The 116744-nt window shown below is 34.2% G+C and overlaps 14 protein-coding genes, 1 long non-coding RNA gene and 1 pseudogene across 24 annotated transcripts; 8 read left to right on the top strand and 8 right to left on the bottom strand.

Annotated features, from left to right (window-relative positions):
- The first annotated feature begins 3616 nt into the window (after nucleotides 1-3616).
- Nucleotides 3617-7951, top strand: LOC129320698 (acyl-coenzyme A oxidase 2, peroxisomal). The gene is made up of 7 exons (XM_054966257.1): nucleotides 3617-4134; nucleotides 4406-4521; nucleotides 5061-5941; nucleotides 6437-6616; nucleotides 6701-6867; nucleotides 6969-7092; nucleotides 7443-7951. The coding sequence occupies exons 1-7, from the start codon at nucleotides 3707-3709 to the stop codon at nucleotides 7593-7595; spliced, it is 2049 nt and encodes a 682-aa protein (XP_054822232.1). The 5' UTR covers nucleotides 3617-3706; the 3' UTR covers nucleotides 7596-7951.
- Nucleotides 7952-8863: 912 nt separating this feature from the next.
- Nucleotides 8864-10857, top strand: LOC129320699 (putative ETHYLENE INSENSITIVE 3-like 4 protein). Its single transcript, XM_054966258.1, has one exon. The coding sequence runs from the start codon at nucleotides 9129-9131 to the stop codon at nucleotides 10719-10721; it is 1593 nt and encodes a 530-aa protein (XP_054822233.1). The 5' UTR covers nucleotides 8864-9128; the 3' UTR covers nucleotides 10722-10857.
- Nucleotides 10858-15278: 4421 nt separating this feature from the next.
- LOC129319926 (uncharacterized) lies at nucleotides 15279-16674 on the bottom strand. Its single transcript, XR_008595560.1, has 2 exons — nucleotides 16624-16674; nucleotides 15279-15469 (listed from the first exon to the last, which is right to left on the bottom strand). It is a non-coding gene; the product is annotated as an uncharacterized LOC129319926 (long non-coding RNA).
- A 9627-nt stretch (nucleotides 16675-26301) lies between these two features.
- Nucleotides 26302-29243, top strand: LOC129321038 (inositol-3-phosphate synthase). The gene is made up of 10 exons (XM_054966766.1): nucleotides 26302-26574; nucleotides 26745-26813; nucleotides 26940-27075; nucleotides 27181-27428; nucleotides 27548-27774; nucleotides 27860-27975; nucleotides 28120-28296; nucleotides 28387-28575; nucleotides 28678-28740; nucleotides 28858-29243. The coding sequence occupies exons 1-10, from the start codon at nucleotides 26387-26389 to the stop codon at nucleotides 28975-28977; spliced, it is 1533 nt and encodes a 510-aa protein (XP_054822741.1). The 5' UTR covers nucleotides 26302-26386; the 3' UTR covers nucleotides 28978-29243.
- A 2750-nt stretch (nucleotides 29244-31993) lies between these two features.
- Nucleotides 31994-34974, bottom strand: LOC129319394 (probable glucan 1,3-beta-glucosidase A). Its single transcript, XM_054964451.1, has 9 exons — nucleotides 34649-34974; nucleotides 34378-34462; nucleotides 34188-34307; nucleotides 33907-34104; nucleotides 33561-33722; nucleotides 33224-33393; nucleotides 32971-33120; nucleotides 32546-32889; nucleotides 31994-32465 (listed from the first exon to the last, which is right to left on the bottom strand). The coding sequence occupies exons 1-9, from the start codon at nucleotides 34741-34743 to the stop codon at nucleotides 32284-32286; spliced, it is 1506 nt and encodes a 501-aa protein (XP_054820426.1). The 5' UTR covers nucleotides 34744-34974; the 3' UTR covers nucleotides 31994-32283.
- Nucleotides 34975-45279: 10305 nt separating this feature from the next.
- On the top strand, nucleotides 45280-45689 carry LOC129320018 (protein SOSEKI 2-like). Its single transcript, XM_054965145.1, has 2 exons — nucleotides 45280-45475; nucleotides 45555-45689. Exons 1-2 carry the CDS (start codon nucleotides 45318-45320, stop codon nucleotides 45679-45681), a joined length of 285 nt encoding a protein of 94 aa, XP_054821120.1. The 5' UTR covers nucleotides 45280-45317; the 3' UTR covers nucleotides 45682-45689.
- Nucleotides 45690-47121: 1432 nt separating this feature from the next.
- Nucleotides 47122-51923, top strand: LOC129320684 (sulfate transporter 2.1-like). Of its 3 annotated transcripts, none has more exons than XM_054966238.1 (12): nucleotides 47122-47570; nucleotides 47654-47702; nucleotides 47793-48000; nucleotides 48102-48276; nucleotides 49103-49168; nucleotides 49259-49492; nucleotides 49585-49711; nucleotides 49852-50138; nucleotides 50775-50968; nucleotides 51074-51165; nucleotides 51345-51421; nucleotides 51524-51923. In XM_054966238.1, the coding sequence occupies exons 1-12, from the start codon at nucleotides 47220-47222 to the stop codon at nucleotides 51644-51646; spliced, it is 1983 nt and encodes a 660-aa protein (XP_054822213.1). In that variant the 5' UTR covers nucleotides 47122-47219; the 3' UTR covers nucleotides 51647-51923. The 3 variants fall into 3 exon arrangements, with proteins under 3 accessions (XP_054822213.1, XP_054822214.1, XP_054822215.1); XM_054966239.1 differs by having other exon boundaries at nucleotides 47123-47570; nucleotides 49262-49492; XM_054966240.1 differs by lacking the exon at nucleotides 49103-49168 and having other exon boundaries at nucleotides 47123-47570; nucleotides 49262-49492.
- A 251-nt stretch (nucleotides 51924-52174) lies between these two features.
- LOC129320685 (protein NEN4) lies at nucleotides 52175-54088 on the bottom strand. Its single transcript, XM_054966241.1, has 5 exons — nucleotides 53308-54088; nucleotides 53173-53219; nucleotides 53017-53080; nucleotides 52746-52922; nucleotides 52175-52643 (listed from the first exon to the last, which is right to left on the bottom strand). The coding sequence occupies exons 1-5, from the start codon at nucleotides 53755-53757 to the stop codon at nucleotides 52551-52553; spliced, it is 831 nt and encodes a 276-aa protein (XP_054822216.1). The 5' UTR covers nucleotides 53758-54088; the 3' UTR covers nucleotides 52175-52550.
- A 1071-nt stretch (nucleotides 54089-55159) lies between these two features.
- On the bottom strand, nucleotides 55160-58627 carry LOC129320331 (bifunctional aspartate aminotransferase and glutamate/aspartate-prephenate aminotransferase). 2 transcript variants are annotated; one of them, XM_054965734.1, is made up of 10 exons: nucleotides 58278-58627; nucleotides 57961-58198; nucleotides 57772-57865; nucleotides 57564-57667; nucleotides 56831-57079; nucleotides 56638-56751; nucleotides 56308-56391; nucleotides 55927-56097; nucleotides 55695-55808; nucleotides 55160-55559 (listed from the first exon to the last, which is right to left on the bottom strand). In XM_054965734.1, exons 1-10 carry the CDS (start codon nucleotides 58409-58411, stop codon nucleotides 55419-55421), a joined length of 1443 nt encoding a protein of 480 aa, XP_054821709.1. In that variant the 5' UTR covers nucleotides 58412-58627; the 3' UTR covers nucleotides 55160-55418. The 2 variants fall into 2 exon arrangements, with proteins under 2 accessions (XP_054821709.1, XP_054821710.1); XM_054965735.1 differs by having other exon boundaries at nucleotides 57961-58195.
- A 4681-nt stretch (nucleotides 58628-63308) lies between these two features.
- LOC129320812 (uncharacterized) lies at nucleotides 63309-67376 on the bottom strand. Of its 5 annotated transcripts, none has more exons than XM_054966439.1 (2): nucleotides 66045-67376; nucleotides 63309-63839 (listed from the first exon to the last, which is right to left on the bottom strand). In XM_054966439.1, exon 1 carries the CDS (start codon nucleotides 67174-67176, stop codon nucleotides 66046-66048), a length of 1131 nt encoding a protein of 376 aa, XP_054822414.1. In that variant the 5' UTR covers nucleotides 67177-67376; the 3' UTR covers nucleotides 63309-63839; nucleotide 66045. The 5 variants fall into 5 exon arrangements, with proteins under 5 accessions (XP_054822414.1, XP_054822416.1, XP_054822413.1 ...); XM_054966441.1 differs by lacking the exon at nucleotides 63309-63839 and adding an exon at nucleotides 64212-64538; XM_054966438.1 differs by lacking the exon at nucleotides 63309-63839 and adding an exon at nucleotides 64212-64528.
- A 542-nt stretch (nucleotides 67377-67918) lies between these two features.
- Nucleotides 67919-70674, top strand: LOC129321088 (photosynthetic NDH subunit of lumenal location 4, chloroplastic). The gene is made up of 6 exons (XM_054966823.1): nucleotides 67919-68359; nucleotides 68706-68798; nucleotides 69001-69061; nucleotides 69139-69207; nucleotides 69633-69769; nucleotides 70317-70674. Exons 1-5 carry the CDS (start codon nucleotides 68000-68002, stop codon nucleotides 69710-69712), a joined length of 663 nt encoding a protein of 220 aa, XP_054822798.1. The 5' UTR covers nucleotides 67919-67999; the 3' UTR covers nucleotides 69713-69769; nucleotides 70317-70674.
- A 131-nt stretch (nucleotides 70675-70805) lies between these two features.
- Nucleotides 70806-71935, bottom strand: LOC129321089 (heavy metal-associated isoprenylated plant protein 23-like). The gene is made up of 3 exons (XM_054966824.1): nucleotides 71786-71935; nucleotides 71377-71542; nucleotides 70806-71270 (listed from the first exon to the last, which is right to left on the bottom strand). Exons 2-3 carry the CDS (start codon nucleotides 71534-71536, stop codon nucleotides 70972-70974), a joined length of 459 nt encoding a protein of 152 aa, XP_054822799.1. The 5' UTR covers nucleotides 71537-71542; nucleotides 71786-71935; the 3' UTR covers nucleotides 70806-70971.
- A 3146-nt stretch (nucleotides 71936-75081) lies between these two features.
- On the bottom strand, nucleotides 75082-83925 carry LOC129320525 (MICOS complex subunit MIC60, mitochondrial). 2 transcript variants are annotated; one of them, XM_054966023.1, is made up of 13 exons: nucleotides 83719-83925; nucleotides 83558-83632; nucleotides 83282-83345; nucleotides 81165-81854; nucleotides 80654-80794; nucleotides 80368-80520; nucleotides 80137-80214; nucleotides 79556-79648; nucleotides 79303-79422; nucleotides 78111-78188; nucleotides 77633-77812; nucleotides 76218-76319; nucleotides 75082-76007 (listed from the first exon to the last, which is right to left on the bottom strand). In XM_054966023.1, the coding sequence occupies exons 2-13, from the start codon at nucleotides 83566-83568 to the stop codon at nucleotides 75774-75776; spliced, it is 1944 nt and encodes a 647-aa protein (XP_054821998.1). In that variant the 5' UTR covers nucleotides 83569-83632; nucleotides 83719-83925; the 3' UTR covers nucleotides 75082-75773. The 2 variants fall into 2 exon arrangements, with proteins under 2 accessions (XP_054821998.1, XP_054821997.1); XM_054966022.1 differs by having other exon boundaries at nucleotides 83558-83925.
- A 6404-nt stretch (nucleotides 83926-90329) lies between these two features.
- Nucleotides 90330-98113, top strand: LOC129320728 (uncharacterized). Of its 2 annotated transcripts, none has more exons than XM_054966297.1 (10): nucleotides 90330-90597; nucleotides 90710-90738; nucleotides 90821-90870; nucleotides 91685-91750; nucleotides 94487-94527; nucleotides 95060-95196; nucleotides 95399-95489; nucleotides 96025-96096; nucleotides 96885-96997; nucleotides 97785-98113. In XM_054966297.1, the coding sequence occupies exons 1-10, from the start codon at nucleotides 90521-90523 to the stop codon at nucleotides 97895-97897; spliced, it is 789 nt and encodes a 262-aa protein (XP_054822272.1). In that variant the 5' UTR covers nucleotides 90330-90520; the 3' UTR covers nucleotides 97898-98113. The 2 variants fall into 2 exon arrangements, with proteins under 2 accessions (XP_054822272.1, XP_054822271.1); XM_054966296.1 differs by having other exon boundaries at nucleotides 90331-90600.
- Nucleotides 98114-107768: 9655 nt separating this feature from the next.
- On the bottom strand, nucleotides 107769-109354 carry LOC129319358 (short-chain dehydrogenase virD-like; annotated as a pseudogene).
- Nucleotides 109355-113646: 4292 nt separating this feature from the next.
- On the top strand, nucleotides 113647-114806 carry LOC129319771 (E3 ubiquitin-protein ligase RHA2B-like). The gene is made up of 2 exons (XM_054964839.1): nucleotides 113647-114042; nucleotides 114204-114806. The coding sequence occupies exons 1-2, from the start codon at nucleotides 113647-113649 to the stop codon at nucleotides 114246-114248; spliced, it is 441 nt and encodes a 146-aa protein (XP_054820814.1). The 3' UTR covers nucleotides 114249-114806.
- The last annotated feature ends 1938 nt before the right edge of the window (nucleotides 114807-116744 follow it).

Here is a 116744-nt window from a genome sequence, read left to right as displayed (position 1 = left end):
TGAGACTTGTAGTGAAAATGATAGGTGTTGAACCTATTGTCTGTAACTTGTGTTTTTTATATGTATAAAATAATAAATTGTAGAATAAACTTCATCAATAAATAAAACGGATAAGCTTGGTTAAATTTTAATTTACGCGGGAATACGTGGAATGACAAATTCTAAATAAAATAATTTGTCAAGAGGATTATAAATTGTAAAATATACTCTCACCGTTAAAAAATATAAAATATTTTTAATTAAATTTTATTCCTAATAAAGTAATTACTCGTCTTTTAATCTACCTTATATTTTCATATTTATCTCTATTTAATACAGTGTTTAACCCACAAATAAATATAATATGATTTATTTAGTATGCATACTTTTGAAAAAAGACAATAATTATATCTTAAAAAATTAAAAATGCTTTATATTTTTAAAGATCTAACCTCTCAACAAATACCTTACATTTTTTAGTGAAAAAAGTAATATTTTACTGTTTAAGTTTAAATTTATATAAAGACAACATATTTTGAAATAATAAATTATTATTTATATTTTAATATGTACAGGGAAACAAATTTTTATACATGGATTTAATATATGCGGGTTATATGTGTTATTTATGTTTGTACTATATACTTGGAAAAAATTACCTATAAAATGAACAAGTTATTTTTAAAGTAAATTATGGCTAGGAAACTCATAGAAAATATTCCCATGAATAGTAATTATGTGATTTGAAATTAATCATGCTATGTTAATAATTTCTTTTTTTTTTTCATTGTGTGTCTTTTAAACTTATCTTTATCCTTGTTTTTCTTATCATGGACATAAATATGATTAATAAACAATGCTATAATGTCACGTTATCCTATTTGCTTTATTCAAAATCTTTATTCCGCATACACATAATTTTTTTTGTTTTATTGTTGACTATAATTATGATTTATAAATACTATTATGATACAAATTATAGCGTATGGTTTATTGCATTATATTTTCTATTTTTCATACTTTGATGAATGGGCTAACAAAATCTAAAAAGAGATTAAACTGATTTTAGTTTAATTTGAAAAAGTTGAAATGTTAAAAAGAGTGTTTATATTTTTTGATAAATGTTTATATTTTTTTTATCATGCATGAAAGTAATACATGGCAAAGTTGAAACTGTTCTTTAGATTTTAATTTGTAAGAGAGAAAAAAGTAATAAATCTGATAATATTTGTTGGTACGTAAATTTTTTTCTTCAAATAATCATGCATGAATTTATTTTTAAATTTGAATTTTTCAAAATTCTACCATATTAATTTAAAAGAAGAGCACAAATATGAGATACCATCACCTTATTATTTTTTTTCTTGAAACTGAGGCAAATTAAAAATATACAAGAAAAAACGAGTACAACCAATAGGCAATTAGTATTAATATTAATATTAAGAAAAATAATAAAATTATCCCTCATTTATATTAATATTAAAACCAAATCAGCAAATTGTTTGGGTTTAAAATGAAGCATCAGCCCAAAATTATAAAGAAAAAAGAAAACTAAAACTACAGACCCAATACTCAAATGAAGGCTCAACTTGTTCCTAAAAGAAGTTTCATACCATACACGTACTCAATATGAGCTTTGAAACTTAAAACTATTGAATATCGAAGGTCGTTGGTTGGACATGGGATCACTATCTGATGTGCCACAAATCTGATGGAATCATGTTGAGTAATCATGAATATTTTGTAAGTGGGCTCCGGATTCTTTAGGAGCAACGGTCTTAGACGCACAATTATAAAAGAGGATCAACTAATGCAATCAAGAGTTAAACAAGCATAGGTGAAATGCACACAAACTATACCAGAAACGTTTACACCAATTTCTTTGCACTTCACATCCGGATGAGTGAAGTAAGGGAGCCTGAACCTGCATTCATCCATAAGACTACACTTAAACTCGTGAAGAACATCAACCATAAAGTTGAACCCAGAGAGGGACGTGTGAGAAACAAATCTCCTGCAAACGTAGAAAAGGCTGCCATTTCTATGCAGTAGAAGCAATTAAACATCCATTAAACAGCCACGGTCCGCCATTTAACATGAAGGTTAAATCATGATAACCATGGAAGTAGAGCAAGAAGCGATTCTTGAAACATTGATTCACTCGAACTCCTGCTTTTAAATCCCAATAGCGTAAGATATAAGCCTGTAGCTTGGAACGATGGAAGCGTCTCCGATCATAATCCCCTGCAAAGACATAATGAGAAGCACACCAATCGCCGTCCAAAAAACGTGAGTGAAAGGAAGGAGACACATGGAGAAGGTGAGGACGAAGCAGTAACAGAATCACAAGAAGAAGAAAAGGGTAGCCGCCAATGAAGAGAAGCATGTAAAAGAGAACCCTAATGTAGAGAGAAAACTCTCCCAAAGGCCCGGAACTTGACTTCGACTCCATCCGAGGTACCATCATATTAATTCCTAGGGCAATACATTTAAAATAAAATAAATTATTATTTCTATTTTTAATACGTATCTGTAAAATAAAATTTAAAATTAAAATAAATAACAAATTCTTGATAAAATAGAAAAATATTTTTAAATATTTTTATATTTCAATTTTATTTTTATCTTTTAAATATTAAAATACCCCATGGAGAATAAATCTAGTTATTTAACTATCCTGGTAGTTATCCAAATATATTTCTTTTGGAATTCAATTAACACTTCATAGCCAAGATAAAAGAAATCAATTAATATTAATTTATATATTTTAATTAGCTAATATCGCATACATGTTGATAGACTGTTTTATATAAGATATGGTGTTATTTTTGAACCCAGAAAAAGTTCATCTAGAAAAATATCACTTGCTTTGAAATAATGTAAGCAAACTATTTCCATAATTTCTGGCCAAAAAAAACCATTTCCATAATTGATGTATATTAATTTTACTTTATGTTAAATTTTCATATTAATTTTTGATTTTAATTTATCATAATAATTCCTAAATATAGAACCAATTACCGAGGTAACTTTTTTTCATAGTATACCCTAAAATTAAAGTAATAAAAAAAATCATGGGAAGCCTTTGGCTTGACTTCATCCAATTTGACGAACTGGAGTTCCCGACTGAAATCTGAATGTCGAGCTTCGTGAGGGTCCAAACTTCTGATATTTCGGAAAGATCTTACGCGTCCAACATTATTTCTTAATTTTTTTTAAGTTTCTATATTTTATTCAAATTTTATTTTAAAATTTTATATTTTTTAATTATAAGTTCCTATATTTTTATTTTTTAGTATTTTAAAAAATAAAATACAAGTATTAAAATATAGAGATTTAAAATTATTTTTTTTAAAAAAAATTAAATAATGTATTTAGAAATAAAATATAAAACAAAGATAAACTAGTAATTTTCTAAGCAACTATATATCTTAATTTCTTAATAAATAAATAAATATCAGCGGATAATCCAAAAAAATCAGCTGGGGGTTAAAATGTCTATCCCGATCAATGATATGGACATGACGTTGGAAAGTGCGCCAGAAACGTGACCCGCCAACCTTTTATCCCATATGCATCCGCCACGTCATCAGTGTGCCGTGAAAGAAAGAATATCATTCCGCCCAAACTACATGCTTTTGGTCTCGCTTCAACTTTTTCCTGCGATTCAATTGAATTCTACCCATCCTCATTGGCTCTTCTGCTTAATCCACAACAGACCCCAAAAATGCAGGGCGATGATGATTCTCATTCTCAGGCGCTGTCCAGGCGTATCCTTTCGTTATCTCTGCACCTCACACCTGTATCTCGACCGCTCTTTGATCCCCAACCCCATCTGCAGATGCTAACCTGCGCAAAGACCAAGCTTGACGTCGACCCTGCTGTTCTATCCCAATACGTGAGGCGTAAGCATAGAGATATTCAGGAGAGGGTGCTGGAATACTTCAATTCTAGGCCCGAACTCCAAACCCCCTTGGAGATTTCTAAAGATGCCCACCGTGACCTCTGCATGAGGCAACTTCTTGGCTTGGTCAGGGAGGCAGGAATTAGGCCATTCAGATACGTGATTGAAGACCCCTCGAAGTACTTTGCCATTCTCGAAGCTGTCGGTTGCGTCGACATGTCTCTTGGGATAAAGATGGGTGTGCAGTATAGGTGATCCCGCTTTGACCTTCATGTTTTCCATCCTCTTGTTCCTTCTTCGCCAACCTTACATTACTTTTCAATATTACATGATGTTTTCCATCCTCTTGTTCCTTCTTCGCCAACCTTACATTACTTTTCAATATTACATCATTTTTCTGTCCCTTATTGTAAGGGCTCCAGAACTCGAAGAGCCCCGCAATCTTTAATCCAAATATTCTCTCAATGCTCTACTTATTTATGCTTCGTGTTCTGAATTGCATGATCTGCGTTTCGTTTGCAGTCTCTGGGGAGGTTCTGTTCTCAATCTGGGAACCAAGAAGCATAAGGATAAATACTTCGACGGCATTGACAATTTGGACTACCCGGGTTGTTTTGCCATGACCGAACTGCATCACGGTAAATTTTGATGCTTGCATTTCTCTTTATTTCTCTTAGATTGCTCAGATGGTTGTAGCTGCTTGATTAAATTCCAAACAAAGAAAAATTGGAACCTTTGAACTTTTCTTGCCCAATCTAAGACATTGGATCAGCACCACCCACTGTTAAAAGTTTAGCAACGTATTCTCCATATTGGACTGTCTGAATAATTATTACATATTCAATCACATATCCTGAAGACTTCGTGAATTTTTTTTTTTTAGTTGATTTCTGAGGAGGTAGTAATGAAATTCACCCGACAAAATACTCTCGTTCCGACGTGCTTCCACGTAATATATTGCAGAAAAGATGGCTAATGTTCGGGTCGTTGGGACTTTGTCCTTCTAGTTCTATATTGTTTTCCCTTCACTGTCAGATTGTTCGCTCTTGCTGTACAGTGACTACCCTGCGGGGGCATTGAGGCGCTTATCTTAAGCTTATATTTTATTATAACCCAAATGTTTTATCATATGGCTTTGTAACACAATGTTCTAAACTGCTATTTTTGTGCTTGAAAGGTTCAAATGTGCAGGCCCTCCAAACAGTTGCCACTTTTGATCCAATCACAGATGAATTTGTCATCGAAACCCCTACTGATGGTGCCATCAAATGGTGGATTGGCAATGCTGCAGTTCATGGAAAATTTGCCACTGTTTTTGCGAGGCTGTTATTACCAAGTTATGATTTGAAAGGTGTTTCTGATATGGGTGTGCATGCGTTTATCGTCCCTCTAAGAGATGTGGAGACCCACAAAACACTTCCAGGAATTGAGATAAATGATTGTGGTCTTAAAATTGGATTAAATGGTGTGGACAATGGAGCATTAAGATTTCGTTCAGTAAGAATACCTCGGGATAATCTTCTAAATAGGTTTGGAGATGTCTCTCGTGATGGGAAGTACACTAGTAGCCTTCCTTCTGTAAATAAGCGGTTTGCTGCAACATTAGGGGAGCTTGTAGGTGGTAGGGTGGGGCTTTCATATTCTTCTGTTAGCGTCCTAAAGGTTGCTGCCACAATTGCCATCCGATATTCCTTACTTCGTCAACAATTTGGACCTCTAAACCAGCCTGAAGTTAGCATTCTTGATTACCAATCTCAACAACACAAGCTTATGCCAATGCTGGCTTCAGCTTATGCATTTCACTTCGCCACTGCATATTTAGTGGATAGATATTCAGAAATGAAGAAGTCTCATGATGAGGCATTAGTTGGAGATGTCCATGCTCTTTCAGCAGGTCTTAAGGCTTATGTGACAGCATATACGGCGAAGTCACTGAACACCTGCAGGGAAGCCTGTGGAGGCCATGGTTATGCTGCTGTAAATCGATTTGGTAGCTTGAGGAATGATCACGACATTTTTCAGACATTTGAAGGGGACAACACAGTTCTTCTTCAACAGGTACTGGCTAAATCTATATCATTTGTTATCAGAAACATTAATGAACCAGACCTTACGTTTGCTTTGCCTGTGAGGCAACAAGACATAAGAAACATGCGTCTATGACTCAGCCATCAAAATGTGATTTTGTAGGTTGCTTTCGTCATTTCAATCCCCGTTGTGATTTTCTAGATTTAAGGTTTGTAAGTAGTGAATTTTCCTTCATAACAACATATGGTTTAATGGGAAAGCTGGATTAAGTTATAAAGTAATACTTTGACCTCAAATGCTTGATTTATCACACTCTTTGGTATTACCTAACTCCTGTCAGCCAGACACTGAATTGCTTCATTTTTGCTTTTTTTTTTTTAAATGGTCCAGTATAATTGCATCTGCTTTCTTTAGCCTCCAAATAGCAAGCTAAATAATGAAAACCAATTGTTCTGTCAAAGCTCTGTTAATGGTTTGGTTCCTGTGGCATGAATACCTTGTTTCCTGTTGCAAATGCAAATGCAGGTTGCAGCTGATCTATTAAAACAATACAAGCAAAAGTTTCAAGGTGGGACTTTTACAGTCACGTGGAATTACTTGAAAGAATCCATGAACACATATCTCTCTCAGCCAAATCCAGTAATTGCTCGGTGGGAAGGAGAAGAGCATTTACGAAATCCTCAGTTCCAGTTGGATGCTTTTAGAGTGAGTGTCATTTTTATTCCCTGCCTACAATATCATACATGCTAAGTGAAATGGATTAGATTTATGTAACTTTTCCCATTACAGTACCGCACATCGAGGTTGCTTCAAAGTGTTGCTGTACGACTTCGCAAGCATTCTAAAACTCTTGGAAGCTTTGGTGCATGGAATAGATGCTTAAATCACCTTTTGACACTTGCAGAGTCACATATAGAGTCGGTCATCCTAGCCAAATTTATTGAATCCGTGCAGAGGTGCTTTCTAGTTCCTACTATTTACATTGTGTTCTCCTTTCTCATCATTATAGTTTAAAGAAGATCTGTTTTGTGTTTAACTTAGTCCATTTCTGTATCAGATGTTCTGACCCGAGTTCCAAAGCAGCTCTTAAGCTTGTCTGTGATCTTTATGCACTGGATAGAATTTGGAACGATATTGGAACCTACCGTAACGTTGATTATGTGGCACCCAATAAGGCTAAGGTATACTAACACCTGCATTGATGATACCTTTCAAAAAGTCAAAATATAGGGTGTCAAGAAACCAGTGTGCAGCAGTTCGGAATATTTGTTAACTCACTGTCATAGAATTTATGATGACTTCAGAATTTCAGACTTTTAAATTTTCTCTACAAAATTTCTTGAACCTGAGTTGCCTTTGGGGAGAAAATCTTAGTTATGAGCAATTATTACTCTTTTAGGGAACCTAAACTCCAGCTGCAACAGCGCACAGCAGGGAGGGGCTTAACCTAGGATAAGAATGGATAATATTGTACATTGCTGCTGCTGTTGTTGTTACAGATGTGGATTGATGAAGTTGTTTCATTTGGCAGGCAATCCAGAAACTGACGGCATATCTGAGTTTCCAAGTGAGGAATATTGCAAGGGAACTTGTGATTGCATTTGATCTCCCGGATCATGTTACACGGGCCCCTATTGCCATGCAGTCGGCTTACTCAGAGTACACACAATACGTGGGATTTTAATAAACTTGTGGGGATACACTTGAAATGGAAAAATTTAAATGCTAAAAGATTTGTTAATGTCAAGTACAGATAGAGAAACACGAAAATTTAGCTCAAAAAAGTATGGTTGTTGGAGGTGGACAAAACTGGCAGGTACTGGTGAAGCGTTACGAATACTTTGTACAAAAAATGAGTCTTCAGGTTGCGAGACTTGTTGGTGTTGGTTTATGTTTTACAATTTTACTCGGTACAATTTATTTTCTTGGACCCCCTGTGCTATTTATGTACTCTTCAGTAATGCTTACTTTGGCCAACTTCAAACTTGCCTTATTAAGTGATCAATCATAAAGAAAATGCGAGATATTATCATTTCTTAATGTCATCGCGTTTTTTTTTATTTTTGGGACAAAGATATTGTCCTTACAAGTGTCGCAACATCTAACTTTTACTAAATCCCCTCCACCGAAATGAATATATATATATATATATATATATAGCGCTTCCTGATGGAGAGTTTTTCAAATAACCTTTCCTCTCCTTCGGTAACATCTAGGTTTATCTCCGAGAAAAACGCACAAACATCTTCTAAATTTTGTTATATCAGGTCATTTGTAGATAGACTATTGTATGTTGAAGATAAAATCTCAAGTCTCCGATCTTTTAAATGTTTAAAATGTACCCTTCTGTTCACTATACAGAGAATATTATATCAGTCTAACATTCAAGATGTTTAAATAAATAATAAATTAGCTCGCATATACAAAATTACAGAGTTTTATTTCTTGAAATATATGATGAACTGTGGCAAGATAAACGGACTAAAACACGTTTGCAAGAACGTAAAATGCACAAGAAAATGATCAACTGAAAAAAACCTCGAAAAGCTACGAAGGCAGGCAGGCGATTCCAATAAACACTGCTGGTCACAGGAGAGAGAGTGGCAGGAGCACATGGCTAGTCATATATCCAGTTTCTTCACCATTACCTGGCGCCGCAAGTGCTACGATTAAGAAGAATTCAAGTGATTGAAGCTATTGGTTATTAATTAAGGATATGAACCCATAATCAAATGGAATGTATTTCTACTAAAACATCATTAGTATTTTGGATGACGCAACATTCATTTTACCCACCCATTTCCTCCAGAAACACCAGGGCCAATCTATATAATTATTTATTCCACAGAATAAGGAAGAGAGCCTCTCAGAATCCCGTTAAAATATTAGTAGCCAATCACCCATCATTAAATAAAGAAGAGTGTGGCATATCAGGCAGTTGACGCGTGGCAATTAATCACGCCTGGTCAATCCTTATCGCTGATAGTTAGGAGCATATGGCATGGGCGTGCTCTCTCTCAGGAAACCCTCCTTCCGTAGACTGGGAAAACATGGAAAATTTTTGTCTTTCTGGCTTTGTTTTCCGACTCTACTCAGGGATTGCAAGGCGCACCATGTAATGCTAATGCTCATCATCCTTATATAATTTTGTCGACTGCCTTCAAAATCAGAATTAGCGCCTGTTCATTATCTGAAAAGGTCACAGGTCTGTGAGAGCATGGCATGCAGAGCGGAGAGGGTGGTGATATCATTCGCAACGCAATTAATATTTGCGTCACCCCTGACGAGAACACCTCACACGCGCCTCTGTTTCCACCATTTCCTCCATCGCTACTTATCTCCCTTCCCTTCCACACCCTTCTCTTCCCTGGTTTCTTCCCCATTGACCGCCTTTTTATCCTTCTCTCTCTCTCTCTATATATATATGTGTGTGTGTGTGTGTGTGTGTGTGTTTTTTTACTCCCCCATTCCCTTCTATTTCATCACATGTCATTTTCTGCAACTAGTGAGATTTCAACTACATGCAAGTAAGCTTTTAATCCTTGCCTCAGTCATGGTGGAGCTCCTGGAAGAGAATGACTCGTTATCGAGTCGTACGGAAACTGAAGAGGACAACGAAGCGGAAGAAGATATCGAGTATGAGCAGATCAAGAAGCGCATGTGGAAGGACCGGATGCTTCTACAGAAGCTCAAGGATAAACGTCTCAGAGATGAACCGGACCAAGGCGCAAAACAAGAAGCATCCAGACGCAAGAAGCTGGCGAGAGCGCAAGATTCAATCCTCAAGTACATGGTGAAGATCATGGAAGTCTGCAACGGTCAAGGTTTTGTCTATGGAATCGTCCCCGAGAAGGGAAAGCCGGTAACCGGTTCCTCCGATAGCCTGCGGGAGTGGTGGAAAGAGCAAGTGCGCTTTGACCAAAACGCCCCTCTTGCCATTGCCAACTACTTGCCGCTGATTGAAAAGGGTCAGGTCGATCCGGTGTCCTGTATGCACCTGCTTCACGAATTGCAGGATACAACGTTAGGCTCTCTGCTTTCCGCTCTCATGCAGCACTGTGTGCCTCCCCAGAGGAAGTTTCCTCTGGAGAGAGGGCTGGCTCCTCCGTGGTGGCCCAGCGGTAACGAAGTCTGGTGGGGTGAACTGGGAGTGATGGCCCAGGAGCACGGTCCTCCGCCTTATAAGAAGCCCCGTGATCTGAAAAAGGCCTGGAAAGTCTCCGTCCTGGCCGCAGTCATCAAGCACATGTCTCCTGATTTGAACAGACTGAGGAAGCTTGTGACACAATCCAAGTCTTTACAAGATAAGATGACGGCCAGAGACACCGCGACCTGGTCCAAAGTTGTGAACCAGGAGGAAGCGCTGCTAGCTTTGACAAAGAAGTGCCTCAGAATATCACCGTCCGAAGAAGAAGAAGAAGAAGAACAAAGGGGAGCGTTTGGTAAAGATGGTTCTGGAAATGCCGAGAGTTCCCAGAAGAATGAATTAAAGGAGGGATTTCCAGACAGGTCTGCCGGGGCTTCCCTTCTTAATCCTTTCCGTGAATATCTGTCGGGTGACGCGCAAATGGCAAGCGTTGCAGATTGGATGAACAAGGAGCTAGAAAAGGCTAATGAGCTGAATTATTTGAGCGTTGGAGACTGCGGAGGCTACTGGCTGGATGGGGTTGATGACACGGAATTGCGTTCTGCACTTGAGATTGTGCAAAATGACCACGTCCGCATGAATCAATCTCCACACCAACACAATGCTGAGGCCCAACAACGTACCTCTATTTGGGACTTGACCTATGAAGAAGCTGATGATTAAATTACTTCTATTTGTCTTAAATTTTCGTGTCTTTGCTTTCGGGGGCTTGTCATTCCAAAAGTTGATGAGGGAAACGTAATGCATCCTGTACGTGTGTTTTACAAATAAAACCTCGATATATTTTTTCCCGTCTAATCAAAACTTCTTTCTTCCACCAAAAGCAAAGGGATCTTACTGTGCTATTTTAATTTTGTCCAGTAATAAATATTTCGAAGTTTATCATCAGTGTTGTATCACATGAGTGCATCGCTATCAAGTTTAGCAATTAACTGTGAAGAGAATTATATATATATATATATATATTAAAGGTCGACCTATAAAATTAAATGAAATTTTGACCATCTTATCCTTAATTTAAGAAGAATTTGTTAGGGCATGCATCTTAATTTCTCCTGCTTGAGTGTTACTATTCTTTTGACCACATGTTTGGGTGGCCTTATGAATGTTTGAATAGACTGGCCCGATGTAAATTTCAACGTGGATGGGTTTGTAAAAACATTATCGCTTAGGTCAAACAAACCCCATAATCTAAAGAGCAGATTTGAGATTGTTAAAAGCACAAGTCGGTGCCACGGTTTTATTTTTTCCCCTCACAGCATGTCTCAATTCCCCCCCCCCCCCCTTATTTAAGATATGCTCCCCAGAACCAGGGAAATTATTACCCCTGCCCATTAGTTCAAGAAAGTTCCTGTACAAAGTACTAGCAGGATACTTCCTCTCGTCTTAAATATTAATCACTGCTAACCATATCTCATCAGAAATTTTGTTTAAAAAGGAGAGAGAGAGAGAGGTTAGAACATTAAAATAGCCTGAAAGTGAGAAAATATTTGAAGTTCATATATATCACTATTTAAAAGCTAATTAATTGTCTATTTTTTTATCATGGAAGTTGACCAGTATATAAGATCAGGGTGTATGCTTCTGTGATTCGGGAGCAACTTTTCAGATGATCTCTCCTCGCGAGTTGTAGTTATCATTTAATGCTTTCAATATCCAAAGGGGAATTCTAACATGTCAGGCAAAAGAATATGTCTTGGAAGCAAGGTGTTTTTGTGTCCTATCTCGAATTACATTATCAAGATTCAAGACTGGCATTTACTCGTTAATCGAAATCTGCCAACGCTTGCTTGCGATTCGGAGCTCGTTTATTAAACGATGACTAGTGGATCCAACGCCCAAGTATTGGCCCATTGGCCCATGTACCCAGGGGCCACGAAACACTTTGTTGCGCCGATTATTACGGAAGTATTCGTGGGCCTTGTGGTCTCTGTCTCTTGTCATTCAATTATTTTGGGAGGGCCCTCATCTTCATGGCCTGGCGTCTCAGTGATAATTGAATTTGATTGTAGAAGAAGAGGAGCCGATCGACAAATGAGAGGAGGACGATGCCGGAGGGCGAGGATCCTGCCGTGCATTCTGCACTGGCTGTAACGTGAAGCCCAAGCTACGAGGTTGAGGTTGGGCGTAGCTCGAAAAAATGATACCAATAGCTGATGAAGACCAGACACAGTTTTAAATTTCAATGTATTAATTATTCAAATAATTTGTAAAAATTGTCACTTTGCCAGCATTGTTTATGATTCCACGCTCGTACGCACTGAGTAATTGAGATCAATTTTTCTTGTATCATGTTTTTAATTAGGAAGCTATAAAAATAAGGATGAATCTTTAATCAATTAAACGTGCTCTGAAACAAATAACCGCGGTGACAAAAGTTATGGAAAAACGCTACGCCAATCTTTGTGTGTCTAGAAACCTCCTTTCTTTCCCCGGTGGCCCCCGTTACGCGTTATTGTTGTGGCGTGGATTCCTTATATTTTCTTCCAACAATAAAATTTAGATAAGTTGAATCATAAAACTCACAAAAAATATCAAGTTATGCCTTTAAATTTAAAAAATATTTATAAAAATATTTTTTGATTATTTATCAATAAAATTCGGTGAAGTTTTAAATTATGATATTATAAATTATAAGTCAAATACTTATCACAAAGATTAAAATTATAATTAATATGCACTATAATTAGTTTTGGCTCCTTGCATCGGACAAAATTATGTTATAAATAAGTTCTATTAGTCATTCGGTGACCTTAATTACGTTCTTTCTGTTTCTATTTCATTTTCCAGACCGAATATATTTTATATTTTATATTAATGATATATCGGCATTAAAGTGACCTGGAACAAGAAAAATATTTAACAAAATATGTATCTATTTATCTATTTTCCAGACCGTGAACTGTTTAAAATTTATCCGTTTAAATTTCTCTATTTTTGAGAAAATAACAATAAAAAACCTCAAGCAACTTTTCCACAAAAAATGACCAAAATATTTTAATTTTATACTGCAGAGCCAGAGAATTAAATTGTACATGATTGAGTGTGAAATGATAAAAATACCCTTACATTTGCAAATTGAAATTTAGCCGTTATTAAAATAATATGTTCACGTAGGCAATAACTTTAGATTCCAAACAACTTATTTTTTATGATGCCAGCGCCAGTGACCGTGAGGCTGACTTGAAAAAAAAAATGCAAGGGTATTTTTTTATTCACAACTTAGTCATCTGATCCTGCAGTGTGAAATTAGAATGGTTTGGTCTTTTTTTTTTTTTTTTCCTTTGCGAACAAATTACTTCAGAGATTCTTGACTGTGATTTTCCCTTATCACTCTCACATGCAAGGGAAATATTTATTAGTGGATTGGGATTCTTTCCCAGACGGAGTAACACACTACTCATTTAACATACCAATATTGAAGACCTGAACGTATATAAACGTTAATAATTCAAAATCATGACATTCAATCCAATGTCCCTTCATGCGATGTCTGTGATTTAAAAACGAAAGATGTAATGGCAAACACCAGTGTCCGAAAAAAGTGGGGAGTGGAGTCCACGTCTTTGATGTAAAAGGATTGAGGGGATGCTCGAAGTATCCTCTTCTGCCCTTCCCCAGCTAGTGTGAAGTTAAAAGAGAAAATACAATATGAGGATTCGTGGAGAGTTTTTATATTTAAGAAGGATTTTAAAAATTCGAAAGTTTGCTATATCCCAAGTGCCCATATGAAAATATGATTTTATGATAAAAGATCTAATTACCTCTAACATATTTTGGATGCATAAATAAATATATATTCAAATTTTGATAAGTAATCACACATAATTAACAATGACACGTTCAAAAATGAATAAATTATAAAAACTAATAGCGCATGTTTCACTGTATAAGCATAAATTTTACATAAACAAATATCTATTTGAGTTTTAATGAGTAACTCTATGTGATTAGCAACAACCAATTTAGGATTAATAAATTACTACATATAATTAATAGCATGTGTTTAATTTTATATGCATTAATCCTACATAAACAAATATTGATTCTAATTTTGACAAGTAACCACATTTAATTAACAATAACCTGTTTAGAATTAACAAGTAATTATGACTTATAACAAAAGTTTAATCATATAAGTGTTCATTGTGTATAAACAAACATCTTCTCAAGCTTCGATAACTAATCATACGTAATAAACAACTTATTAAATTATTGCACTTTATTAAACTGTAAGGATAATTAGGTCTTCTCATGAAATCTTATTTTCATATAGCTATCAAGGGAATGCGGTGAAATTTTAAATTTGTAAGGTCCTCATTTGATATAAAAAAGTATCCAAAGATCCGTAGATGATATTTTTCCACGTTAAAACCCATACTCTCAATCCCATCTTTCAGATATAAATAATAAAATTATGCAGTAAAACATTTACTGTTTCTATTAAAAAATATAAAATATTTTTAATTAAATATCATCTCAATAATCTAATTATTTATCTTTAAATTAACACATTATTTTCATACTTATTTCTATTTAATAGAATGTTTCATTTAAAAATAAATATTAAATGATTTATTTATTAAAAGAATTTAAAAATATATTAATTACATCTCAAAACACTAAAGATATTCTGTATTTTTTAACATCAAATTCTTTAAAATTGTCTTATATTTTTTAATAGAGAGGATAAAACATTCTTTTAACTTTCTTGATTCATTAATTACTTCTTCCTATTTCACTCCTCGCTAACAATAATATGCATATTAATAAAAATTTTATGAAAATATATATTATTTTTCTATCTTACCCTTAACTATGATTTTTATTAAGTGTGGAGAATATCATAAATTCACTATGCAAGAGTCTAGGTTAATGAGTGTAACACACCAAAATTTTTTTTTTAAAATAATTTAACTCAACCATAGTTGGGTTACAGCCACCCAACACATTTTTATATTAATAATTTCAATATAAAATATTTTATAATTAATATTTCAGATAAATTTTTACCTCCCACATGCCATTAGGCTAAATCACATTTGTCCATCCTTATACTCCCAACAAGTAAACTAAATCACATTTGTCCATCCTTATACTCCCAACAAGTAAAATAAGCAATTTAATAAATTTTCAACACAAGTCAGTTATTTGGCCTTATAATCATGCCATTTTAACCAATCCAAAGTAAACCAAATATTAAAATTACAGTCATCCAAATTGTACTAAAAATAGAAATAGTTTGAAAGGCATGATTACATTTATATATTCATATAATTGACAATAAACAAAAAGCCCTAATATTGGCAATATAACACATTATAAATCATAAATTAAATACCCAAAAGAGACAGTGGATCTATACCACTAAGCCTCTGGGACTCCTCCATGTGTCACTCGTGGCTCTTCTCCTGAAAATTGTTAACCACATAATGAGACTCAAAAGTTCCAGTAACCAAAGCCAATTTATGATAGTGTATACAAACAGTTAAGTGTGTGCTTACTAAGTGAGAATTAAAAATAATATAATTCCAACAAATATAAGAAATATTATAATGAACACAAACAACCATCCTTATATCCCTCCATTAACCTCGAGCCATAGCCCTCACTCGGTGCTAAATTACTCTGCCAAAGGTAGATTAGCCCGAGCCCTTACAAGCCACCTATTGAGCTCCAATAGGGGCGTACCACGTGACACATAAATACAATAATAATAGCAAGTCTCCCAACACCTCCCACAATAATTAAACAAATTCATAATAATATTGCACAATTATAAAATATTACAAAATTCATAATTTTCTCAATAATCACCCAATTAACATGAAGTAACACTAATCACAAATTAAAAGCATGGTTACCTTGTGGCTTTTTTTTCAATAAATTATTCCTTAAAATTTCTCTCTCACCACAATCTTCACCAGTAATACAATCTACAAATAACATATTATTTATAAATATTAGTTTCAATTTTTGAAACTAATTAAATAATTCTAATAATAGAATTAAAAATATAATATAATTCCTAATTTCAATCTTAATACAAATCTATAGTTAATATTATTAAGTAAAATTTTTAACTCCTCTTTTAATTATCAATAAACATTGATAATCTAAAAATCAAAATTTAAACTAATTTCTATTATCAAAATTTTCTTTTTATTTTATAAATTCGTACCTAAAATACCCAAAAATTAAAAATTAAGTCTCTAACTTAGAATCATAATACTATAACCATAATAATTCATTTCTCATCCCAAATAATCATCTAAACCTCAATAAATCAATATATATTTTCAGATCTAGTTTAGAATTTGATCCATAAGCCACAGATTCAAAGATCATCAACAAATTTATACTCTAGAACATTTATTATACTACTGACAACCTCAAAAAATATATTTATTCAACATAAATTCATCCCTCTTCCAGATCTTAAATTTTCTACCACTACAAACTCAGAAACTAAAGAAGAAGGATGATGAAGAAAAATTTTTAGAACACTTACTTAGTCTTAAAAAGCTTAAAATCACACCCTAAATATCCTATTAAAAACTCTTACCTTAAAAATTTAGATATTTTGCACCGGCAACTCGCTTCTCTCCGCCTCAGCTCGCGCGCAGGAAAAGAATTGAAGAAATGAAAGGAAACGGGTGAGTTTTATAAAAATTCAGTGGGTCCCACACATTTTTTTTATTCTTTTCTCTCTCTTCTTTCCTTCTTTTTTTTATTATTTTATTTTACTGTTCATGTGCGGCGGCCGAAAGTTTTCTTGTTTTTCTCCTTTCTTGTTTTTACACCTTTTCTTTTGTTTTTTTATAATAATAATAATAATTTAATAATATTTTTTTATTATTATGTTTTTTTATTTATTATTTTTTTTAGAATTATATCCTAAGTTAGATTTAATAATCATTTTCTACTAATTTATTTACCTCTAAATATTTTTCAAAATTTCTATTAACCCAAATTAACTATTAAAATTTAAATTGAGATGTTACAATGAGTAAAATGATTTTTTTTAACAAATACTAAATTATTCACTCCCTTCATCAAAAAAATATAAGATATTTTTATATTCTAAGATGTAATTATTGTTTTTTTCTAAATTTTTTTATTAAATAAATCATTTTAGATTTATTTTAAGGTAAAAAACTTTATTAAATAAGGGTAAATATAAAAAAATAGAATCAATTTAAAAACAAATAATTATTTTATTAAAGGTGAGATTCAGTCAACAGAGGGAGTATATTTTAGATCAAGATAAGTTGGGAGGAAATGTTTATATCTTAAATTGAAAGGAGTACCAAATGGCTTAAATTTTGACAAAATGTCACTCTATTTAGGTTTGGCAACTTGACCCACATGAATTTTCCAACACAACTCCCTAAAAAGTTTAAATGATCAAGTTCGACCTAAATACTTAAATTTTATTTTAAAATTATTTTTAATTATTTTTTACTTTAAAAGTGATTATTTATTTTTAATATATATATATATAATATATTTTTTGGATGCTTAAACGATATGTAGGATTGTTTAGTTAAAAAAAGATATATAAGATTTAAATATATGGTCTTTTAACCTAAAACTTAAAAAATTTAATATTTATTATATTTTTTATATTTTTTAACAATAAATTTTTTTACTCAGGCAGCCCAAACATAAAAAATTATTTTTTAAGCCTAATCCTAAAATTTTTTAAATGAATTCAAGGTAGATGGTTGGGTTTGATGACTGGCTAACCTCAAATTACCGATTATAATTTTATTATTCTGCCCATGTTTTGATTGAGACTGATGTGCTTGACCCAAAAAAAAAAAGAGGGTGAGAGACTGATTGATATCTAAATACATTAAAATCATTTAAAATATTTTTTTATATAAAATTAGAGTGGGTCTTGTACATAATTAAAAAAACAGGGAGAAGGGGGTCGTATATTATTGTACTTTGTTCGCTTGTTGCCTTGTGTGGTAAATAGAGGGTTTTTTTTTTTGTTCCGACATTGTAAATACAATTGATTTCCATCGCCATCAAGGAGAAAGTCTTGTCCGGAAGAGGGCGCAAACATCCAAAATACTTTATTGAAAAATTTGCATCTGATTTATTTTCCTGTCCTCACTTTTCAATCTCGATTCATGTATCATGGATGGATGCCCTATTTGTGGTCAGCATGGACAAGATTGGCGTAGCAAGTGCATTGCGGGACCCATCTCATTCTGAATAAATAAATACGTACCAATAAGAAAAAAGCTATGAAAAGGTAAATCCGCCTCGCATATTTTACTCTCTTCAGTCGTAAAAATGCCAGTTTCAGCGAGGAAAAGCCGTACAGTTTTAATCTGGATTGTCTAAATTTATTAATTTTATTTTATATTATTAAAATAAAAGTTATCAAATTTTAAATTTGAAGTTTAACAGAATTAATAGGAGTCGAAGGAAGTTAATATTCTTGATGAGTATGTTTAAATGCAAGGAGATTAAAATTTTGAGTGATGAAAGTGTTGATTTGAACCAGAGTTGTAATTTTATTAATGGTAAACAATTTATTTTTTAAAATTAAAAAATTTGGAAACAATTAAAAAGAAAATGAAACCTTGTCAGATTATAAACACAAGGGTGCAAAGATTATACTACACACACACTTCACTTCAGGCACATTCAATATAGTTCGTCAGACTCTCCGTCCAAAATTGTGAAAAGCCTCTTCGCTAATTCAATTCGCATACCAGGAGGCCCTGGTTTGCTAAAGTTGCACCCTCCATCTCATCAGTACGCGCTCATGTTGCAAGATGGCGTGAACGCGTGAGAAAGACATCGCCTTCCACTTCTCAGATCGCTTTCCGGTTTTCCGCTTTGTTACCCACACGCGCTGTGGTGGAGTAAACAACCAGCGATTTCATTTTACTGATATATATGGGCATTACTGATCGTAGATTAATCTTCAACCGACATCATTCAAATTTGAAATAGTTTTGAAAGTAATTAATATCGAGGGGCACAACTTTTAACTTCTTAAAAGTTCAAGGCAGTTAGAAAAAATATAATATATGCATTTAATTATTTAATTAATTATAAGTGTTTAAGAACCTGTTTGAAAATCATTTAGTGTTTGTAAATTTGTTTGATACAAGCATGTGGCAACTTTGACAAAGAGATTATGTAGTGTGTGAGAAGTTGAATGTTTAAATTGTTGATCGTGAAATTGATCTAGATTGTGCTAAATTACACTTCAAACATCACTTGAAACATGAGCAAGGGAGAATGAAATACAAATTGTGTTGAGAAAGTTGTGGTTGTGAAAGTAATGTGAGTGATGTGGGATTTTTTTTAAAAAAAATGCCATGCTTGTATGTTGCATGAAAAGTTATAATTGTTGAGAAATGTGCATACTATGTGTAAGCATGACTTACATTACATGATTATATGAAGTGGGAGTTCGCTTAGAGAGGAAAGTAAAGATTTTAAATCTATGTGGTACGATTGTCATTCGGAACTCGATAGCTTACCTTTATATTTATATTATTTCACTTGTTTAATGAGAGACTGTTCCGCTAATTTTATGAGAGACTCAAACTTAATTAATTTTTACTTATTCAATAAGAAGGCCAACTTAAGTGCCTGACATCCCATAGTGTAAGATTTTGAGAAAAGTATGATTCCCAAGTGAGTATAGTAGCTTTACCCAATCAACTCTTCACAATTAAAAGGCTTGGGTAGTCTAAACACTTGAATAGATCTCGTTGGGTGAAATAGGTCACAGTTTCATGTTGGAGGTATCAAGGGGATATAAAGATGGCACTAATCATGTGTATCATATCATGGCTACATGGCTATTATTATTGTAACCTTACATATCATATAAATGGCATATAGATGTTAGTATTGTGGCCTTTACATATTATGAAATCTATGTCACATGATTGTTAGCGTTATAACTGAATAAATTGTGTCATTGAAAATAAGTAAACACACATTATTTGTAAATGCTACTTGCATCATTATAATTGATTAACTTACAACTATATAGGTTAAATGTACATTGGTGGTTACCGAATGGTTATACAGGTCCTTCTTTCTTTAATATTTACAGGAGCTAGCTCGAGTCAATTCTAACTATACGCCTATAGTTTATATTTATGTGCATATTTTGAATGAAATTGCCAGCTAGGAGTGCACATTATCTTGATTTACTTGCATTATTTGTTGTTGCTGTTGGAAATTGTATTTTGGATTTGAGTTGTGTGTTACATGCATGCGCATTTAAAAAGAGTCAAAACATTAGTGTAAATAAAGATAAACTTAAATGCATGATTATGATTATTTATGTGAAATTGACTCTCCCTTTTTTTTTTTGAGATTTAAGGGTTGAGAATCTAAAATGGGATATGCAAGTATTGCAAATACGGTGGTATGCTGTATATGTCATATTCAATCTATTGAGTGTGGTTTGAAAGCGATTGTAAGCTTTTGGCATTTGATTGTGAAGTTAGATACCCTAATTGTGTTTTAAAAGTAAAAAAGAATGACTTTGTAAATGGGTATCTAACTTTTAATTGAGAAATGATTTATGAGTGAAACTGTTGACATTAGTTGGAGCTCTAAAAGAGCTTTTTATAGACACTTTGATCACCTCAATCAAAGGTTAAATGAAGAAATGGAACGTTATAAAAATTTGTCTCCAATATTGTCAAATTGACAATAATAGAGTTGTTATGTGCAATGTGATGTTATGCATGGTACAGAGAAAAAAAGTCAAGGCGCACGTGTAAAATGCAGTGGCCCATCCTTCAACTTTTGAACTTGAAATGAATTGAGTTCAAACGTGTTGAACCTAAATTGATGCTTGTGTTTTTGTATTTGTGCCCATTTTGATTTGTGTTGGAGATTGATATTTTTGAAGTGAATATGATTTAGAAACTTGACTCTCAAATATTTGTAGTTTTTATATTTTGAATATGAAAATGGATTTTAATAATTATTTCAAGTATTTAAAGGTAATTTCATTGTTCAATCCAAGATCGTTTTAGAAGTTTTGACTAATTGTCGAAATAATGAGCTGAATATTACAATATGAATGATAAAAATTGAGAAAATGGATGTGTAAACCTCTCTCCTGAGTGTAGTGACGCTTCCCCGATCATCTTTTCATTACAAAAAGAATCTTAATAATTTATGTTCATACTGTTATAAGTTGTCACTGGTAATTTATACTATGTATAAATCATCGATAGTAAAATGGTAAGATTTATTTCACAAAAAAAAAAAAAGAGGGAGTAAACTTAATAACTTTACACAATGTGCATCCTAAACAAATTTCTGCAAACTCCACCGTGGATTGTGGTGCGGAAATCTGCGGATGCACAGTGTTTCGATTCTGGAGGAAGCATGTGCTTGTCATGTAGTACGAGGGGCATTCACCTCCAAGCGCAGACTACAGACATGAGCTATCTGTATTTTAAATTTATAATTATATTTTATATTCTAAACAACAACGACGTGTGGAGAACAATCTAGGCCTTCTTTTTTTTTTTCCTTCCAGGAGAACTATCTAGAGCCCATAATAAAATATTCGATTTTGTTCGCTTAACGAGGCAGTTACAAGGCAAGAACCTTTTTTTTTTTTTGTCATTTTCTCTTGTCTTTATTTGTATTTTATATAGTATGTTCTCTCTCTCTCTTTTTTTTGTCTCTTTTTTTTTGTCAATGTACTTTTATTTTTTGATGCGGAACTATTGTCTTACCGGCAATTTTTGCAGGTTAATACACATTTCAATATTTAGTAATTGTACTAATATTTGATGACAAGAATTTTGTTAAGGAGACATAATTTTAAGCTAAATTTTTAGTCGTTCTCCTCTGTTATCCGCCCTGTCATTAGAGAAAATGTGCTCAATTAGATGCCAGGCAGGTTTTCACAACTTGAACCCGTAACAACCCGCTTTTATATATATATATATATATATATAAAATAAATAAATAAGATTAAGTTTAAAGTAAATTATTTAGAGGAGGCACGCATGGAATTTTAGTTTAAGTACTTGATATTTTTATATTTATTTAGTTCAAGTTTAAATTATGACAGAAAATAATAAAAACACCCCGCTCATATATTTAAATGATGATATAATATAATTTGAATGTGATTAAGAAAATATTGAATGAAATATTTTATTATACTTTGCTTCATCCGCATAATAGTTTATTTAGATTGTCTTGTTTACAAAATAGTATTACACAAGCTAGTAAATAAAAAAAAAGTTTAGTTATCATTTTTATTTTTAAAAAAATTAAGCATATTTATAAATTGCTAAATATATAGATAACATTATCATCTTAATTTGAACATAAAAGGAGGAAGAAAAAAATATAAAAATTAGAACATTTGGGTGATATGAACTGAGTGTATTATGAGTTATAATTTAATAGTCAAATTTTAAATTATCATATTTTTTAAAAAAGAATTGGAATTTTAAATTGGGGCATTAATTTTGTAGCAAAAATGTAAAACAAGATGAAGAAAAAATAAGAAAGATATAGCATTTTTATTAATCTATATATGTAAAACATTGATCAGTCATGTAAAAGACTGAAAAATAAAATAATTAGAAAATTAAATTAGTTTAAATTTTAGTGATGATATAAGCATGCCTTGATTAGAAAAATAATTTCATTGTTATTTGGATAATTAGTTTTTAGGAGGAATATATAATTTTTTTATCATAAAAAATAATAAAAAGAGGTAAATTTATAATTTTTAAAATTTTAAAAAATTATAAAAAATACTTGTTTTACTAAAGGGTTGGCAACGGGTTGGTGAAATTATAACACACACAAGATGCAGGCTTTACCAACTTGCCTTACCAAACTCACAACCCGTTACATGCCAACATGCAGGTTGTGAATTAATTCATATTACTAGTTTTATAGATATTCAAGGGACAGTTAAATATGTATATTGCTTTAGCAAAATAAGTTATGAAAAACTCAAGTAATTCTTTCACTATTAAAAAAAGTAATGGTTTTGAAAAAAAAACATGTTTACTTTCGCTCTATTTCATCTTAATTATAAATATCTTTTTATATTTTTAAAGCCTATGTTAGAATTTGGAATCTCCTGTTAGATCAATAATCATAAAACAAAAACATCCCTTCAAGTTTAATATATCATTTCCATCTATTAATACAAAATTTAAAAAAGACAAAAATTTAAAACTATTTTTCAAGGAGCATTGGATTGTCTCTATTATAAAAAATGAACCACTCAATATCATCCTATCAATTTTAATCAAATATCATTTATTTTTAAACTTATGAGACCCAAAATCTCTCTAATCTTCTCACCTTCGTTCTCAATCTCAGCTCAAGAACAAGAAGTTTCAAGAGTTATTATATAAATACATTCATAAAAACGACGTCAACAAAGTAGAAGAAATAATTCGTGACTAAATTAAGCTAGAATCAAATTATTTTCACACGTAATTAAATTAAGCTTGTATTTTATTGGCATTGTTCTTATAAATATCTTTCGATAAGAACTCTTTGAGACTCTTTTTTTTAGCTGACATTGAGAATGAAAGCAAAAAGATTGAAGAGATTAATGCTTTGTGAGCCTTGTAAGTATGAAAAACACACGGTCTCTGATTAAAATTGAGAGGAAGGTATTCGATGGTCAGTTTTTTACAAGGTACGTAAAACCGGACCGGTCATTAAACCGGTCATGGCACTGGGTCACGGGTTAGTGGTTCAATCAGGGTTGAACCGGGGGTTGAACCGGTGGCAAACCGGTCATGATTAAAATAATACAATTTAAATAAAAAGACATTAATTATAAAAACATTCAACCAAATCCAACCACTCAAAAGTCTAACAATAATAAAATACTATATTTTTGGACTTAGCATGCTCTATCTCTAATTTTTTATTTTTTGACTTTAATTTTACTTTTTTTTGTTATTTTTTTCCGAACTCAGAGCTGTGAAAAATTAAAAATGAAAAAAAAAATCAAAAACGACGTCGTTTTGGGGTAAAAGTCTGAAAAAATATTAACCCGGTTAACCCAGTCAACCCACCGGGTTATCCGGGTTATACCGGGTTGAACCCGGGTTGACCGGGTTACACCGGTTCACTCCCTCACCGGGTTAAGTGCAAACCCAGACCGGACAGGGGACTGGTTCACCGGTTTCCGGGTTGACCCGGCCGGTCCGGTCCGGTTTTCAATACCATGGTTTTTTATAACAGAGGCTACCTAGTGCTTCTTAAAAAATAAGTTGTAATTAAATTTATACCTTTATCATGCTGATGTGGAGTGCCAGTTGAGTAGACATGTCATTGTGGACCTTGCATAACATCCGTCATCTGAGATTAACAGTGGGCTAATGAATATTCTATTTTTAAAAGTTTGCGATTTATTTTACACTACTTGATAGTTTAAGCTACTAGATGCTGGTGAAAAAATAGTTCATAGTTAATTTTGCTACTTTATCCAACTTTATATAAAGTTTAGTTTGGTTTTTTAATTATATAAAGTATCCTTATAGTTTTTTAATATTAATATCGTTAATTTTGAATAATTATTTCTTATACAGATTATTGTTATTTAAAAAAATTAAGGGACCAAAATAAAAGTCTTATATGAGATTTAAAAATTAAAAATACACCTTAACTTATAAAAACATATATCACTACCTCCATACTTTAATATATTACCCAATTGTCAAATTTGCAAAGCCCAAAGAAATTGCTCATATGTAATTAGTTTCCTTCTTACATCCCTAATTAAATATTCTAAAAGTTAAATTATTCATTAGAGTATGGGAAAAATAATTTATTAGAGATATATTTGAAAAAATATTACAGTACTCCTTAGAATTGCAAAAAAAAAAAAAACTATAAAAAGGACAATAAAAAAAAAGTATAAAGTGAAATGAGCGGAGTACTATTTACAAGTTTTGACACTACAAATATAATTAAATTTTTTTAATAAACATTAGGATAAATCATATTTTTAATTTTTTAATTTTATATAGAATTTTAATTTTTTAATTTTATAAAATACTTTTTTAGTCTTTTATTCCTAACATTTTTATTTTTTAATTATTAATTTTTGTATCAATATTTATTATTTTTAAAAAAAATAAAAAAAACATAATTATTAATTCTTATAGTTTCAATTGAGTTTTATTTTTAATTTTTATAATTTTTTTTAGTGTTTTCAATTCATAAGGATTAACAACTTTAAAAATACTGAAAACTATAAAAACTTAAATAACAAATGTCACTTAAGTTTGTTGAATCTATAGAGATTAAAAATATAAGAAAAAATATATTGATTAAAAGTAAAATTTAATAAAAATATGGAAACTAATAATTTTTTTCTTTAAAAAAATTAAAGTTAACATGTCAATGTTTGAAAATATTTAGTAAATATCTAAAAGTTTAATATAAAATATTTTTATGATGAAATTAAGAAAAAAATTAATCTTTTAATTCTCTAACTTTTAAGTCACTTGTAACTCAGTCCCTCAACTATGACTCGCTGTGACTCAGTTTCTCAACTATGACTCGTTTATGGCTTAGTCCCTCAACTTTTGAATTACTTATAAATTAGTTCTTAACTTTTATTAATTTTTTTCATGTTAACTTATATCCCACATTAATAAAAAAGAGGAGGGTATTTTAAAATAATATATGAGCATTTTTTATCCCTCTTATTTGATAAGAATTTTTTTTAAAAAAATTAAAAATAAGGACTGAGTTATAGGTGAATCAAAAGTTAAGAAATTGAGTTGCAACAAGTTATAATTTAGGGATTGAGTCATAGTGAATTATAGTTGAGGGACTGAATTATAAGTGAGTTAAAAGTTGAAGGATTAAAATATTAATTTTTTTATGAAACTAATAATGTTATGAGTAAAGGATTGAAAAAATATTTTATAAAATTAAGAGATTAATAGAAAATATTATGTTAAGTTAAATGGTTAAATGCATATTTAATTATAAATATACCAATTTTTATGTTTTAGAATTAAAATAATAAAATCAATAAATCAGTGATTATTTGCCTTCGTTTTCACCAATCAAATGCTGCTGGCTTTAGTTTTGGCCTTTTCAGTTTCACTGCATCAAAGGGGGGAAAAAAGAGTCACATGGAGGAGGTCCTACTTGGCATGTTCTTCTCGCCACGTGTATGCCAAGAGCTTGCCATTTCTCTATATATGGGGACCGCGGGAGCTCCGTGAAGGTGCACCATTGATCCACCAAAGGAGCAGGGAAGAGAGGAGAGCCACAACTCTGCGTGAAAGCCTTTCTTCTTCCCCTCGAAGATGTTCATTGAGAGCTTTAAGGTTGAGAGTCCCAGTGTCAAGTACACAGACGGTGAGATTCAGTCCGTGTACAACTATCAGACCACCGAGCTTGTCCATGAGAACAGAAATGGCACTTATCAGTGGATTGTCAAGCCCAAGACTGTTAAATATGAATTTATAACCAACATCCATGTCCCTAAATTAGGGTTAGCTCCCTAACTGTCCCCTCTCCGTCTTGTTTAATTACTCCATTGGATTCATCACTTCAAAATTATCCCAAATCATATCTTCTGTGTTTTTTCCCCCTGTTTGCGTACCCGTTAATGATTTAATCGCTCATATCTCATTCTCTGCATGTTAATTTGTTGGCTTCTAGGGTAATGCTTGTGGGATGGGGTGGAAACAACGGCAGCACCCTCACTGGTGGTGTTATCGCCAACCGAGAGTAAGCTTTCTTCGTTTTCTTTCTGGCTTCGGCCGTATTGAAGTTTAACAATTTTTTTTTTTTAAAAAAACTCACCATTATTTTCTTGACCCATTAACTGTATTGATTGACTTGAGTACTTGACAGGGGTATTTCGTGGGCAACAAAGGACAAAATTCAACAAGCCAATTACTTTGGCTCCCTAACCCAGGCATCCACCATCCGCGTGGGTTCATTCAATGGGGAGGAAATTTATGCCCCATTCAAAAGCCTCCTTCCTATGGTTACTTCATCTTGCTGAAAAAATTAATTGCTCCCTCTTCTTTTCCTTCTCGTCTTTTATGCTGTGAAATGTTTTGTTCAAACCTAATGTATAATTTGTCTCCAGGTCAACCCTGACGATATTGTGTTTGGAGGATGGGATATCAGTGACATGAACCTGGCCGATGCCATGGCCAGGGCTAAGGTCTTTGACATTGATCTGCAAAAGCAGCTTAGGCCCTACATGGAATCCATGGTTCCACTCCCTGGAATCTATGACCCGGATTTCATTGCCGCAAACCAAGGGGACAGAGCCAACAACGTCATCAAGGGCACCAAAAAAGAACAAGTCCAACAGATTATCAAAGACATAAAGTAACTACAGTACTGTTCTAATAGCTCGGTGGCTTAAAATTAATCAATAGATAATTAAATATATACCAGAAGCCCTTTTTTATTAACTTGCTGAATGGGCCCCCTTTTATGATATGAAGGGACTTTAAGGAAGCCAACAAGGTAGACAAGGTTGTTGTACTCTGGACTGCCAACACAGAGAGGTACAGTAACGTAGTTGTGGGACTAAACGACACCATGGAAAACCTCTTGGCTGCCTTGGACAGGAATGAGCCTGAGATTTCTCCTTCCACCTTGTATGCCTTGGCTTGTGTTCTAGAGAATGTTCCTTTTATCAATGGAAGCCCTCAGAACACTTTTGTTCCAGGTGGACTATTTACTTGCATAATGCTTGTTGATTAGATTCTCAAAAATTAAACCAAGTTTTTGAACTTCGCTTTTGTGCTCATCAGGGCTGATTGACTTGGCCATAAAGAGGAACAGTTTGATTGGTGGGGATGACTTTAAGAGTGGTCAGACCAAAATGAAATCCGTGTTGGTGGATTTTCTCGTGGGGGCTGGCATCAAGGTATAGCACTATAGCAATATCTTTGAAGTTGTTTCTTTAATTGTCTCTCGAGCCAATTGTTTGTCTGTACGGTCGGAGTATGCTAATTCTGTATATCTGCCAAACGAAAAGTGTACTTATTTCAAACGTGTTGATGACTGATAGCCGACCTCAATTGTGAGCTACAACCATCTGGGAAACAATGACGGGATGAATCTCTCAGCTCCACAAACCTTCCGCTCCAAGGAAATCTCTAAAAGCAACGTCGTGGATGATATGGTCAACAGCAACGCCATCCTCTATGAGACTGGCGAGCATCCAGATCATGTCGTCGTTATTAAGGTAACCTTTGCTTCAGCCTTCTTCGCCCTACTTCTCTACATTCGTCGTCTGCCATGCTTAATTCTTTGGTTTAATTTGTAACTTGTGTAGTATGTACCCTACGTGGGCGACAGCAAGAGAGCTATGGATGAGTACACTTCAGAGATATTCATGGGTGGAAAGAACACAATCGTGATGCACAACACATGCGAGGATTCTCTGTTGGCTGCTCCTATTATCCTAGATTTGGTCCTTCTTGCGGAGCTTAGCACTCGAATTCAGTTCAAGGCTGAAGGAGAGGTCCGTTTGCCTTCATTAATTACGTCAAATTTATGTTAGCGTCCAAGCAGTTTTATTTTATACGCTGCCTTACTAATGCAGAGTTGGCTATGGGTTTTTCAGGGTAAGTTTCACTCGTTCCACCCAGTTGCTGCCATTCTCAGTTACCTCACCAAAGCTCCTCTGGTGAGTCTTACTCTAGTATAGCTTTTCTTTCTTCAACCTTTTCATTGCAGATTTTACTCTATTATATCCTCAAAAATTGGAGGGATAAAATGAATGGTGTGTGGCCATGGATAACAGGTGCCCCCGGGTACACCAGTGGTGAACGCATTATCAAAGCAGCGTGCTATGCTGGAAAACATCATGAGGGCTTGCATTGGTTTGGCTCCTGAGAACAACATGATTCTGGAGTACAAGTGAAGCTTGATTCGATTGGAATCAGGGGGTAGTTCGGAAATTGATTCCCCATCTGTCTTATACTAAATATGTCTGTTACTGAATTTACAAATGTAATATTTTGGCAGGTGCACGTTTGACTGTCTTTTGCTTCCCTTTTCTTCTCCCATATGAGAAGGGTTCTTCTTGTGTAGCTTCTCTGCTTGCTGCTATTCCTAATCCAGTAATTTGAGAGCAGGCAATCTTTTGTATTCTAAGTAGATGAAATATAAATCGAGGTTTTAATTGTTTCTCAGCTCTTAATATCAAATGTATACAATCTCCTTTCTCTTCCCCATTCTATCCACTGACATTACAGTAGCATTAAAAAATATTTTTAAGTACTTTCTGAACATTAAGGAATTGAAATAAAAAACAAAACAGAGAGATGAAAGTATATAAAATATACGGTAATGATTAATAGAATCTTAAGCGAAAGTAATAAAGGGATTCACTATTCAGAGAGTTTATGCATTAATGTTGAAGTGTAGTTGAGCGGGAATGCCAAAAAATAACAACTGATTTTTTTTCCCCTAAAAAAAAAAGAAAGAAAAAAGAAAAAAGAAAGCTTGGAAGGTGCTTGGAAGTTTCTTATTTTAAGGTGCAGCGTTATTTTTTCTTGTTTTTGGGCAAAAAGGTGCAGCGTTATTTGAGTCCACGGGCTTGGTAACAAAAGTGTACATACGAGAAGACAAAGTGTGGAGTGAAGAAAACGGTTCTTGTCTAGTGGTCCTCCCCGTGCTTTCTTTTCGGCCAAAAATTATTCAGAAGACGCGAAAAAGAAAACAGAAGAATGAAAGGTTAGGAGGCAGGAACCAATGAGATTGTAAGTTTGTAACACACACACGTATTCTGGGATGTAGGAGTGGGGTACTGAATCATGGGTTTTTGGGACCAAAAGACGCCGAATTATGAGCAATGGTTAGAAAAAAAAAAAAAACAAGAACGGTCCCATCAGAAGGGGACCCAATCAACCTGTGATAACAACTAATAACACCCTCCTCGAGGCACCGTCGCCTTAAAAATATAAAAAGTATTAATACGCTATTATTGTCTGGTTTCACTTATTTTTGGTCTTGCTATTAAACTTATTATTCTTTTTTAAACAATCTAATAATATTATTATTATTTAATGTAACAAAAAAAAATTGATTACACCCACGTTTATAAGTAATAAATGATGCAACTCATTTATTAATTTATTTTCAATTCAGGGGAGATATATTAATTTTTAATATATTGTATGAAGTAGAAAATCAATTTTAAGATCTGTTCTACAAATGTTATTTTTACAGTTTTTTTTTAAAATTTAATTCTTTAACTCACTTATCTACTCATATGCTTTAATTTTGAGATAATTCAACAAAACTAATTTTAAATTTTAATTGAGAAGTCAAGAGTTGATTGAGCAAACAAGAGTTCATCTTCTCAATTTATTTTCTACCTTTTTTTTTTTTAAAAATAAGCTGGTTAACTCACAAATCTGCAGGTTAGCCTATTGCGGATCCAAGTTATGTAGGGACGAATTCAAACTATTCTACATTTAAATGGACTCATTATCTTCAATTCAATCCTATTATATTTTGTGAGTTGAAAATTCAATTCATATTACTAGCTATAAATTATCATGGTTTTGTGTGTCTTGCGCTTCAATATCGGTTTTCACCAATCAACCCCACCAGAAAGGCAAAAGCCAAAACACGTACCCCTCTATTATTGGATTTCCATCACATGCACGTACTTTCCATTGCTGGCGCTCTCGGGCAGTTATTTAGTGAACTTTTGCATAAAGACACCTCGCCCGTTGAAGCAGACTCTACAGTTGTACGTATTTATATCAAACAGGTCATTCTTTACACTAGCATCGACCCACGTTGTTTCAGTTTGCGGGATACATATAAGATATATTAAGTATGCCTTAACAACAGTTCAAAGAGAATTTCAAGTCACGAACAATGCGTTCCCTCCATATATCTGATCATGTCAATATGCTATAATTGGGTCATCGATAGTGTTTCCGCATTCCGGATGCTGAGGCCTTGTTTAAACCTCAGATCACGCAGTTTGTAAACAAGGTATGTTGTGGTGGGCCTTTTGCCTTTTACCTTTTCCCTTTTCCCTTTCAACATCCAATTGATCCTCGTCTGGGATGAGTCTACAAAAAACAAAGTTTCTCTTTGATTATCTTATCTGGTTCATGAATGGTATTGACTCAACTTGATCTTTTATCAAGATTTGTCTCAGAGAACCTCTTCACTCTCTGGGAGGGGAGCAGTAGCCATTTCTGTGTGTCAAAAGGATTCACAAATGATATCACGACACGGTCGCAGTGTTTTTTCCCCAGTTTGTCTGTATATCTATTTCGCCTGAGGAAGGAGATCGACATATCGTAGAGCCAGTGAAACACGCTCATACAAACACTTTTATTTCTCTGTTTCTCTCAGCGAAGGAGGTGGAGAGTCCAAGCTAAGCATGACAATAAGTGGTGATTGTTATTGATAGGAACCTCTTTTTTTTTTTCCCCTTTCCTTTTCAAACAAACGTCCAACCTGAATGGATTTTGTCATAATCTGAATTTCAAAATAAAATTGAAGAGTTTATGCGAATTTTAGAGGCACCACGTTGCGACGGCGATGGGATCCACATTTCTTCAATCATCGAAAAATCCCAAAGGAGTCGGTTTCAGTTACAGGTAATTTTCAGTCTATGACTCTACAAAATGACATCCAAACAAACTGACCTCTCACTGATTCGTCCCTCTGCAATTCCCTATGCCCATTCGGTTTTTTCCCTCCACTTATTATCACAAAAGCTCTTATCACTGGATTGCACAAAATGCTAACACATTCCATCGCTTTCATTTATTTTCTGCCGTGAGTTGTTCCGTTTTGATTCGCTCAAGCGGCGATATAAAGCAACACCAAATCCTTAGGCTTCGCGTCCCAGACTCGTGTTTTTAACCGAGCCAGGAAAGCACTTGTGCAAATGCGCAGGACAGGAATTTTTGAAAAATCGCGTGTATTTTCGAGTGAATTATAAAGTAACATTGTTCTCTTTTTGTAACATATAATTATATATGGATGATACATGGACTTCAATTTTTACAGTGGGCGGTGACTTTATTGCGTAACTTGGTAAGAGAAGTTACAAGCCTTACGGAATGGTCCTAGATAATCCATGGAATGGTTGGAGTGAAAAGCCCATCATCAGGATTATGGATGGGAAGGGAATTCAGTGATAATCTTTTTGTTATGGAGGCCAGGCGAATGGATGCATGGAAGTTGCCGACAATTAGAGCTTGATGTAGTTGCTCTGGATCATCCAATGGAGGCTCCAGTAGTGAGAGTCACATTTGTAGGCCCAATAAGCCCATCCAAAAGTGGCCCGCGAGTACACCTCCACTTGCACCTCTAAAAATCTTTGATGGTCTTCCTTGGACGCGCCCCGAGCCAGCCAGTCACCGCTCCACTCCCCTGCCACCAAAATTACCAAGTTACCCTCCCCCTCACAGCCTTCAACTATATCACAAACGTTGCCTGTTATGGAATCTTACCGACAAAAAGAAGGGGCCCATTAGGTGAGGTCAGAGACCTCACATCAGACGCTCTCTGTTCAGTAATGTAATCAATGTTCTGCTGTGCGTTCATCTTGGAGAAGGAATTGGAAAAAAGATTGTAATAATGCACATCAATAACTGCTCCTTCAAAACCTCCGATGAAAGATAACAGCTCTTTCGAGCTTTTATCCAGCAGACTCGACATGATCACATAAGCACTGCCACTGTGTTTCCGCACAGCATCGTACCCTGCTTCGTAGTACTTCTTCAGGCTGTCCAAATTAATTCCCAGCGGTTCATTCATTAACGCTATTGCCGCCAGGCTCGATCTCTCACCATATCTGCAGATGATGTTTTTCTTTTCGGTGCCTTGAAAAAAGAAGAGAAAACCAATAAACAGCGAAATGAATCCAAGCGCCTACCTTGCAGCTAGGAAGTCGATGACTGATACAGTCTGCGGTATGTAAGAATCTCCCCATTCGCGAGATCCATCTCTGGTTGCACTGTGAGGGTTGCCGTTTTGGGAACCGGGCGCAGCATGCAGGTCCACTATTACTTTCATTCCATACTTTCTGCAAACACAAATAAATATATGAAGCCAATCATAGGGGATGGAGACCTGAGCATTCATTGAAGGACCCGTGAAGAAAAGCAGCTCTGGTCAGTCTTACTTACTGTGCCCATGTGAAGGCATTGTCTAAAGCTTCCAGTGATCCTCCCACGAATGGTTTTGGGGGTGTTGGGTCAAACGCTATCCACCATCCAACTGGAATCCTGACTGCACTTAAACCATTCTCTGACATGAACTTGAAATCTTCCTCAGTTATATACGTGTTCCAGTGATCCTGCACGCCCGATTAATTGGATATCAATTTGCTTCAATCACACTGTTTAATTTGCATAATTATACTAGATGCTTCTATCTGGAAGTTAATATTAACTAAATAGTAGTTAACCTTCAAATGAAATTACATAACATGTAAAAATATTCATTTTTCAAGAAATATCTCACCCGCATGATTTTGGGAGCTCTTTCTGGGCCGTAACCGTTTGTAATTTGGTATTCGCCTTTTATGGTCTTGTCATTTAGAATGGTCATTTTGAATACAGACGGGTTGTCGTCTTCCCAGCCTGATCCTTCATAGTCTGCGGTTACCAGGTTCTCTGAAATAGCCTGAAATGTAAATCAGATCATCACCCCTCTAACCAGAATTATGGAATCATGGTGATGAAATCATTTCAGTTGATTTTTTGGAGCAGACCGGGCACATGAGAATGCGCTACAGAAACAGCACCAGCAAGAGAAACACACTCCGGTAGCAACAAGCAGAGCTAAAGGAAAAGGAAGACAGGGGTACCTGTAAAAACAGGCCGTTTGGCGCAAGGATGCGAATTAAGGTGGGGTCATCTTGGCTTCTTAGAATCTGAAACGTTTCCGAGTCGGTAGGTGAATCTGAATTGGCCACTAGTCTGTTCCCTGCACCTTGGCTTTCTAATCCCAGGAATTGATTGTTGGACACTCTGAAATTGAAAGCCGATTCATTCACCCTCCACAACTGCATGCACGGATCATGGTTATGAAGGAATTCAACGATCCAATTAACGTGTTTGTTAATGTCTGAAAGGTTGAGGAGCCTACCCGGAAAGTTTCCCAACCCGAAGCACTTGTACGGTTGGCGACAAGAGTAGTTCCTCCCCCATTTTCTGGGCAGAGGTACTTCTGCAACTTTGTCGACATCAATTGCACTTGAGTTCCATCCTGGAATGACCACAGTTAAATGAAACCGGCAAGAAAATCTAACCGTAATACTGAGAAGTAAATAATGTACCAGAAGATCCTTGTTGATAATTCCATCAAAGAGAGACGGTTTCATCCAGCCTTCAATGATGAGCCAATTTCCCAGATTCACAGCCCTGAGAGGCGGAGAAGATTGTTGAGAGGAAGAAGGGTAGACGGCCGATAATAATAGAAGATTGAGGTAAAATAACTTGTAACCCATTTTTTCACGATATTAATGGAGTGAGTTCGTTCTACTACATATGAGAAAGTGTACAAATGAAATGTGTATTGCGGAGAGTGGAGTGAGGGGTGAGAGGTGCCTGTAAATGTAGTGGGAGGGTGTGCAGCTTTTTATATGAATTTCTTCTACAAGGTAGGTGGTGCTTCTCTGTGACGTTGATTGTCGTCCTTCCATGCACGGGACCAGCCTACAAATGAGTCATCCAATTAAACCAGTTTCCATTTCTTCCATGAGTGAGGGGCTTTTCAAATACTTGAACTTTTTCTGATTCTGCCGACCATTATTTCGCTTTTCGGGATGACCATCTCTCCTTTTCAGTTTTTCCAAATGCTCATCTCATCGGACCCTGCGTCTTAACCTATCATTCACTTGTAAGTTGTAATCGACGGTATTAACTTTGCATCTTCACTTGCAATTTTATTTTTACACTAGTACAAAGTTGTAATCGACGGCATTAATTTTGCATCTTCACATACAATTTTATTTTTATTTTAATACAATCTTGATTTTGATTTGTTTTGTTCTTGTCTTCAGCTTTTTAAAGTTAAATTATAGATATCACGGCTCAAATAATGAAAACCAGCTTGTAGATGTAATGTTGTTTGGTAATTACGTATTTTTTATTTTTAATGATATCAGAAGAGTTTGAATATCTCTTCCTTCTACTTAAGAATTTAAATTATCAAGTACCCATAGATCAAGAATTCATCTAATTAGATTGGGAATATGAGTTGAGGCAGGAAGGGGGTGAATAAGTAAGAGGAAAGATGGATGGATGGATGGATTGTGGAGAGAAACATGGTGATGAGGGAAGACGAGCAGGTGGGTGTGGGCATGTCACTTGCATTTGGAACTTTTATTTGAAAGAGAGATCAGATTCTCGTGAGGGAATAGTTTCAACTTTCAACTTGTACATGAAACCAACGGAGCATTGGCTTTATTCCATTTTCAAAAGGGTCTCCTTCTTATTCATGAGTGGTTGATCCTGTCTGAAATCAATCATCATTCAATGAATTCAATCCCCACTCGAATCTGTGTACTCCTTTTCTTAGTCATCATCCTTCAAAGTTCTAATAAATGATGCCCGTGGGGAGTTGTTTGGACATACGTGTAAAGTTAATGTGAATTCAACGAGCTCAACAGAAATTGTTTCATCATCATTATTAATCTCTAGCACTTTACTCTCTCCCCTCCTATTTCTGCTATCCCTTTAATTGAATCATATAATTTTATGCCGCAACACTGCAAGGTTACTCTTTTATTAAAAAATGTCTTTATCCGGCCTACAATCAAACGGGAGCATATTTATTCTAAGAAAGAGAGGGTTATAACTATGAAGGGCATTTAAAAAATAAAATAAAATAATGAATGCTTGATATGATTTATAAATGGTCTTATATTAATCATCCAGAAAATCTTTTTAAAGTCATATTATAAATAAGACCGGAGGCTACATGAAATGAGAGAGGATTCGTTTGTGTATGATTGTCAAAATTGATAATATCCAGTTCATTTTTAACAAAATTGACGTTAGTATTACATTTCATTTCCATTTTGATGTTCTTGAAACCATTATACATAGTAATTTATTAGAATAAGTTTTGAAAACAATTTTTGTAAAAAATATTTATTTGAATTATTATTCTAAAAAAATATGTTTAAAGTGGTGAAATAAGAGGTGCAAGAATGATACTTTATGAGCACAATTATTGCTAATGAAAGCATAATGTTATCCGTCACTTCTCTAATTTTGCATGATGAAATCATCAAAAAAGCTGTTTTAATTTTTTAGTTTTTTAAAGCAATTTTTTTTTCATAACATATAATAAAAACACATTTTCAAATAAAAAATATGTTCTTAAAACGGGAAATTTTTCATAACATATAATAAAAACACATTTTCAAATAAAAGATATGTTCTTAAAACAGGAAATCAACCCCCAAGCGCGGTTTATGTTCCAACAATTGCAGAATGTGATATCTCCTCGTCAACAAAGTTTTGGCTTCCTAGCGGACTGTGGGTGGATGACAGTTGTTGGGAGGAGAAGAGTCGGCAAAGGAGACCACTGCACTTTCATCAACCCGTATAAATTCATCACTTTTTCTTAACAACGTTTTTACATCTGTATTTTTACCAATCCCTGTAAAGATCTACTGTTCAAGTTACAGGCAATGTCACGATATCAATATCAACATCTATAGCTATTTATAATAAAAAATCACGGTCGCAAGCGACAAATGATCATATTTAGGATTTTTAATTAAAAAAATAATAATAAAATTTTCTTAAATTATATAAATGATAATTTAGTCTCTTAAAAAATTATAATTTTACTGAAACCTCTAGAGACTCCCGTATCAATAAATTTTAAAGTAAAAAGATCATTTTACCTTTATTGAAAATAACAAGCCTCAATTATACCATTTGTTTAAGGAATAATAACTTTTATTTTATAAATTATAAGAATTAAATAAAAAGTCACAACTTATTAAGTGTAATTTTTATCATTAAAAAATAAGTTCTCAAAATACTAAGTTTCAATCACCATTTTTGTTTAAAAACTAATAATTTTTATTTAAAGAATTACAAAAATTGAATAAAAAATCAAAACTTATTAATAAAGATAACGTGATATTTTTAATTTAAAATTTAGTGACAAAAAAATACATTTTAAAATATCAGATTATTATTTATATAGTTCATGAAAATTTCATTTTCATTTTCTCTTTTTAATTTCCGTGCAATCTGGAAATACCCATGCCATTAGAGTCAGACATGGCACATATAAAAACACATGACGATATGCAACTTCGGGTCATGGTTTTGTTATTTGGGCACAACATACAAATTCAAAACCAACCACGGCCAAGTTGGCGCATCCGTTTGTTAACTATTTCCGGGTGCACCCCTTATTTGGTTTCATTCCATAAAATGGAGGGCTCATTTAATAGGGAGAATTATATACTAGTAACATACAAGACAATTAATTATTATAAGATCTATTGACAATTAAATTAAAGCCATTGTGTGGGTCTTAATTTAATTGTTAATGGATTGTATTATCAATTGCTTTAATTTAATTGTTAATAAATTTTATAATAATTAATTATCTTGGGTAGGATTTCAACGTAGTTCTCCCTATTTAATATTAATATATGTTAGAAATGATAAGCAGCCTATTATGTCCCATATCAAACAAATATGGAGAGAGTTCTAGCCATATAAATAGATGTATTGTATACCCAATTGAGTCAATTTTTTAAAAGAAATTAATGGCCACATGACAAACCACTTGATAATATAAGAGAGAAGAAATGAGTAAGATTAGTTAAAAAATATTACATCTTAATTCAAAATCTTGTTTATGAGTCATTTTTCTTGTTTTACATTAGTTATTAAATTTAATTTTGTCTAATATAAGACTTTCTATATCATCCAGTCCATTCATATTTGGATAATCTCATAGTATATAAGAGGAGCAAAAAAATCTCTAGTACATAAAAAATAGAATGTATAATATTTTATTATTTGACAAGTTTCAATTTTCGAACTAAACTAAATAATAGACAGCGTGCGTTATATGTAATTTGAAAAGTGAGCTGTATTCTCCGATTAATGAATAAAACATTTTATATTAAATTTTATCGGCGCCATATTCTCCGATTACCGCTCCAGTTATGAGGCGTAGGAAAACTACCTCTAATCAGCACGATTTTGTTTCTTGAACGCTGTTTCCCACAAGCACAATCCAAAAACAAGCAGGTTTAGCTGGCCTTTGAATTCGAGCGAAAGCAAACATAAAAACACCAACAACAACAACTCTGTAATTCTGCATGAAACAGAAGCAGAAAAGCTATCGTACTGGACTAATCCAGCCCGATGGTTGGACCTCCAAAGCTGGTAGCTCGATGTTAATGTGTAAAGTTTTATATCATTTAAGCACATCGTTCTTATATTTTAATATACTTTAGCATAATTATGCATATTTTGAATTTTCAAATTAGGAATTGTGCATATTATTTTAAAATTTCAAACCATGGTTTTATTTTGGTTTTTTCAAACTAATTATTAATATTTTGATTTAAAGTTTGACTGAATGTATTTATGGACCTTTGATGGCACTTTTAAAAGGTTTTTTATGCAAAGAAATTAAGTGAAAAGGTGATAAGTCATGCTAATTAAGACAAGTGTCCAAAACAGAGCAAAATTGTGACCAAAGTAGTGACTTTACACGTGACTTATGTTGTTGACAGCAAAACGCTGTGCTTTATTTGGTTGAAAATGTTCAATGTACATACGTTGTTGGCTCAACTTAGAACACATTCTTCAAACTAGGAGCCTTTGTGTTAGGGTTTAGATACGGGAAGAGCTTGAAACTAAGGATTGGAGTTTTTAAAATATCTGGAGCTCATTTTATTTGATTTTTCTATTCTTTTTTCCTTTCCTCTCTTATATTCTATTATGAATCCAAATATTTTATGTATTTGTAGCTTACAGATAACTATAAATAACTAAGCACTTTGCTTTAAGATTATTTGAAACTCTTGTGTGTGTGTGTGTGTTTGTTTGTTTGTTTTACTCTTATTTTAATGCTTCTAAATAATTGGCTACCATTTAATTAATTTGTTTACTTGGGTGGGTGGGTGTTTATTTTACTCTTATTTTAATACTTCTAAATGATTGGCTACCATTTAATTAATTTATTTACTTGGGTGATATTCAAGAGGGTAGCTTAAGTATACAATTTGAGTAAAATAATGCAAGAATTTGAAGTTTGTATGTTGAATGAATGATTTTGTTAGTAAGATAGAGACATATTTACTAATTTTGCACAACCACATTATGATTAGAGCTTAAATTTGAGTTTTATTAATTGTAACAAGGGATTAAGTAATTAATTTAACTAAATATTTGTTTATGATTTGAAAAAGCTTAGTCAAACATTTTAAAAACTCTAGGTTAGTCCTTATTTTCATTAAAAATATTTTTGAAAGGATATAATTTTAGTATTATGAGATGCAAGGGGAATAAATAATCTTAGATCTTATTTTAATCTTGAAGTCTAAGAATTATTTATTTTTCTTTATTTTCTAGTTTTAATATAATTTACAAAATTAATTTTATCCAACTAACCGTTTTTCGTTCAACTTTATTAAAATTGTAAATTCTTTTAATTGATCATATTTTTAATATAAATTTGTGTGAATACGATACTCTACTATAACACACACACACTTGTGGAGAGTAACGTTTGGGTGCATTGTAATTCTGCATACGGTTTCGGGCTGGACGAGGTGCTAGAATTTTTTATATTGTTAAAACAAAACGAGCCCCTTGTGTTTGGTCGGTGGAGCTCAAGGAAATTGATAATTAAAATTAAAATTTGATGGAATGTGGATCCTCGTATAAATACATTTTAATTACTTTTATATTTTTATATCGTGTATTTGAAGTTACAATACAGAAGGAAGTCCACTTACTGATTAAGAGATGGAAAAGAAATTGGCATGTCCAGGTAAAAAATATAATTTTTTAATATATATTTTGGGGTGGGTTTTTCACCTTTGTTTTTTGTCTCCACTGTACTATCTATCCATTGCAAATCTGAACTGTTCAATTAAATTTATATTTTTAAAAATTATTAAATCTAAATGTTTAAATTCAATTTAAAGGTCCAGATATGCATTGATCTCTACTATGCTCACTTTGAACCAAGTCTCTTATTTTGGCACTTAAAAATATGTGAATTTAAATTTGAGCTATCCAAATTCTTTCATTATTAAATCCCTTCTGAACACATAATATTTCAAATTTATGTCTCTCATGTGGTCTCTAACTCGTTCCTGATCCTCACTCTATCCAACTTCTACTTCTTCTATTCTCATTTTCTTGAAGGGTGCGATCACCGACAAGACTTTGACCACCGTTGCCAACAAAGACAAGAAGAAACCCACTTCTCACGCCAAAATGTAGGTCACTATTTTTCATCTAGATCTCCCTCCTCCAGCTATTCCTTTCTTTATTTTGACTTCCTTGAATTGATATCTTCTGTTTGGTGTATGCGACTGCACATTTTTCCTCACAAGAAAATGTGCGACTTAATTTTTCAAAAATTTATAGGTCTCGCTCGTATTTTTACATTATTACATGCGAGTGCCGATAAATTCTGGCGTGGCTAAAAAATATATTGGCATTTTTTTAGTTCTTGCATGCAATTTAAAGAGGACACTAGTTCAATAAGTGAACTTTTGAATTAAAATGGTGATTTTCCATAAATAGTTGCTATTAGCTACCAGGTACATTTGAAATGTTCTATTTGTTTGGTTTTAATTAATTTTGTATTCAATATGGATTTTCATCATGAAGAAGCTCAACTTGCTTCTTGAGTAGAAATGACAGGTTAGCTACAAGTACAAGGCAGTAGAAGTAGATAGTAATTCTAAGGGGATCCTCCTTAAAGTGTTAAGAATAGTTAGAAGGTTTGATGCTTAAAGTACTTGTTTTTGGAGAGTGAAAATTTGCCCACAAATCAAAATGGCATTCAGGGTTAGATACTTTAAAATTTACAATCTGTTTGTTTTCTAAAATCTCTCCTGAAGAATTTACGGGCAATGATTACAACTATAGGACTGATAAAAAGGGTATGGAAGCTAGGGATTAGTAAACAAGGTTAAGACAAGTGTGCGGCTTTGTGGGGTAGTGGCATCCTAGAGGAAAGAATTGGGGTCAGTATAGTTTTGATTTTCAAAGTTGAAGATGATTTGTTTGTTTGGATATTGGGAACCAATAGGATAGGGATATATGTGTAGCAGATTGTTGAGATCAATTCCTACAGCCAGCTGCCAAACAGGCATTTTCTTTTATCATTTTGATAACACCTTGTCATCAGCACTTTGTCATTTTGATAGCAACTCACATTTGGAAGAGGCGAACAAGGATCAGTGCTCATCTTGACACCCTTAGAAGTGTAGTTCCAGGTGCTAAAAAGGATGGTTCCATCATTCTTTCTTGCGTTGCTACGTTGTCTTTAACTTGTGCTTTAGTTTGTGCTAAAAATTATCGAAACATAACTCGTTTTGTATTCAAATTATGGGAGATTAGTTTTGGTGCTTGCTTCTACGGAATATGAATTTGTACCAAGCGGATAATTAATTGTATCCTGCAATTAGGTTGTTCCATTTCATAATTCAACCAGAAAAATCATTTGTTTGAATCAGTTTCATATATTTGGTAGCTCTGGATTGCAAGATGATTTATTGCTTACTTTCCTCCGTCTTAACAACTATTGCAGTGAAGGATAGCTAGAGAATTCATCATTTGATGAATTTGAATATATCATCTCCTCACATCTACACTAAAGCTTTAACTGAAGGTGGTACTTTTTAAACAACTCTGTTTGGATGACAAACTCTTTTTGCTCCAATTAATTGTGTTGAGATGTATGAAAAATGCTAGTTGGGTTCTTAAATGAAGGAAATTATTTTAATAGGTATTAACTATTAAGTAGCCTAATCTTGAGGGCCAACGTAGGGATTATATCCATACAGTCCGGTTTTCTATTTCTTGCTTTTGATTATATTTACCTCTTGATGTTCATAAACATGATTCACAATTTCCTTCTTGATATTAAACCATTTACCTCATATAGAAGTTCTAAGGTTCTCTCCTTGTTTACTTCTCATGAAATTCATACTCAACTTGTTATGATAAAAAATATCAAATCACCACAAGAGCGAGGAATAAATGATTGTAAGAACAGAAAAGTGCTTCTTAAACAGCTTAGAATCCTCGCAAAGCTTAACTATTCTGAGGAGTATCTTTATTATTTCACCAATATACTCCCACTCCAAAAGAAGAAGAATAAGTGGTCAGTCAATTTAAGAAGAATAAGACTTGTATGCATTTTTACAAGAAGCCAATACATATTAGAGATGATTTTTATTGTCAAGTGCCTTATTTTGATGACTTGTGACTGCTAAGTTCAATGTGGAGTGTGAAGAACTATTTATAAACCATTAATTTGTTTAATTTGTTATTCTTCTTTTTACTCTTGATAGTAACTTGTAACTGTTAAATGCCTTCTTGATCTTTGTTAATAGAAAATGAGCAACAAAGAATTCCAAATTCAAGCAATGTTGAGAGCAAGGAATAGGCGCATTCGATCATCCTCTTCACTTTCTCAGTTAACACTATTTGAAGTTATTGCACAGGGTCAATCATCCGATTCAAGATTACCAACAAGTGGAAAGGGAAAGGAAAAATCAAGATCATATGTCACATGGAATAGAGAAATGGATAGTTTGTTTGCCGAAGTGCTATATGAACAAATAGCACCAAGTAACAAGAGTGAAGGGGAATGAAAACCTCTAGCATATCAAGTTCTAGTAGATGTGTTAAATGCAAAATTAGGTCTGGTGGTTAGTAATGTGAATAGAATGAAGGCTTGTAAAAGGAATTATTCAATTATCACTACTATAAGAACAAGGTCAAAGTTCAAATGGGATGATGATAAGATGGTGGTGATTGAGATAGAAGATGTTGTCAAATGGAATGAATATGTTTAGGTATGTAGATTTTTAATAGCATGAAATTTACTTTGAAATTTGAGGTATGTAAAGTTTTAATGGTTATTAATGTTTCATTTAATAACTTTTATTCTTTTCCTATATTTTTTCTGAAGCAAGTGGCTTTCAAATATTCAAACTAGAAAAATAGAGAATTGGGATGACATTGTCATGTTAAGTGGGAGTTATAGAGCCACTAATGAAGGTTCTACAAATTTTCAAGGTGTTAATAAGAAAATGGATCAAGAAAGAAATGAAGTGCAATTTAATATCAAGTTGATAGAACAATATAATTTTTTTTTTTGGCTATTGGAACTTATTTGTAGTCAAAGGTTTATTTGTATTTTCTACATTGATACTATTTGATTGTACTGTAACTGAAATTCATTGCAAGCTATTTTGAATTTGTAGTCAAAATATATATATTCACGTTATCTTGATTTGCCTCTTTGATAATTCTTCCAGGTGGATAGCTTCTATAGCAAATTCTTGGCAAGCTTGTATTTCTAACACTGGTTTTATAGATAGAGTTAGAACATTGTTAAATGTCCATCTCGTTTTTTATGGTACTGGCAATCTTATATGCCCTCTGCATTGATTTGTGATTTGTCCGAGCCTTGTAACTTAAGATTTTCATTTATTCTAGGATTTCATGTGTTTGTGACTCATAAAGTTGGAATACAAGATTCAAATATTTCTGTACCCGTATCCTAAAATTTTAAAAATTTACCGTATCTCTGTATCATACCATATCGTATTGGATATTCATACTCGTATCTATGCAACCTAGCTTGCAGTTATAAGAACCATCCTGTTTTCATGCTCTGTTTTTCTTAAAGTACTGTACTGTCTCTTGGAGAAACGTGAGTCCTTCTCTCTTCCGTCCCCTTTTCATTCTGTTTCTTTGTCGCTCGGTATAAATAACTGAAGAGGAAGGCTGGGGTTCCCTTCGAGAGCAGAGTGAGGCAGGGGAAGAAGAGAACAGCTAGTGTTGGAGAATGGACTTTCGTTCGGGAAGAAGCAGGCATTCCAGCCCAGAGAGTGCCAAAACCTACAACGTCAACCCCCGAAAGGTCAAATCCGTTAAGAAGGTTCAAGTTGTTTACTACCTCTCACGTAACGGCCTTTTGGAACATCCCCATTCCGTGGAAGTCGCCCTTCTTCCCAGGGAGCCTCTTCGTTTGAAGCGTAAATAACGCTGCTTGCATATTTATTTCGCTCCACAAATTAATTAGCGTGCCCGAATGAAGATGTTCAATTATTTATTGACATTGCAATTTGATGATGATAAAAGATGTGTCGGATCGGCTCATATCTCTCAGGGGGAGTGTCATGCCTTCTCTATATTCGGGGTCTTGTAAAAGGTGTTGCTCTTGCTTCCCGGATCTCTTGGTTCTACTTTGACACATGATGTTGCCGTGTAAAATAGTGACTTTGCTGGTTCAAGGACCTACAAGGGCGGTTACGTGTGGTATGACTTGGGACTGAACGATATTATTCATCCCACTGATGGAGCAGAGTATGTTATCAAAGGATCTAAAGTTCTAAACTCCTCCGAGCTTGCTCTGGTCAGTGTCCTCTAGGGGGTTCCTTACCATCATCACATAACATCCCCTAATGACTCTATGTAGGTAGTTAACGGCTAGGTTTTTTATATTATTATTATTATTATTATTATTATTATTATTATTATTTGCAGAAAGATTTCAGCAGCTTCAGTTGAGCGATAGGCAGGGAATACATCAAGAGTCTAATATGCATTTAAAGCGCAAGCCATTCTAGACAAGCTCGCCAAGATATAATGAAGAATACGAAGAGCGAGATGAAGAGTACGAAGATGGAGAGACAAACAGCAATACGAGCTCTGCCACCACGCCCTATTCTCTCTCAGCTCCAGATGTATATCCACCGATGAACTTGAGGGGCACCACGACACAAGCAAGGACATCGCTAACGACATGTCATTGACAATTTGCTCCAAGTCCACCCTGGCCTATAAAAACGAAGGGACATTGGGGTCAGCAGGGAGTCATAACTCGGTGCTGTTGCAACTGATAGTGTGCGGGAGCTCAGCAGTGGCAAAGGCGAAAAGCTTACCGTGCGTGAGTGATGTGGTGAAGAAGAAGAAGAATGGGGGGAAGGTGGCTGTGCGTAAGAGTGCAGAGAAATTTTTGGAGATCGACATGATCAAATACATCTCGGAGAATCCAAGGTTCGAGAATTCCCAAGTAAAGGAGAAGGAACATTTTAGCGGCAGCCTCGTTGAGTCCATGAAGGTCCACTGGAATGCATCCCAGGCTCATCCCATCCTCAAGAAGTCCAATTCCTATAACGAAGAAAGGTGTCGTGCTGTTCTTAATATATATATATATATATATTGTTTTAGAGTACGACATTTATGAATCGTGATTACCGTGCAGGAGCAGCAGCAGGGTAAAGGAAGAAGGGGAAGAGAAGGAGGGAAGGATGAAAGGGAAATGCATACCTCGTAAGAAACGTAGTGGTTCATCTAAAGAGGTCCCATCATATCGATATGGCGAGGAGTAATGCGCGGGATCTTTAATTATTGCCAGCAGTTAGAGGACCTGTTGTTTACTGTTTGTTCTGCAATTGTTAGTAGTCACATAGTTTGGTAGGATATCTTTTCACGAAACATGAAGGACGCTGTGCCTTTGTAACCTTTGATTTGATTGAAGTAATCATGGGTTATTTTTGCATGCATGCTCAGGAGCCCTATGTTTCCCATAATTTGGCTTGATGAGCTCCTACTTAAGTCGTCGTCTGGGTTGGGTCAGTTTTTTACGAAATACTATTCAGTTATTTATCAAGAGGGCTATTACATAACAACTAAGGACTTTAAGAAAACCAGTTGAGGCCCCCCTTCTAATTTTTCTTTCTTTTGGACCTGAAATCTAACCAAGGTCTTTAAGAAAACCAATGTAAGTCAGCACAGAAGTTACATTCACCATAGACATGGGTTATTTCCACAATCCCATATCCCAAGCAAGACACATGCCATCAAAAACTCCCCAAATTTCAGCTTGAATGTACCGGACGTTCCCCTATGTTTCTACACGTATAATAAACAAACACTTGTTACGCATTTCCAAGATAAACAAACACTTGTTACACTTGTTAGGCGTTTCCACTTGTTATCATGAGTAGACAAGATAGCTTGATATATATCGTGCCATAATCTCTATGACACAGCCCTACTATATTGGTATAGAGATCTGCGAAAATACAAAGAGCCGCATGACAAATAGGCGTGCGATTATCATGCCGGCAACAATCGAAGTTGAAAAGATCCAAGTAGGCCAAATTGCGATTTGCGAAAGTGCTACCAAGAACGGGCTCAAAAACTTATTATGTACATTGGGCAAGAAAACAATGAAGTTTTGCGCGGATGCCCGGATAGTATCTATTTGTCTCCACACTTTTTTAGGGATACATCATTTTCAGTTTAAGAATGAAAAGGATAATGCTATGATAACACCAATGCAGTGCCGTATATGATCTTGCGCGCAATCTAGAAAGTTTCCATTTCTCCTCAATCCCATTGGACTCTCCTCCCAATCACATTACTTTGCTCTGTCTCTAGCGGAGTTTTCAATTTGAAACAACTAGAGGACATCATTAACATATAGAATCCACAAATTTTGATATCAGGAATAGATAGATAGTTACGTGCTGGCAGGGATCTTGAGAAGTTTAAATAACACGTGTAAAGGGGCAATAGCCCGAAGAAAAGCACGACCACCAGCATTCCTGATTTTTTTTTTCCGGACCAACAATAGCACTTGTGATGAATCTATTTTAGCCACCGAACTGTTCTGCCAAGTTAGTGGACATGTTTCGAAAAGTGACTTCCAGCCTTTCGCCAGCATGCCACTACCCTTTCACCCCACTGATCTTTCATATTATACGCCTAAGTCCACGCTTTGGAAGTACACACTTTTTCGTATATATAAAACAGTATCGGTTGGTTCACAGCTTGTGCGCTTGAATCACAGCTTTGAGGGACTCTGTTCATTACCGCGACTTCAATGTTAGAGTAGAAGAGAGTAATTTTGGTGCAGGGGACAATGTTCTCCCAAACACTTCAATCAAATATGGGTTCTTCAGCCGCACCGGAGGACGGGGTGGTGGTGGACATTGAGAAGAAAGGTGAGGAGCCTAATGAATGGTCTCTGTGGGTTCTCAATGCTCCTGAACCCCCGGGTCTGTGGCATGATCTTGTAGGCTCCGTGAGCAGCATCATTTCACAGTATCAAGGAAACGCGTCTAGTCTCAGAAGCCAAACCGGACCCAAACTCGTGCTTTCATTCCTTCAGGCGATTTTTCCTATTCTTGACTGGGGTCGAAACTATTCAGTCATAAGTTTCAGGAACGATTTACTCGCAGGTCTCACTATTGCAAGTCTCTGCATTCCCCAGGTATTCTCGAGCCGGTCCACCTGTAAATAAACTGGCACAAACCATGAGGACCTCATTTCTTTTTGCTTGTTTGTTCAATGCAGGGCATTGGGTATGCAACTTTAGCAAGGCTGGATCCTGAATATGGCCTTTGTAAGTTGATTTTATTAAAATAAATGAATAAATTTGTTGGAAGAAATAATTGAAATAAGCTGATGATCGATGGTGGATAAAACCAACTAGATACAAGTGCTGTGCCGCCTCTCATCTATGCAATAATGGGAAGTTCAAGAGAGGTGGCAACTGGACCCGTGGCCGTAGTTTCATTGCTGTTGTCGTCAATGACTCAGAAACTAATAGACCCTTCTACTGATCCATTGGGTTACACAAAGCTTGTTCTGACCGCAACTCTATTCGCCGGCATATTCCAGGCTGCCTTTGGACTCATGAGGTGGGATTTTTTAGAATTTAGAGATACCTCGTATAATTAAGAAATGAGTATATTAACTTAGGAAAATTGTTTATATGAACATGTATTAATAATATATATAGGTTGGGATTCTTGCTGGAATTTTTGTCGCATGCTGCTACAGTAGGATTCACGGCCGGAGCGGCCATAGTTATTGGTCTTCAACAGCTGAAGGGCCTTTTTGGGTTCCAACGTTTTACCAACAAAACCGACGTCGTCTCCGTCACGATGTCTGTTCACGAATCACTTGATCTTCCAGTACGTTTATATTTTATATACTATACCTTGTCCATATTTCTTATATCCCGGTTTAAACATATTTTAGGCAACAGTAATGATGCTTCCAACTTTTTTTTATCCAAACAAAACTCTGATATTGGCCTTTATATTACTCTTAAGATAAGCCAAGTTTGACTCTTGTTGAAACTCCCTCTCTCTCTCTCATTTTAAATAAAAATACAACTAAAAACTAACCAACACAATTATTGGCCTCGCCAGAAATACAATTACGATTATTGGTCAAGTTTAATCAAATTTTCAACTCAATATAGTCTTTTTGTAATCCATATCTACAGGAAAATTTCCTTAAACCTTGGCCAAGAGCAGGGACACATGTAAATCAAATCAGATCTTTTATCAAAATATTAAAATTAATTGACGGAGATTTTTTTTTCCTACTTCAAATATTCTTATCATAAACTATCAAATCCAGTGATTATATTCTTTTTTCTGGAAGTTTCATTGAAATAGCAATCGAGGGAAAGATTATTGAATGCCATTTTAATGCAGCTATATATAATCCAGTTCCTGTATGGGGAAAATGGCCATTTCATCAGTAATATTGTAATGCAAATATATAAATCCTTAGAAATCTTAGGAAGAAACCAAATTAAGACCCTGCAATTCATAAGAACGTACAGTAATAGCTCCATACGTTGTTCCTAAATTTACCTCAAAAGTGCAGAACTAGCTTAGCCACAACATAACACAAAACTCCTTTCAAAAATAAATAAATAAATAAAACATCGAAGGAAAACTGGTGACATTTTAACGATCGTAATGCCTTCTTTGTTCTCAACTGCAGTGGAATTACAGCAATTTGGTGCTGGGGTGTTCGTTCCTTGTGTTCATCCTCGTATCCAGATTTCTGGTGAGTGATAGTGCTGATAAGCCTACAACATGTTTCTTTTCAAAATGACTTTTGGATTCATGATCAGTCTAATGAAGGGGCTAATATTAGCAGGGTAAAAGGAAGAGAAAGCTATTCTGGCTGCCAGCAATCACCCCTCTTGCATCAGTTATGCTATCAACCCTCATTGTTTTTCTGACCCGAGCTGATGTACATGGAGTTAATATTATAAAACACGTAAAAGGAGGGCTGAATCCAAGTTCTGTCAATCAATTAGAGCTGAACAGCCCCTATATTGCACGAGTCGCCAAAATCGGACTGGTTGCTGCTGTTGTTGCACTAACGGTAAGCACGTGCTCCCTCCATCACCACATTGTACGCCATTAAAATCGTAAATTTAAAGAGTTCGTACCACTTTCTAATTTTAAAGACTGTAGGAATCGGTTTCAGTTGGCCGATCTTTTGCTTCCATGAGGGGATACCACCTTGATGGAAACAAAGAAATGGTGTCGATCGGATTCATGAACATCATAGGATCTTTCACCTCATGCTATGTTGCAGCTGGTGAGCTATTTCCAATAGAGATGGATTCGTCAGCTCCTTTCCTCCGTTGATTCTTTTCTGTATTGTTGGCGTAATAGAGGCTTGTCTTCTTTTTGCACCGTTTCAAGGATTAGGCAGTGAGAGTAAACGATAATTTGCAGGTTCGTTTTCGCGTACGGCGGTGAATGTGGCGGCGGGTTGTGAAACTGCAGGTTCAAATATCGTGATGGCTATTACGGTCGTTATATCGTTGCTGTGCTTCACGAAGCTCTTATATTTCACTCCAACTGCGATTCTCGCCTCCATTATCATTTCTGCCCTCCCAGGACTCGTAGACTTCAGTGAGGCTTTCAGAATTTGGAAGCTTGATAAGCTTGATTTTCTTGCTTGCGCTGGAGCCTTCTTTGGGGTCCTCTTCTTTTCCGTCGAGATTGGCCTCCTGGTGGCCGTAAGTATAATTCTTGATACCACTTCTGCAGCGTTGACTTTTCTTGTTTCATATTGATAATATAATGGGTTATGAATTATTTGATATTAATCAGAAGAAGTTGTGTTTAATTTAGGTTTGATTAATCTTTAGAACACTTCATTGTGACATCGACCAATAGCATATCAACAGGGACACTACTTTGAGTCGCTGTCACTACATATTATGGAGGATCACTTCGAACCTTATGGCGTCATTCAGCCATTCAGCCCATCACATTTTGAAAGTCCTCCACCATAACAGCTTTAATGGCCATTTTTTGTCCTTTGTGTAGCAAGAACCAAAGCATATATACCACACACATTTCACTAGTTAATACGCGTGATGCAAAGCGCATAAGTGTAGTTGAAGACAAGTAATGCTATGATTTTGAATTCCCTCAACTGTTCACTGTACTTCGACCCAATTGATTGAAAGACGATCTAATGTTATGGAGAGACAATTAGTATGCTTTCGTTCTCTCCATCTTCAAAGAAAATTAAATAAGACCTGTTCATTGACAATGTTGGGTGAATTGGATTAGCTACCTTGGTTCAGGGATATGAATTATTTGACGAGTGAATTCAAACAGTAAATTGGGCTGATGCGAATTTACAGGTGGTGATATCCTTTTCAAATATAATAATGATATCAATTCGACCCGGCACAGAAACTCTCGGAAGACTCCCTGAAACTGACTTGTTCTGCGATGTCCACCAGTATCCTATGGCTGTTGAGACTGCTGGAGTTTTAATAATACGTGTCAAGTCTGCCTTGCTTTGCTTTGCTAATGCCAACTTCGTTAGAGAAAGGTATTTTCACACGCAACAAGTGCTTCCGCGGTCATGCCTTCCAATTATAGAAGAACATCTAATTATGAACAGCGGCTGATTCTTCTGGTTAATTTTGTTTGAAAGGATCATGAAATGGGTCGCCAATGAAGAAGCAGCAGATGAGAACGAGGGAGGCACCCGAAGGACAATTCAGCTTGTAATCATCGACGCCTCCAGTGAGTTTTTCTTACTCCTTATGGGCCCAAAAAGAGAGGAAAGATGAGAACCCTTTTACTGATAAATGACAAGTGTACAAGATCCGTTGTCTCTAACAAGGATGGTTCTTGCGTAGTGTTTGCTTATCATCCTTCCTTAGTAACATTCAAATGATGGGTCCATTGTTTTATTGTTGCAGATTTGGTGAATATCGACACGTCAGGAATTGCTTCTCTAGAGGAACTGTACAAGAGTTTGGTTTTACAGGGGAAGCAGGTAAGCATTGCCCAGTAATTCTTAAGGTAGACCTGCCTAGATGTGATGCAGTAATGTAGCAGTTTTTCATCTGTTGACCTACTTGGAGGTTGTCTCTCTCAGTTAGCAATTGCCAACCCAAGGTGGCAAGTGATTCACAAGCTGAAGGCTGCTAACTTCGTCAGAACAATTGGTGGGAGGGTCTTCTTGACCGTTGCAGAAGCTGCTGGGTGTAAGCTGGATTGAGTCTCAGGATACATGCATGGAACAAACGGAACAAGACCCTAGCTCCCTGACGAGTTTCTTATAGTGTGGTGTCTTAATACCTATGATGTCTGTTTCTAGGATTTGCAGTCCCTTGGTAGTCTTGTGTGTATGCTGTGGGACGAGAATAATTCAACCCAAATCAGAGGCACAGGAAACTGTGTATGGGTGGTCCTGTACTATAATGGTGTGTCATGTGTGCCTACTAAAAGAATTGTTTGATGCGTGTGATAAATTTACGCAATCGGGTGTTCCTCTTTGTCTTCTTTCTCCTTACCTTGTTGCCTAAAAATATTCTTACAAAATTGAAACGAAGCTAGAATCAGAATAGAATGAATTTGGGATAAAATCATGGTAATTAAAAAGAGATATTTGGTTATACTATAAATCTGAATACCGACGTCAGCCTATTGTGATTCGTAAGGCTTGAATTTATGCCACGCGTGAAACATTATAAATCATGTTTGGGAAGAAACGGAACAGAGAATTCAGATTGACTCGCTTCTGCAGTAGTGGGAAAACATACAGGGAACCTTGTTATTTATTGGACGAATTGATGTTAATGTTATACGCGTCATTTTGAATTTATGTACAAGAATCTGAATTAAGAAATAAATGCAATATGGGGAGACGAATCTGAACCGCCACTCCTGTTTCCTTTTCAGTGTTTCGGAGTCTTGACCATTCACAGATACGTCTTGAATTGTTGCTGTAGCGGAGAACAAAGAAACTGATGAATCAAGAATAGAACGACCCTCTTCCGCATGCATATCCTGTTCTACAAACTGAAAAAAACGCGTGGCCTTCTCTTCCCCACAGGGACTTTGTTAAAGTTGAAAACAATCAGCTTTTCTCCAAGTGGCATGTCCGTCTTGATTCTTCTGCCTCACCTTAGCAATGTATGAGAATGCTTAAGAATATGGTTTAGAGACTGGTGCCCTTGTGCTTTACACAGAAGGCCCTTCACTCTTTCCGTCATCTGCGTTTCAAGGAATTTCATCATCATTGCTAGCAGCTAATCTCTATGACACACGAGATAAACACGCTAGCGTGTGCAAATAAATAGTTGAATCAATAAAACCTTTTGCAAACTTCCCCTTGCATAAGGGACTGCCCTGTGATATCCCAGAGAAGTTGGGGGATGAGATTTCCTGCTTGTTTCTTCTTTGCATGGCGATTTCCCATTAGTTCTGCTTCGCGTCATAATATTGGAAGTCCCATACCATCTACTCTGCAATGTGCTTGGAAGACTTGATTCCTGACATCACCCAGACGCCATTATAGGGTATATATGAGGACATTCATTTCTAGGGTAAAACTAGCAGAATGTGAAGATGAGCTGCATTTCATACCAGAAACAATACAGTTGCACAGTGCTTGAGGACTTCCAAGTTCATGCGAACGTCATCTAGACTCCTGCTTCAAAAAGGACGTATAAGAACCACTATTATCCAATTTTCACTTAAACCCATGGGATGCAGAAGCCAATATGCCATAGAAATCCATACCTGTGCTTTTGCTCTCCGAGACCAAAATAAGAAGCCAATGTTGCCATCTACACCTACAAACAAAATTTTAGATTGTTGTCGGGAATCAGATGCTGGTACCTTTAGCTTTGCGGAAACTTACTATTTCTCACGTACCTTCATATTGCCAGCTCTTCTCCCAAACTTCTCAGTTAGGATCCTAAGTGAATCAATGATTCCAACTGGTATTGGCGCTGGCCTGCCGATATCATCAAAAGCCTCTTTGATGCGAATACAGTCGAACCTTTGGATGTTATGACCTGCCCACACCCTTCCATTTAAAATGCTGAATATCTTTTCGGCAACTTCCTCAAAAGATGGTGCATTCTTCACGGCTTCACGTGTTATGCCATCGCATCTTCTAGGTTTCACCGAGACCACCGATAGATCTTTGGGTCTGATGAGAGTCGTATAGCTCTCGAGCTCGACTAGTTTGTGGGGGCTGACCACAATTGCGCCAAATTCCAAGACCCAGAAACGTTGCCCGCTTTTGTTGGGTACTGTAGTTTCCAGATCAAAGAACACAATTTCGGGTGTGTACTCGTTGGATGAACAAGAGATCTCCATCACTAGGCTTTTTCTCGCTCCTCTTCCCTCGTTTTAACTTGGATTTGATGGGTAAATAGAGAATATAAATAGGAAGTCCTTTGAAACAGAAATATGGAGGAGGAGGAAAGCCAGGTCATGTTGAGATTGATTGTCTTTTAGTTCAAGTAATTGGGTTGGGTTTTGCATGAAGCGGAAGGGGGTCGTTAGCTTTTTGAGGATGTAACGTCCAATGGAAAGAAAGTCCAGGTTAGAGAGGAATATGAGAATAAAGAAGGAAAGATCACCTTTTCATTCCATTTTTCTGACGTGTTTGCCTGGAAATCAGGTTACTTTCAGAGACGCCTTCTGGAAGGAAAACTTGTCCAATTGGGGCACTGGTGAATATTTTGGGACATTCCAAGGAGTCCTCTGTTTGGGAATTGATTCCCGGGCTACCAAGGAATCACGAACCTTGCATTCATTTATCCATCAGCATATCCCCCACGCGGGGTCATTCTTCTCCACTAAATTTCAAATATATTTTTTTTAATTTACTAAGCCTGAAAGTAATTTTTCTTCATGTCATGTAATTTATTAACAAATACATTTTTATCACACTTTTTATTTTTTATCTCAAATTTTTAGTTTTCAATAAAAAAAATTTTAACATTATTTCCAATTTTCTTTTGTTTGTAGTGTTTATAATGAAAATTAATATTTCAAGTGTATTTAATAAGTTAAACTAGTTCAAACCAGCAATGGGGTATAGACTAGTCTGTTTTAAGATAATTATTCCGCATTTAGTATTACAAATTTTTTAGTATCATTAGACCTAAATAAAAATTCCTTTTTTTCATATTCAACTCTCAACACTGTTTAAAGGGTGTTAAGTTCTTCCTACTAAACCTAATCTAATAATAAATCATTTGAATTTTTTTAAAAAAAGGTAAATATTAAAAATACTAATCTCATAATAAATAATACTCTTTACATCTCAAATTATAAAATATTTTTTAAAAAATTAATGTCTCAAAATATAAAACATTTTGACAAAAATAAAATTTTATTAATAATATTTTTTTAATATTATCATTTTCATTATATTCTCTCTTTAATATTCTTTTAAAAATAAAATATTGAATCAAAGCATTTTTAAAAATTCACATTTTTATTTTAAAAAAATAAAATTGAAAAGTGTGTTTGATAAACTTTATTGATATATATATATATATATAACTTTATCTAAATATCTTATAATTTAAAATAAGAGGATTAAATAAGCACCAAGGGTCATTCCTCTGGCTTTTATATTGTACATATTAAATAGCTTTCTTTTTTTTTTTAGCCAAATAAATAGCTTTCAATCATGTAAATAATATACTTCCGCAACCATCGCCATCGGTTCCGGATGCGAGGTGGATCGAGAGGACAGGCATGTGGATTGTGAAAAGTAGGTGCTTAACTGGTCAAGCGTGAAAGAGGATATTACAGAACTCAAATTCCGCAAGCAGCTCATTTGCTAGCAGTATTTACTGGACGTTACCCAATTGCACATTACACCAACAAACAGCTTTATCCTGCTAAATAACAGCGGCTAACATGAATTACACAATGCTATTGCGTTCTATCACACTTACAAATTGCCAACTCAATGAAACACACAAAATAAGAACACCGACACAGTATACAATTCAATGACGTTACACAAGGGCTGCAGAGGTTAGGGGAATAAATGCCTTCTTAATCCTCTCAATTGCTGCCTGCAAGGTAGAGAGCGAAGCTGCATAAGAGATGCGAATGCAACTATCGTCTCCGAATGCACTCCCGGGTACCACGGCAACCTGTCAATCAGGAGAACAACACGAACTCAATGACTTCAAGATCGGAGACACTACAAGTTTTACTGCTGCAATACAGGAAGCCAAGCAGAATTCCTTTTAATCCTAAGGGGAAAATGTGATGCAAAAAGAGTGTACCTGGCCCTTGTCCAGCAAGTATCGACACATTGACTCAGAATCCTCAATTATGCCAAATCCTTCAGCTTCTCTTCCGTAGAAGAAGCTAATATCAATGAACAGATAAAATGCCCCCTGCGTGTGATAAGAAAGTCTAATTAACGGAAGCGGAAAAAGTACAGGGCAAAATGAGAGAAAAATCACCACGAGGATAATCATTATGCAATAAGCAAATAAATATTTGAGTTTGAACCTGGGGTTCTGAAATCTTGACACCATCTATTTCACTAAAACTTTTAACTAAGAAGTCCCGCCGCTCCTTAAACGCTTTCACCATCGTGGCAACTGCCTCCCCACCAGCTTTGCCAAGTCCTAATGCAGCAACTGCAGCTTTCTGAGATATACTACAAGCCCCCGAAGTGAACTGAATTTGACAATGCACAAAAAGGTTGTTATATGCAGTGTCAATATAGATAACTAAACTAACCCAAAGCAATTACTGAGTTTCAATAAGTCAATTATATTACCACTTAATATAAAAACTAAGCATGTACTATATTTCTTGAAAATGTTAATCAATAAATATGATGTAAGTTTTACAAGCTGATGTGGCCAATGAAAAAATACAGCATACCTGACTCTGAAGCTTTCCACACGCGGAAATAAAATGCTTTGGACCAGCAATATATCCAAGACGCCATCCAGTCATTGCGAAGGCCTACAGAAACTCTCAACATAAAAATTCCTATCCAGGGAGTTGTAACATCATATCATAATTATGTTAGGATCTACAGTCACTATAAAAAATAAATAGTAGACATTGAGCTGAAGGTAAGAAGGGGGAATTAACAGCCTAAAGACCAATACTACACCTAAAAACTGTATAGTAACAAATGTAACTTATTCCTCCGGATGTTAGCAGTCACTACTCTACTCGTAGACAAATAAATCACCACAGACTAACCTTAGAAAATCCGTTAACAGTTAGAGTCCTATGCCACATGCCTGGTAAAGATGCAAAGCTTGTGTGAGTTGCTGGTGCATAAATTATGTGCTCATAAATTTCATCAGCAAGAACCTGCGCAATAAAACCTTTCAGATCTCCAAAACCCAACTATTGTCTTAGCTGAGTACACTATGAAACACTATAATTGTACCAGAAGCCTGGGGTATTTTGCCACGATCTGGGCTATTTCTTCAAGTAGTTTTTTAGGGTAGACAGATCCTGTTGGGTTAGATGGTGAACAGAGAATTAGCAGTCTTGATCTTTCAGTTAATTTGGACTCAAGGAGTTTTGGGTCTAATAGAAAATTGTCTGAAATGCGTGTTGGTAGGATCACAGGCTTTGCTTCGGCCAACCTTGCCATTTCTGGGTAACTAACCCAGTATGGAGCTGGAATAATGACCTGAATTATTCATAAAATGGGTGTATTATAAGCATCTCATGGAGACAAGATAACAACTTTGCATCCATTGCCCAAAAAGAACATTAGAAACATGGATATAGATGAAAAAATGCGCTGAGGGTGCAATGACTTTTTAAATGGGATAACTCGTAAGTACATAACAACCTGAAATCAGAACATACATTCAAATTTAATTACAGAGAGAAGTAAATCATGAAGGAAAGGATTTTAAAAAATTTGTCATAGTAAACAAGACGAGTGAATACGTTCACACAGATTGCACCAAAATTTCTAAGGTACCGTACATCTTCAGTTTTATTCACAAAAGAACAGAGAGAAAACTTAAAATTTCATGACACCGGAAAGAACAAAAATTGAAAAGCCTATGCCCTAGATGATATGAGTTTAGTAATTCACGCAGGTGCCAATGATTTTACAGCGCAGCTGCATCCAGTGTTTATTAATAGGGTATAACGCCCTTCACCTCATCTCCTGGGGAACAAACTGCAAGTACTGCTTGAACAAGACTCTGCTTGGCTCCATTACTGACTACAATTTGATCAGCAGTATAAGCAAGTCCGTTCTCCTCTGCAACAACAGTTCCGGCATACACAAACAAATTAAAGAAGAAAAAATCAAAGCATGTGAAGTGAGTTATGTCTCTACAAAATGCTTTGAACATGTAGACTGACCTTTTAGCTTATGACAAATTGCTTCGCGCAGCTCTAATGTACCCGCGTTTGGGGTATATCTCGTGTAACCTTCGCGAATTGCGTTGATTCCAGCCTATTCGTATTTAAAATTAAGGGTGGGAAAAAAATTAAACAGTAGTTATATAGCAAGGGCAAGATAAGTTCAATAAACAAGGTATCCACTCCCACCTCCGCTATAACAGCTGGTGTATCGAAATCAGGTTCTCCGGCAGCCAACCGAATAACGGGAACGCCAGCTTGTACAAGAGCTGTGGCTTGGTCACTTATGGCCACCGTCTTGGAAGGTTTGACAGAGTTCACTCTTGGGCTGAGAAAAATATCGATATCTATTTCATCTAGATTACTTTTTGCCTTCACCAGCGTGACGTTATAATTGAACCCTACATGTTTTCGAGTTTTCAAACTTCTACAAAAAAATAGCAATACATTATCATTAATCAGCATTATAGGAAGAATGAGAGAAACGAAAACCAAAATTTGCTCACCTGAGAGAGAAATCCGAAAGCTGCGACGAAAAGGAAATTGATCTAAAAGCACTCTGAGAAACCTGACCAACGCCGAGACATTGGTCTCGGAGTCCGACTCGAGAGGTTGTCGCATGATATAATGAATTGGCCATTGAACTTGCAGAAGGGAGAACCGAGGGCGAATTGCTGGGAGAGAAATTCACCTAATGAAGTGAGCTCTTGAAATGAGAGTCCGTCCCGAGAAAAAAGATTCACCTAACAAAATGAATAAAGAAAATGTTGAGTTGGACTCTTTAAAAGATTCAGTCCCAGGAAATGAGAGGGAGCCCCAAAAATTGGACCCGTCTTCCTTCGTCCCTCCTTCTCCTTCTGTCTTCCTCCCCTTTCTAACCCTTTCAACCATTAAAATATAATACGTCATGACGTTTAATATAAAAAAATTAACATATTAAAATTTGAATTGTTGCCCATTTTTTAGGTTGCTGATATCAATTTTTAACAATTTAAATTTATTTACGGATTATTTGATATAATAGTAATAATTTTATAGACTATTGGTACAGATTAGATGGTAATGGGAGGGAAAGGGTAGGAGAAGTTGGAGGGAGGGGGTTGGTGGGAAGGAGAGTTGGTGGGAATGGGGCAGGTTGGCGGTGAAGATGCTCAAAAACATTTTCCCCTCTAAACGTGGCTGGACTAAAATTTCATTTGTAGACCACGTTCAATGAAATCAATTTTTGGCTTCAACCCACGCCATGCATAACGAGTTTCCTCCAGCTTACGTTTTGGGTTTGACTCTTTGATTGTCCGAGACATGGAGAGAGTCTCAAATCACACAGAGTAGACGTGAAATTACAAAATCTTAATTGCATCAAAGAATCCGTAACTAAAAAAACAGCCTTCAAACCATAAAAAAAAAATCAATAAAACCAAATTCGCCTATAAACAAGAAAAAAATTTATGTATTAGATTCAAATTCTCTTGATCAATTCTCAAATAGCAGTGGAAGACTCGCAAGATCATTCAACTTATTTCATCCAGCAATGTCTATTGATAGTTCAAGGCAGCGCCACTTGCCCCCACCAACATGGCTTTGGTCTTCATCTCTAGTTCATGGAATGAGAGGCAGATGGCGGAAGTAGAGGACCCTGCGTCTGGTCCAGACTTAGTTAGGAGCTCAAATAGGCCCAAACTTTTTTAAAAACTTAAATAATTAAGTTTGGTTTAAATTTATTTAAGTTTTGATAGTTTGAATACTTGTATCTTTCATTTTTAAAATTGTTTATTTTTATTTTATAAAAAATATAAGATAGATTTTTTAGATGCTTAGACGATGTACAAGACTCGCAATTTTTTTAAAAAAATATGTGGGTCTTAAAATCTAAAAATTAATATTAAAATACATTTTAAATATTATCTTGAGATATTTTATAGATTAAAAATAATAAAAATATGACAATATAAATATTTTTTAAATATATATATAATAATGCACTTAAATATATAGTATTTTGATATAAAATAACCTAAAACTTAAATAATTAATTAATATTTATTATATTTTTAAACATATAATTTTTTTATTTAGGGTATTTTGGCTTGGCCCATATTTTTTTTGGCCTACACATTAAGATGCCATCATTTTATTAAACATGACCCTAAATTTTTTCAAATCTATTCGGCTTAACCTATCAGGTTGGCTTAAATTACTAGCTAAAAAAAGCATGTAGGGGACTTTGTAGGAAACAAAAGAAGAGGCTAAAGGATTGGTGATAAAATGAAAGGACGGTGGTGAGAAATGGATTATTTAATTACTTTTTAAAGGAGTAATGGTTAGCATAAAGCATCTGGGTTTTGTTCTCACAAATTCATTATGTTTTTCATATCTATCTATTTATTTAATAAAAATGCATTTTAATTACAATGGAAGATAAAGAAGAAAAATAAATCACCCTCAAATCTGCACTAGATGGTCTTGAAAATAAAAAAACCATATATAGAAAATAAAAACCACGGTGCCATACCTTTCTGGTTTAAACTTTAAATCGCTTCATGATAAAACCACTTTTGAATAAAAACAATTCTGGAAAATCAGGTAAACCCAAACTCAAACTTGTAAATGTTAATGCAAGCATACCTGAGGTAGTGAGAAGCTGGGGAAGAGGGATGTAGTAAACAGAAAAAGAGGGTGCAATTTATATGAACTGACCATTGGGCCGAGATCTGGCATAGAGATACAAATTGTTTTCGCTTGATCATTGGACCGTGGAACCCATGTACAATAATGTTACAGTCTATACTGATTACTGAGCGCGTTTTTTTTTTTTAAAAAAAAAATCAACTATAATAATTTTCCTTTACATTGTGTATCATCCATATGTTGTTCTTTACTGTGATGTATTTTGCCGTGCTATTCTATGTTGCAAGTGGCCATCAAACAGACATGCGGGTCTCATTTATGACGATGAATGTTATGGCAATTATTTGGCGCCACTGGTCTCAATTATTTTATCTGCTGCTTTCATCCTTAGAGATGGCACTAAGGTAGAGTCAGGATTTAAAAATAAAAGAAGTTAAGATTAAAAAGCATATATACTACAAAATTTTTATAAATTTTAGGAGGCTAAAAGTATGTAACACCTATATAACACACAAAAATTTTAAAAAATCAATGGGGTCACGGCCCCCTGCTGGTCCCTTCTCCCTCCACCACTAGATGACACCCGATAGTTTCTTTTCTATTTGCCAGGTTTTGACATTGACAAACTACTCGAGTTTTATTCTATCCTAACCTAATATCTGCATGTACACCTCATTTCAGAGGGAAAGAAAGACTTTCCTTGCCTATATGACAAGTACAAAATAAATTCTAAATAATAAACATAAACTAAAAACTATTTTGTTTTTTCAAAACATATTAGATGGTTTGGGAAATGGCAACATAATTAGTTGAAGTGTCGATAAAACCAAAAAAAGAAAGAGGGCAAGGAAACGTGATTATGTTTTGGCAGAGTGATGGGAGGTAGGCGGGTAGTATTATTATTTACCTACTCCCTTGTTTATATCTCTCTTATCAACTTCGCCCTTCTCTTCCTTCGTCATTCCCCGATTCAATATCATACAGAATTCATCCACTACAGAAAATCATTATTCCAACTATGTTATCATGTAACAGGATGACTCCCCATTCAATGGAAAATTATTTGTTGAGAGGATCCAATTCAAATCGGCGGGGCAATATTTTAACAAAGAAAGGCTTGTTTTGTTACTGCTTTTGCTAAGTTCAAAATACAAATTCAAGGCAAGGTAGCCGGGACTGAAGGGCGCAAATGAGTTGCAAGTGGTAAAATGGAGTCACGCCCTTCATCATTCAAATGTTTTTCTTTTGCCAGAATCAGTTATTCAATAGATTATACTGTCATAATTGCGATCAATCTCATGAAATTTCCCTGGACCCAAAAACTTTATCGGCATTCATATGAGAGGTTTGTAGGTTTCTTTCCAACTATGATATTTTCTTCCTCGTTCCTTCCCTTCATTAAGTATTATATTGTGTTTGGAAAAAATAAAAAACGACGTTGCGAGGCGTGCCAGAGGTGCGGGTCTCAAAAAGATAGAAAATCATGACTTCTAATCAAATACGGGGAACCAGGCTTTCTTACTATAATTCACCTAGATGTGAGAATGCGAAATGAAAAAAATTAAGGTAAATACAAGAAAGTAGAGATACATTTATTAAAACAAAAGGTGGCAGGTTATGCCAGCCATACAACAAAAAATAATGACACTAAAACTACATGATAAAAGAAAAAATAATATAAAATAGTAAGACACGGAGTCTGAAAATTTGTTGATACTGATCTCATTGTTGAAAGAAAACTCTTTTATTTATAAATGATCTTAGCTTGATACCTGAACTCTTTGATCGTCAGTTTTCTTGAATTTAGAAATCACCACTTCCTTCATCATGGTTATTCATCATAGGTGGAATGTGAATGGTTTTAACTTAATGGCTACAACTTTATAAATATTTTTTAATTATTTTAAATTTAATTAACTTGAGTTAAACTTGAACCTTCAAATTTACAATTTGGGTGTAAATATATTGTTTGGTATGGCAACTTACCAATCACTTTTTTATTAACAACTTTCCATTGAAGTATTTATGCCTATTTGTAGCTAGATATATCAAATGCGCACTCCTAAATTGCATCATCATGAGGATGGACTTTTTAAGTAATTGTTCAATCACAGTGCCCCTATGAGCTTATGAAACAAGATTCCAAATTTTTCTCTCCATTCTTCACTTAAACAAATAATATAGGATTAAAGTTTATTTTTAATCTCAAACTATACCCTCAGATGCATCTAGTATCCCATACCCTTCTTTGGTTCAATCAACCCCCTAAACTTTTAAAACCAGATCATGTTTACCCTAGCCATTAATTAAAGTTAGGTTTGACCGTTAAATAATTTTTGTTGACCAGAAATGCCTAGTTGGCATACATGTTAGCTAATGATCCAGATTTTTTAAAACCATTTACTCTCTCTTCTCTCACCTTCAGCAAACATGCAAGCCACATAAGTCATATTTTAAAAAAAAAAAAAAAAACTCTCTTTCTTCCAAAATTCACCCGTCACCAGAAAAACTTGAAAAAAAAAAAAATCCGACAAGTTTGTTCCAGGATTCTTCTATTTCAAGATCAAAAAGCTAATACTCTTGATGCCCTCAAATTGTTTTTTTGTTAAAAAATAAATCAGAGCTTGATAGATGCATCGGTTATAATCACCATTTTTTTCTTTTGTGGGGGAAGAGAAAAGGCGATAGAAACGGAGAACTGATAAAACTTAATCGCCTTCTCTCAAAGCTTTTGTGGTCAGAACACTTCATTGTTTGAATCTCACTAATTTGAATCACCAGCTGTCGAACCCAAAAATCAAAGGCTGATTTGGAACCCAGAGCACATGAAAACTTTGAACAAAACTCACACCCAGAATTGAACTAGAAATAGATAAACCAACTAGAACAAAGCAATCCAACATGACACAAGATTGAAGGCATAAGACATAGCAAAATTGAAATCCTGAAAAAATAAAAATCAAAGAGATTCTCAAGAAAAATCATAGCAAAACAGACCAATCGAACCAAGCCACTCTAATCGAAATCGAAATAGCACAAAAATCGATCACCAAGGCTACAGGTCCCCTATCAAAATCCTAGGAAAAAAAAATCATCATTTCAATCCAAATCTCGACTGCCAGGTTCGCGTTCTTGCCATTAAGGAGACAAGGTCGGACAAAAGGAGATGAAAAAGGCAAGGCCTTGGGATCTTCGAATGACGGCAGCAACGCCACAAGATGCGGCGACTGCAACAACTCAACTCCTTAGTGATGGCGACGGTACCTAAATCTACGTTCGAGCTGCAAGAGACGAGTTCGGTGCGATGCTGACTAGTTGCTATCGACAATTTGCAACACTGGAAAAGATGGGATTTGAGGGGTCTTGACACTTTGTGGCGTTGAGCGGGGATGGTAGAAGATGAAATTGAAACGTGAAAGAGGTTGGTGGAAGAAAATGAGCTGGCCACATAAGCAGAGACGTTAGCAAGAAAAACTTAGATGACACCTGTGCCTTACTTAACATCTGTTTGCTTCATTTTAACAACAGGACACTGAGTGATCTAATTTTGAAAATTTAAGGGGTTAATTAGACCAAAGAAAAGTACAGGATACTGAATGGACCTGAGGGTATAGCTCAGGCACAAAAACGAACTTTAAACCATTAATATACAACATCGACTTATTTTTGGTTACGAGTTATGAATCACATTCGAGTATGATCCACCCTTGCGCAGGGCATGAGCATGTTCGGCTAAGATGTAATAATAAGCAATGTCTCTAAGGTCTAACCGCCATCAATACATGCTATAATAAGTCACCGATCAGCACCTATATTAAACTTAACAATAAATATAAAAATTCATCACCGATACCATTCACAAATCATATGTACAAGAATCTGAGATGAAATGTTAATAAAGTCTATGATTCAAATGTTCTTGAGTCATGATAAAAGGGGGTAAGAAGGCGTCAAGTTCTTCGGTAGAGGCCTTTACGACTCCAGTCGTCCTGAACTTTCCACTAGAAAAATCTACCCATTCTTCGATCCCACTGGAGTGTCCAGGTTTATTGACTTGAATAAGGGGATCCCCTTTTACTCACCTCTCGCCGGGAAATGGGATGTGACCGATCAAAAAGGAATGAACACCCTAGTAATAACTAATATCATGTAAAGAAATGAATTTACCAGTAATAACATATATCATAAACTAGATTTTGAGTCCATATATTAGTCCGAGTTTGAAATGGACAGAGGTTGTTTATAACTCATGAATAGTGTAGCTCTTTACAAATTTTATATTAGAAATAGAATATATAGAATTTAAATTATATATAAACTATAGATATGGAATGTTTTGAACATAATGAGAAATTTTCTCGACTGCATATCAAATCTATAACTTCTGCTGAGGCCGGCAAAAGAGCAGAGAGCGTCAATCCCATATTTTTAAGTTAGCCAGCTACAAATTGAAGAGGCTTGCCAATTTTTTCTACCTCTCTGCCACCTTGGTTTCTGTTAAAAGATATGTCTATTCCACTAGGTCTCAACATCTCCACATCATCCACAAGAAAACTACCATCAATGTTTAGGTTCAAATTCCATGGGAAGGGACCCTCAGTAGTAATAACAACAACTACTAATGAACAAGTAATCAAGCTAAAATATTCACCAAGGAAAAACCAGTAACTCTACATATACCTCAAAGCACCAGATATTTAGAAAGAGGGCTCTAAGTGCATCTCAAACCTCAACACCAACATGATGAGCAAGATCCAGGCGTTGGTACCAAAGAGGAGACAAAAATGGCTTGAATCAAAAGTGAGGAGCAGTGAACTAGGAACTAGATTATGTATTCATACTTTGCATATAAACTATAAGGTGAGTCACGCTATTCATGACTTGTAAATAATATGATTTTCCCATAGATTTTATATTAAACTAAATATAGATCAAAGCTCTTATTTAAAAAAGGCAAATAAAGAAAACTGTCAGATTAGTGTAAGACAAGGATGAACGAAGGGGAAGCAGTGATTTGGAAGAAAGTCAATATATCATCAATAATAGCCACCTGTTTGCAGCATGAAAGTTTCACTCATACCAGCTAAGAGGCATATTCATTGAGCCATTTAACTGATATAAGCTACTGTCTTGCTGCACCTTCGAATTTCCAAAGACCTACATGACATGCTCAAAATTTACAAAAACAAACCTAGATAAACAAAATATTATTTACTCGGTTTTTTTCCAAGAGCTTAGAGAAAATTTCAGATTTGCAAGCGAAGTCAAATATTAGAAGATCATACGAGAATGACAGCTGTTGGATGTGTTGTATAGTCCATAACTTCACTAGTGGCTCACTATACACACAAAGCATCAAGCTCATTGGGACGCAATGACTCCTATTCACCTGATTTCTTCCTTCTTGAATGCCTTATTTATTAAAGCCACATTGCACCTTATTAAAAGACACGGTTGTTCAAAGAAACGAGGAATGAGTGAATAACATACCAACAAAAAGTTGTTCTGAAGTTGGAATGCGGAAAAGTGAAAAGTCAACACCGTATCATTAATATAGAACACAAACTTATACGTTTCAAGAAAGTTACATAAAGAAGCTCTAAGGAAAATGAGACCCCCCGTTGGGGGAGAGGGGGATAAAATACCTCATGCTCGGCTGCATGTTGCATCAAAGTCATCAGGAGCAACACGAGCTATCCAATTGCTGAGTGTTCGCTTGATATCAGAGTGATTGACATAAGCTAACTCGTACATACTACATAAATTCACAACAAGCGTCTCATTCAGAGCCACGGTAGGAACTCTTTCAAGCGCATTTTCTAGGACTTTGATGGAATCAGACAAATCCCTCAGATACATCAAACAAAGGGCTTTATTATTTATAGCCACTACGTCCGTAGGGTCCCTCTCAATGCACTCTTCATACTCCCTCACAGCGGAGACGTAATCCTTCCCAACCATATATACTAAGGCCTTATTTCGGCTCACAAGATTCTTAAGCTCAGTCTCGCTCAATAACCCATTAGTCTTACTCTCTTTCATCAAAACCTCGATCTGATTGAAAGAAGTTTTGGCGCCCTCTAAATCACCAATTTGCATTTGAATATACCCCAGTTTCGAAATTAATGTGGCATCTGAAGAATCACGATTAAGCAAATCTTTAATCAAACTCAAAGCTACACTAAACTCTTTGTTGGCCAAATGGTACCCGATTATAGAGTTCATTACAAACACCTCCCTCTTTCTCCACACATCAAGAGAAACACCAAGGCCTTTCATTTCCTTCTCCTTCAACTTATCACGCACAAAATCAAGGAGACAGTATAACCTATCTATACCTTCCTGACGCTGACCCAGTTTAATCGGAATCAGGGCGTGGAGCCACCGAATGCAGAAAGGCACCATGGAACCGGATCGATTAGGATAAATTTTCGGATATGTTTCGTACTTGTAGTGAGAACTGTTGAGATCTTCCATGGAATCCAGTTCAGCAGAAGCCTCATTGAAACGGCGCAATTTTGTGAAGGCGAGGACGTTGTAGGCGAGATAGGTGAGGTGATCGTGGGGCTTTTGGAGAAGTGATAGAGCTCTTGCTCGAGCAACCTTGTCGATTATCGAGCGCCAGGAGCCACGGGCAGCGAGTTCCTGTAGAGATGCAAGCTCGTGGCACACGTCGTTGAGAGAGGCGAACTCATTGGTGAGCGGATCAGTAACGGACAGCTTTTCCGTTTCGGAGGTCACCGCCTGCATCCCTGCCTCGAACAGATCCGAATCCATAACACACGGTGGAGCAACCTGAAAGGAGAACTTCGCCGGAAGAGAAGCAATTTAACGACAGCGACGTAAATGGATCGCGGAGCTCGGCGGACAGAGCGGGACAACGTACAATGTCATCGCCGGATGAGTCCTCATTATCCCGCAACGACAAACGAGAGGGTTCTATCTCGCCATTCAGCCCCAACCGCCCAAGCTCTAACTTAGATGGGCCGCAGGATCACTTATATCAGCCAATTGCCGGCCCATCAGATCCACAGGGTGCCGTTTAAATACATAAATGTTTTTTTTTATATAATTATTAAATTTACTGGTCAAAAAATATATAATTATAAAATTTTCAACAATAATATGATACATAAACGATTTTAATGTGTGTGTGTGTGTTATATAAGCTTGTGATTTTTTAATTACTGTCCAGAATATTATATGGAAGTGAAATGAGTGATTAGTTCACTATTTATTTGTTATCTATCAGTATAAATAATTGTCATTCAATTCAATTTTTAAACTGTTATATAATCTTTAACTAGATATTGAAATTCTGAGCAAGTGTTGGGAAAGGAAAAGAGAAATGATAATTTTAGAGATGTGAGTACTTATTGGTTGATAATTTATAATTATTTTTTATAAGTGTTTTTTAACTCATCAAAACTTTTATTTAAAAAAAAATAGAGGTTAAAAGGGGCAAGGAAGACTTGTGCTCTGCGCGGGTCCCAGATTATATCCATTGTCATGAGTCTTTTGCCGAAATGGCCAGCCTGCGCCATACAAAAAAGTTGGCTTCCTTCAAAGTTGAGATTGCTTTATTTCGGAGAAGAAATCAATGGCAGTGTCTGCTCTCCCTATTGCCACTACAAATCCCAATGCCCTTCAAATCTTTACTACTCCCAAATTCACTCTCTCATGTTCTCTCTCTTGTCATTCAAAACCCAGCAGCTCCAAGCCTAAGCTTTCTTCATCCTCCAATTGTGCAGCTCGGAAAACTTTTCTGGACTTTGGTATCGGAATTGTGGCAGCTTCAGTCCTGGCCCTGACGCCCTTGGATGCCGATGCAACTAGAATCGAATATTACGCCACTGTTGGGGAACCTTTATGTGAGCTTAAGTATGCCAAGTCGGGTCTTGGTTACTGCGATGTCGTAGAAGGACCTGGGGACGAAGCCCCTCTCGGCGAGCTTATTAATGTGAGACCCCACTTTGAATGTTCATTTTTGCTCCCAGTTGCATGATTCTCTCCTCTCATTTTCATTGTTCTGTTCGGCATAAGCGTCTTTCAAGGTACCTGAAGAATAACCGTTATAAGCATATGTGAAACGTGAGGGATATGAACTTCGGTAAAATTTTGAAAGCTCGTTGTTCCTAGCTAGAGCCTAGTTATACAAGATGTATAATTAGTTCCTCGTGATTTTTGTGTGGCATTACTCGGAGCAAGAATGTCTCAAAGCATGCAAGTATTAAGTAAGTACTTAATCAGCTGTATTAGTAGGCACTAGAAATCTCAATTGGCCAATTGGTACCTATGATCTACAGGTTCACTACACTGCAAGATTCGCTGATGAGACTGTGTTTGATAGCAGCTACAAACGTGCTAGACCTCTCACCATGCGCATAGGTGTTGGTAAGGTAAGATGTTCTGCATTTTTGGTTTGCCTCTGCTATCATTTATGCTATTGCCATCACTTGGCCTCATCCAGAGTTCCAGAAGTGTTAGCTTAAAAAATATGAACTATTTACTTAAACTTTTGAAGGGGGATGGGGAAAGTACTTTCCATTTTTTGTTGCATATATTTTCACAGCTGATCCCTTCCGATGTATTTATGTCCAGGTTATCAAGGGATTAGATCAGGGAATTTTGGGGGGTGAAGGAGTACCTCCAATGCGGATAGGTATGAAATAAAAATTGTCGTGCCATATGTTGCATTTCAGTGCCTTCAAAGATTGTTACTATATCATTTTTTTGCAGGCGGAAAACGCAAACTAAGGATTCCACCGCATTTAGCATACGGCCCAGAACCTGCGGGATGTTTTTCAGGTTGTTTATAATCACTTACCACCTGGAATTGCTGGACTGTAGTATCCAATTAGGTCATTCAGTGAGAAATTCTAGCTATGCCCGACTTGCAACGCATTTAAATGAGACTACTTAGTGACACAGTCCCTCTAGCTTTTTCTCATACTGTTTTGACATTTCTTCATCTAAGTAAGATACCGATTAGATTAGACCATAAATTTCATTTAATAAAAATCAGGGCTACCCGTTTGAGGGAATGCTTTTGATTTCATTTATTGAGTGACCTGATTTTTCTTTTTTTGGTTCAATGATCAAGGTCCAAGAAAACGCTCACCTCACATACTGCATATCATCATCATCACCGTCCCCACCACAAAATAATGCCTCAAGTCATTATTTTGAAACTCACTCATTTCATACTGACACGATTAACACTGGTTGTATAGGTGACTGCAATATACCGGGCAATGCCACTCTGCTGTATGATATTAATTTTGTTGGTATTTACTCTGGTAATGCAAAGTAAAGGGATAGAAGATGTTGGAAACATTGTTGCACCTGAAGCACACTACACTCGGATCAAGTGAGTTCCTGATCTCATGAAAACATTCTCCAAATTCTTAGATAGTTAAGATGGTAAGCAAGCATTTTTTTGCTATGACTGGAACCTACAATTCATATTTTCTAAAGCAAATGAACATGGGCGAAGTGTTCTATGGCCTAGTGATCGGTAAATCTTACAAATTCCACGCTGAATGAGATTTGGTTTGTTAACTACTGATTTTATTGCAGATAATGGCAAGTAGTGTCTTCAATATGTTATAGGAATTAGACCGCCATATGTATATATTAATTATAATTCAAATCATCTTCTTTGTAAAAGAGAAGGATGTTACCTGTACTATATGATTAGTTAAATTAGTTTCTTAGTTATGTAGTTAGTCAGTTTAGTTTTAACGGCTAGCATATCTGTACTTTTGTACTCTGTGCATGTATACTCTGATACATGATGGATAAGAACATATTCATTTTTCTCCCAATCACTTTGTTTCCTCTTGCAATCTTCGCAGTTTAGTTTCAAAAGATTCGTCAATGCTATGCATGACACTTGCTGATATGTTTTCCTTCAGGAATACCTAAAATAGGCATGGTTCTAAAAGATAAGAGCAATTAATTAAATGGACATTTTGACAAGAGAGCGTGGATCAACCTGTTTGGAAGAATCTCCTTGCTGATTCCAACAACTTCAAGTTACTATTCTTCCTGGACGGGCAGCTGGACACGATTGATATTGATACCCATTTTGAGAGCAGTGATATGGAAATGTCCGGTATGGTGTATCGAACATAACATGGACGCAACTTTTGTACCTTTAGTGTGTTTGTAATTTTCAGTGTTATCACCTCCACTTGTATTTTTTTCCCCTGAAATGACTGTGGTTCTGGATGCTTAGAATTTAGGACAATGAAAATTAGTGATTCTGAGTCTTGTACTCTTGTTCTACTTGGTAGGTTAATTGATAATGTTGGTAAGGTAACGCGTTCATCATGTTAATTTGACCGTATTTAAAGAGGTAAATGCTCGAGTCTATCTCTGCTTTGAATGGCTTGAAGAGAAAATTAGGAAAACAATGACCACTACTCCTTTTAATGTAGAGGATATCCAGGAAAAGGAAAGCTTGAAAATTGGACAGGAAGCAGAGAAGAAAATAAAAGAACCCAGTTGAAGTTTGAAAAATTTACAGAGCTATTCGGATAACATACATATTTTTCTCTCATCGATCATCTACATGATAGAGCAGGCATTCGGGTTTTCATCGCTGAACATGGTAACATAAGGGTCTTCGTAACTTGTCACGATTGCTGTGGAAGGAGCGCCCTCTACTCTCCTGACATAGCCAGGAGGAGCCTTCTTGTCATAAGCTGGAGCAGCGTATGGATGAGCCACTAAGTTGTAAGGCACGTAGGGCCAAATCTCAGCCTTTTTCCCTGTTGATTTGGCCGCCTTTAGCACCTTGTTTGCTTCTACATTCCCAGTTACTGTCACTTTCTGCTGTTTCCTGTTTATGTCCACCGATTTTACTCCTACAATCAACATTTATGTTATTTAAAGTTTGAATATGGGTCGAAAGCTGGAAAAACGGGGGAAAAACATGGAGGTGCGAAACAGAGAAAGTATAATGTAACTCACCACTTAAGGATGAGAGAGCTTTCTTGACCTTAAGCTCACAGCCATCACAGTCCATCCTCACTTTAAGTTCCACTGTCTGTAACTGCTTCTTCTTCTTCTTGTGGTGGTGGTCACTGCCCATTAGATCAGACAGGTAGTCCAGAGTGCCTCCAACTCCCATTTTTATCTAAAAGAGACGTAACGATCCAATAGCTCAAGACTCGAGTACTAGCTTATGACTTATGAGTATGATACAAACAAACGAAACAAGAAAGGAGCGTTTGAGATAGAGTCCAAGAGGGTGATGGAAGAAAGGGGGGGCAGATCACAGATGGAGTTCGTGGGAATGTTTTGAGGTGAATTTAAACATTGAAAACAGAGGAACAAGTTGCAAGTGACTTTCTTGCCGAAAAATGGATTCCTTCCTTACCTTGTAATAATTAATTATGAACCCGCTTCAAAGACTTCAGAAGTCTGAACAGCTAATACGCGTACTCGTTTAAGATTTTTTTGCACCACTCCTTCTTATAAGGTCACTTGACAAGAGATTCACAGACAGAGAAATGAAGTGAGATATAATCTATTATGACACCGACGCGTTTGGCCCGTTTGGCGGGCACAGCTGTTTAGGAGCTGAGCTGTTGCATGCATTAAATTTAAAATATTTGAATTTGTTGAGCTCTCTAATTGACAACTCTTAGCAGCTAAGGTTTTGGAAGCTTCTTTGCTCCCCACAACGCCAAAGATCAACGACGAGCACTTCATTTGTTTTATTTGTTTGATTGAATTATATATGCCTTCCTTTCAATTAAATTATGTGCTCTGACTTGATACCATTAAAAACACACACACACACCACATTTATTCACTTGTTTAAATGAATGATTGTCGCTTGCTGTTTTAAATGGGAACAGTCCATATGTGTCATGATTTTATAATTTGTTTTCATACTGTCCTGAAAATAAAGGATTCTGAACAGTCCAATGGCTTTTGATTCAATCGATATTCAAGGGTTTTGAAATTGAGTGCTTCTTGATACCTAAAGGAGGATGGTTGGTGGGGACATTTGAAAACAAAGCTGGGCATCTTTTTCATTTAGAGGTAAATATGAATGAAGTACCATTGTACTATTTGGGGGCTGTGTTTACCTACAGAACCGCAGTGCCACTTATCTCGGGCTGTCAATTACGCACTAATATTTCATTTTCATGCGTATCTGCAAGTTTCATTGTTTGATGAAATTATTATTATATCATGACTTCTTGTATAAAGACATCAAGTGCTGCAGCTTCTAGGAAGCTATTGTGGTTTGGACACAGATGAATTTGTGCTTTGATTTTTGCAACTCACTCGTTGTGATAAAAAGCACGGAAGCATTGAAGAAAGTGGTTTCTACTTTTTCATTTTTCTCGGATGGCAGGCTGGCTCTTTCTAAAGGAACAACCCTAAAGTGGGGCCATAGCCCTATCACCCATTCCATTCCATTCCAATAATTGCTCGTTGCCACCGTTTTATTTTGATTATTGAACTTCCCACCAAACCAACCAACCTTCCAAATGCGTCCCTAAACCCCTCCCTTTTGGGGAGTTCTAAAGAGCCCAACAATTCATGGTCATAGTGATGTTATTTATATTATTTAATATGCTTAAATCATACTTGAGTTAAAAGTTCTTTCTCTGTTGGTTAAAAAAAAAAATCATACTTGTTAATATTTAACTTTTCATTTAAACCAGTAACTAGATGTAGAGGGAAAGTATAATTAGTGGATGTAAAAATTCAAAGTCCTAGTAATAATTAACGTTAATATTGGAGTTTGTTTCTTTATTTGATGCATGAACAGCTCTGTTTGATGAGAAAATTAAGACAGGCCAACAGATATATTGTGGAGAAAGAAGTTGATCGAGATCACAGGATTAATGACTTCATAACCACACCCTTCTTTCTCCTTAGCTTGAAAGTCAGAAGGATCTGCTAGCCCACGAAAGCTAACAGAGGTGTAAAGGTGGTAGCTGATCAATAGAGCAACACGTTCAAGTTGGCTAAAGGGATTTAAAAGAGAAGGATTTAGGGTATAAACTGGTTGTCCAAATGATTTGTTTTGATTATGAGCATTAAATGTAGCACGTCTTCAGTACGGGGAAAACAAAAATAAAACCGGTCAACTTGCAGGCTTCAGCTGGCATGCATAAGAGAAGGATTAGGTGAAGTCGTGAGGGCATGAGCCAATGAAATCTCGCTCAACCCATCATAATTTCACATTTCCCTCAACTTGGACTCCTAATTGATAAGAAATTCCATGATTTTTTTTTGGTAAAGAAATTCCATGATTTTTTTTTCCACATAATTTCACCAGGCCCAGTAGATTGTTTTTTTGTCATATAAAATTTCATAAGGATGAATTGCATTTATTATTTTGTCCATCTAAATAATGAAATATATTATTTTTCTCATACAAACTTATTCAAAGTGCTATATTTTGCTTTAAGGTAAAAGATTTAACTTATGGGCCTTACAACTATATGATTAATGGGAGTATTGCGATTTTTGTATCACTAAAATTTAAAAAAGGATAAATAAGTAAATTATTTTTTAAACTTTAAATTTAGCAGTATCATAAATCTTAGAATCTTTTATTGTAAAAATTATTTCCTCAACTTTTAAAAACAGTATAATCTCACTCCTATCACTAACAAAAGTTAAATTTAACTATTAGTTGATCAAAAATTAACAGAAAAGAATATCAAAAATTACAAACAATAACCTAAAAAATTATAAAAAAGGACCAACAATTTGTTGATCATTTTATGTAATTTTTGATTTTTTTGTTGTAATTTTCTGATCAACTAATGATTAAAATTAACTTTTATTAATAATAAAGATTAAATTGTAATGTTTTTAAAAATTGAAAGAATAATTGGCATAATAAATAGTTGAAGGTATATGGTGCTATTAAACTTAAAATTTATAAAGTAATTTATTTATTTAACCATTTTAAAAAATCATGATTTCCTACTCCGTAACAACACGCTTGGGCATGGTACTTTTATCAAACATTTCAGAACTGTCCGTAATTAATTTTTAATATATTTTTGAAATTAAATAAAAATCAAAATGAAAACAATCATTTAATTATAAAATTTAAATATAATAAAAATAAATAAATAAATTTCCTGTTAAAATTTAAATATTCTAAATACAATTTAAACACTTCAAATTGTTTATAAAAAAATTTCAAATTACGTGTTTACTGTAAAATTGTTCTCGATTTATCCCAGATAAGGAAAATGGAAGAAGCTATTCGGTCCAAAAAGGCAAAAAGCAATAACTAAGCGGCCCAATAATTGCTGCCAAAAATAATTTAGAAAAACGATTTTTAAAAAAAAATAATGATATACAGTTGAAAAGATCGTTCACGTTAGTAAGTTATGACTAATTAATATTAATATTCACATTAAATTTCCATTTAAAAACAGTGCGATACAGTTCCTAACCGGTTATTTATAGTCGTATCTACTATCATGTGCATATCCCATGTTTTTTTCCGACAACTACAATGCTTTTCCCAAAAAGTGTTTCGCCAAACTAGAAAAACGTAGGCGGGATATTTCATTTAAAATAAAATAAAAAAACATAGCGGGATATTTCAAGAACATACCATCACTCAGGACTCGTCATTGGCTGCTGTCAGTTGTTTTAAGAAATTCAAGCATTATGAAAGTAACGTCGGACCAGAAAACTCATGATATAAAGTCAGATGTGATCCATAAATCCTGCAGTTCTTGCGAACATGACTTAATGAAGGTATCAAATGTAGATTTATTCAACCCAAACGGACTAGAAGGGACTGCCATACTTCGCGTGAATGAAGCTATTCCTGGGCTCGCTAAGGACATGTGACAAAACCGTCCCTAAATGGCAACCATTTAGGAAAATGGGGGGAAATTTATGTAAAAGAGAACAGCTTGCCAGATCTCCTCATAGGGTGCGGTAGAGGTTCAAACTTGAGTCGTTTTACAGAAATTTGAGCCTGAAACCTAACAACAAAACTCGCAACTCGATCCACCAATTAATCAAGTCTGCTAATGAAATAGACATATGCTGTAAATCGAAAGCACTAACGTTGAGAGGCATTTGGCACTCAATCATTTTGTCCTGTTGGTCTTGGTGGTTATTGAATTTTCCGTAGCGAACACTTCAATTTACTGTGATCCTAACATCACTCCAGCCATTGGAGTTACATTAATGCAAGGGAAAAAGATATAATCAGCCACTTCAACTGATAAGAAAGAGAAGGTAGCTTGCGTTCCTTGGGGTTGAACAATTAGGCAATTCCAGCTAGCAGCTTGAGAGAATCAGATAATCCCTGCCTGCTCAGGGTTTAAATCAATATGGTTCTGTGGATATTCCCGATTTAAGATTCATGTCAGGCTAATGGAAGAGGCATAAGACTGGAGAAGAGCTAAAGCCTGCTCAGAAATAGCTCTGTTTCTTGCTTGTCTCACCCAATCTGCAACAATTTCTGCAGCTTGTGTGCCTCTGACACTTTCTTCCAGAACGTCAGCTGCTTCAGCAAGTTTTCCTTCAGCCAAGTAAAACTCAACTCTATTTATAATGGATTCAATCCCATCACCTGACTGATCAGCTTCCCTAACCTGAATGGTGAATACAAGTCAGAGACGAACATCTGTTTATATCTGGTGTCTGCTGATCTAGGATGTGCTTGATAGAAGTGAAAAGGGAAAAGGGAAAAGCGAAGAGTAGCAATAAAAAGAGTCAGTGTTTAAAATACACTGTTCTTCCATTTTCACTACTAACAAATACAGCCTTACATGACCACTTTGATTTGAAAATATTCTGCATACCTTTAACCAGCATGCTACATGAGCCAAAGAATGTGCCAACATCCCTCCACCTCCGGGTGGAAAGAAACTGAAATGTCGTATTGCACCTTTTAGAGAATCAAACTGCCAAAGAACAGAAACAAATTAGAAAAATTCATTAATGAAATTCCAATTGGATAATTCATTGTAGACTCCCGAGAAGACATTTCTTGAAACATTGCAGCCAATAACAATAATGGATTAGGTAAAAGTGCAGAAAGAGAGGGATTTGAACCTACAGACAAGTCTAACATAAGCTACGTTGTCCTATAGTTTCTAGAAATTGCTTCAGTAATCAAGCATGCTGTTTTGTGGGGAAAAAAAATAATAATAATAATAATAATAATAATAATCACAAAGGAAGATTCAAAAGATATGACATAAGCATGTAGGTCGAAGGTTTAAAGGTATGGGATTGGTCCTTGATATGGAAGATGATGAAATCAATAGGGAAACCAGAATCATACGATGAACTTCCAGCCAGTACAGAACCCCTAAACAGATCCTCAGGACTTCTGAATATGAGTACCGAAAATATACCTATGAGTAATTGCTAGAGAATGGAACTCAAAAAACTGGGGGATAATACGTGTATCAGTGTTTAGCATTTCTAACCATTGCATCAACCTTTCAGAAATTGCATACCAGCTTGTAATGATGTTTAGAAATGAGTGGGGAACTTCATCAATATGTATCTAACTTTTTTTTTTTGTCAGAAATCATTTGTATCTAACAAAATTATAGTGCACAGAAGATACAAAAATTTTATGATTATAATCACTACAGTGGTCAGATCAAATAATCGTCAACAAAAAAGCATAACAAATGACATCCTTGAAAAGTTACTGCCCCATCAGTTAGGATGCAATTAAAGGTTTCTGCCGTCAGCTACCACTGTAACGAAGTTAAACATTCACCTCTTAAAGAAAAACAAGGTTGATTGGATTGTGTAGAAACCTCTGAATTTCTCGCATTATTTAGGTAGAATTGGAGTTATAATTCTCTTGAAATAGGGAGTGGATGGAAGTTAACAGCCTTAGATGATTACAGAAAGATAAAAAGAAAACATGATGCATGAAAACAAGATACGGCTGAAAGGAAGCTCTCTGGCATTCAAGAGGAAAGAATATCTCCTTCCCAAAACTGAATTCTCACTTCCCTCCCCTGACCCACAACCCTTTCATGTATTCCCCATCAACAACCTACTCTCTTTCTCCTCCCCCTCTTATCCCATTGACAACTAGTTACAAGCACTCTATTCCCTCTTTCACACAGGTCTCTAGTACCCTTGTCCCATTAGTTACAGACGTCCATCAGATTGCAAAATGGTGACAATTAACAGAATCAATAATCAATAAATGTAACAAGTAATGTTAAGTTCAATAACAGAAAATTGCCTTCTGTTTTAACAGCAGTTGCGTGTCTGTGCCAATGTTCTTTGTCTCTTCAGGAAGGGATGCTAGCACCAATTCTAAAACTGAATCTTTATCTACGCCTTCAAGATGTGACTTCAAAGATGCAACTTCTTCATGAATGGGCAATCCTTTTGACAGTGCATCTTCCAGGGCAAGGGCTCCCTGCAGATTTCAAGTAGGGGGTCATAACAAACTACTAGGCAAAACTGCAAAATTTAATTAAAATACTAGATAATCGCATTGAATCTTTAGGCTCTTCTATTAAAGAAAGAGAAAAGAACAACAGCAACAACAAAAACAAAAGCCTTATCCTACTAAAAAAGGGGGTCGGCTACATGGATTATATGATTATCGTGCCTTGTCCGAAATCAATTCTACCAATAGGCTATTTAACAAGAGATCTCGATTAATGGCAAAGAGAAAATAACAGCAAGAAAAAAATTAGAAAAACAAAATTTACCATAGAAAAATGGTTTGCAGCATGACTTTGACGCGCTTCTTCAGATCGAGCATAAAATGCCATGCTTAAGGCATTTATCTAGAATTGGAGGGAAGGAAAATTTTAATGGCCAATACACAATATAGATAATTGGAAGAAAATGAATAAGTATGACTGACACCCAAGAACAAATATAAATCCAAACCAACCCCCTCCAACCAAGGGATGACAGTAACTATTGAGAAGCATAACCGGTGTTTTGCCATTTTCATTGCCAACAAATGTTCTTTGATAAATGTTTAGAAGCTTCTATTTGCATAATGTAACAAAGCCAGCAATTTCAGTACAATCACAGTTTATTTGAATGACAGCACATTCAGATGAAGGAAAACCATGGTTTCTGTTACACAATGGTGGCTAATCCGCAATCAGCACAAATAAGATATGTCACAAATAAACTTAAGAGTGCAGTGATTCATCTTCCCGCCCGGGGGGGGGGGCATGGCATAATATTAAGGCAAGAATGTAACTTCTGTTCACCATTTTGTCATAGAGCGCTCTGGGATTAATACAACTAAACTAAAAGTTGCCTTTGACAGTTTACTCAACATTTCCCCAGGTTTACATCCCAATAAAACAGGAGATGACTGAAACAAAATAGTGGTTACGTTGTTTGTATTCACAGAAAATAGCATGGGATCAACTCTACTATAAGTAGTGGACATAGGAACTATATTTCTTTCCCTTCTGCATTCTTAAACAATTCCTTGATGTTCAAGCACGTATTTGAACATGAAACATTTGTTCCCTGAGAATGATGGAAAGTTGATTATTTACCCAACAAAAAAGAAGCTTTTTTGCATTAAGATGCTGTCATGACTTGGAATGCAATCATCTAATCAGCAGCATTTAGCTGGCTCATGGCATTCTATTGCAGAAGAAAGATAAAACCATAACTGGGAGTTGGCTAGCAAGCTTTAAAAGGCAAAGCAAACAAAATTCATCTTAATAGAAGAAAAAATTTATCTTATTATTTTATTTTTTATCTGCAGCATATAATGGGCAAAACAAACCATTTGCTTGCTCATTCTTCCATACACCACTTCTTGAAATCATATCTCTTTTTATAGAATTATGGAAATGTACTCATTAAACTATGATTAATCTAGATATAGCTTTATCCAGCCATTCTTAATTTCAACAGAAGCCTCACATCAACATATGCTTCAAGCAATTTTTCAAGTTGGGCTGACTTCTCATTTGCTATGGCTGCATTTAACTCTGCCTCAGCTAATTCCCGAACTTTTTTCAACTTCATTTCTGCTTCACTTTCCTGCAATCTCCCAAAAAGTGGCTTTGTTTTAACAAAATTCATAAGCTGACAGCAGACAAGATGAGTAGATAGAGAGGTGGAGAAAGAAAGGGGGAACAGCACTAACATTTCCAACATAAAACTAAATGAGCACCTTTTGTTCTAGTTCAATCTTAAGTTTCTCTTCCATCTTTTCTTGAAGTGATTTGATAGCAAGGGCTGCTTTAGCTCTTTCTCGTTTTAGCTCCTGAAAAGTATAAAAACACAAGGAAACAGATGAGCTTATATTCTTTTAAAAAATAGGCACATTGACAAACAGATTGAAACTTGTAAGCAAACATAAAGCAGCACATACTAAGATAACACCACGTATATCAATGGACAAGCTGTGATCACATTTCAAAAAATACATCTAACAGGCTTAACGATCAATTCCATTCAGATAATCTATGTGCAACTTATTGAGTCAAATTGAACAGAATAGTATTGATTCACTTTTCACCAAATTATTATGCTTAGTAAAAAAAATAGCAACAATAGTTGAGTTAAATTCAGAACTTCACATAAAGCAAACAGCAAATGTTTACACTAGGTTATCTCTGTTTGAGGGATTGAATTAGCAGTCATCCATTGTCTTTCTTACACTCATGCAATTCCAATTCATGTGTTGACAGGAAAAACCAACTAGTGAAGATTGGGTTGAAAATGAAAGGAGAAAATAAAAAATTTCCTAACCTTATCCAACATTGCAGCCTCTTCAGCACGCATAAGTTCTCTAGCAGCTGCATCTTTCAACCTTTTTTCATACTTCTCCTACCATGAACAAAGAGATGAGAACAAAATAAGACAAAGCTCATCAAATTATACAAAATATATATATAAAAAAAAAGTGAAAATGCTAAGCAAAGTTGAATACAGTGTTAAATAAGTCATATAGGTCATAGAAGCTATAGTTATAGGCCAAACCCTCAACATTTTCTTCTCTTCATTAAAAACACGTGCATCCAAGTCAGCTTGCCTTTTCTCAGCAGCATGGATTGCTTGTAAGAAATCAAGAACCACTTTACCATCCTTAGAAATGTATCCATCTTTCAACCCCTCCATCACACAACTAAGCGCCTAGTGTTTCAAAGAAATGAGTTAGGTTCAACTTTTCATGCACGATGGTGTTATTTTCAGCAACATACCAAGACTAAGAATTATTAAACCACAAATATAATAATTAAAATAAAAGTAAGATCCAGACAGCAACCTCTTTTTCTTCATAAAATTGGCTGTTCTCAGTAAACCCTTCACTACTCAAAAAAGTTCCAGCACTTTTTTCATCCTTATCCCTTAAGTGATATTCCTCAAGAAGAGGAGAAGGCTGTTCTAGGTCATTATCTACCGTGTCCTGCATTGAAGTAACAATGAAAAGAACCTCATGCAAAAGTAATAAAAATCAAAATGCGATTCAAACAATGATGGATTTCAAGTAATCCTTACTTACAGAAGATATAAAAGGTTTGGATGTAGAATCAGAAGTGCAACAAAATACAGAAAGAAAGGGGGAAATAGTGAAGGATTCAATCATTTCCATCCTTGAAATAATGCTGCAATGGCCCACCTTTGACACTCAAACATTACTTGAAATTGCTAGGGAGTAACTAAATCATATAAGCTTACATGCTATCAGTGAAGCTAATCCAACATAGATACCTAAAAGGTCACTGGAAATTTCAAATATTAACCAGAAAATTAAACTACGGAAAACTCATAAGTACCTCTCTTCTTTCCTCCATCACCTGTTGCAGTGATTCATTGTTTTCAACCCCTTTTTCATCTGGACCAGCAGTGGTGAAAGTAGATGTGGTTGCTTGTTGAGTTCCCCCTTCTAGTCCCATGGCAGTGTCAGTCTCTCTGCTCATGTCATCAATCTCTTTTGGTTGTACCAAAGACTCCCTACCTAAATTGTCAGATGCTGCATTGCTTTGAGGAAATTCAGGAAGCTCACTTTTTTTGGCAAAGACGGTACCCTCTCCATCATTATCAGATTTGTCTTGCACTTGAATCTGATTATCACCAACATCTTCTGTCAAATTTTGAAGAACAGGAAGTTGGGCATCCATCTTCTGCTCTGCAGGCTCTGGAGAAGGACTTTCACTGCTCAATTTCTCACTGCTAGGTGATACTAACAGTTCCACTGAATGTTGGGGGGTTTTAGAATCTTCATTGGTAGCATTAATCTCCACATCCTGGGGAACACTGCGTTGGGCCTTCCTAAGATATTGGTCCAAATAACCAGTTTGGTAGGCTGCCAAAAAAGCAGCACCAACAGCAAAACTGCCAATGACAAACTTTGACAAAGAGCCTTGAGATTCAGGTGGCTTGCCCGTGGAGCCAGGAATAGAGGCCCCACCTAATTTAGATGCAGTTGAGAATTTCTTTCGCAAAGACAGACGTGAAGGTATTGCCTGAATTATGCAACAAGGAAAAGAGGACAATAAATTAGAAAATAAGCATAATAATTTACCAGTTTAAATTAAGGAATAAATATTACCAAAATCAGCAACCGAATTTGTTCATACCAAGTGTATGGGCCAAGAAAATTACTGCATCTAATGGGATGATAACCTAATTATACTTATAGAGCGAGAAGAAAGGTGTTTCAACATTGGCATCTCTCCTATCCTATTTCTGATCGTCAAATGATAAACTGTTCATTGTGTTACATACGTGAGATATATGCAGACAATATTTACTGCATTGCTGCTAATGATGTCATAAGTTAACACTAAGTAACAATACTTCAAATTTAAAAACCTGTATGAGATGAAATAAAATCACAAAATATGCTGCTTAATCATATGTTTTGCTGGGCGCATAATGCTTTGACAATACATGCAACAGCAGGACACTTCACAGTTCCCACAAATGCAGGCAAGAGTGGTGTTCCACAGAAATCGTAACAAGAACTCTTGCTAGCTTGAAAAATGGTAAGATATTCTAAGAACTTGTGCTATTGGCACGATGAATTTATGTTCTTTTTTTCCCGTCATGCTTTAGCTTTTGTAGGTTATGTACTTTTCCAGACTTGAAATTGATGCAATCCAACCAGTCATTTAGCCCGGCTACTCTAACAGGACATCAGAACTCTTCCTTCTTATTTATCAGCTAGCTGACATAGTTTTAAAACAGTGTTGGCTTCCTCCCTAGGATTTGGTTTTAAAACGCCTCAACCATATTCTCCTATTGCCATATCTATATCTTGTATTCTGTAGGATCAAGTATACTAATTGCACAAATATGCCAAACGCCAGATGATATGGGAAGAAATTTAAAATCACCCATAGCGTGCTAGGGGGATTAGGCCATTTGGTTTAGAGGAGAGAAATTAAGTAGAAAATGATAATGATACGGATAATTTTGGTCCTTTCTTCTAAAACCAAGTAAATGTAAAGTTTTCCTCCTTTATGATAATTCATTACTTTTTATTTATTTCTCAAGCATTTATGAGCACGCAAAGTATTTAAAAAGGAAAAGACTTTTGGATCAGTAAGAAATCCAAAGAGGAAATATTGTTCGAGTGCTAGATAATTCTCCCTGAGCAGATAAACTGCCAATTTTGAAGCAATAGTTCACAGATATACAGGAGGCACCAACTCCTAGGTCCTGACCTGGTTAACTAAAAGTTGAAGGAGAAGACTTCATGATTGAAGTGACAAGCAAAACTAGCTCGTGACAGATTGAAATACGTGGATTGACAACAAATCCAGATCCACTACACATGTATATTTCACAGAATGCGTGTCATACATTTATCTATGAATCAGTCTCCATAAGGCCACATGAATATATATTTCATATATTGAGTTAAATAATTGCAGCACAAGCAACGCACCCGATTTGTAAAATGTCTAGGGTTTATTGCAAGAGTTCGTCGGGATGATATTTCCAAAATGGATCTGCAATTCAACCACGTGGAATCAGTCTATGCATATGGCACGATGAAATCGCAGCCAGTTAAACAACTGGAGTGTTCGCGAATCATTGGGATTAAAACTGAGTTAGAGCCGCAGACGAAAATGCTTATGATCTCTCTTCAGCGCAGAAACCAGAAAGTTTCCGCAACGAGAGTGCTAGATGTTAACAAGACGTCAAAAATGCTTATACTTACCTCCGCAACATTGCAGTGAGTTATGCACCTCCGAGAGATTAAAACTGGACCAGAAAAGAATTTCCTGCACCTTGCCTAAAACGATTTTAGGAGAATAGTGAGCCAGGAGAAGGAAATTGAACGGCTGCTAGCTTGATGACAGTGGAATCAATCTTCTGTACCTTTATATGAGTTTTCAGCACCGAAACTGGTTAATTGAAAGAAGCAGGCTATTGGAGCTGAAGGAAGATCGAAGTTTGTAATGTGGGTGAATCTACAGGTGCTTGTGGACGGAATGATATCTCAAGGAGTTTAACGTGGTCCGGGAAGGTGTCTGAATTTGCTAATGACAATGTTACAGTCTCGGCAAACTGCAAAGCGTGAGCCACTGGCCGCGGACAGTATTAGAATTTGGAATTTAGAATTTAGAATTAAAAATTTAAAAAATAATCAAATATAATTTTTGTCAATAAAACAAAGAAAGATACCGATGACATCCGGCATCATCGGTCATGGCCCCTTGGCTCGATTTGGTTCGTAGAACTCAAACCATCAACTTTATGATTATTGAGTTTGTGTCTTATTTTCAGTTTGGAAAATATTAATTTGTTAAAAATTTATTTAACAAAATTTAATTTAATAAATTTAATTAGTATAATTAAAATTATATTAATTACAGGCTGATTTTTTTTAAAGTTTGTTTGATAAACTAAAAATTATTTAAACTAATGAGTGCTTATATTTTTAAAATGTATTTTAAATATATAATAATAAAAAAGACATTAATTTATAATTATTTATAATTGTTGTTATGTAAATATAATATATTAAAAATGTTTAAAAATGTGAGAGAAAAACTTAATATAACATCAAACTTAATATGTTAAATGATAAGAATAAAAAATATAAAGTTTGATATGTTAAAAAAAATCATATAATAAATAGTTTAACGTGTATTAATATTAAAAATTAACATGATCAAAAAATATATATGATGCATTTTTGTTCAAACAAATTTTAATCAACTAGGCAAATCTTTATGAGCCAATAAAAATTTTAAATAATATAAAAATTGATATATTGAATAATAGAAGTATAAAACATAAAATTTGATTTATTGGACAAAAATTTTATAAACATTTGAATATATATCAATGCTAAAAATTAACATAATTAGTTATTCAATACACAATGCTAAAAACTTGATAGTTAATTATCATCATTTAAATGATTGTTGCAGATACAATGAATTAACAATATTTTTAAATAAAAGAACAACATATTATACTTGGGATATCATAGTCAAATTAGGCCCTAGTTTCAAAATGCATTTTTCAAAAGCTTCATTATCTTACATTTTTCAAATTCACTTTTAATAACATTCTCAAGGTACTTTTAAGATGCACTTCCATCTCTTTATTTTTTTTCAAACAATAAAATGTGAGAAAGTACTTAATTTTGGGTAGGCTTGGCTTGGTTTTATGCCACTTGGATAAGCTTAATTTTCCTTGGTGACAGTACAAAATTCAAGGAAGTATAATTGAAAGTAATCAAAAGCTCTAAACTTTTCAAACTCACAAAAATTAGTATGAATACATAGCCCCTCCATTTAAAAATAGTAGACATTTTTTTTAAGGTTTATATGTTAAAAAATACCAGACATTATTGATATTTTGATGTATGATTAATGCATGTTTTCCAAAAGTGTCCCTAATAAAAAAATCATTTTATGTTTATTTCAAAGTAAAATATCTTATTAAATAGAGGTGGATATAGAAATATAGTGTTAATTTATAGACAAATAATTATTTTATTAGGGTGTAATTCATAAATAATGGAGTATTAAATTAGTAATCTCCTTCTGTGAAGCAAGTGTGGCTCAATTGGATATAGTGCTAATAACCTTAAAAAATTTTAATGTTGTTTTCAGGTAGAAGGTAAGCATGGAAAACACTATAATCTTTTTCTCCAAGAATGTGGCTCAATCAATTACTTCTCAAATTCCTTGCCACCATATATAGCATAGTAAGGTCCCGACCTCTATTTGTAATGAGATTGAGAAGATCTATAGGAGGTTTATCTGGAGCAACGGAGTGTTCATGCCATTAGTTGGAAAACATTATGTGAACCTAAAGAAAGGGGAGGATATAGGTTTAGAGACATAGCTATAATGAACAATGCGTGACTTGGTAAATATTCCAAGTTAAATAATCTTTGCATTAGGATTGTTGCTAGCAAGTATGTGAGAGCTAAGGATCTTACTAAATTTGCAATTGTAAAGCAAAATGATTCTCTTTTATGGAATGGTTTAGTTTAACTTTAGCACAAATTGTGTCGCATATTGCTAGTGATGTTTATGATAATACTAGCACTTTATTTTGGAAAGATAGGTGGTTGGACAATAGCAAGCTGCTTATTGAGAGATGTGCTAATCTAATCCCAAAAGAGCTTGCCAGTTGTACTGTTGGTAACATGGTGAATGGAAATGATGGATGGAGGACGGATAGATTGATGAATTTTCTACCTCTGGAGGATATTCTTTTAATTAAAGGCCATCCTCCTCCTCTAAGAGATTATGAGAACAGTAGTTTCAAGTGAATGCTTCAAGTTAATGGATAATTTACAATATCTTATATGTAAAAAGTCATTTAAAGTGCTCTTATCGGAGCTCAAGATCAAATTTGGAATATTGCATGGAAATTAAAGGGACCATGAAGAATTCAACTTTTCATGTCAATGGATTTACACGAGAGGATTGTGACTGCCCAACGACAAAACAAAATCTTTAGTTCTTCAGAGGTGTGTGAAACATGTGCCTCTAAAATGGAAGATATTATACACATTTTAAAGGATTATAATATTGTTTGGAGTGTTTGGAAAATGTTAATCTTTTGTTTTTTAATGGTGTGTGATATATATGTCTCAGAATAATCATGATTGGTTTTATTGGAATCTTAACCGCAAGATGCATTATGAGCTTTCTCATTGGGCTATTGTTTTTAAGGTTACCACTTGGTCTCTCTAAAGGCAGCATAATGATCGTGTTTTCAATAATGCTAACTCTAGTATCATCAAATTAGTTAAGAAGATTACTAGCTTCGTAAACTTTATTCATAATAGTTTTTTTGAGCAATTCTTATGGTATACCCTTGGCTTGAGCAAAGGTTAAGTAGGAATGTCCACCCTATAAGTGGGGTGAAATTGAATGAGGATGAATCAGTGCAAAGGCACCTTGAGTGATTAAGATGCGAGGGATTGTTTTGAAACGAGGATTGAAATTGGTTGGTTGGTTTCATATGTGACATAGGACATTACTCCCCCTTAAAAGTTGAGTTGTGAAGCATTTATCATAGGCTCAAGATTGCAAAGGATTTTAATATAAAGAAACTTATTGTGGAAAGCGATTCAATTTCTACTTGCCAGTAACTCCAATACCTTTTAAACATTAGTTAAAGTGAACATTGGTAGTTAGAACATGACCTCAATTTTCTGAATGATGATGTAGAGATTTTGGTCAAACATGCATTTAAAGAGGGTAATGTTTGTGCAAATTGGCTTATAAAGAAGAGCATGAACCAAGCTAGTAAATGCATAGTGATGGAGGTGCCCTCTAATAAGATAATCTCTTTGGTGAATTAAGATTCTTGAGGGATTCAATCCTTTATTTTGTATACTGGTGAACTAATGTATAGGCTTAGCCTCATTTTCTACCATGCACCTCAAGCATTGATTGAATGACTATCAGACTCAATAACACAACCTAAGATTAAAAAGAACCAAACAATTAAAAGAAAAATAGCTTTTAGCATAGGGAATGCTAGTTATTGTCCTCTAAACAAAACCCATAAATCTCCCTTGATAGAGTTGTGACAAGAGATGGATGATACATATAATTACAAGTCTTATATCTCTATAGTAAAAAAGCCAAAAATAAAAAATAAAAGTTGGGGGTAGAGACTTTTTGCTCGTGTTTTTTTGAAATATACGTAAAGAAATATGCAAATTCATCTACTATAGAGAGGACCCTCCCGTTAAAGATACCGCCTTCTCCTATACATAAGAAATTGCCTTCTTCTACACACAATATATTATCAATGATCTCATTCTTCAGCTAAAATTCAACATACAGTCTTTAGACCATGATTAGGCTGGATATTAATGGCTTTGCTACCTATGAAGAGCTCATTTGTGATGATGAGGAAAATTGGATAAAGGGTTTTTTTCCAGATATATTGGTTACTTACCTAGCACTATAATAAAGCACATAGGTGTCCAATAAGGATTTAGCCTTTGTTGGAATGCAACTTTTACTAAAGTTAATGTTTAATTAAATTCAATTAAAGCTCTCATATTCATTCAACATGAATACAACTAGAACCATCCTCTCTCTAATACTATAAATAGGATCAAGGATTTACGAATAAGAAATTGGATTGTGACTTTTTATCATATTTTTTAAGAAGCAAGTAGATGCGTTGATTGGCTTGCTCATCACTCGCTTGATGATTTTAAACACTGTGATTTTTGTAGATCGACCCACAGGGTACAGAAGCATTATTAACTCCGACATGAATTAGATATTTCCTCACATGTTTTTTTTTTGTGTCCTTGTATTTTGAAAAAATGCATGCTTAATTCGATTTGGATTATTATTTGCCCTCTTTTTTGAGACAAGGATGATAATTTTTTTATCATTCAAGTTTGTATTGATTATTGGTTTAAATTTAATTTTTATTGATTTGGTTCCTTAAGTTAGTATCAGTTATTAATTTGATCTTTGTTGTTTGGGAAGAAAGTAATACTATTAAAATTGAAAGAGAATTACATTACAGGCTCCTAGAACCAATATATTTGCATCAATAATCTAATAGAATTTGAAATAATTTTGCGTATCTAAATGTCTTTCTTACAATTAAGTTTTTGATAAAAAATAGAGCTGCCCTTCTGTGAAATACACAACAAAAAATTCATAAATAATATTCAAAGTTTATTTATTAATAATAAAACATCATTGATTTCACATAGTATGCATAGTTTACACTTAAAGGAGCAACAAATTTACAAATTACCCATATAATATTTACAACAAAAACTCCATAAATAACATTTAAAGTTTATTTACTAGCAACAAATTATTAATTTATTTTATGTAGTCCACATGATTTACACTTGTTAAATGAGAGAAAATATACAAGTTATTCAGATAAAATTTATAACACAAACTCTACAAATAAAATTCAAATTTTATTTATTTATAATAAAATATTTATTTATCTCACATGATCCATTTGGTTTACACTCGTGAATGGGAAAAAATTTACAAATTATATCAAATAAAATTTGTAAGAAAAGTTTATAAATAATAATTAAAGTCTATTCATTTTCAACAAAAAGTCCGTTTGTTTTATAAAGGAAAAACTTTTTTTTTTCATGGAAAAACTTAATTACAAGAGAGATATTTGGGCTTATAGAATTATTTCACATTTTATTAGGCCTTTAATGCAAATGTATAAGTTGTTTCGCAAGCCTGCAGTACCATTCTTCCTTGAATTTAGTAATTTACTAACGCTCATGTACGGTGGCATATGATTGATGCTGCGAAACTGGTTTTGTTTCTTAGGCTGATAGTTGTGGTTTCGGGCTGTAGAGGGGAGAATAGTAGTTTGTGTTGCCGTTTTTGTCGTTTGTTTGATTTGGGCCCCTGGCCCCATTCATGTATCAAAACAAAAAAGAAAAAATTGCTCAATTTTTTTTGACAATGTAATAAAATATATCAATGATAATAATTATTTAGCAGGCAGAAAGGAAGGGAGAACGACGTCAAAATCCTTCTGAAATAATGACAATGAAATTTTATACAATATAATAATTATTTTCAATTTTTTTTAAAATTTTTTGACATTAATGTTATTTGTAACATGATTATAATATTCTTAATTTAAATTAAAAAATGTAATGATTATTTTAATTTAAGTAATGATTATTATTTTTTTAATAATGATAAAAAAGGGATAGTAAATAGCAAGCTTTATTGTGTAACTTTTCAATCACTATAATCTAAGTGTCATGAATATCAAAAATTATTTTAATTTAAACAATAATTACTATTTTTTAGCAATAATTAAAGATAAACAAGTAATTATAGCTCAAATTTTATAAATATCAATGACTATTTTGATTTAAATTATAATTACTTTTTTTTCTTAAATAATGACTAAAATGGTATAGCAAATAATAGGTATCACTTTACTTCTTTTTATTTAAAATTGGAGATGTTATAGTTATTTTATAAAAAAATATCAATATTAGAAAGGTCCTCAAAAATTTAAGAGAAATTATCATATTTTACAAGATTTTATTATTATTTTCACATTTTAAAATGATTTTTTTATCATTTAAAAAAAAGACTAAAGAATTTTAAAAATAAAAGATTAAAATGCAACATATATTGATAAAGATTAAATTAATTTAAAAATTAATTCGTTATAATTTAATTACATATGCGTGTTACATCATCGACTTAATATATTAAATTAATTTAAAAGTTAATTTATGTTTTAAAATTTAAAAGATGGTATAATAATTTAAAAAAATAAAAAAATTAAATTAATAAAAAATTAAATTTAAAATTAAGATAAATTCAAGAAACTAAAATCATTTTTCTTAAATTGAATTTATTGTCTCGTGATCATTTTTCTTTTTATTTTGAATACTTAAATTAAATTTAACGTAATCATCACAATCTACTCATTATTATATTAGATCAACTTAAAATCCCCCTGCTTGCTGATCACGTGATCGATGATTCATTCCGATCAAGGAGCTAACCTAATCCTGTCGTAAACAGCACTTGGCGCCGTCGCGCTCTTCTTGACAGAAACCTGTTTGCTCTGCGTCCTTTGCGATTTGCGAATTGTGAACCTACAGCACGATTACAGTACAAAGGCTTCATCGTCGTCAATTTGTGTCCACCCTCGTTGCAGAATGGGAAATAACAAACCAAGGAGATTCAGAGGACATCGCAACCATCGCGGTCAATCCAGTCGAGACCAGCTGCTTGTGTTGTAATTCCTTTCCACACTTTATGTTCAATGCTTAGTAGTCACCTTTTCTTTAAGCTTATTAGTTCTTCTTTGCGGGCTTCATCGTCTCACTCCACCGTCACTTGTTCAGGGATGACGAATCTCAGAGTTCCATTCAAGGTGCCAATTGCTCCTTTATCTTTCTTCAATCTCTTCTTCTTGGAAAAAGGAGATAGTGAGTAATTGTGATTTCTAACTGCAGTAACTAACGAGGAGGAGTTCGCGGGTCCGAAGATACAGCTTGCCATGTGGGTATGGATATCTTTTATTACTATTTTGGATTGAAACCCAAATGCTTTCCTTATAATTTTTTAAAGTGTATTGCCTATGGGAACTAGGGAAGTTTATTGACAGTAATTCGCCAGGATGTATGGAGGACACTCTAGGCAATATTTGTAGTTCTTGACCAGGAGTCATGTCTTGGTGTTTGAAGAAGTAAGCTACTACATCTTTATCATCCTCAGAAGCTGAATATATTGCTACAACTTCATCAAGCAATGTGGATAAGAATATTACAGCGAGATCTTGGTTAAGAGCAAAATGGAGGAAATAAATATTGTTGCGATAATATATCAATGGCAATGATCTAGAATCCGGTTTTCATAGAAGAACCAGGCATATTGATATTCAAGCTAATTTTATAAATAAAAAATAACTTGCTTTTCTTTCAGAGACAGCCTGTGCACAAACTCTAAATTTGCTTTTTTGGAGCATGGTAAATGATTTAAAACTATAAAAATTGTTGTCCATACATTTGACAGGACAGAAGAGGCAACATGGGAAAGGAGGGGGGTGGGGGTTGTGATAGCTATATGTTTTGAAGCTCAATTTTTTTAACCCTTTCCAAGTTGGAAATGATCAAGCTGCATTTTGTATCATTGTCACATTGCTTGAGCTTCAAGGTTTTATTAATATTATATTTCAAGAAGTTAAGAAGTGTACTCTTACCTCTGTGTCTTTGAGAAACTCTGTTCAGTATGGACGTCCTTGTGAATTCAGACCATGTATTTAAATGAAACGTGCCTCTAAATTTTGAATGTAATTGTTGCTTATGATCTTGACTCAGGACTTTGGACAATGTGATATAAAAAGGTGCACAGGACGCAAGCTTTCAAGATTTGGCTTGTTAAAAGCAAGTACTCGTTCTCTTTCTTCATTCTGTTTTTTCTCTCTGACACATGCTTAGGTGATTGCATGAACACACACAGGCCTAAGCATGAATATGTCTGCAAATATGCAGATATCTTATAGAGTTTCTGTGTTATTTGGATGATAAATGTCAATTCTGCTATCACATTGATGATTCCTTTGGCACAAAACTTGCCCACGCTTTACAAACATGATGCAAAATGCAACATGGCTCTGAATGGCAAGCGGAAAACTTAAAAGATGGTTAAAGTTAATTTCAGTCTGTTGGAATATCATATTGAACAGAGAGTCAGGGACCTTTAACCTGTATTTTATTTCATCCATGGTATCTTGTTATATCTGAAACTATTTATGGAATGCTATGGCTTATAGCACTGATAGTTTCCAAAAGAATTCATAGGTCTCACAAATATCAAAGTTAATAACATGATTGATAGGGACGCGGAAGCAGAATCGTGCTAGTTTAGGGACAGAACCCTGAAACAACAAAAACACAAGAACAAAAAAAAGAAAGGGACGAAATTTATGACGGAAATAAAGAAAGGTATGAAGTAAACAATAGGATAATGATCAAGGAGAAGATCCTCTAGAGTACCTGCCTCTAGGAACCTCAACCTTCGAAGACACCACAAGAGTTGATCACGCTCTTGATCACGTCGGTTTCTCACACGGGATACCACCACAAAGCACTAAGGCTCACAAGAGTTATAAACTCTAAAATGAATAATTTCATTCAACTTCTGTCCTGTTTACAATAGGGAGCATGCCTAATTTATATAGGCTTATAGAAAAATATTTCCTAAAATTAAAATCCTAATTTCCTAATACTAAAAGGAGAAATAATGATAAAATATTTAGCCACATAATTTAGGAGATGTGATCCTAAAATTATGGGATTACAAAATTTAGAAATTAATATTATAATTAATTCTAACCTTTGACTAGACTCAAAATAGAAAATCAAATCAAAGGACCATTAAAATAGGAAATAATTTAGGAGACAATCAAGGGATCATAAAGGATTTGAAATCACGCCACTCTTGACTTCTTTACTAGGGTTTCATGTCTCCTTGCATGCAAGAGGCTCAACTTGTAGTCTTCCTTGCATTGGGCTAAGGTCTGCATCTCTTGGGCTTGACTCTTCATGAGTTTGGATCTTAAATACATTATACACATATAGATGCTCTCTTTTGGACTTGAGGGGAGTGCCCCAATGCTCTCCAAGCTCTTGAACTTCTTGCACAAGACTGAATAAGGCTTGCTTCATAGCTTTGGTTCGGGCTCTTGTCATTGGACCTCCAATATGTTGCAATGGGTCTTTAGGTACGTTGGATTGGAAGTATTGGGCTCCTTCTATGTCACCATGCTCATGATTACCATCCTCAGGCTTCGTTGCCATTAATGTTATGTCACCTGTGCCATGGGGCCCATCAATGATTGTAATTGGATAGATTGTTACTTAATGGATAATGTTCAGTGAGAAGAACTAATTGATGTAAAACACACACACACGCTCATACTGATTTGAACAGAATTGGAAAAGGGAGATACAGCAGAAACAGAGTGAGAGATTGAGATCAGGGAGGGAGAGAGAGGCAGAATACAGAGAGAGAGAGAGAGAGAGAGAGATGAGAGGAGGAAGCATAGAACAAAGAGGGAGGAGGAACTGAGAGGGAGAGGACGCAGACTGGAGGGAGGGAGCTTTCAGAATATTTCAAATGAATTCATTCATCAAATCTAAGAACTCCCTTGCATGTGCTGCATGGTGGCCTTTTATAGAAGCCACAATTAATGTTTCCTTCTTATGAAGGAAACAGAAAGCAACATAAAATATAAGCTTGAGGTTTCCTTCCCTATAAGGAAACATCTACTTGCAGCTCATTTAATACATGAAGTGATAAAACAGCCCACTTGCTAAATAGAGTAAAAATAAAAAAGTAATAAAATATAAAATTAAGATAGATTTCCTCTTATAGTAGGCTTCTTCAAAATATATTAATTCTTATATTTCATCACTAAGTTTGAACAATTCCTAATTGTTATCCCCTAAACTAACATATGATGATAGGGATTTTATCATTTTTGGACAGCTGTGAGAAGTAGTTGTAGACTATGTGGCTATTACTTGCTCAAGGATCTATCAAGATACCATAAAATCTGTGGGAACTAGTTGGATGAGATGGACCTCTGCATAATTTGTGAGGATAAAACATCTTCTGACGTTCTATAATGAAAGTAGATGCCAAGGGTTTTAATTATTGGTATTAGCTGCCATTGCTACTTCCAAAGTGAATGTCGATCTATGTTTACTTATTGCTAGTAGAAGTACTCCCTTCGGTTCTTATTGTAAGACATTTTCAATTGTTTCATGCATATTAATAAATGTTAGTTTTTTTTCTTGATATTATAAATGATATATATTTTCAATTTTACCCTTTACTTTAAATAGTGATATAACTACACTAAATACCTTCATGTTAATTAAGAATGGTTAAAGTTGAAAAAAGTGGTTTAAATATTTCAAGGTGTTCTACATTTTGCACCAAAAATTTCTTCTACAAATAGGACTAGAGGGAGTATAATGATTTAAGAGCATCATTTACTATCATAATACTCTATCACTATCCTTTATTGTCAATTTTGTATTATCTGAAGGTCTAATTGCATGACCTAAACATGGTTATTTATTCACTGGTCCTGACCGAACAATTCTATGCAGGAGTTACGCGTCAGTAATGGTTTTGGGGGCATTGTTCTAAGGTACTTAGCAGTGAAATGTTTTTCCTTTTCGCTGTATGAATATTTAGTACTTTAGCCTTTACACACTTATTCTTGATATTATAATTTATCATTTTTTACATCTAGTTTGACAGTCTTATTTATGGCTTCTACTACAATCAATTGCATGGTTGTCAACCTATCTCTTCTCGAAATTGAATTATTTTGCTGATGGTTAGGCAGTTTGAGAGTTCTGTGGTTGGGCATCTATTCATTCATTATGCTTTTATAAGATGATAAATGAATGCAATGAATCAGTTAATACAATCTTCCGCTATTTGGGTTGAATTCTAGACTGACATAGGAGAGTGACTGGACTGTAGGATGTTGGGTGTTTGGTTATTCAACCCATGCAGGAATTTCCCTAGTTTTGTCATTGTACTGATGGCACCTGTCAGTTAATTCTTTCAGTAGCTAACCTTTTAGAAACAATGAAATTCCTCTTACTGTTGAGCAGCTATATCTTAGGAGCTCTTGTATTCATTGATTATCTATTGTGCTTCTGTTTTGACAGTCCTGTTGGAAAGCAATGTGTCTCAAGAGAAGATTACCCTTTAATCAAGAAGAAAGGATTGGCTGTCGTGGATTGCTCATGGGCACGTTTAGATGATGTGCCTTTTGTGAGGCTGCGTTGCAATGCCCCTCGCCTCTGTATTAACTTATCCTCCTGTGTGAATGCATTGTTTCTTGATTCATGTAGCATAATGGTCCACAATAGCTATAAGTATCCTCTAGCAATGGCTTATATATTGTTTTGCTTAATTTTGGATTGCCTCTATACTGGTGTTGGTATGACAGTCATACTCTGGCTTTCATATCCTTATATCACTGGCTATATTGTATGAAATTGCAGTACCATGGCTTGTGGCAGCAAACCCAGTAAATTATGGTCGACCATGCGAGCTATCTTGTGTAGAGGCCTTATCTGCTGCTCTAACAATATGGTACCAAAATAGTTGTTTCTTTTGTTTTTGTTTTTAAATTGTTTTCTGTGCAATAAACTTGCTTCCACAAGTTGCTACAGCTGTCATGAGTTGATATCTCAATTTTATTGTGCTTCTAGTATTTTCAACATTCCCGCCAAAAGTAGTAATTCCCTTGTAATTGGATTTTGTGTTACTAATGTTTTCTTTAGGCTCTTTGCTATCGGGCTACTTGTGCTAGGAATGATACTTATATATAAAACATGCATTTAGATTATGCATCCCAGGCCCTAGCTTAAGCTTCTTGGAAATCATTGTCATTTGGAGTCTTTTATTAGGATGGAAATCTATTTCACTCACGGAGTCATGGTAGAGCTATATAATTTACTTAGCATTTTGTATGCAGCTTTATAGCATTACTGGATCATTATTTATAGTTTTGTTGTTAAAATTTTGCTTCACTTATTGTTGATTTGGGTAAGGGTGTGTGGGTACGTGGGTGTGTGTTTGTGACAAGGTTACGCATTTCCAATTCTCTTATATGGTGGTTTTACAGCGGGGAAGAAGAAACGGCAAATTTGTTGCTTGGCAAGTTCAAATGGGGTCATGCTTTTATGTCACTGAATCGGTATGCTTTGAATACTACGTTATTTTACTTTATGAAAGCATGCAATTTGAAATACCAGCACAGCTTAAGTTCATCATCCTTGTTGGTTGAACAACAATGAGTTCGATGGTCAGGCAGCTTGGTGTAGATTAGTAGTGAAAAAGAAAAGCGGGGAGGGAAAGAAAAAAGGGAGATAGTGAGAAAAGGAGAGGGAGGGATGAAGCTAGAGTTGAACTTATCTAGACACTTGCGCTACTGTCGGGCTATTTATGGGAAGCCCATATTGAAAAAAATAAAATAAGTAACAGTCAGAAGGGGAAAAAAAAAGAGTCAGACCTGTATTCCTTGACCAAAAAAAAACTCTTCCTACTTTAACCTGTTTATCCTCATGGAATTCAAAGCTTATTTTCCTCCCTTTCTAAGCTCAGATTAATGTTGCAAGAAGTATTACTGGTAGAAGTTTATCATTATCACGTTGGTCCCTGAAAAATGCCAGTGAGGTCAATTTAGTCCTAAGTAAGGACTAGAATGATTTTATTAGATAAAAAAAGTGCTAAATCAAATTCAATGAGCTTTCAAGGACTTAAACTGATGATTGCAGATTTTTTTTTCCTGTTCAAGGAAAAAGGTTCTTTATTTTTTGAAAATTGAGAGACAGTCTCCATAATTTTAACAAAATTTAATAGAAGTCTGTATGATTTACCTTATATTTTTTAAAAAGAATGAAAATTTTTGTGCTGATCTTCAATGACGTGCCTTTTCACAAACTTTTTTTAATCCACAGAAATTCGTTTTATAAATCAATGCAGGGAACTGCTGAAGGCCTACTCCAAATGCGAAAATGGTTCTGACATTGTTTCTGTCCAAAATGCTTGGCTGTCACAACAGAGTCAGATTCAAAGGACTCCTTTTGATGGCGAAGGTACACTTCGCTCTTAATTCTTCTCTTACCTTCACTCTTAATTCTTCTCTACACATTTGGCATTGGTGGTTATTGATGCCCTAGCCAGTTTGAATTTAGTGTTATGGCCATCCTCTTGGGTTTGGTGTTTTCCGTATGTAGCAAGAAAGATATATCATGTTCGTTTTTGTTGAGAGAATCAGAGAACTAAAGGGATTTACTGACGATACGTTGAATTTTTGTACTTTCTCTTCCTTTGTGGACTCAATTTATTGGAAACTTCAACTTTTGAGGAAATTACATATTCCTCTTTATTTTCAAAATATACACAAATTTTCTCTAAAATAAGAAGTTGTTACATTGTAGTGCAATTTTAAGATTCTCTTTCTTAAAAAAAGGAAAACTTCACATAAATTTACCAATATCAAATTCAAAGGATTTAAATCCCCTTATGTCCCCTCTTAAATATTTTTATGGAATGTATTTCGGGAAAAGAAGAATGAAATGTATCTATAGACAATTAACAATTGAGCAAATATTTATAATTTTAATAAAATTCAAGATAAGTCTGTCATTTTTTCCCCAGTCTTTTTAAGGCAACTTGAGAAGAAAGTTTTTGTCTTGTACTTGTATGGGAGTCTCTAATGCCCTTGGTTATGCTTATGGACTGGTGGTTGTTTAGAAAGTCTAGTTTTGACATGTAGAGAGACCAGTTGGTTTTGTTGTATTTCTTCCCTCTTTTCTCAAATAACATTTATTTTTGTATCTTTAAAATTTTTACGGCTTTTTGCTGCCGCTGCATGGACAGTTGTACCTGAAGGTGAGCGTCAGAGTTCTTCTGATTCTGAAGATGGTCTCCCACCTATTGAAATGAACATGAATCATTTGAATTTAATCGAAAGTGATGAAGAAAGCGAGTAGGTGGATGTTAAATCTCCAGCGTTCGATCTTCCTCACAGCATGCTCCATATTCTAAGTATTCCCAAGACGTGCGCAAAGGGCAAATATATTGGCTAGCATCGATTTAAGTATATCATGAATCATTTAGTTCCCATCTCTCTATTTGCTAATATCTATCGTATATATATATAATATTCATTGCTATCTTTTTAACTATGAATAAATTAGCTTGCAGTATTTACGTGTATGTTCTCTCATTCCTCTGGATTTTGAATGCATGTTTCAGTTTTCGTATTGCATTTTGCCTCCCGCGTCAACTTTCTGTTGTCTTGAAATTTTGGAAAGAAAGTTATTGGAAAAAATAAAGCAAGCTCCTTTTTCCCTTTTTAAATAAAACTCATAGCTTCATTGTTGTATTTACTATTTATATATGGTTAAAGTATATTTATGGTCATTTAATTTTATATAAAATTTTAATTTAATCTTTTAATTTTATTAAGTATTTTTTCAGTTTTAAATGATTATTTTTTGTATTAATCATTATTATTTTAAAAAATTAAATTTAATATATAAGTATTCAATAATATTTTATTAATATTTAAAAGTTGAATATAAAAAAATTTTACGATGAAATTAACGGTATTAAAGATAAAAGATAATTTTTTTTTATAAAATTAAGTGATTAAAATAAAATTTTATATAAAATTAAAAGATTAAAATTACATCTTAGTTTATATATATTAACACTTACGTATCCTCTCGCTGCTTGCGGAGGTCAAGATTTGTTTCTTTTGAACAAGTGATGACCAATTGCAGGTGTAATTACCTAGGTGACAAACCATGGACAGCCCTGACTCCATCTTTTAGGAATGAAGTTATGTTTCCTCGTAATGCCGGGTGGAGCAGGTAATTTGGGTAGATTGGATTTAAAATATCTGAAGTTATAACAAATTTATATAATCAAGTTTCATCTTAATATTCTTGGGTTTTGAGCTTATTTAAACAAGTTTGAATATTTGAAAATTTTTTAAATCATTTTCCCCCTGTTTGAACCATTTCTAATTTTTAATTTAAAAATTGAAATTTTTCAAACAATATAAATACAACAACACATTCTAAAATACATATACATGTAATAAATAAAGACAACTTGTGTTTCATTGAATAATGAAGATCTATAAGAAAAATATATTATCACTCGAAAAAAAACTAAAATATATTATATCATGGTCATATTTTACCCCTTTTTTTTTTGTAGAGCATTATTATTGTTCCAATAGTCTGCAGGATCCAAAAGTCAGATAGAAAGGGAATGATGGCTTTCTCCGGTTTGTTTATATTTTCTCAGGGAAAATGTAAATGAAATCTCTTAGAATTATGTAATGATAAGTTGATCTCTTAAAATATTATAATATTAATAAATTTTTTAAGAATTTATTTATTAATAATTTTTTTTTAAAAAAGATTATTTTAGTTTTATTAATAAATTATAATTTTTTATTTAATTCTTGTTATTCTTTAAAAAAATTGTAAATAAAATTTATTAATTATACTTGATCAATTATAATTTCTTATTCTACTTTTGTGATTCATAGAATAAAAATTATTATTTTTTAAATAAAAATTATAATTAAAATTTATTTTTAAACAATTAAAATTATACTTAATATGATATTATTTTTTATTTGACAAAAAAATTATTATTTTTTATTAAATTTTTGTAATTTACAGGATAAAAGTTATAATTTTTAAAATAAAAATTATAATTAAGTTTTGTTATTTTTATTAAAGGAAAAGTGGTTTTTTTTAGGTTATTGATAAAGAGGTTTATAAAAATTTTATTGTGATTATATTTTGAAAAATTAAATTATTATTTATATAATTTTAAAAAAAGATTTAGTGTCATATCTCCTATTTATTTTTGACTCGGAAATTGCATAAGAAAAACAAATAAAGGATTAGAACCAGTGTTATCAGAAATGGACCGGATCGACCGGTCCAACCGATTTAATCAGGAACTGATCCCAAGTCTGGTTTGGTCATCACAAAAAATCGCAAATTTCAAGAACCGGTCAAGAATCGGCATAACCGGCCACAAACCAGTAAAACCGGCCAAAACCGAGCAAGAACCGATTATATTATTTTTTAATTTTTTATTTTTAATTCATATTTTAAAATTATAATTTATACATATTTATACCTAATAAGCATTATGAAATAAAAAAGTGTATGAAATATGTATAGATTATGTATATGTGTATATTTTAAAGTTATAAATTATGAATTATGAAACACTTGTATATGTTTTGGATGAAAATAATGTAATATTAATGGATGTTAAATTTTTTATTGTATATTATTTTGTTTAAAATTTAAACATTCATTTTTGTTACTATATATGATTATTTTTTTCTATTTTAAATATATAATATTTAAAATATATTAATTTATTTATGACCGGTTGGACCACGGTTCAAATCACGGTTCAACCATTGAACTGTGAACCAGTAACTCGATCAGTTTAATGGCCAGTCCGGTTTTTATAACATTTATTAGAACATGGAGTAAATAAAATAAAATAGAAATACTCCCAGATAAACTAATGAAAACCGGCCAAAAAAATTGTGGAAGAAGTGAAGAACGAAGGCAGCAGAGGAAACGCCAATGGAGATCTACGATATGACTCTAGATCTGAGCTTGTGATTGTGCGGTCTTACTTCTCAATCAAATATGAAGTCACGAACTGGGCAAGCAAAGAAAAAGACCAAAGGCTGACGAAGATGAAGCTTGAGCTCGTGGGTTTGCCGAGCGAAGTTCCGAACTCTGAACGAACGAGTTGCAAGCGAAGAAGAAAGAAGAAGAGATCGAGCGAAGGAAGAACGTAAAGAACGAACTCGGCGAGAGAGTGAGATGCTGAGTGATCTGAGAAGGGAGAACAGAGGGAGGAGTTGAATTGGAGACCGAAGATGATTTTTTTTCCTGTCTTCTATAAATGGATGTGAGAGAGAGAGAGAGAGAGAGAGGGAGAGAGAGATTAAAGTCCAAAGATGATAAAGGAACCTGTTTGGGCTTGTCCTAAATTTTATTAGGCTTATCGACCATGATTCTAAGATTTTTTGGACTAACTTGTAAGGCTTGACCTAAGTTACTAAGTTACCGATTCGAATGCTGGACAGGTTGGGCATAGTGGTGAAGAAGCATGATGTGAGTACGGTGAGGTTAGGTTTGGTTCCATGGGATTTTGGTGTTGGGAGTTTGGGACAGGAGTTTGGGAGCATTGTAAAATGCGGTGGCAAGCTTCACAAACGATAGTTGCTTGCAGCTTTCTCCCTCTCGTTCTGCATACAAGTCATATTATTTTATTTCTTTGGCAAAAAATATTATTTCAATTTTACCCTTCATAATTTTTGATAAGTAGAGAGTAAAAAGTTATAGGAGAGAAATTGTTTTCAAAAATAATGTATTTAATAAAGGTAAGTTGAAAAAAATAATAATTTAATTACCTCTCCTTAATTTTAGCGAAGTAGTTAAACATGATTTTTAAACAAGAGTAAAGGAAGAATGTCTTACTGATCGTCTTTTCATTCGGCTAAACATGATAGTTGGGCGTGTCATCTTTTCATTCTCTTTAACGTGGCTTTGCTTTAGAGTTTTGCTTAATTATGAGGCTCTAGAGACATTAGAACTTATAGAGAGAATTTGAAAATTTTCAAACTTCAGGATTCAAGTTAAAAATTATAAATTGTTGTATAATCTTGAGTATTGAAATTTTGAATTAAAATATAATGCCATTCACTCTTTATAAGTCATTTGGTATTTTCTTTTATGTTTGGAATAGTATGAGAGTCAAATTTCACTTGAAACCTGCGTTCTTCCACACATATTTGAGCCTCAATTTCTTTTTTTAATGATCAAAGGAAAATAAGAAGAAAGTGAACTTCAACGTAGAATAATCAAGACATCATCAACTAGGGTCGACGTCCTTGATCAAAAAGTTGGCTTCGTCGCCAGAAGAAATCTACAAGTCGGTGCTTTGACCTTAGGCAAGTTTAGCTAATAAATCAGCAACTCCATTCTCTTCATGATTAATTGACTTGCCAATCTCTTTAGAGCAAGTTACGAATTTCTTTAACAGGAGCAATATCTCCATGCAAGTCTGAAGCACCTGAACCAATCAGTGATATGGCATCAGTCGAATCACAACAAAGTTGGACTAACCTAAGATCCTTATCCCCCGCACGTCAGAGACACACGAGACAACCCCACAACTCAGCTGAGAGTGAATCACCCTCTCGCAACCTTAATGCAAAAGCCTCCAAGCAAGAACCAGACGGAAGGTAAACCACCCCACCGCAACCACTTGCTCTTGAGTTATGAAAGAAGGCTCCATCAACAAACACACGTCGCCAACCTTCCTTCACGCTAGCCATGCATTCAGGAGCAGCTTGGTCTCCTAATTAAAGCTCGGCCATTACCCAAGCTTTGAGCCTTGGACCGTGAGAAGCACTTGAGTACCTCGTGAGCTTCTGCTAAACACGTTGAAAGTTGTTCAGTTGTATGGAGGAAGAAACGCTCATTTCTACATTTCCGCAGTAGCCAACACATGATTGCAAATAAGTCATTCCATTTCCTCGTTTCCATCGCCGCCTTCTTTTTAAGATTAACATTAATCCAGTGTAAGCCAAAAATTCTGCAAATAGGTATTTGCCTGAAGAGCATTCCACGACTTGTGCCCACACAGTCTCTGCGAGATATGCAAGATGCCCTCTTTAGCCTCCTGACATGTGTGACAAAAAATTGTCTGAGTCTCAATTCTTGGGACTTATATAAAAAATTGCATAATGTTAAAAACTTGTAATTGCAAAATGTTTGGAAGCCTGTATTTACACACACATTTGAGTCTCAATTTCTAATCAAGTTTAACTTGGAATTTGTATGAAAAAGACAACGTTAGAAGTCTGCAATTGCACAATATTAAAAGCCCATAACTGCACAATTTTAGAAGCATATAATTGCACACATGTTTAAATCCTAATTTCAAATAGCTAGCATCACAATCAACTTTTGCTTGGGACTTATATGAAATAGATGATGTTGGAAGCTTTTAATTGTACAATGTTAATAACCTTATGATTGCACAATATTGGAGCACATAATTGCGCACCTGTTGTAGTCCCAATTGTTTATAAACAAGTGGTATTGCATTCAAGTTTCTATTGGGACCTATATGAAAAAGAAGAAGAAATCAGCAATTGCACACATGTTTGAGTCCCAATTTTTAATAAGTGATATTATAGTCATGTTTTGTTTGGGACTTGTATGAAACAGATGAGGTTAGAAGTTCATAATTGTGAAATGTTAAGTATCCAAAATTGCACAATGTTGGAAGCACATAATTGCACATATATTTGAGTCTTAATTTTTAAATAGTTGATATCACAATCAAGTTTCACTTGTGACCTGTATGAAAAAGATGAAACTCATACTTGCACACATATTTGAATTACAGTTTCAAACAAGCGGTTTGACAGTCAAGTTTTGCTTGGAACCTACATGAAACAAACAATGTTGGAAACTTGTAATTGCACAATGTTAAAAATTCATAATTGCATAATGTTGAAAGCTTGTAATTACACACAAATTTGAGTCTTAATTCCTTACAAGTTGTATCACAATCAAATTTCACTCGGAACTTGTATGAAAAGAAGGAAGCTTGTAATTAAACAATGTTGGAAGCTCGTAATTACATACATGTTTGAGTCTTAATTTCTAATAAGTGGTATCAATCAGGTTTTGCTTGGAACTTGTATGGAAAAGACAATATTGGAAGCCTATAATTGTACACTATTGAAAACCCAAAGTTGCGTAATATTGGAAGCCTTTAATTGCACAAGCATTTGAGTCTCAATTTCTAAATAAATAATATCACATTTATGTTTCATTTGGGACCTATATGAAAAAGGGAAAGCTCATAATTACACACAAATACACAATTAAAAACTCATAATTGCACAATATTTGAAGCCCATACTTGCACACATATTTAAGACTCAATTCCTAATAAGTGATATCACAATTAGGTTTCACTGAGGAGCTATATGAAAAAGGAGAAGCATGTTATTGCATAATGTTAAAAGCCCATAATTGCACACACGTTTGAGTCCCAATTTTTAATATCACAGTCAGGTTCGATTGGGACCTGTATGAAAATGATGATGTTAGAAGCCTAAAATTATACAATATTAAAAACTTGTAATTACACAATGTTGGCAATTTGTAGTTGCACATACATATGAGTTGAAGTTAAAGAAGTGTATGAAATTCTTTTAAGAGAAAAGAAGAGTTTGATGTTTTGAGGAGGGGGAAAAAGTTCAATGTTTGAATTCTACAACCAAGTTGGTCGAGGAAAAAAAGGGAATGCTACAATCAAAATATTTCTTGATGGAGAGAAAGAAAAATGGAACGTGAAAGAAAAGGAAGTGGCTTTCTTCCTCTGTTGTGGAGGAAATATTATAGATTTGGACTATTAAATTGAATTTGATAATTTGAATTTGATAATTTTAAAAAAATATATATTTAATTTGAACAATTCAAATTTATAATGAAGGAGCAGTGAAGGAAAAATATAGTGAAAAGAAACCCTCCTCAAAAGAAAAACCAGAGAGGTAAGAAAGGGAAACAAACGAAGACAAAGTTTTGAAGAGTCCTTTTTATTCTAAACTAAATACTTAGATCTTGTGTGAGAAGATTTTGAAAAAAAGAACCCAGCACATGTAGATAAGATTAAGATATGCTAATTAATTAATTGTAAATAAATTAAAAAATATCTAAAAAATTTGACCATAAATAATTTAAAGCCAAAATTAAAAATAAATGAAAACTTTACTTCTTTATTTTAAAATAGATACTCAGATCATGAATAAGAAGATTTTGAAAGAAAAAAAGAATCAAACACACATAAATAAGATTTAGATAAGCTAACTAATTAATTGTAATTACATGAAAAATTATCTCAATAATTCGATGGCAAATAATTTAGAACCAAAATTAAAAATAAATGAAAATTGTACTTCTTTATTTCAAACTAAATACTCAGATCATGTGTCAGAGTATCATGGGAAAAAAAAAAAAAGAACCAAACACACATATATAAGACTGCGATAAGATAATTAATTAATTGTAAATACATGAAAATTTCTCTTAAAATTTCGACCACAAATAAATTAAAACCAAAATTAAAAATAATGAAAATTGTATTTATTTATTTCAAATTAGTGCTTAGATCCAGTGTAAGAAGATTTAAACAAAAAATGAACCAATCACACATACACTTATAACATATTTTTCAATAATTTTGCACCACGCACAAGGTATTTTCTAGGCATGACTTATGATATTGACAACCAACACAGCGTAGTTTTAAAATTACCAACAATGTAATATACAGCCAAAAATGCGACTATTAAATGGGCACATTTTCTACGTGCTACTAATTTATTTTCAGCAAATAGAATCATGGAAATAAAATGACAGTAATGAAGCAAGATAAAAGCAACGTCGAGGACAAGGGGGCAGTTCCGTGGGCAATGATCAGATGGTATTGAAGGGTCACATGAGGTATTAGGTATAGTGGTATACTGGTATGGTAGAAAAAGAATGAAAATAAGAGAGATGTATATATAGGAGGTATACGATGGGGCCGAATATACAGATGCATGTGAACAAATCTCATTCATGTTTTCCGGATTCACGTCAAAAACAAAAGCAGCCATGAAAACAAACATGATTTGCATAATTTGACGTGAGGAAATTACGAGAAAACGAGAAAGCAAACATCCACTTTATCTATTTATTCATAGGTAGACATGGGCTTTTGTACACGGATAATATAACTGTGTCGGCCCATAGTATTTTGGGCCTCGTTACCCTTTTTTTTTAACCAATGGGGCCTCGTTATGTTCATGCAGGTATTATAAGAATGACAAATTAAAGGATGTAATGCTCAAACGCACAGGCACGCGCGCGCATATTTATATATTGAGTAATGAAAAAAATAATTCATGAGAAAATATTTTAAATCAATGTTCTTTGCAAGTGCTTCCAAAAGTTCCTCTTTCTTCTTCTCGTAGCCATATATTTTCTGCCAGAAAAGGTAATATAGATATTATATATATATATATATATATATATAAAAGTGATGCATGCGTTGTTATGCTTTTAAATGCGTTCCTCCTCTGTAATATTTGTATTTTACCTCCAAGCAGTCTCGAAGCAAGAATATAATCTTGGATATGGGATACGCTTGAAAGTGCCGACATGGAAGAGCAGTACTCTAACTGCATCCACTGTACGAGGAAGCAAATACTCCGACCGGCTGGAGATGATGAGGCACTTCTTTTAGAGGCCTTGAATATTAAGGATGAGATCTAAAAGGTTCTCACCCAAGTATGAAGCGTTGAGCAAGCCTGCTGCTCCTCCTCCTCTTTGGCAGGAACCTGCTATGATACTTGACGCCATTGAGCCAGACGAGTCACCTCTTAAGTCTTAATATAATACTCGAGAGAAGATATATGCCTTGATGAGAAAACCGGCCAGCTCGAAAGTTGGCGGTCATAGAGGGAACGATGATGATACCATGGATGATCTAGAAGATAGTGCTGCAGTGGCGTCCTGTTTTTAAGAAACTCAATGGCAACCGAATTAAAGCCACGCTCTCTCTCTTCGTTTGGGTTTTTATGATACCCGCTCTCTTTCTCCGTCTGTGTTCCGTTTGTGTTAACTACGGAGAAAGAGAGCGTTTGAATGCCACATCATCAGCACTTTTAGAAAGTACATTTTTTATTTTTCAAAAGCTTTGTTTGGATTGAAAAAAATTACTTTGAAAGTCCATTTAAAAATTATGAAAAATTCAGTTTGACAAGCGCAAATGATTTTTTATTTTTACAATTTCGAAGGTCAGTTTAGTAAATGCATTTTTAACTTTCGAAGACTGCACGATTGATCAAGGCTAAAAAAGTAATTAAAAAGAAACAGAGCAGACCTTCCCGGTACCGAGCGGGCGACGCAGTGAGAAATGACATCATTTAAGGCTTTCTACTTAGCCTAATCTGGCTGTCAAGCGACGAGGACCCACTCTGGCCGTTGGACTGAACTAGCTGTAGGAACGTTCTCCAAGATTTGTTCGACCGGGGACTAAACTAGTTGACGTTACTCATGTTAGGAAATACAGTAGGAGATAGGAGGGTGAACAAATAGATAAAGAATATCATGAGGAACTAATTCAAAATCTCAATATTTTAGTTTAGGAGTTCTTTCGTTATATATATATATATATATATTTTGTTTCTCATTAAATGGCGTTAAATGAGAGTCCGGTTTCTCTTCGCTGCATCTTTTCCACTGCAATTTGACTTCAGTTTGGAAGAGACTAGTTCAAATTCTAATGATACAAATTAATTCATTAAACTTAACCAGACAATTTCTTGTTGCAAATGCAGCAGACCATATACCTGACAAAAGCTGCGATGGACTTAAAACCCCAAAAGCACTACCCTCACGGCCCTCCTTTTGCTACTTTGCCTTTGCCTAACAAAAACGTCAGGTACTGCCTTCCGTAAAGTTTTTTTTTTTAAAAAAAAAAAAATCTGTTGATTTCCGGTTAATGTTAACGATTCTCATTTAATACTTTTCTCGTGCATGTCCTGTCATCTTTATTTAATACTTTAAGAATTAAAACTGGAAGGGTTTCAAAGAACTGATCTTCAAGATAAATTATCTAGCCTGACCTTGGACGAAACGAACTTGCTTGTCCACAAAAACACCTGGGTCATTGCGGCAGATATCTACAATTTATTTATCATTGATTTATTATAACATTAGCCAATATTTCTTGCCCAAAGAAAGGCTCAAGACACATCCCCTTAAGCAAGGGTGGCATCTCTTGCATAAGCCTGAAGCACATTTACAGTTAAGACAGTACAAACAAAAGCAACAAGTAGCTCAACATTTCATTGCTTTCCTTAAAATAAAATCTCTTAACAAAAAGTGGCAAATGGTACATGATGGCCATGATGAAAGAGTAATGACCATGGGAGAACCATGCATGCGGTTTCCTCCTCAGGATGGCAGCCACAGCCTGTTTAGCGAATTCGTACGTACGGGTGGACTTGGATTTCTGAGAAAAATAAGCGCTCTCTCGGGATCGCTGCATCAAAAGGCTTAGATAAGTTCCATTCAGGTATGCCGTTGTAGCTAGCTGCCGCAGAATGTCCAATATTTGACTTGATAGCTCCAGGGACCACGGCCACAACATCAAATCCAAAATGTCTCAGTTCCAATCTGCAAATCACACACATATATGTCCAAAAAAAAAAAGTTAGATGTAAGTGACAGAAAAGCAACTTTGAACATCAATTCTATGAAACAAGTCTGAAGGACAAGCAAATTACCTGAGCGTATCTGTTCAAGCATGAAGAGCAGCTTTGGAGGAAGTGTAACCGCCTGACCATGGACCTGGAGCCATAGCAGTCACACTACCCATGTTCACAATCTTTCCCTGTTTCTGACATACGAGGAACACAGGCTTGAATTAACTTCAGGATACCTGCAAATGTGAGAGAAACATGGAACATGCGGTCTTTCGCTGGCATTTGGCAATGACCAAGTAATGCTCTGCAGTAACATGCTACACCAGTCCTCGTGTATTATGAAGAGATGAAAGCATGAAGCGTCCAAATGAACCTTGATCATAATCTCAATTAAGAAGAAGTATGTGAACGTCTAAAATCTTAATTTAGGATAGCCGAATCCAAAATTCCAACACCCATGAGATACTAAAGCAACTGTATCCTCTCCTTCCAGTCCATCCAAAGATATATAAAACATCTTTTTGATCTAGAAAAGTCAAAGATATATAGCAAATTCGTAAATAATCAAACTCCGCATGCTTGAATGCCAAATCCCTAAACCCTAAATGAATATACAGGTCAATGAAGAACAGGGTTAAATGAGGATGATGATACGAACCAAAAACGCTAGTATCAAAAGTGTGGCGGATGGCGGAGAGAGGGAGCTCGGCAAGTCGGCCAACGCATTGAACAGTTAAGACATCGATTCGACCGTACTTGTGAAGGACATTGTTGAGAGTGCGCTGCATGCTGTCATCGGACTGAACATCGAGCTCTTGCAAGAAGAACCTGGGGTCTTGGTCCAGATCCAGATGAGCGTCACCTACTGGTGGCCACTGCCGCACGGAGGTGGGAGGCGAAGGCGCGTGCGAGAGAGTGGCCGATGCCCCCTTGAGAGCAGCCGGTGATGAGAGCAACGGGTTGAACATGGTCATCCATAGAGAAAACAAAGGGGTATTTGGAATGTGCAAGTGGATTGGCCGGGAATTAGAGTGAGTGGAATATTGAAAGATCAATGGGAGGGGCGTGGGTGCAACTTCGTCAAAAATTATGATTTGTTCTTTCGGCAACTTCCACCTTCACATCTCACCTCCGAACAAGAAACTACGAATTTACCAAAAAAAAAAAAATCGCTGGGGACTGCGACATCGCTGGCTTCTTCTTCTTTTCTTCTCTTTTTACACAAAGAAAGCCAGTGAAATAAAGGCTCACCTACAGTGTAAGAGGGAACCTGCGTGTTTGGATTGGTAAAAAGTTCAATTATTGAGGCTAAATAATTAATTTTTTAAAAAATTATCCAGTTAATTAATTTGACAGTTAATTATTGAATGAGAATCAGATCTTGAAATAAGTTTTAGAAGGTTACTTATAAATTTAATTTTACTATTAAATAATATATTTTACTTTTTAAATAAAGTTTAACAAATTTAATAATATTAAATATAACATTATCAATAATTTAATTTTAAAAAGCAATATCTTTTATGATAATTTGTACAGTTAAAATCAATTTCAGTATCCAAATAAATTGTATTATAACACAATTAATTATAATTATAATTAATTATATTAATCAATTATATTCAATCGAAATTCTAAACAAATTAAAAAAGGAAGGAAGCTTTTTCAACTGGTAGAAAATGAAGTCAAATAAGCGATACAAGTACACTTTTAGATCAGTTTTAACATTGCTTTCTTTACAAATGAAGTGTCTAAGATCAATAGTCTGATTCCAATGAAGCAAATTTTGAAATTCAGATCAAATTCCAATGAACATGCTCAATAAAAATTTTGGCTTCCAATAAATCACTCCTTGCAAATAGTTTCTTATTGCTACTATTCCAAGCTCTTCTAAAACCAATTTGACAGGCCCAAAGTTTTGCCACAAAAACAAAAGCCTACCTCAAATAATTTGAGCATAAATCATCAATAAGGATTAATAATTGTTGTTTAAAAAAAAAAATTGATAGTTGTTCTTAATAACATCACTTGCTTCTCTTTATTTACTGTAACCTTTTCATTTTCCACTGTACTTCTCTCGACCATGGGATCAAAATTAAATAATCTAAATTTAATATTTTACAAAGTTATTATTAAAATATAAAATTATGAAAAATGAATAGATAGTACGAGTTACTAAAACTTAATTTGAATTGTTTATAGCTGTAGTAAAAAATAAAAAAATTATTATGTAAAATATTACATATACATCTAAATCTAAATCATTTAAAATTTAATTTAATGGTTAAGATGAATTGTAAAGAGGAAATGAAATAAAAATAAATAAATAAAGAGAAATCAATTCCAGTTATGACTAGGGCACTTGTGCTTGTTTCGATTTCCCAAAGAATTAATTATTTTGGCCAAAATCATGATCTGGGAAAAAAAATAATCAAACACTCTCATTTTTTCATAATCAATTATTTAGGCTATAACCACGTTTTACTTGAACCTGACAACACTTGCTTATCAATTTTAATTTTTACAGTTCATTTATTGATTGTTAGAATGTTGACTTGCCAAATATACCCGTCTGAAATACCCACACCCCCCATATCCTCTCTCTATCCTCATTGATATTACTTGTGTGCTCATGCCCCATTGCTCCTCCATCCGTCTCCTCCCTTGTCAATTATATATATATATATATATATATATTTTACACAAATTAAGTTATTAATATTACCTTAAAATATAATTTAAATTTATAATTAATTAGTATATAATTATATGTTAAATAATTGTATAAATATTAAATGGATCACTATCATACATATTTTATTTGTTAAATGGAGTTTAACAAATTTAATAATATCATATACAAATTTATTAATATTTATATTTTGAAAATAAATATCCTTTATAGTAATTTATACACTTAAAATTAATTTTGGTTAAAATTATTCAAACATTTTCAATCTTATCAAAATTAATTTCATAAAAAAATCCAAATATCACCATATTATAACATAATTAATTATAATCATAATTAATTAATTTTTTTATAATCAATTATACTCAACTAAAATTGAATCAAGCTTGAGTTATTCAAGTATAAACTATATTCTTCCAAATATATTTTTAAGCTTACATTTAAAAGATAATATTAATTCATTATGAATTGTATTGAAAATTACAAATTTAAAAAGGATAAATAAGCAAATTACTTTTTGAATTTTATGTCCAATAGCTCTATAGACGCTAAACTTATTTATTATATAAATTATTTTATCAACTTTTGAAAATGATATAATCTAATTTTTATCATTAATAGAAATTAATTTTAACCATTAGTTGATAAAAAAATAATGTTTTGGTCATTTTTTATAATTTTTCGGTCATTGTCTGCATTTTTTGAGGTTCTTTTCTATTATTTCATGATAAACACTACTAGAAAAATAAAATTTAGCAAAGGACAAATTCTTGACTAAATGCCATTTTTTTCTAGCTAAATTACATTTTAGTGAAGGATTTTGTCTCTTGTTAAATTCATAGTTAAGAAAGGGCTTGTTGAGTTTAGCGTGTAATCGTATTTCTCTTGTAAATTAGTGAGGCATTCAGTCCCTCGCTAAAATTAGCTAGAGATTGAACATCTCGTTAATCCCTCTATAATACTATTTAAAATTTGATCATTTTAGTGAGAGGTTAGTCCTTCACTAATCCCTCACTAAATATGCCTATATTTAAAAATAATGATGCCACATCACCTATTATGTGTGCATTAACTTATGACATGTCACTGACAATCTCGTGCCTTGTCAACTACTATATCACCTACTATCTTGTGCCCCATCACCCACCACATGTGCGATAACTCATGACATGTCATTGTTCACTTTGCACCGTATCACTTGCTCTTTACCATATCATATATTTATTATGTTTATGCCAAAATCAAAACTTGAATTCTTGATGTCATACCTCCCAAGCCTTATGTTCTCATTATTTGCCAGTTGAACTGAAAGGCACCTACAGTCATTATATGAAAAATTAAATATATATTATCTAACATAAATATAACAAATAATATATTGTAAAAACATACACATATATACATATTAAATTTTATTTGCAATTATTAATGTGTTAAAAATATTTATATTTTATTTAAATTATTATTTATATTATATTTTTAATAAAATATTATTTTACTAATGAAAATCAACTTAAAATAAAGAAAATATTAAATAATTTTATTATGGATATTTTATTTAATTTTTGAATTTATTTTTTATTTTTAAATGAAAATAATTAAATATGTAATTAAAAGTCATTGTCAAAAGTTAACTTTTTTTTGCAGTAATTAACTAGGAATAGAATTCCTCACTAATTATCTTGTTTTAGAGAGGAATTAGCAGTCCATCACTATTTTTTTTCACTAATTCTCTTATTTTAGAGAGGGATTAACAGTCCCTCGTTAATTATCTTATTTTAGAGAAGAATTGATAGTCCTTCGTTATTTTTCTTGCTAATTTTAAGTCAAGCTACGGAATCAAGATCTCTCACTAATTTTCTCGCTAATTTAATAATTTGAAAAGGAATAAACGATCCTTTACTAAATTTTCTTGTTAATTTAAATTTTTGTAGCAGTAAACTAGCTATTAAATTTAACTTTTGTTAATGAAAAAATTAGATTACACCATTTTCAAAAGTTAAGGGAATAATTTATATAATAAATAAGTTCAGGGTTCATAATATTACTAAAGTTTATGAGATAATTTACCTATTTATTTTTAAAAAACAGAAAAGTAAAATACTCTAAATTTTGGTTAACAATAAATAATTTTAACGTTATTAAAATAATATTTGTAGTAAAAAGTTGTTCAAGAACAATTCATAAATAGTCGATGGTTTGTATTCACCTAGGTAACCTGACTGTGGACACCTTGCATAAAAATTTCAGCGGTTTTTCCCGCACTCGAGTCCGAGCATCCTTTGCCCGCATTAATGTTACATTCATCCATCATCATGGACACATTGGAGCATGGCCTATTCTTTTATATATATATATATATATATAAAACATAGCCTATTCTTAAATCCACGTTATTAAAATCATAGCTGAACTGTGTATATTTGATTTTATTTTGTTTTTATGAATTTATTGTTTTACTTTAAATAAAAATGTAATATGGAATAAAAATAATTTTTAAATTTTCAAATAATAACATATCTAACTTAAAAAAGTGAAATTTAAAATGGAAATTATTTAATTTAATTAAAGGGTTTTGACCTAAAAAAATAATTAAAATGAACTTCGCTATAAGACCAACGCAGGCCGGGCTACATTCCCCGCTCCATAAACAACATCCAATTTTGCATCTGGGAATCCATTATTGCCATTAACATTTGATAGCCACAGCCATGAAAGCCCTCTCTGATTTCTTCTTTCATCTCTACGCAAAGACCATCGTCCTTTTGGTCTTCTTGCTGATAGAACTCATCATCCTCGTTCGAAGCCTTAAAGCCCACGCTCCTCCAATTACCATATCCCAGTACCTCCAGCTCATTGAAGAGAAAAACCCCACCGTTTGTTTCACCAGAGCACTGAATATGGCAGATGAACCGCAACCAGAGTGCAGCGTGTGCTTATCTGAGCTTCAAGAAGGCGACAAGGTTAGGAACTTGAAATGCAAGCACACATTTCACAAGGAATGCTTGGACCCGTGGTTGCTTCAGTTTTGGGCCACTTGCCCCCTCTGTAGGAACAGAGTAGTACCAGATGATGCTGTGACCAACTATCGACGGCTTCGGAATCAGGTGAATTATGATGATGATGATGAGCACCACCCAATTACGTCTTTCATGCTTGCATTACGGGGTGCCATCACCTTGCAAAGATATCTCTGAAACAAATTGTCTTCCTCATGATACATTGTTTGATATGTGAGCTTCTTTTCCTTTTTCTTTTGGTTGTACAGAGGGAATTGATCATCTTTCCCTTCTGGGATTCCTCGGAAGACTAGCGAGGTACCATCTGCTGTATGTCTGAAGATTACGGTGAAAGAATGGTTTAGCCTTTTCACTGCTGTACAACATGAATATGTGATTTCATCAATGTCGTGAATGGGCTGGATCTCGGGAAATTCTGGAAATGTTGAAGTTTCTATCTGTCCAGTTCACGTTGAAAATATCTCAGCAGAAGTAAATATTTGTAGACATACTACTCTGCAGATTTTGATGGGGTCCCATTCTCACGGAGTCACGGTAGGATAGGAGTGACTGTTCAGGCAATAGTAAAGACGAGAGATGCTAGCAAGTTAGATTTTCATTGTCTACAAGGGAACTTTTTCACACCGTGACATTGACGATTTGGTAGGTGGAGAAGTTAGAAGGTTTATTAGTGGTTGAAAAAGGTACCCACGTTGAAGCAATTTAAGAGACCCCACAACTCCACAGAGCCAGATTCACATGAAGGGCTCAAGAGTTAGATGAACATAATAAAAGTCTTGATTGAAGAGCTGATAATATTGAGAGCGCTTCGGAGGACGATTTGTTACCGGATTTGCTGAACTGAGAACAAAGTGAGGAGTTATTACTTGATTCATTCTTATTAAATAAAATTATTATAATATTTGTTATTCTAAATATAAGAGAGGTTGACTAGAGTGTTAAAAAGTTAAAGAGTTATTATTGTGTTTATTTTTAGTTGTTTCCACATTTTTTTTATTAAATTTTAAAATTTAAGTTCTGTACAAGAGTGTAAAAGTCTAAGTATAAGAGAATTGATAAATTACAATTTCATATATTTTTTATCCTTTTAATTTAGACTTTTAAATATTTATTTGAGGTTAATTAAGTTTACTTGAATATTATTTAATTTTATTAGCCCAATATTCAATTTTTAAATTTTAACTAACTAAATCTTGAGTTTTAAAATATAATTGATATCTTTGATATTTTTGTACAGTTGTTATTTTATTTTATTTTATTTTATTTGTGCAAATCTTTTAAATTTAATTTGAAAGATATTGATAGATATTATTTTGAATAAAAAAATATGTACATGCTTGAAGATCAAATCAATAATTAAATTTTAAAAATTTTATTTATATTTATCTTGGGTATTTTAATGCAGTTTTTAATTAGGATTTTTAAGGATAGTTTTATTATTTAATTAAATTATTAAGTTTTATATGTAAATAGACGCACAGAACGCAAAACTGGAGAATTAAAAAAGGATAGAAAGGGAGTTGGGGGCAGAAAACTGAACGGTAGAGGCCCGCACACGAAGTCGCATGCAGGAAAAATCGCTCTTCTTCCATTCAACAATTCCTGATAGCTTCTCTTGTTGGGTGTTATTTGATTTTTAATTTTATAAAAAGTTAATTTTTTTAGTATGATAAATCACAAATCATAATCCTAAATTTTAATCAGAATTTTTAATATTTAAAAAAAAATTTATTTTAACTTTATTTTAATTTGCTCTTCTTCTCTCTACCTCTGAATTTTATGTTTTAATTATTATTGCTAATTAAATTAGCTTTATTGCATAATTTTTAGGTTATACATTTTATTTAAAATTTTGCTTGCTATAATTGATTGATATAGAATAATAAAAATAATTTGGTCTAATTTGAGTGATTATCCATACTTTATTTTTGGTGTGGTTAACATAAAACAGTTGTTAAATTGTGGGTTAAGGAAAATTTCAATTAATCTATATTTAATTTCTTATTTAATTCTTGAATAATAATTTAAAAAATATATAATAAAACTAAAATAATAAATTTAAATAAAATTAATTTATTTTGTAGACAAGGAATATTAAATTTAGGTGATTGGGTTGTAATTGATTGTGCTACTTGTGCTTGATAATTTTATTAACTGGACTTGTTTTAATTATTTAATTTTAATTTAGTTTTTTTACATTAATTTTGTAATAAAAAATTTCACTATTTACCTTTTCATAATCCTAATTCAAATAGTTAATCTATTAATTTTTAGAAACACGATTTATATTATGTTTTACTGTAAAATTTAACTTTTATTTATTTTGATATTATTTGAGAGTAATGTCAATCAACAAAGTTTAATGCAATGTTTTACCAAATTTAAACAAAGCAGTTATATAATGACATTCGTACGCTCTTTATTTTCTTCGCATCTACTGTGACAAGTTATTAGTAGTTTGCTTAATATCTTAATTGTTCACTCAGGAACATCATGTTTTCCCCTGCATTTTATTTCACAGGAAGAATTATGGGCAAACATTACGTTTCCAACACTGACAATCCATGTTGGTTTTCCAGCAAAATATAGTTAGAAAAATATCTGAGTAGATGTGGACAATGATTTCTCACTGCATACAGACTCGTCTTTATGGAATGGCTTGTGAGTCAGTCGCCGTCACCGACAGCAGCTTTGTTGCTTTACAAAAATTGTATAGTAGTAGGCTTCCTTTTTGTTTCATGAAATAAACAGAGTCAGTGTTAAACATTGCTTAACGTCATGAAATCTGA

The sequence above is a fragment of the Prosopis cineraria genome, unplaced genomic scaffold (genome assembly GCF_029017545.1).
Source record: "Prosopis cineraria cultivar Desert tree isolate PC_DT_omini unplaced genomic scaffold, ASM2901754v1 PC9, whole genome shotgun sequence".
Taxonomy (NCBI): Eukaryota; Viridiplantae; Streptophyta; class Magnoliopsida; order Fabales; family Fabaceae; genus Prosopis; species Prosopis cineraria.
Note: the sequence above shows the minus strand (reverse complement) of the source record. Positions and strands in the feature narration are given on the sequence as shown.

Bases quoted from the DNA above. Each gene is read 5' to 3' on its own strand.
- LOC129321089 (XM_054966824.1), bottom strand. From the start codon at position 71,536: ATGGGAGTTGGAGGCACTCTGGACTACCTGTCTGATCTAATGGGCAGT. The intron at 71,271-71,376 runs GTGAGTTACATT...TGTTGATTGTAG, and splicing joins AGCTCTCTCATCCTTAAGTG to GAGTAAAATCGGTGGACATA.
- LOC129320728 (XM_054966296.1), top strand. From the start codon at position 90,521: ATGGGAAATAACAAACCAAGGAGATTCAGAGGACATCGCAACCATCGC. The intron at 90,739-90,820 runs GTGCCAATTGCT...TTCTAACTGCAG, and splicing joins ATCTCAGAGTTCCATTCAAG to TAACTAACGAGGAGGAGTTC. The intron at 90,871-91,684 runs GTATGGATATCT...ATCTTGACTCAG, and splicing joins AGATACAGCTTGCCATGTGG to GACTTTGGACAATGTGATAT.
- LOC129320685 (XM_054966241.1), bottom strand. From the start codon at position 53,757: ATGGAGATCTCTTGTTCATCCAACGAGTACACACCCGAAATTGTGTTC. The intron at 53,081-53,172 runs GTATGGATTTCT...TTTTTGAAGCAG, and splicing joins CTCGGAGAGCAAAAGCACAG to GAGTCTAGATGACGTTCGCA. The intron at 52,923-53,016 runs GTATGAAATGCA...GGGTGATGTCAG, and splicing joins GTGCAACTGTATTGTTTCTG to GAATCAAGTCTTCCAAGCAC.
- LOC129320331 (XM_054965734.1), bottom strand. From the start codon at position 58,411: ATGGCCAATTCATTATATCATGCGACAACCTCTCGAGTCGGACTCCGA. The intron at 57,668-57,771 runs GTCAGTCTACAT...CTGTTGTTGCAG, and splicing joins AATTTGTCATAAGCTAAAAG to AGGAGAACGGACTTGCTTAT. The intron at 56,098-56,307 runs GTATGCTGTATT...TGTCAAATTCAG, and splicing joins GTGGAAAGCTTCAGAGTCAG to TTCACTTCGGGGGCTTGTAG.
- LOC129320684 (XM_054966238.1), top strand. From the start codon at position 47,220: ATGTTCTCCCAAACACTTCAATCAAATATGGGTTCTTCAGCCGCACCG. The intron at 47,571-47,653 runs GTATTCTCGAGC...TGTTCAATGCAG, and splicing joins CAAGTCTCTGCATTCCCCAG to GGCATTGGGTATGCAACTTT. The intron at 50,139-50,774 runs GTAAGTATAATT...GCGAATTTACAG, and splicing joins AGATTGGCCTCCTGGTGGCC to GTGGTGATATCCTTTTCAAA.
- LOC129320525 (XM_054966022.1), bottom strand. The intron at 80,215-80,367 runs GTTTGGCCTATA...TGTTCATGGTAG, and splicing joins AAGAGAAGAAAATGTTGAGG to GAGAAGTATGAAAAAAGGTT. The intron at 76,008-76,217 runs GTATGCAGAATA...TTCACCATTCAG, and splicing joins ATGTAGCATGCTGGTTAAAG to GTTAGGGAAGCTGATCAGTC.
- LOC129320699 (XM_054966258.1), top strand. From the start codon at position 9,129: ATGGCATGCAGAGCGGAGAGGGTGGTGATATCATTCGCAACGCAATTA.
- LOC129321088 (XM_054966823.1), top strand. From the start codon at position 68,000: ATGGCAGTGTCTGCTCTCCCTATTGCCACTACAAATCCCAATGCCCTT. The intron at 68,360-68,705 runs GTGAGACCCCAC...TATGATCTACAG, and splicing joins CTCTCGGCGAGCTTATTAAT to GTTCACTACACTGCAAGATT. The intron at 69,208-69,632 runs GTTGTTTATAAT...CTGGTTGTATAG, and splicing joins ACCTGCGGGATGTTTTTCAG to GTGACTGCAATATACCGGGC.
- LOC129321038 (XM_054966766.1), top strand. From the start codon at position 26,387: ATGTTCATTGAGAGCTTTAAGGTTGAGAGTCCCAGTGTCAAGTACACA. The intron at 26,575-26,744 runs GTTAGCTCCCTA...GTTGGCTTCTAG, and splicing joins ATCCATGTCCCTAAATTAGG to GGTAATGCTTGTGGGATGGG. The intron at 27,076-27,180 runs GTTACTTCATCT...ATTTGTCTCCAG, and splicing joins TCAAAAGCCTCCTTCCTATG to GTCAACCCTGACGATATTGT.
- LOC129319394 (XM_054964451.1), bottom strand. From the start codon at position 34,743: ATGGAAGGACGACAATCAACGTCACAGAGAAGCACCACCTACCTTGTA. The intron at 34,105-34,187 runs GTAGGCTCCTCA...CCGTGCATGCAG, and splicing joins CGGGTTGGGAAACTTTCCGG to TTGTGGAGGGTGAATGAATC. The intron at 33,723-33,906 runs GTACCCCTGTCT...TTTACATTTCAG, and splicing joins CAAACGGCCTGTTTTTACAG to GCTATTTCAGAGAACCTGGT.
- LOC129320812 (XM_054966439.1), bottom strand. From the start codon at position 67,176: ATGGATTCGGATCTGTTCGAGGCAGGGATGCAGGCGGTGACCTCCGAA.
- LOC129320018 (XM_054965145.1), top strand. From the start codon at position 45,318: ATGATCAAATACATCTCGGAGAATCCAAGGTTCGAGAATTCCCAAGTA. The intron at 45,476-45,554 runs GTGTCGTGCTGT...ATTACCGTGCAG, and splicing joins AATTCCTATAACGAAGAAAG to GAGCAGCAGCAGGGTAAAGG.
- LOC129320698 (XM_054966257.1), top strand. From the start codon at position 3,707: ATGCAGGGCGATGATGATTCTCATTCTCAGGCGCTGTCCAGGCGTATC. The intron at 5,942-6,436 runs GTACTGGCTAAA...ATGCAAATGCAG, and splicing joins ACACAGTTCTTCTTCAACAG to GTTGCAGCTGATCTATTAAA. The intron at 6,617-6,700 runs GTGAGTGTCATT...TTCCCATTACAG, and splicing joins TCCAGTTGGATGCTTTTAGA to TACCGCACATCGAGGTTGCT.
- LOC129319771 (XM_054964839.1), top strand. From the start codon at position 113,647: ATGAAAGCCCTCTCTGATTTCTTCTTTCATCTCTACGCAAAGACCATC. The intron at 114,043-114,203 runs GTGAATTATGAT...TTGGTTGTACAG, and splicing joins ATCGACGGCTTCGGAATCAG to AGGGAATTGATCATCTTTCC.